General features: G+C 39.0%; 1 protein-coding gene and 1 long non-coding RNA gene across 2 annotated transcripts; one reads left to right on the forward strand and one right to left on the reverse strand.

Annotated features, from left to right (window-relative positions):
- The first annotated feature begins 16487 nt into the window (after positions 1-16487).
- Positions 16488-94936, forward strand: LOC120714413 (contactin-associated protein-like 4). The gene is made up of 24 exons (XM_040000611.1): positions 16488-17048; positions 34076-34186; positions 44721-44914; positions 49595-49742; positions 51275-51478; positions 60522-60697; positions 60817-60942; positions 62645-62909; positions 63587-63736; positions 63943-64114; positions 68330-68436; positions 70670-70789; positions 70956-71156; positions 71787-71949; positions 72219-72346; positions 72485-72655; positions 76883-77101; positions 78872-79111; positions 81276-81524; positions 86854-86987; positions 87227-87314; positions 88668-88886; positions 90728-90799; positions 92464-94936. Exons 1-24 carry the CDS (start codon positions 16646-16648, stop codon positions 92658-92660), a joined length of 4257 nt encoding a protein of 1418 aa, XP_039856545.1. The 5' UTR covers positions 16488-16645; the 3' UTR covers positions 92661-94936.
- Positions 33111-36105, reverse strand: LOC120714414. The gene is made up of 4 exons (XR_005691409.1): positions 35986-36105; positions 34041-34170; positions 33886-33964; positions 33111-33790 (listed from the first exon to the last, which is right to left on the reverse strand). It is a non-coding gene; the product is annotated as an uncharacterized LOC120714414 (long non-coding RNA).
- Positions 94937-144179: the final 49243 nt, after the last annotated feature.

Consider the following 144179-nt stretch of genomic DNA (forward strand, 5'->3'; position numbering starts at 1 on the left):
GCTGGAGGCCAGTAGAGGACAGCCAGTGCAACGAAGGCGTTTGCTGATCAGGAAGTCTGGGCTTTTTTGGAAAGCATATCCACTGATCTAGTGTTCTTGACTGTGAATGTCTTGCAGTTGTGCTGCTGCATCTGCCCTTGACCTTTACACTCCCTGAAGGAGGACAAATATAAAGATAAATTCCCCCCAGAAAGAAATCAAAGCACATTATTATGATTAAAACTACTTTATGCAGCTTTTTGCCTTGCACCATTGAAAGCGTGACTCCCATTACACTTGACCTCAGTGGCTCACATCCCCTCATGTCACTCAACATGATGAGCTGTCTGCCTTGAAACGGCATCAGACTGAAGCTAAAATGACAAGTGTCTAGAGGAGCTGAAGAAAGCAGGCAGTGAACATAGACTCTGTAATTTCTTACTGATGGTAAGACTACATCTGAACACCTGAATGCCTGCACTAAATGTGTGCTTGTATAACATGCATATACTTGTTGGTACCGTGTAATTTATGACATTTTATTACCTTTAACCCTCTCAGGCTCAAATTAAACTTTTTGTTGCTAATGCACAACCAAGTCCTGCAGTGCTACCTCTGAGTAAAAAAACCTCATAAAATATGTATGTGGGGTAATCAGGTTGTTAGTTTTTAACTGTTGCAAATCGGCAACGTCTGCCTCGAGAGGGTTAAAGTAAAACAGATTCTGGTGGGACTAGAGCTGGTTCATAAGATTTAGGATCACATTATTTAACCTTCTATACAGGAACAGGATTAAATTTCAGATGTGGCTCATCAGCATCCTCGTAGAAGTTAGGTAAAGTTAGTCTGACAAAAGTTGTGATTCTGCAGTCCAACCACAGTTGGCTTCTTTGGGCAATATTTCACTGAGCCGGTGTTTCAACTTCCATTTCATTCTGTTAACGGAGCAATGCAGAGGCTGTTCCAACTGCTGATTACTCTAAGATTATATATGTATGAGGCGGTGATGACAGGTAAACCTCTCAATCCCAGATTTATCTGGACAAACAAGAGAACCCAAATCACAGGCAGACCCCACTGCAGGTTTGACAGAAAACTGTAATGTTTGTTTTTAAGATGTAATCACAGCTTTCGGATTGGCTTTGATTGTGCAGAGCAGTGAAAATGACACAGTTTCTGATTCCACAGTCATAAACAGAATACTAAATGGCAGCGTTGGAGCAGCTGCACTCTAAAAGTGAAAAGGCTTTGAAGAACATTTAGAGGATTTTTTTTTCTGACTGCAACGCAGAGGAAATCGCAGAAGCTTTCTTCAGAGGTTTCACTCTGACTGTGATGACATGATTATATATGAGTTTGCGTCCATTTAAGCTCTGCTCCTTTTGAAAAAATGCATTGATCAGTCATGTTGTGGTATGTAAGCTTGCGTCACTGCTGATATATTTCAAAAGGAGTCTTCACTGCACACATTCTGCTTTATATGTTTTCTACCTTTTTACAAATATTTTCACAAGGTGAGCAAGTCTAGGGAGAAAAAAATGGGACAAAAAACTTAAAGAAATTCAGTCTATATTTAGCTTCCTGACAAAGTATCTTCTACTGATAAACCCTTTGGTGTTGGAGCTTCTTTGATTGCGCTAGAAAGTGAAAGTGTAGCCATCAGTTGCTTGTATATTATTCAAAATTTTTGTATGATTTACAAAGGCTCAGCAGTAATGCAAATAATTCATGACATGCACTGGACCTTCAAAGAATCTCAGATAAAGTACATTTTTTAGAGCATGCAAGACCTTCTCAAATGAAGAACAACAAAAGGGGAAAATAATTTTTAAAAACTGGGAGGAGATCCAAGCCTCCTTTTTCCATTTCCCTTATCACTGCGTGCACACAACAGAATGAAATGCAAGAAATGACAAATTTACAAAGGGACAGGAATGCATTAAACAGGCTGTTCACTGTGTGTCCCAAAGTGAATACAGTCCTTTCATCTGGCTGGGTTTTGTCACCACTTCTTGATAATCATTTAATGCACATGAAGGACCCAATTTCAGCTGTTTGTTGCAATTTAATACGTTAATCTCGCCCCTGTTTGGAAGCAATTTTCAGTGATTTGAGTTTGTCTCTTCCTACATCTTTCAAGTACATGTTGACTTTTTGCAGAGACTAAATTTACTAAAAATCCTGCTTCCTAAAACAAGTACAAGAATATCACAACACCAAAAACCCACAGTGGACTGTATTTGCACTGAATTACATAATTTCCTGTACATCTAACCATAATTCCAGAGGTGGGAATTAACGAAGCACAAATACTTTGTTACTGTACTTAAATACAATTTTCAGGTATCTATACTTTACTTTGGTAGTTTTTTTTCTGAATACTTTTTATTTTCACTGCTTACATTTTTAAACAAATATTTGTACTTTTACATTTCAAAAAAGGTTAGTTACTTTTGCTTTAACGCAATTGGGAGGAGTTATTATTTCGTCACTTCAAGCCCAAATAGAAACAAATGAATGGCACTCATGTTCGTTTATTAATCACCAGAAGATGTCGCTTAAAAAGAGATGATGTGTGTCAAAGTCAGGGGTTATAGTGGGACGGTGTTTTATGTTTTGTTTTTGCCTGTTTTATGCCACAGCACCTGAACAACTCAGCATCTGGCTAACTCTATAAAAGAAGAGCAAACATAAAGGGAGTGACTTTTTAAAAGTGTCAGGTAATTTAAAATGCAACATTTCTATCAGCTCAACAAAGAGTTTGTCTCACAGTGTGTTGCTAGCTAAAGATCCAATTGCTGTATTTCACAGGGAGAGAAAAGAAAGAGACCGAACTTCACTTAGAGATGGAGAAATTTAGAAAGACAGGACAGGAGACGAAGAAGAGATGTTATATTTAAAGGTAAGGACTGCTCAGTGGTGTTTAATAAACTGGAAATTTAAAGTCCTCATGTTTTTAAATCAGATATTGGGTTTGTACAAGTGACATTGTGTTTTTTCATAGTGTGAAACATGCAAAACAAACTGAAGTAGACTAACTGTTATTTAAAGGCAGCATGAAAATACTCTGTTCTTTACTTTAAGTCCATCACAGTAGACTAAACTAATCTAATCTGTTTATCCTGCACTAACCTGCAGTGTGTGGCTGCTGCACTGGTTTCATGGTCGGAGGTAGATTACATCAAGTGTAGCAGAGATTCATATGAATTTTAGCTGATGATGCTTATATCCATCAACTGAATTTCACCTTTATACCATCTAGAAAAAAGACAGCATAAACAGTGTACTGTCAGTGTAGAGGATGGAAATCAGCCAGGACAGCTCATGAAACATCTGCTGACATCTGGTTAAATTCAGTTGTGTACATCCACAAAGAGCAGCAGGTCAGCTGATCACAGCCTGTGCACTAAGAAAATCTACTCGAGCTCTCAATATAAATTACTGTGAGTTGTGATTCTTTTCCTCAAACTGAGCAATTACAACCAATTTTAGGGTTCCCCCATCTGCTGAATCCCACTCACTGCTGTTCAGAGGCAAAGTCACCCTCTACAGTGTAAGCAACAGAAAATATCTTCAGATTCGAGCTGATTATAAGCAGAATAAAAAAAGTTAGAATGAAGTTTGTATTCTTATCTACTGATATTTTCTTCTTATAATGTTTTAATGGCAAAATGTTGTGTTAGGTTTGCACAAAGATAGAAACATCTTCCAAAGAGCTACCCTTTAGTTTGTTACTTTGAGTATATTTCAGAGACTGTACATTTTTACTTTTACTTGAGTAAAGAAGTTAAATCAGTACTTTTACTGGAGTATTTATAAACAGTAGTGCTTGTACTTCTACTTAAAGTATAGAATGTCTATACTTTCACCAAGTGTGCATAATTCCCACCAATCCTAACCTTCCCATCATTATATCCTTTATCTATCGTACCACCCTCTGTTACACCATGAGTAATAACTGGACAATACACACACATGAACACCAGTATAACGGTGTATGTAGTCACATTTATGTTCTGTAGATTTATTCATAAACCATATGTGTAAAATGCACAGGCACACATTGACTCATTAGTGCTTTGTGGACCATTAGAATGCTCCAAAGGGCACCATCAGCAGGTTTAATGACTCAAAGTAGTGAATGAGGCCTAAAAGGCTCCAGCTGCCTGTGTTAGGAGACAGTATCAGTGTGGTAATACTCCTTATTCAATTATAGAGATTTTTTTTTAGATCAGTTGTTATAATGGGCGAAACTATCAATAGAGGCCAAAACTATAACAGGCTGTCAGTTTTTTTTTATAATAGTAATAATTTCTTATGCTATAAAGTTGGGCATTTTAGCTTGGGAGTCTGTGGTGATTGATTGGAACCAGCCTTTAGTGTTTGCCACTTTGTTGGCTTCATTTTTCAGATATGGAGGTGGCGTTGTGATACACAGACCGAACCGTGCAGGGAATGCAAGTTTAACAAGTCTCTCTTACGCGCAAGCCCAGTTTGTTCTTGTTGTTGTGACTCTCATGGACCGTGGCCAAAATTGCTGGTGCACACCAGGCTTTGGTATCATTTTGGCTTTCATGAACTGCAGATTGCGACAGCTTGATAGGCGATGTTCTGGAACAGACATTCAAGAACAAACTGGGGAAAAAAAAACCCAACTTGATATCTTTTCTTCCTGTTTCTACTTCTACTTCTATACCACTGCTGATAAACTGCCTTTTTTCTGGTGTTGTCGGAGCCAATATGACCATAAATTTATCTTCACTCTTGAAACCCTGTCTATGTATAAAACTGCTCTGTAGCAGACAGCTGGTCTCTATTTAACATTCTATGCTGTCATTGCTCAGATAACATATTTTCAATTAACAGTATCCTTCGCTCCTATTGCTGGCCTCAAACCTGAAGCTCACAGTTCAGATTAATTTAACCTATTACCGATCGACTTTACTCCACTATTAATTTGCTTCCCGTCACTTAAAGTTGCCGAATTTCATTGACGTTCAGTGATCTCTGTTTATCATGTAGCTTCTTGTCTCTTCCGTGTGCACACCTCTCATCTCTCATGTGCTCAGCAGGTCATTAGCGTTTCAGGTTAATCCTTTTCAAAGAAAATCAAAAAGCGCCCACCTCAAAATGCCTTTATTCCATTTTTATAATGGTAAAATAGTTTTAAAAACATTTAACATAGGAGGTCTCAGTCTTAACTAACCCTAACTATGTTTTTGAAAAAAAAAAAAAAAGCATTTATTTAGAATAAATAAAAAATGCTTTTTTTCTTGTTTGTGTGTTTCCAAGATTTGGTAGAACAATTCTAAAAATAATAAAATAAAATAAAATGATATGTTCTGATAGCAGACGTTGTCATAGTTGTGAAACATTGCCTATGCTAAGACTGTCAAGCAAAGTGCTAACTCCAGAGCTATTAACAAAACAATCCAAGCTGCAAAAACTAAACAACAATTCAGCGTAACTGATGACACTGCACTAAAATAAGTTACAGTCTTACTTCAGCAAAAATGAAGTTTTTTGTTTATTTATTTAATTTTTTCATTATCACCACTGCAAGTGTCTTTGGCCCCACAGACAAAAGGAAAAGTTTAGTTATCTGATTTATCATCCTCTTCCTCCAAACAGACAGAGAGAGACAGAGGTAGAGGCAGGCAGCTAAAATTAATTTTAGCTCGGGTGAAAAATTGCCCACATGACGACCTTCAGTGCAACAGTGAGCAGAAACACAACAAAAAGACAATGCAAAGTACAAAACTGCCACACAAGTAAAACAACTGAAGACTGTATAGTGTAATCAAATGGTAGCAGTACCTAAATTGTGGTTAAAACAAACAGGTTAAGGCTCTGCTTTTATGGTAAGGGACTCTTTACTCTAATATCCAGGCTGATATTAGGAGTGTGACACTGAATAACATGTATTTTAATATTGAAACTTGAAAAATATGAATATCTACAGAAAATGAAAATGTCTGAAATATTTTGTCTTTGACATTACGCAGAACATATTAATTTTGTGTGTAATTTGTCTCAGACCAGAACCAAGATGAACAAAATAGATTTCTGTAACTGAGCAATCATCCCTATCATTTGGTCCTCCAGTCTAACAGCTACTACAGTCTAATAGTGAGATATTTATAATTAGAGCTATTTTGTTACATTTAGTAACTTTTGAATGTGTTGTATTGTTTAATATAGTTTAGTTACTGTCCCTACTTTCTTGGAGCAACGGTGAGCACATAATTTCTTCAGGGATTGAATAGTATTCTGATTCTGAATACCTGTGAGCCTTTCTGAAATGACATATAGGGGTATTTTCACTAGTGAGAATCAATAAAATCTGTCTTATATATGAAGCAAGGGAGCAAGAAGCAGGACACACACACAGCTTTTGGCCACTAGAAAGGTCTTTGAGTCTTTTCCATAGCAGTTCATTCTTCTCAGTATAAATGATAGACAGGCTGCTGACATGTGAATACCTGACTTTTCTTTGCTCGTCTGGATACACACCACACGAACTCAACATTGTGCACTTTGTAAAGAGCATGGATACACTTGACCTATCAGGAAGGTTTAGCAAAGTCTCTTTTGGACGGTTCACAGCTTTCTAGGTCTGTTCTGTGTTCCATGCACAGGCTGCAAAGTCACCTGCTCTCCGAGTCATTCTGCCCCACCTTTCTTCCTGGAGCTGAACTAGAGACCAAACCTCTGTCTCTTACAACTGCTTTTTGCTTTTGTTTTCACTCAAAGTACAACATTAAAAAATGTCAGAAAGCTTTATCTTCTGCATTTTCAAGGTTTCAGGTTTCACCCCGTCTAAAGGGGCTAGATTCATTTCCTGAAGTAGAATAGTCACCCCCACCCACTCCCTGTGTAACTAAACATGTAGGTAAACAAATATAAAGACAGAAGGTCTGGCGGTCACCACCTTGCATCATCCTGCCAGACCACAGAGTATGTTCAGTTTGAAAGTAGTGTGGAGCATTTGGTTTTGTTTCCATGAAGGTCATCACACTATTTCCCTCATCTAGTTTAATATTCCACACAACCAGATCCTTAACCTTCTGCTTTGGGTTTATATTGCAGTTGATCAACGGCAATGAGTAGTTGACTGCAATTAAAACCAAACATCAGTGTCATCAAACGTTAACTATACTTATGAGAAGTGAGAACAGAAACAGTATCCAGATAATGCTTCAGTCTCGTTTCCTCTGTTTTCCCTTTCTTCACCCTCCTATTGTCTCCTACATGCTTCATCCTGTCCTTCTCACATCTCTCTATAGCGCATTACTTGTCATCGCTGTCTTAGATAAGTAATACCCCATTAGCCTGGTGAACCTGGAACCACTGATGCACAAAAAAGCTCCATTACCATCCTGTAATGCCGTTAGGCTCTCCATTAATTCGTCATCTCCATACACTGCTGGTTTACCACAATAAACTGCCAGCAGCAGGCAGTTCAATCAGCCAAATGATTAAATGTGCACAGATTCAGTGACTGATATGGATTTGAGATGAAAATGTATTCATAACACTTCACAAAGCTATGTAAATTTTAGAAGATGAAGCTGCAGAGTTACCTACTGAGATTATGTCATTTGTTGGCTGACAGGAAGAAGCTTAAGGTTCATATAATTAAAAGAAGAGCTACTTTAGGAAGCTGTGTATGCAATAAGACACAGTTACATTTGGCTTACTGCTTAAGAATTACTTATGAGCAGCTTTCATTTAATGACATTACTGTAGCAAAATACATGATTAATTACAAACTTTCACTGAGGAAAAGGAATATAAATCACAAATTAGTATCTCTCCTAGATTCATATAGTTATTTTCAATATTATTTGATCAATCATTCCTTTTTGGCACATGATGTTGAAAACAACAGCTGAATGTAATTTAGAATGTATGAAAATATAAAGTAGGATGGACTGATAGGATCTTTGCAGGTAATATAAAAAAGTAAAATAAGAGAAACTGCAATAGGAATTTATGGTGCACTGCACAAACAATTGCAAATCAAGACATATGGAAAGGCAATGAATTCAAAGTTTCATCCTTCAAATGACAAAAACGTCCTATCCTAAATATGAGATCACTGAAGGTCCTTCTAAATTTAAAAATGTATTTTTATTGTCAAGTTTGAATGAAAAATTAAGGATTTCACGTGTCTTTAATGACACTGAAATAATGTAAACAGCAAAAATAAAACCCAGAACTTAACCATCCAGTCATCCAAGTATAGAAATATTGGATCGTCATATCTTGACTTGAAAAGTAATGTAGCTAACCCAAGTAATGGAGCTATTTCCTCAAGTAAAAGTTAGGAGATTATCATTGTGAGCACGACTGAACCTGAACAGAGAAACCCCGTTGAAATGGTTGGTTTTAAAAGAAAGAAATTAATAAACATATATTACTTTACACTTCAGAGTTACTTGCAACTTGCAGAGTTACAAAAATAACAAAAAGGAAGCCATGCTGTACTTTACCTCCTGTAAGAGTGAAAATCAGTTTACTCAGATTAACACAGCTCTTATCAGCAGGAGATTGTCTGAGAGGAAATTGGTGTTGGCAGTGACAGACAAAAAGGATGTCAGAGACACAAATGAAGAGACGACAAAGAGCTGAGGTAGACAGAGAGAGAATTGTTAGCTTGGATGTGGATGGAGAGTGGGTAGGAAACCAGAGGTTATCGTTGTCCCTGGTCTTGATCACTGCATCATAAGCCAGGATTGAGAAATCTGCCGAGCCGTTTCAGAGAGATTTTTGTCGCCTACATAAATTTAATGGAGCACTCGCTGAGAAATGAAATGGCAGCCTCATATGTGGGATATTTACTTTATAGTGCTCCTGTGCCTAACGGTGGGGGAAGAAAGAATTCAACTTTATGAACAGATTATACACTAAACAAACCCACTATAAGGGTCAGAGGTCACCACAATGACAGATTCACTGACTGAATGCTCTTAACAGCAATGCAGGTCAGAGTGAGAAATCCTTAAACCAATTTTGCTGGTTATTGGTGAGATTTATCCACATCTCTTCCAGTATATTTTTGCCTTGCTGGAAACTTCCTTTTATAAACGGAGTTGAATGTGCAACTCCCCAGAGTTGCACATTGAACTAAGGTCTTTCCTATCATCAAACCCTCTGACTCAACTCCATATCATCTCAGCACCAGTTCTGGCTGCAAGATCCTCATCTCGCTGGATAATGACAGAGTAAATAAAGGGTGAATGTAGCCTCAGCAGGTACAGGCACATCTTATTTGCAAGAAATGTGCTTGTTTTGAAGTGGTTTGCATACAACAAAAGGAACCGTATGCTGAATTGATTTAAATTCATGTTATAATAAATGTTGCATGGTTTAGTACGTCCTCTCTGTCCCAAGCAAATTTACCCTCTGGCACTTATCCTGTTCTCTAGCTAGTAAAAGTCACACCCCCAAAGTGGTGTTTTCTTCCAGCTGAGTGGCTCCTGTCAGTCACTGCAGATGGGTAAGCATTGCTCCGAAATCGTTAAGGCTCTGAGGCATCTTGGCTCAAAGACTTGCAGCTAATATCACGCTTCACAAACCGGTCAATACCCAGCAGCTCCGTGAAAAAGCCCAGCCTGAGCCTAAATGCCCCCAGAACACTAGAGGACATGCTTTCATTCACCCCACTGCTCACTGAGGTCGGAGCCACCAAGAACAAATCAGCTGTCATATGTCTGGGAAGTGTAAGAGCAGTCACTCAATCAGCAAGACAGCCAGACAATAAATATGAAAGTCAGTTTTTCAGCTAAAGATCGCAGCTCGGGTGGTCGACTGCAGATTTTTGTTTGTTTGTTTGATGTCACAAGCTTTAAAATCATTAATCAGTAGTGACTGGCTGATTCTGCTTATAATCTTATCCAATTGAAAGTTAACATATTAATGTAATAGGGACTTTTTTGCAAAAAGCCCAGCTTAGACATTCGTGCCAAATGAACACGCAGGGACACACTAGTGAGATTTATAGAAAAAAGTTTTGTGTGGCCTGAAGCATGCGAAGATTATTTTAATGCTTTTGAACCTTCATTCACTAAGGACAGAAATCAGCAATTGTGGGAGACTATCAATCCATTTTCTTCTGCTTATCCAACTAAAGGACACAGGAGCCTATCCCAGCTGTTTTAGGACACACTCTGAACAGGTGCCCAGCCTGTCATGGGATTAACACAGACACACATGCAAAAGCACATACACACATGTGCACAGGGACAAACAAACACACACAAAGCCACTCTAAAATCATCAGTTGTCTTTGGATTGTGGGAAGATTTGGACTGTGGGTAACAGAAACGCACCCCATAAACCGAAACAAAGTGGTGGAAAAATATTGTTTCAAATCTTATAAAAACTTAAACGCGTCTAAAAATTTAATATAAAGTGAAGAAGACAAAAAATGCTAACAGGAGGTGAAATGGTCTGCTTCCAGGTGTTTGCAGCAGTTTTTCTTCTGAATGTATTAAATCTCTGCAGGATCAGTGTGAGCATCTCTGAAGTAAGAGAGCTGTGCTGATTTATGCATATGTCTCTGCAGAGAAGCAGCTTGGGTTTTATCCACAGCTGTCTAACATTGTGACAGGTAAGCTGTCAAACATGGAGGTTTCAAATAGCTTTTTGTTGTTACACAGTGACCGTCCTCAGGATGAGCCCTTGGTTTCATCACAGGCATTTTATCTTATATCTGAATATTTTTTTATCATGCCAAATTATTATTATTATTTTTATTATCCAGTCTCACAGTGGGCTGTGTGTTTGTAGCAGTAATTACATTATTATGCATACTTTGACATTAAAGCGTACACCAAAATATTGCCATATGTAGACTAGTAACAAGGAGTGCACAATGCTGATTGGATAAATTTCTATAACATAGAGAATATCCAGAATTTTCATCAGCTTCACAGACAGATATGCTGTTTATTTGGACTGATATGGAACTATCCTCTTTCTTTTGCATGCTCCATTGTGGTCTCATAATCAGTTTTTGACTTGTGTTTGGTGCCGTGACAGTCATTAAATTAATCTGCTGTCATGAGTGATTGCTGGGGCATTAATATATGGAAATTTAGAGTGGCTGATATTTTGGTAGGTTGAGCGGTGCAGTAGCTCTGTCATGCAAGTGAATGGGGGGAAGGGATTGCCTTGGAAAAAGTCAGAGCCCTGAGGCCCTGTTGTACTTTAATTTGCCCTTGTATTACAACCTCTGTTTTCTCCACATTCTTAGGGTTGACTGAAAGCTAAGCTACCAAATCTTACATTATGCATGTACACAGTTTTCATGGATGACATTGATTTTTCAAAACAAGAAACACAAGCGCTGTATGAATCAGTCTCTTTCATCAATGTTTATTAAAATTATTCATGCATTAGCTGTTTTGGAGGTCAGCTGAAATACAAAGAAACCAAGCATTTCTCATGGCCAGTAATGAAAGTGAAAAAAAGTGAAGTCAATATTGGAAACAGCCACTTCTGTGAAATTAGCCATAGCAGCATTCCATGTAGAGGAATTCTACCTAAAGTGCTCTTAGTCATATTATTTAAGAATTAGCTGCACATTCAATTGAAACAAATAATCAGCTAGGCAAACACTGCTGCTACCAAAGTGAAGATGCACTTTTCTGCAAGAAAGTGCTCCAGGCTGCCAAATAAACAATGCATGCCAGTGGTTTGCAGATACCCCTCATAAATAAGTCAGTTTCTGTGTTGCAGGATAAATTTTCATTAATATTCAAGGTGACCAAAGACTGAACATTAACAACCAACACTATTCCCCTTTTTAAGGTGTTAACAAAGAAATCTGTGAATTTCTTTTTTTTTTCCAATGCAGTGAATGAAGAGAAAAAGAGCAACATCACCGATTTAAATGCTTACCATTTCATGGCTATCACTAGACCTTGACTAAAAGATCATGCTTTTATTTATGTATAAATAACATTTTCTGCTCAGGAAAAAAATCTAACTCCAAGCAAATCCAAAAAACAGCTCTGCATTTGCTAAATACTTCAAAACTGACAGCATTTTTCTCAGTGGAAGTTACACTTAACATCTCTTCCTGATATTTATGATAAACACTTGTAATTGTAATTAGGAAAACAACCCATACATCTCTGTTACCCTGTAACCACTCATACCCACTTCATAATGAACCCCAAAAAAATTCATATTTAATTTAGACTGTGAGAAAAGTCTTGGATTTCCCTGTTTTGACATTTGGCAAGTTAATAATAAATATAAAAAAACAGGATGAATTTTAGCTTTCCCCAAAGACAAAATATTTACACAGACAGTGAAGTGAAGCAGAGTGCGAGTACATCAGTCATTGGTGGGCTTTATTTGGTATGCAACAATAAAAACGATTTAAATAAATGATCCCTGACACGTGGCTTCAGAGGGCCTCAAATACAGCTGCAAAGCAGGGGGACAAAGTCGAGGCAAAATAAGCACTAATGCACCAAAAACACAATGTCAAAGTAATCTCAGTTATTTTCACTTTGATACAATTCATAGGAATTCATTAGCTGTTTGAGTTGCCACCAGGCAGATTTGGAAATGACATCCAGTCAACTACTATAGGAACACGCATAATTTATACCATTTTTCTTTCTAAGAGAGCAAAAATGGCATGGTTTGGACGGAAAATATTTTTCACATTATAACCCAGATGGTAGATTTGTTGATTCAAAAATGAAAAAATAATTCTGCATCCAGGATGAAACAGCAGGAAACAGAAACTAGCAAAGATCTACTTAAAGGAACACTATTAATATGTGACTTAAGTAAATTAGGTTGGAAAAGGCTGTACTCAGTTGTACCACAAGAAATCGAATGGATGATACGTTTGTTGCATAATGTACAAAATACTGTATTTGTTAGCTTTGATCAAAAAAGATTCTCAGCTCTCAATCTGAATAAAAAATATAAATTAATTAAGTGAATTTATTAACCAGATGTTTTAGCTGCTTCATAGGTGCAGCATATTTAGACAAACTGCTCTCAGTAAAGGGAACCAAATATTGGAATAGCATACGAATGGCAATGAAAGGAACCTCTACACATCCTCTACACAAACAATGTATGATGGCAAACCAGATCTGTGGTCACCTTTAGCTCATCTTTGTAAGATACTGAATTTGCTTTTGTTTTTGTTGTGTATCTTGGTTATTGTAAAGTTTCATTTGCCCAGGGACCACATATGCCTTTGTGCATGGCATTTGCCTGTTCTACCTGTGCCTGCATGGGTCCTCTCTGGGTTATCCAGCTTCCTTCCACAGTACAAAGGCCCACAGATGTCTGCTGAGCCCAGGACCTTCTCCATCACTGGGTAGCCTAATAAAGAAGAAAATCATCATATTTTTCAAAGATCCACTGAAATGATGGATAATCACTAGATGGTTTTTACATCAGTATTTACACAGTGAATCTGCTGATGACACACAGAAATATTTGAAAATGCTGAGTAAATATTATCCATGGAAATATTTACAGTCAGCTTGGTCATTACCCTACAGGGCACTGAGAGTCATCCTGTCACTTTATAAAGTCTATGCAGAGTAGAAACTTTTTGGAAATGTCATGCTTTTTAGAAATGAAGCAATGATAAGCTTAATGCATGGTAATTATTGCTTGCACACCTCCGGGATACTGAGATAAGAAAGCGTGCTCTCCCACCCATCCCCCTGGATATTGCAGTTAGAGTTCATCAGGACAGATTCCTCATGACACATGAGCACTTTCCTTCCTCATGCAGTTGGACTTCTTAACATACCCTACACCCCACTCGCAAACCTACCATTGGTCAGGACATAGGTGATGTGTTACAATAACACACTTATTTGCTCAGGCTGTAACATTTTACCCACTGGTTTCATTAGAAACTCTGCAGATCATGCTTTCACTTACATTTTGCACATCTCCCTGCCTGCTGTCAAAAACATGCATCCAGGCTCAAAAACTTCCTTAAATCTTATCCTTATCTGTCCCTTTGCAAGTTGTACCTCAATCACATGTTTTTAGTGTTTTAGTGAAAAGTGTATAAATATTTGCCAGATGTTTTAGTCAGTAAGCTTCTGTCATAATAAAGGCTGGAGATTTAACCACTCTTCTTAGCAAAATTGGTAGAATTTATTTAAGATGGTTTGTTAGATTATAGATCATGATGCTACCATCACCATGCTTGACATGAAGGTTACCATTATTGACAGCAGGTTGTTAAGATTATGAAGCTTCACCCTTACTCCTGTGTCTTGTCTTCTTGTCAATCTTCCTCCCGTCTCACCATTAAACTTTTCTCCAGACTTGGGAAGCTTGGTTTCCACCCTCTTAGTCCATCTACAACTTGCTTCATTGTGGACAGTGATGCTCGTGTTACAACAATTTCCAGTGCATGGCAGGCTTGAGACTTTGGATTATTCCTGATCAGCCTAACCAATTTCCTAACTTTCCTCTTATCCTCTCAAGTTTATCCCAACTTAAATCTCTTCTCTGTCTTCTGTCTCTGTCTGTTCACCGAGTTTGCTGGACTTTCTCCGTTCTGATTGTATTGGTCAATCAGAACGAATGCTTTTGGCTTTTTTTTCTGGCAAAGAGAAACTATCAGTTTTACTTTATCATAATCACTAGTGTGACGTTAATAGGCCTTGGTCTTGTGAAGTTAAAAGATACTTTGGACTCTTCAGTACCATTTATTCAAATATTTTAATGAGTGTATGCATATATTTGAGGCTATACGTAGAGTTTTAAGCCAGTGTGGATTAGAGAAAATCCAAACTAAATTCAAACTTGTTAACCTAATTCTTTTCTTTAAAAGTCATTTTAAAGTCATTAAAAGGTGCATGCTGTACAATCATTCCACCCTGAAAGAACAGAAATCAACCCCCCAAATTACCATGACATTCATGTTCATGATGGTTTTATGTAAACATCTGACCACATCTGGATATTCCATTTCTGTACCACTCTTTGCACGGCACCAAGCCAACGTCTCTTTGTGTAAAAGCTTGCCAATAAATGTAATTCTGACGCTGAATGACCTTTTTGCTGACATATAAATACTCAGAATACCCAATGCATGTTCTTTGTGCGCGATAGGATGAGAGTGGGTTTCAGCTTCTCACTTTCAGAAACGTTTAAAACTAAAATTACACTTCAATAAGATGCAGGCAGCTTCAGCCCGTATCTCTAGTTTCTCTGTCACAGTGCTTACTCATTCATATGCAGCCTGCCTCCCTGCTCCTGAAAAGCCTCTCTCACATTCCTGAGTGGCTGCATGGTAAGCCATCATGGCAGATAAAACAAGCACAGCGACGTGATCCAGGAATAGTTATATTAACTGTGATAATGCCACAAAGACCACCGTATTATCTACTTCTTCATTCAGAAGAAGTGAGATATTTACACAGTATTCACATCAACGTGTGAAAACCCAATTTAGACAGAGAAATTACTTCTCTCACCTCCTCATTATGCGTTGGTTTCAAATGACAGATGACTGCGCAGCAATGTCGGACTTTTCAAGTGAACAATAAAGAGTATTTTTTAGACATGTGGTGTTTTATCAGGCCTGTTTTTCTTGTCTTTTTGTTTGAGTACAAAGACTGGAGGTGGCGAGAAGAAAAAAAAAAACAATACCTGAGGCTTTCTGTCACAATCCAAGATCATTGTTTCGATTTGGCAGTTTTTTTTATTAGTGTTTTAAAGCTGTTGCCATATTGCCATATACATTTTAGAAGCAACAAATATTTATATCTGTTTATAATTGGTTGGAGTTTAGATTTTCCCATGCTTGGACTCGAATGTATCAAATGAATATAGAGATGAAGAAAATTTGAAGCCTAGATTTTGATTTCTAGCTTCCATGAGCAGAGAATAAATTGTTCTGGACGTTGGAGGAGTTCGGACTAGTGTATATAAATTCTTGCAAATTACAACTTCAGACCTAATTAAAAGGACTTATGTTTTCATGCTATGAAGCACTCATTGCCAGCGGGAATTTATGCTGTCAAACCAAAGCCAGTGTAGTGCTAAAATCTTTAGATGTGATTACAAGAGGGCGTAAACTCATTATAATTATAATTCTTCATTGATTAAAGCTGATTGACTAAAATACTTGGAAAATAATACAGATGGTGATTAGCTTGTATGTTCAAAGTGGTTATATATTTGTGCATTGACCTTATTTTAACCAGTTTATGGTGCATATGTTGCATTTGTTGCCATAAAAATATTTTCATGTATTTTTGGGACAGTTTCTGGATCTAGATTTCGCCCAGAGTAAAGATTAAAGTAACAACGCTGAGAATCAGACCTTTAATTTGAAGTCATCCTTTAAATTCCTGTATCATCCTTCGCTGTGCTGCTTTGGCTGATTTGCAGTGACTGAGTAACTGTGCTGGGGATCCCGTCACTGACCACTGGACCTGAACTGTTAGATTACACGATGACAAACAGACCGTGAGCAGGAGCCCCGAGCCCAATGGGACCTAAGATGACTCTTTTTCTCAAATGTTGCTGGAACACAATAGCCCAGCCTGCAGTGGGTTTTCCATAGTTTTCCACCAAAGGATTTGAGCACACTAGAATTTCTTTAAGTCCTCTTAATGACTAAAGTACCTTGCTTTGGCGCTGTGACATAATGAAAGCTTTCTCACTCCTCTCTCTCTCTCTCTCTTTTTCTCTTTCGCTCTCTCTCTCTCTGACTGTGTGCCTCTCTCCCTCACTTACTTCTTTCCCCTCACTCTGCAGAGTGCAGCCAAACAGAGAGCAGCCTTGCTTCTGGTGCTATCTCTTTGGAGCCAGGCGGATGTTGGTAAGCACGTTGGACGCAGAAGCAAAAAAATTCATCAGGGATCTGGGGAGTGAGAGAGTCTGGAGGACTGAAGTAAAGAGGAGTGGAGAGGCAGACTGTCTCCCTCCTTCCCCGTGCTTTTCTTCAGCATCGTTTCACTTCGTCATGGATCTCTGGAGTAAAACAGTCCTGGGAATTAATGCACATGTCGCCCTTATATTATTCAGCTTGTATGGGGCAGTGAAAGCTGGTGAGTAGAATGAGATGTCATGTAAAGTTGTTTTTCAGTTTGCATTAATACAAGTAGCTCATTTGCCTTGGAGTTGGAGTTTTTGAGCTCTCAGATATTTTGCATTCTGTGTGTCATCCATAAAAACTAACTTTGCTGTTTCACATGCTTTTTACAAAAACAATATCTGGATTTGGGAAAATGCACTCAAATCTTTTCATTGATTTTGTTTCGGTTAAAAGAAGGCACTGGGAACCAGTGCATGAAGCATGGGGTTGGGAAAAGCGAACAAGAAACAATTTCTTCTCCCAAACCTTATTAAGCAGTTGCCCTTGAGCAAGGCACTTGCTCCAGTGAAGCTGCATACTTTAGAAGCATGAACATTGTGAACCAGGGAAAAAAGATAAAATAAGTTGTTGTTTTTTACTTTAATAATTCTTCATTTATTTCCTTAGTAGAATGTAGATATCAAAATGCTCAGAGTGTGAGAAAAAAGGCCTGTTTGTTTCTGAAAACTTAAACTTCAGACTAAATTCATTACGTTTTACTATTTTCATCTTTTTCTCCCTGTTTGTGTTTTGCAAATTCTTTTGCAGTAACACGTTTCTTTTGATTTATTTCTCCCTTTTTTGTTTTAAATCACTTACCACGTGTTTCTTCTGATTTGGAACTTTTGAAGCATAATTGCTGATGATTTAGCAAAGCATAAAAGATCAACTGTACGCATGAATCAAAGTATCCTGCCCTCACAAAGTGAAATATATCCCAAAATGCTTGTGTCACATAATCCCACTACACCACTGGGATCCAGATCACACACTGTTTTGATGGAAATGTTAACAGAGGGATCACTTTACATCTGAGTTGTTTGCATGTGCCACACACTGGTGTATCAGTGACAAAGCTGCTAACACAGTGGAATGAAGTGGGCAAATTTCTCCTCTCCTAGAGGTGATGGTGTATTAAACTGTATTTTGAGTCAACATGCCTGAACAAATACGATTTATTAAGCTTTTCAGAAACACCACAGGCTTCATTCGGTGGAGGCAGCATTGGACAGGCAGATAAATGGTAGATATTACTACGTCAGGCTTATATTCCCCTTGACAGGCAACAGCCGCTGGACACGGAGATGTGCTGATATTATGGGCTTTGAAAGAGTGAAAAAAAGAGATAAAGAGATTTCTCTGCCTTGGAGGAAATGGTTTGGGCTGAACAAAGTGCCTACCAGAAACTATAACTAAAACAAAAGAAAATGCAGCGGTCTCTCTCAAATCAATAAGGCGTACTTGTAACCCATTTCTGCACTCTCAGAAAGCAAACATACAGTACATCATCCACTTAATAATCTCCAGTGCCCAGACCTCTCTCCACATTTTATTTGACTTTGTGTTAGTGCTGAGCCAGTGCCATAGGCAAGGTCTGACTCAAGCTATTTGTCAGAGTGAACAAAGGAGGTAAAACCGTCATAAGAGGGGCAGATGCTTCTGTTTCTGCAGCTGGTCACAGTGACCCTGCCGTCCACCCGCTGCTTCTCCCAAAAGTACTGAAGCAGCAATGTTCTTTTGGGAGAAGCAGCAGGTGGATGGCTGGACAAACATTTCTGTGACATGACAATTCAGGCTTCAGACAGGTCTGTGATGGGCAGCCTGTTTGCCCTATGAAGACTTCTAACGAATGAAAAGGCTCAACATCAACAACAGCAGGTGTTCTGATTAGTGGGTGCCAGCAAAGATTTCAAGAGAATACATGAATTATCTCAGGTTATAATCATTAATGTTGTAGGAAGTACTTTGATATTAGCCATATCCCATCTTATGAATTCCAAATGATACCAGTAAAAAAAAAAAGTGGGTATTAAAGTGTACCCACATGGCAAGTGTTGTGTGAACTGGCGTGATGACCAAACACGGATGAAAATCAGTGACATTCTATGCCCAACTCTGAGGTAAGCAATTAAAGTAACTAAATTAAGAGCACAAGATACGAGTGATTGACACATGACAGAAGAGCATTAGAGGGTTACCTAGGCAACTGGAACCTGGAATGTGCGTTAGTAATCAATTGTCAGCTTCATAGTGATGTGAAAAAAATTGAATCGCTACCTGTGTGGAAGCGACTTTGTGATGGTCTGCACACATGGAAGCTTTGCTTCAATCGGTCATGTCCTACAGAATAATTTGAAAGATGCTAACAATGGACATACACGCACTGGTAATTTAATGTATTAAGAATTAGCATAAGTGTCCAGTTTTAACATTCTTAGGGTTTTAGGGCTGTGTACACTGATATACATTGATTGAGGAATAGTTTACAATTTTAAGTCATCCCTCTGGACCAAAGAACCACAAAGAAGAACTTTTTTTCCCCTCCAGTGTGTTTCAATCAATTTGTGTTCACAATCTGTTTGTAATTTGCTCCTGATGAACTAAAACAGCTGCTCAGTTGGTGCCCTTGACTGTTTGTACAGTTATTTTCTGCAGATCACAGAAAGCGCAGATGCAATTTAGTGGTGGGATTTGTCCAGGATCACCAAGCTCCCTAATGAAGTTGTGGCTGTAGGAACAGCAAAGTAAAGACAGCTGATAACGAAAGCTCTGAGGAAGGAGGAAAGATGAAGCTGATATAGCTAATATCTCACTAACACTGCACCTAACTGTTAACATCTTATCAGAATCATTCACATCCCAGCGTGACTAGATATCCTGTTCCAAGTCTCCCCAGTCTCACCTGAAGAAAGACAACAGTGGTTGATTTTTGACTACAGATTAAACGACATCTTGTTTGGATGATAAAAGGCCACTCACCTAAACACATTTTCCGTGTCTCCACAGGCCATTGTACAATAAAAATGACTCTCTTCTCATTAATTATGAGGCATTCATTAAATTCACATCCAACTTTCAATAACCGTTTGTTTCTCATTTCAAACCAACAGTGGTTCAAAGTGGTTCTTTTTACTCACAGGTTACAAGTCTGCCGTAACCAACGAGAGTGAATTTTTTAACAATGACAGCAAAAAACCTTAGAGTGCTTAAGAAAGCCAACCCATGATCCTTCCCTACAGTATATATAAGAAAATTTTAAGCAAAACTTTCCCATTATATTGCTGCATAATGATGTGGTTATTACTATAGCTATGATCTTACCACGAATATGCTTTATTTATTTATTTCTCTGTCATCTATAAAATTAAAAGCTTAGGTTCTTTTTCAACCACAGCCTTCCTCTGTAACACCGTGCTTCAAAGACACGTTTTTCCGCTCCAAAATGGTCCCGCATAGGTTGTGTGAACCTGGCACATCCAGCTGAATGCACAGAACTACTTATCTCCTCCAATTATCTCCACCACGTTCCTCCAAATTCACATGCTGACAAACACAGACCGCTAATGACGAGACAAAGCACGCGTCCAGACTGCTGTGTCTGTTCACACAAGACTTTAGACACCTAAAAGAGGTGCGAGGGATGTTTTTTTTCTCTCTCTCTTCTTCTACTTGTCTCTAAAGTGCAACGTGGGATCATTATCTCTTCACTCAGCTGATTTTGGACTCTGTGAAATGTGTGTTTCACCCGGGGCCTAATAACAGATAATACCACTTCTCTTCTAACCTGTGTGTCTGTGCGTAGGAGCATGCATGCGCTGATGTGTGAAACGTGTGCATCCTCTGACAAGAGGATGTGTGAACATGATGAAAGCAGAGCAAAGGAATGCTAATAAGAGATGTGCCTGTGAATGCACACATGATGGCTAAAAAATGTTTACATAATGCATGAATCACCAGTCTTTCACACATACTAATAACCAAGAAGAGAGGTTTCCAAACTGAAACATATATACGGTACTTAAGTGGCAGTAGGTGCTGCATCTCGTAAAAACAAAAAAGCACAAGGAAGTGTTTTCTTCTTTAAGTTCAGTTTCCTTTTATAGTTAATGTCGTGCAGGCACTTGTGGAGATTCTGGGGAAAACACAATAGAACAAGAAAAGTTTCCAGTGACCTTAAATAGATCACCTTATTTTCAGACAGGGTAAAAAAAACAAAAATCTGAGGATATTTCAGCCTAATAAACGTAAACATGATCAAAGGCACGGAGGCTAAAGCTTATAGAAGACTGACATTAATCTCAAGCACGGATATTTATGCCAGTAGAAGAAATTAGGAAAATATATGTACATAATTAAAAAAAAACAAATGCAAAATGAACTTAAATTGCAGGAACTGAAACAGTCATATTAACATGAAACTGCTATGTGAACCGTCCATGAAGAGTAGAAGTATTTCAGCCACCTTCTACTTTAACTACAATAATTGCTTGGCAATATTGTATCGATACAGGAAAACCAAATATTGCTTTTCTATTAAATAAATTAAAATAACCTGGGAATAATATGAACAAGAGGATTCATCTCAAGGATCACCATCCAATCTGCAATCATTCTCAGAGTGAGCTCAGCCAATCAGGAAGCTCTGTGAAGGTATGTCATTTCCTTGTTACCTGGAAACAGGAGGTGAAAGTTTACCATCAGTGCTTGAGCTAAGCTACCGGTGCTAAAGCAGCTGGTCATGAATGAATCAACTTTTGAGTACTCTCTGTGGGGTTTTAAAAATGATGAAATCTTTATATCACTAGCTGAATCGCTTTTTCTTATTATCAGCATAGCAGCAATGTATTCATGTTTAATATACATTATTAGCTCACTGATACAGTCACTACCCGATTTACATAATTTATGGAGTTTCCTGATTTTCTAATGGCTAACTCGAAATTTTAAGTTATTTTCTCAAAATGTTGCCTTGTTTCAAGTTGCACAAGTTGTTCAAGTTAGTGTGTGAGGTTTGACTCACTTTTGGAGCCAGCCTCAAGTGGCCACAAGAGGAAGTACAGTTTGGTCAAGCCGACATTCTTTTGGTCACAAATAGACTGAAGATGCATTTTCTGACACAGCACATTTATGTGCTCATAACATAGTCTAATGTTCAAATATGAAAAACTGATTTTAACCAAAAACCCTCGAGCACTATAGAGTGTGTGTCTGTTTTTTAAACACATTTTGGAAAATAAAATCTATTCAGTACTCTCAAGATGATTAAATTTGGTTGAAAATTGCATGAGCTGGGTAAATTAGCACCTGCCACAAGCCAAATTCCAGTAAAATATTTAAGTGGTTAGAATATTCCATTCATAAAATGAAAATCAGAAGTAATTATTTTGTCACTGGATGCTACATTTTCACATTTTATGATGTTAATTTCCCACCCTAGTCCTCAGAAAGATGTAAGCTGATGGGTTCCCAGAATGGGCATCAAATAACACCCTAGGCAGATGACCAGTACATCATAGGTCCAACACATCAAGACAGTGATTAGCAATGTGGCATCACAGCCAAAAGGTCCCGGGTTTGAATCTATCGCCCGGCTGTCCCCCATCACTGTGAATGTTGATGTTCTCCCCGTCCCTGTGTGGGTTCTATCTAGATACCATGACTTCTTCCCACAGTACAAAGACACGCACATTACATTAACTGGTGATGCCAAATTGGCTGTAGGTGTGAATATGAGTGTGAAAGTTTAGCTCAAATTCAAAACTAGGGATTTTTGTCGAATGAGCTTTAAAGAGATTTACACTCGACAAAGTGGATAATTAATGAAATGCTGGATATGTGATTTTCCTTCAAGATTCGATTTGATTTCAGACTGTCCATTTCACATAGAATATCCAGATTAAATTTTTACTTTTCACTGTTTTGATATAAACATAAACCTGCAAATTTCATTAGTGAGGAAAGTGTCGTGCATTTCTTTACGCCTTTGATGTGATGGTGATGAATGATTCATGAGACACTGGTTTGTGACAGCAGAGATGAGAAAAGTGAGAGGAAGCTAAGGAGAACCCCTTGTCATATTTCTTCTTTAGTGTCATTTATGAAAATGTGTGTTCAGAGAAGGCGAGTCATGAATGTGAGTTGATGAAGTCAAGGCCACGTTACGGCGGCGGCACCCATCAGAGTAAACTTGGAGCTGTCAGTCAAGAATCAGGATTTATTAACCCAGAGACAAGTAGTTAAGTGATAAAACTGACAGTCCTGTGCGGTCCATCCATCTGAGTTTGTGACACATTGATATTTGCTCAAGGCCAATGCCCCTGAATCTCTGGCTCCCTAAACACACGCTCATTTATCACAGGGTCCTGTCATCACTGTAGATCATGTGTAGCTGGTCCAAGAATCTGTCAAACTCTGCTAAGATCATTGTGTTCGGTCACCGCATTGTTGTGGGTCCTAGTTTGTATAAGAAGAGAACTTCAATTTACTGGTTGAAGATTTAAACCTTGCTGTAAAGAATCACTTGAGCAAAGTGTGAGAATCCCAACATACTAGAAGAATAAAGTGATGTTAAACCTAACTCAGGGCCAGATGTATTCTTTTCAGATTTCTAAAACTCTCAAGGATCTCAAAAGTTTGATTAGCCAGATTTAAAATCCCATCATTAGCTATGAGCGGAGTGGCTCCATAGTGTCATGGTTAATACATTCAGCTTACAAGCAAATATTCTTGTGAGCACTCCCAGCGGGGGAGGGATGTGTGTCAGGAAGGCCATCTTGCATCAAATTTGCGTGAAATCAAATATGCAGACTCATCATGTGACATGTAGAACAAGAAAAGGAATTTCAGTGCATTCTTATTTAATTTGGACGTAAAATCAATCTTTGCACAAAAGGATATTAGACATGGTAATGAAGACAGCAGAAAACAGAAAAGTTCTCGTAAGAAGATTGGAAGATTGTTCGTGAGTAAAAATCCTTTCTCCAAGGACACTGGCTTTGTTTGTTGGACCTTGATAGTTTTGCGATATAGTTTTTTCACTGAAAACATCGTTGAAGGGTAAATATGTAGGCCTCCACATTATATTTAAAAAACAAACAAACAAAAAGAAGTCTCTCTTTTTGTTTTAACTTGCTCTTTGTTAAGCTTGTGGTTAGGATTAGAAAAAAAGAAATTGGGTTAACCCCAAATAATAACCCCATGTTACAAAGGTCTATTTCTATTTTGCTACACTGCCAAGTCACACCCTGACAACTTGACCCCAAAAACAAGATTTTCACAGTTTTTGTAAAAATACTACCCTTGTACCAACGCAGCTGTGACATTCTGCTCCAAGTCTGAGCTCATGCACTGTATCTCTCTCATTAGCTGATAGACATGTTGTACCTACATGCGTTTCTTCACAAAAATTAGAATGTGGAACTCTTCAGTTACATAAAAGCCTTTCTACAGTACTTCTGGGTCATAGTTTATTATTTATAATGTACTGTTATAATACTTCTACTTGTTAGTTTTAATTAGTATCTGCACGTACCGTACATTGTTTACCGGTCATTTATTACACCTGCCCTGACTGTCATGCATTAACTTTAGGTTGATTTAATGGATGTCGCTGACAGCTGAATGTCATCTCTAACATGCATATTTTACGAAGAACAGGGACAACGTAATGTATTCATAATTCAGAAATAATTTAGCTTGCCACATGTATGCTTTGTCATCCTCACATTCCTTTGGACTGCAAATCATCTTCTGCAACCTACCACACTCAGAGCTGCCACTGTAATTAGATTAGATGCTGCATCGTGGCAAATGTGAGAGCGGTTGAAATGCCAAGACATAATCTGATATTGAACACCTCGGGATAAAGCTGAGTCAAAGCTAAAACTTTGAGATGTAAGAGAAATGTATATCTGACAAGCAATTTAACGATTCAGTAAACGAGGCTGAAGAAATAGCAGAGAAAGATGAGTGTGCACCGTCAGAGTACTGAAACTTTCAGTTCCATTCATTTTATGTTACTTCACTATATAATCAGTTTGAGAATAGCATCCCAGCAGCTGGCAAAGATTCAAAGACAAAAATCTACACCAAACAGCTGAGAAAACTCCCACTGTAACTACTGTGACCCCAAATTATGAATAGGCTAAAACTTATGCATTTTACATAATAATAATTAGCTGGTGACATAAATATTTCTCACTGATTAAAATCTAGCATCATCTCATTTGAATTGTTTTCATCCTTCCCTCTCATGCATACTAATCCCTCTTCCAGAAGCAAGCAGAGAATTGTTTGTAATAATCATAAAATCTGTCAGAGGCGCAGACAGCCACGGTTATAAATGCGTCTCTCTGAGATGAGATAATGAGTAGCAAACATTGTTTCATTTAGGAAAAATCATATAAGAATATGATCAGTAACCTAATTCAGTTCAAGTTTAATGTGTAGAAAATAAGATTTCGCAGCAACACTTAAATAATTACAAATACATGCAAAATTAATTTTTTCTTCATAAATAGAAGAAAATATAACAGTTATTGTTGCATCAATGTTGCATCCTGTCATGTTGTTGGCTTTTTGGTGTATTCGTTGGCTTCTGGTTTCCATGTTTACTTCTCCTAGTTCTAGGGTCACTGCTTGCTACAGCCCATTTAATTTTAATGATATAGGTACACTAACCGGTCCCTTTGTCTGGTACCCCTGTTCAGCTGCTGGTGAACATCCAAACCGAGCATCAAGATGGTTGAAGAAATATGATTTAAGTGACTTTGAATGTGAAATTGTTGCTGATGCCAGACAGACTTGGTTTGAATATTTCAGAAATTGCTAATTGCTAATTGCTAATAAAAAATATCCAATGAGCAGCACTTCTCTGAGCCAAAATGCCATGATGATGCCAAAGATCAGAGCAGAACAGCCAGACTGACAAGCTGATAGGAGGCCAAAAGCAACTCAAATAACCGCTGTTACAAAGGTGTGCAGAAGATTATCTGTAAACGCACAACATGTCGAACCCTGAAGAGCTACAGCAGCCGCAGAAGACCACAGCGAGTGCCAAGTGCTAAGAAAAGGAAAACTAAGGCTATAATGTGCACAGGCTCACTAAATTTGTCAATATGATCCAAACTCTCAGAGTAATGCTTCCAGTACCTTGTTGAATCAATACCATGAAAGTTAAAGTAGTTCTGAAGGCAAAGTGGGGTCCAAACTGATACTAGCAGTGATTGGTGAGTGTATATTCCAAAGATTTTCCTTGCGCTTGTTCCTTTTGTTGTTGTACTTCCTTTGTCTATCCACATGTTTACATTGTGTTCACATGCTCAAAAAATTAAGTGAACCTTCAGACACTGAATCTTATTGAATGGAATTTTAAAGTTTTAAATCTCTACTAACATATATTGTGCACTTTGTTAAAAAAAAAACCAGGAAAAGGTCAGTGGAAACCAAAATAAGCATTAACCCTTTGAGGATTGGTTTAAAAAGGGGGATATACTTAATTTATCCCAAATTTAGGAAATTACTAATATTATCAAGTTTTGAAGTATGTCCTCCCAACAGGAAGTCTTATATCCTCTCCTGTGTCAACAGACCTTACTAAAAATGTGTTTGTGTGTAACGATGAATCCCTGCCAACTATAAAAGTGCTGATCATTAGTATATGGACTAATCTACTTGTGCATTACTAGTTCAGGAACCAATACAATGAGACACAAGAGGGAAAGGCAGATGAACGCTGTAAAATAAAATCTTTTGTTGATAGTTCTATAAACTCCTCGGGGTAGAGGCAGTAGCATGAAGCCATAATGAAGTATGGAGTTAAATATGGAGGTTAAGGCAGTTGGTGTAACTGTCATATAAGTTATGCACTCAATCTGTCTTTAACGCACAAATGTACAAAGATCAAATGGCTTCAGGTGTATAGAAACAGCTTAAGAGAAGTCCACGCTGTGCTATCTTTGCACTGTTGTAAATTTATCTGCTGGTAAAATCCAGTTTTTGGAATTTGCCTCTTGGTTATTTTCTCAAATGGGAAATACTAAAAACTTGCAAAACGATAATAATAAAAATGTCATGCTGTGACAAAAAAAGGCTTCCTGTTCACGCATATATCATTAACTAGTAGCTCCCAGTTATTCCAACAAATGATAGACTTAATGTGATGAGCTGAATATTCAGTATTTCAAGAATGCAAAACAGGAACCATCAACAAGCTCTGCCAGCAATGCACTAATGAATTGTTTTTGTTTTTTTTAGTATGTTCCTTTTGATTTCTATGCTGCATTACGTGAGTAGTTGGGAGTCCAATATTTCATCAGTAATTGAAGTCTGTGACGTTTTGCATTGTTTTGCCATATTCTGTAACCTTTCCAGCACTGAGGAACCAGGGGTTTCAGTTTTCTGTCACTGCAGATGGGATGAAAGTTAAACGTGTATGCAGAGTATTGCTCCTCTGGTGCTCAAAGGGTTACAGTCACCTGCACATCTCAAGTAAAGGTCTGTTTCTCACTTGAAAACATTTTCGTAATGTAGACAGCTCTCTTGATATGCTGCCAAAATCTTATTGAATCTAAATTTGGTCAGAAAATATGCTTCACCGAGCTGCTACTTTTTTCTTTGCCCTTGGCCTAAATTATATGCGAATGTGCCAAGGATTATACCTAGGACATGCATGAGCGAACACAAGGTTTTGCAGCAGCATGAAAGACTTCTACCTGTCTTGTTCCCTAAATATTCCTGCAATGAGCACAAAGATGCTTTGATATTGTTAGAATTCTGCACCATACACAGGGGTCAGGCCCTCCCACCAGGGGAGGAAGCCACAGTTTCTGCTCAGTGCAGGAGCCCAGTGGAGATTTAACGCGTAGCGCATTTCTAGAGAGGACATGAACTACATATTTCTTTTCCTTTTTCTTCTTTGATTTCTCTCTGGTCTCTGTTTTATTTTATTTGTAACCAGAATTTCCAGAACTTCATATTTGCATACTAAAGAAAAACATTGTCTCTGTGAACTTATTTTTATCTGTTACTCTTAAAGAATGAACTGCGAAAATTCCTCAGTGATTGTGGTTCATTTTTTTTTTTTTAGAATTGAAGACGTGTGTAGGATGAGTGGTGAAACATCTTCCCTAACTCAAAGAACTCCGGTTGGCTTTATTGTACACTTCAACATGTACAAGTTATTATGTGACACATCCCACAGCTGCCACAGATTTGTCAGCGGCACAACTATAATGCAATTATTGCAATCCAGCACATTCTAAAATTGCTCTACTGGACTGAAATCTGGTGACAGTGAAAACCATTTCTGTACAGTGAACTCACTCTCATGTTCAAGAAGACAGTTTAAGAGTTAGATTAAATGTTTTCCTGCTGGAAGCAGCCATCAGAAGATGGGTATATGGTCATAAAGGGATGGACATGGTTACACAACAGTACTCATTAAAACGATACCCAAGTGGTACTAAAGTATACCAAGAAAATATTCCCCCCACCGTTTTACCACTACGGTGATACATGGATCCATGTTGTTTACACTAAATTCTGTGTGTAGCCTCAGTTTCCCATCAGGAATGCAACCCAGTGTGGTCTTCTGCTGCTGTAGCCCATCTGCTTCAGTGTTTGATGTGTTCATTCAAACATGCTTTTTTTCATACCTTGGATATAACAATCGATTTCATTTGATTCTCTGTTGGATTTCTGTCAGTTTGAAGCAGTCTGGGCTTTCTCCTCTCACACAACAAGTCATTTTCATCTAGAGTAAGGCCTCAAGAACTCAAGAGATGGTTGTGTAGGAAAATCACAGCAGTTTCTGAAATACTCAGAGCACATCTGTCACCAATAACCATGCCATATTCAAAGTCACAAAAATCACCTTTCTTTCCTATTCAGATGCTCGGTTTGAACTTCAGTAGGTGGTCTTGAACATGTCTACATGCCTACATGCTTTGAGCCATATGACTGGCTAAACTGAAATTTGTGTCAGCGAGCAGTGACTGTATTTCTGAAGGTGTTACACGATCAACAGCAACAGCAATGTAACACAGTCTAACACAATATCCAGCCTCAAATATAACTCTACTTAACATCAGCATTAAGACATTATGTGTCATTGTTAGGTATTTGAAAATAAATCTACTCATGTTGCCTCTTTAAAAAAAAAAAAAAAGATGTAATACGCTTCCATTAACGTTTTGCAAGATGTGACTTGCACTGGATACTGTGTTTGACAGTGAACTGAGCTACTGACCGGCAGTTTTTGAGTGGATAAGCATCCGTTTCAAACAATACCAGCATGCCAGAGGTGTTTATAACAAGGCAGGACTGGAAACATTTTTTTTTAGCATTCAGTCGCAGCTCAGGAGCTATTCAATAGGCAGGCTCCTGTCTCAAGCCAGAGATACATGCTGGAATGAAGGCAGGCAAGTCAGAGCAGAAGAGAGATCTCCCCGATGAAATGCCCCATTCTGCTACCTATATACACTAGCAAAAACGTGACATTACGAAGCTTATTTTAAATTAAAACACAACTGAAGACGCACATACTTAATTGGGTCTGTGTATGCGCGCCATCATGAAAAAATGCGGTCCTGAGATCCCAACTGTAGTGGGAAGTACCACAGGGATAAATTTAAGTACTTCAACAGGTGTTTAGAAGTCTGTCTTTCTCTCTTTGGACAGATTTGTCAATACAAGTAGTCCCTAGGTGCTCACAAATAGAAATATAAACATCGTAATGGGCATTGCTGCCGGTGTGATGTCACTGCAAAATGGTCTCTGGTGCACATAATTCACAGTGATCCAGAGACTCCACTATTATCTGTATAATAATTTATCACCTAGTAATTTTTTCAACATCTGCCCCTAAGCAATGCAAGACAGCCTGGCATTGCAAAATCCGAAATAAATAATATGCCAAATGATTAAATGTTATCCCTAGAAATATTTTGCTTTTTCTTTGTATACTTTTGGTATCCTGTGATTAAAGAAAATGTAAAGGTGAGTGGACAGCTCTTTCTCTGGATGTCCGTATGTTACACCAAAACTTTAATAACTCCAATGGCAGTAAAAAAGCACAGGTGTTATTGTTTGTGGTCATGCTACGGAACTCTTACCCTGCTAATGGAAACAACTTCCTGGTGTGTAGTACTGAAACAAACTGTTGTATTTGCAATAAGTGCTTACAATTTTTGTTGGAGGATTTATTTAAAAACCTATTTTTTGCCTTTTTACAGCTTTATTTGAAAGGGTACAGTGAAGAGTGACAGGAAAGCAGAGGGAATGACATGCGGCAAAGGGCCACAGGTCGGACTCGAATCCGCCTCCTCATCCCAGTGAGCTTAACTGGCACCTTCTTGTTGGAGGATTGAGGAAGATTTGAGTTTGAGGCTCTAATATTTTTTGCTCGGCATTACTGGCTAGAAAATAAAGTCAGTTAGACCTTAAGCACCACTGTATTGAGAGTCCAGTATCATTAAGGAGCTCCATACCAATAAATCTGACAGCTCTTGTTCATTTAGGTGAAGCCACTCATAAATGCTTCTGCTATTTCACTGACAGAGAAAAGTTGACTCTATTTGGTGACACAACACGATGGCAGGATGCATGAGAGAATGTGTGTAAAGTTCATTCTTTTGGATATATATTTATTTCATACATGCCATGGGCGTGCAGAGCACTGGGAGGGGTTCTCTTTTTATAGCACTCTCAAAGTCACAGGAGTTATGATTATAAGAGCTGTCAGGGCTAATGATTCTCAATATCACTATTTAGGCTGAGGGCTGTCAAGCTAGCACTCCATTACTAGCCCTAACACCCAGTCCTCTGAGAGCCTACACTGTCTGCTTCTACATGGTGGTAAAAATATGCTAAGGCTGGAAACATAAATCTGGAAAGAAATAACCAAAAAAGCAACATGGAGCAAACAGAATGAGTACCAGAGAATTTAATTGTACTGTGTGGTCTCTGTTTTATGTCTTAACTCTTCCATGAGAAACTGAGCTCCAGTTGAGTAAGCAGTAAGTGTTCAGAGCCAGCTTAATTCATTATGCACAATTCTGTGATTGTCTATGCAGCTTCACAGCTAACAACACCAGCTACTGGACCTATAAAATGTTATGATTGAGTGAGTGCAGACCTAATAGTTAAAGTTAGTTAAACTTAAGTTTTCTTAAGAGAAGCCCTTAAAAGGTATTACAACCATTAGAATCCAATTTGGAAAAATTACAACATTTATCAATCCACAGGTTTAGCTTCATATACATGAGTGTGAAACAGCAGAAGAAGAAGTTCTATTGGGCTTAGTTAGGTTGTGACACTCAGGAGGCAGCTGACAGGTACAAAAAGGACAGTTGGAGTGAGGTCCTTGCAGTACGTGAAGCAAAAACTTGGATGTAGGAGGAGTTTGGGTAGGCCATCGAGCAAGACTTTCAGCCAACATCACGGCACTTCTGAGAAACCGTCAGGTAACTGCAGAAGGGCAAGCAACCTCCTTTTCAAAGTGTATACAGTGGGGACAGAGTGGTGCTGACCTTAACTGAGGTTATAGTCAGTTGTTGCAAAGAATACTTTAAAGAATGTGAGAGGAATTGAGGAGATCCTCAAAGTGGAAGCAGAGCAGGGGAGGATGGGGATGACTCGCTTATCAGGGTGGCCGAGGTCACTGAAGCAGTCAAAAAGTGACAAAGCTTTGCTTTGGGTTTCTTAAAGTTGACTGACACACCTCTGCAGCGTCAGATAGACGTTAGGGATAGTGCCTCTGTATTGACACCGGACAGTGGTCACCCTTTTCAAGAAGTGGAACCAGGAAATGTGGTCCAGTTCCAGAAGCATTGCACTCCTCAGCCTATAGCTTTATCCTGTGCTTTCTGTTGCTAAATGTGCATAGGTGAACTCAGTGAAGGTCTTTAATTTCAACCCACAAAAAGCTGCATTTCAAATATGTAATAAATGAATAACTGGACACTGAACAAAATAAATAAGAACAAGGTCTCGAAGTTCTCTTTAAATTTATTTTTAAATGGACACGAGAAATTTCAAATATATTTTAAATCATTAAAATGTTGACATTCAAGAATGCCTGAAATATCTTGTATTATAATGTTTCATAGGAGTTGTAACAATATATTCAAAGATACTGATTATTATTATTGCAGTTTTGAATTATATCTTTATCACATATGTTTGCTGGAAATACAACCAACGCCTAGTCATCCTGCATCATCACATTCTGCCTATTTGTGAAATACCTGTCTCACTATGTAGAATGTCACCTTTGCTTTTAGTCCTTGATGCACTTAATGCAGCAATATTTTTCCTGAGAAATTAAAACAGTTGTGTTTTAAGGCACAAGGTCTAGATTGGGAAGTTAGCAGGGTGTTGTGGTTAATGTCCTGTTTGGACGTTTGTGTTGCAAGTTTCTTTTTTTACTTAAAACTAACTAAAACTACATGGTCTGGTTTAACCTTAAATAAATGTTTGAAAAAAATCAGGAAAGCGTGACGTATGAGCAGCCATATGTGACTAGTTGGAAGTGAACTCTCCATCTCACTACTGTCGCTACACACTGCCGCTAAAGGACACCTTGTATTCAAAATTAGCTTTGACAGCAACACAGAAATGGGAACCGACTACGTAATAACTTCTCCGCTTAAAGAATCAAATGATCTCTTACTCATGAAAACTTTATTTCTTATCTTTGCATAATTTTAGACACACAAAACCACAAACAGTACACATTATACCTCTCTTTCATATTAATTTCCAACCTTGGCATTCTTGGAAATCTATATAGGTATTTTGTTTTGTGTAGGCAATGGCACAAACACCATGGTATGCCTAAACATATATACGGTTTTAATCTTCGGTGTTTCACCGAAAGAAGATCTGTTTACACCTTAATTTTCAAGTCCAGACTCTAAGTGTCTTTTTCATACACATTGAAAGGGGATGAAAAATGCAGCTGTCAGCTTCACCTCTCTCAGTTGATAATTGAAAAGATAGACTAGATGGCACTTTCATTCAGGAAGGGGTGGGGTGAAAAACTAAAAATATATTGCAAATCATCAATTGTCATAGGAACAGGAACACCTGACTGTAGACAATTGTGGAAGTCCTTTCAAGTATCAAGGAGACATTAGTAGATTTTTATAATTATGCATTCTCTTTAAGTTGCTCCCCTTTATCAGCTGCCAGACACAGGTGCTCTTGTTTGGAGATGAAGTGCACAGATGTAGATCTTTCAGAGTAGAATCTTAAAAAAAACCCAAAACATTTTATGCAAATAATCTTTAAACTGTGTAAACACACAAATGCCTATTACGCTTTATCAAAAAGTTCAATTGTATTTAGCTTCCGATCATTTTTATCCTTAATGTCAGTACTTTTATTTATAATCCAGAGTAATTTTGTACTTGATTTTTAATGCTTTACTTTTTACATTGCGAATATCTCTGTACCGTGTTGTTTAAGCACAATTAAAATGATGAAAGTGAAAGCAAAGTCAAACTTTCTGTGTAACTTCCCAGAACAGGCAGAAATCCAATATCAAAGCAGAAAGGCCAAGTCTGATTAAATCTTGACTAAACAAAGCTTAAGATGCTTCATTTATATAATCTCACCAAGAGATATCTCTCTCCAAGCTCTCTAAGATATTTGGCTCCCGGCCACAAAGATCATCTAGCAGAAGGAGGATTTAGCTGAAGTCCAATCCTCAAGTCACTTCAGCGGATTACTGAACATTTTAGTTTGTTAAATAACTGTTTATCAGACATGAATGCACAAAAATCTGCATATTTCTTTTCTTTATTGCTTATAACTGACAAAATGTTGCCTTGAACTTATGCTTGAAGTGTTTTTTTTAAATGAACGTAAAAATGTAATTATGTATATTCATGTAATCCTCAGAGTTGCTGGTAAAGCTGAAAGATGCTGCTGAGTCTGTAAATTGAAAGAAAGGCTAAATGTTGTATCGTACCACACTCAGCATCAATTTAATATAGTCAATAAGAATTAGACAGTATGAGTAGCCTCACCTGACATGACTGATCCACTCCACTGTTGGCCATTATGTTAAATGAATGCGTTTTGTCAGATGGCGAGAACACTACACAGCTTAAAGCCCAATAATCATGAACATTAATCTCTATTGTTGTTTAACATTTGCAACAATGACAAGGTGTATGCTCACCTATTGTTTTAAATTATGTGTTCTCTGATTCTCAGAGGTGTGTCACAGTCCGCTAGTATCCAACCTGCCACCATCATCGTTCAGGAGCTCATCACAATTATCCGGCAGCCATGGACCTGGCTTTGCCAAGCTGAACCGGAGAGACGGTGAGTAACAGTAATTACTGCATTTGTCTTGGCTGAAATGTTTTTGATCAATAAATCAAACTCCATTAGCTTTCCACATGGATTTCCCTAAGTGTTGTACTTGGGGCACAAGGTAGGCATTACTTTTCATATTAATACTTAATCAAACGAAAGTGTGAAACTGTGTGGTATGAGCGATTCTGCAGATTTTAGCAACTCCATCCACTGCTGTGTTTCAGCAACCCATGTACAACTGTCAATATGAAATTGGAGGGCGTAACTCTAAAAGGAGCTGTTGTTAAGAAGCTAGATAAACTAAAGTTTAGTTTTTCTATATAGCACAGATTCACAAACACTTATATTATGGTAAAAAGCCCCTTAACACCTACAATATTAGAGAGTTAATGCCAATGATTTAACAGTCCTTTTTGCACAAGGACAGCATGATGCTTGGGAGCAAGATAGCTCTGAAATAACCAAGGCTCAAGGAGCAGCAGTCATCTCCCTCCCACACACTGGAGGCTTAGGGGTAAAGAAAGGAAAGAAAAGCAATACCTCTGTACAGGACAGAGTAGACAAAAGGTAATAACATGCAGTTGTGGCAGAGATTGCATGCAGAGTTTAAAAAAAATTGAGAGTCATTGAGAGTCCCTCTGAAGTTTCAGTCTATTGCAGCCTGACCCAGCCCTAACTATAAACTCAATCAAGAAGTTTTAAGCCTAATTTCCTGAACTCAAACTAGGAATAGTTTTCACAGCAGAGTAGACCAATAGCTAAAAGTTCACCCTCCCATTTTATTTTTGGAAACTCCTGCAAGTAAGCCTGCAGTTTGAGAATGAAGTGTTCTATTATGATGTACTATGACTAAATATTATGGGCTGATCATTCAAGAGTTTGAATCCCTTCTACTCACAAATTAAATCTGGCATTGACATTTAGGAGAAATATGATCTCTCTCCCTCATCCCTGTTAGTGCTCTCAGTGTGGTTTTTAAACTCAACTGAATAACTTCACTGGGAGCTTTGAGAATAAGCTAATAACAAGAAATTATTATTATGTATAGGCTAGAAGTTAGAAATGCATGGACTAGAATATAACCAGTGTTGTAAGTGGTGGAAAAGGGACAAAAATTAAGAGGTTTCAAGGCAAAACTTAATAAACAACCTGAACCTAAATTAGTTGGATTATAGAAGTCAGTCACAAATCCAAAAAACAAATATAAACAGCAGAATCAAAAGTCACCCAGCACACATGAGGGACAACAACCAAGCAAGGGACACCAAAAAAAAAAAAAAAAAAAAAAAAAATCTAACAGAGGTCAGAGGAAATATATGGCTATTTATACACTAAGTTAATTAGGACAGAGTGGAAACACCAGGGGAACAAGACACAGCTGAACCAAGTCTGAAAATGAGACATGGGGGGTGTCCAAATTCACAGGCTGCATCCTCCTGAGGCCGCATTTGTAGGCCAATTACGTCACAGCGATGCGACGAAGGCTGTCCAAATTCGTAGACTCAAATGCAGCCGACAAATGCATCCTCATTTTCCCCGAATTTGAAGGATGGGTCGGTGTGTCCTTCGTGGCCTACCATATCCCAGAATTCATAGCGCGGCTCAACCAATTCCAGTTTTCAACAATGTTGGCCGCTACTGTCACGGGTTGCCGGGGCGAGCCGTGTGTGAATTATTTAGGACCCAAGATGCGGCAGCTCTGGTGCAAGTGAGTTTATTTAGCAAAAGTAGACACAAACAGAGATGGTGAGGGTGAGCTTAAAACTAAGAAAGCCTAAACTGGGAACAACTAAGGAAAAACAAACCTGAAATTTTGAGACAAGAAACCAAGATGCAGGGAGACAAAGAGAACATAGGGAAAAACCACACAGGATGACGGCGGGAGAGAGGCAGACAAACCAGCAACTAACAGAGGCAGACACAAGATTTAAATACACAGAAGGATAACGAGGGAATGAGACACAAAAGGAGGGCACAGCTGGGAGTAATCCGGCCTGACGAGACAGGGGAAAAGTAAAGTGAACACACTGAGATCAGACACGGATCTTCAAAGTAAAACAGGAAACACATACACGTAATCGTAATGACATAACCCACAACCTTAACACAGACTGGGGGACACAGAACATAGGAACATGAACCATGAAACAGAAGAGTACAAACACCCAAGGTAACCAAAACCACAGAATAATAATAAACTAAAACATAAACACGGAGTCACAGACTCCGGATCATGACAGGTACTAAGTTTTAAAATTACTTTTATTACTCTTTCTGGGTCACAAAATAAACTTTTAACATATTTTCAGGCGAGAATGTAGCTGTGTAAACTTCAAATATGCTCAGTTTATCAAGATATCACATGTTTGCAAAACGTCTTCGGACACGTCTGTTATCCACCAGCTCGATAGCTAGCCGGAAGCTCGAGGGTCACTGAAGCCGCCGAAAACGGCACAACTCCCGGCACATCATTTTCAGATCACCACAGTCTTTCGCTACTCAGGTTAAACGTAATTTATAAGTCACTTAGACAACCTAAAAATGTTATTGTTGGGCTTTTTTCAGTGTTTAATTTGTTCGTGAGTAAATCGGTTTGGTTGAGATTAAAGTTATTAGATTAGATTAGATTAAAAAAACTTTTTTAATCCCCCGGGTGGTTTTCACACAGCTGAATAAACATCAAACAGAAAACCGATTAAACAGAAGTGAGAGATGGTGTCCTGTTATATTTTAGATAGGAAGGAGCAGACAGCTGAGTTTATTAAACTCCACCGAGACAGCGGTGACGCAGATCTGAAGGCTAGACCGTCACAGTCGTTTACTTCCAGCCTACCTGACCTTCTGAGGACCCGGCCCACATAGACCGCGAAGGCTGGGTCCTCAGGAGGATGCAGCCCACGAATTTGGACGCGACTATGGGCAAGTAAAAGTAAGGAACAAAACACAAATGACTATCAAAATAAGACAGGAAGTAACATAACATATAAACATGTAACATAGAGACAACCAATTGATAAGATACAAACATATACAAGCTTGGAATAAACTAAAGCACAAAGGCTTAAATATAACTGAACACTAACAGAAAATAAAATACAAAAGTAGTGAGAACTAAAAACTACAAATCCTAAAGACTAAACACAGAATGATGATGGATTGGATGCAAAATAAAAGGAATTCAAAAACCCAAGAATACTAAAGAAAACCTACAAAACAAAGAAAAACAATAACATAAACTGAATATAAAACTATATGAGACAGAGTTACAGAGGTATAGGAAACTTCATATATTAGGAATTTAGTATATTCCTCCCCTCTTTTTGAAGAAGTATTATAAGTGACATTTTCAATGCTCATATTTCAGTCTGTGCTTTCACCAGTGCCTTCTAGTATAAAAGGAATCCTGGGCTTGCAAGACTTTTAAAATAGAAGGTGCGATCCTCCAAAATAGATTCATAGAGCGTTCCCCTATTGTGTCAAAGATATTATATATTTCTTAAAGCTAATAAAAATCAAATAATGCATTTGAAAGCTTCTGAAACCTTTTCATATTTCTGTGACTCACCACTGAATCCTATGATGAAAAATAGAGTGGATGCAATAATTTATTTATTTATCTGCTTATTCAAATCAATAACTTTTCCATCTTATTAAATACTGTTATTTGACCAGAATTGGGACACTGATGCAAAATGTAACCAGCTATGGGAATCCTTTCCACTCTGATCAAGTCATAACTTTTTAAAATGTATCCTCTTCACGCAGATGTATAGATTTTATTGTAGATAAACATTCTCATTTTCACTCTTTAATTCCACTGGTGGGTTGAGCGAATTTCCTGAACACGCCTCAGAGGTAGCTGTCTTTAAACCAGATGTATGCACTTCAGAACCCCAGGATCCTGCCATCTCATTGGCATTTACCAACATTTTGTTGTTTTAGATTAAAATTTTTCATGACATCTACTCATCATCTCAGGAAACAGGCTCAAAGGTAACAGGCAAGGTTGGTGATGTAGTTAAGCCAAAGAGTGTTACAATAGTTTAACTATTCTATCCCTCCCTCTGCTATACTCACAAGTATTCACATATAAAATTTAGAAGTTTAACATTAATAAATTATTGCTGCATCATTGTCATTTTTTCACTCTCCAGTGTTTTCCTTGAGCAGATGTAGAGGGAAGCTCTCCTTTGTTTCTGCTCTGATGGTGCAGCAGCGCGTCTGATGGTGCAGCAGCACGTCTGATGGTGCAGCACGCAACATTAAAGACACATTTCAGCTGGATTCACATCAACTGACACCTTGTGATTTGACTAATCGGCAAAGAGAATATTTTGCAAACACATTAGAAGATAGAGGTCAACAACTGAATGTGTGGCTACGTGGTCACTGGGAAAAAATTTTGGTGCATCAGTCACCATCATTTGGCTGCTTTACACTCAAACCAGAGACATAAATCAAAAAGGAAATTTGATGTCTTTGTCTTTGACACAACTCAGGATGTGAATGATTTTCACCACCTAAAAGACAGCAGGAAGCGCAGCCTGCAGGTTGCTGTTTCCTCGGTGTGTTTGATGGCAAAAGCTGTGAGCAAACACACCCACTGTGTTTCTCCACTTCTGTCAACCTGTTCCGTTTGTTTACGGATCCGAGTTTGATCTGCATAACAGAAGATGTGTTGCTTCTGAAGGAAGATTAAGTACATCTGAACAACATCAGTTAGTTTTTCTTTTTTTTCCCCGCACGGCTAAAAAAAAAATCACCAAGGAGATGAAGATAGAATAAAACTTGGAATAAAAACGAAACTGAAGCTAATCATGTGCGTCAGATTTTGTGCAAACAAGAAACTACCATTTCTAAATCAGAGCACTCATTTTGCCTGTACATGTGTACTGTGTCACTCTATGGTACTTAATTTGGCTCCACGTTTTGTTTTGGCATATTGTTACACTGGATATCCTTCGTGATGCAACCCGCAAGTTAGTGAACTTTCACTTGTTAGGGAAATATGTTACCCACCATAGGGCCTTACTCATATTGATTGGTATATACACATGCACAGCAAGATACAGCTGATTTGCATGCAAGGTGTACAATATGTTTTAAACATGAGACAGTATGGAGCCTCTGAGCTGAGAGGTTTAACTGTTTGCTAATACAGAATCTTGCAGGCTCTACTGTTTAGTATCAGTGAGGATTTAAGTTATTGCTAATAATAAGAAATGCTTCATTTACTTATCTCTTGCACTAACAGCTGGGATCATTAAGGTTACAAAGCCTTATTAGTTTTCTAAATCTAAAGCTGAATTACTATGGATTCCTTAACAGATTGCATTTCGTTTTGAAAGTATTAACACAAAAACTAGAAAGAATCCAAAATTTGTCCATGTTAACAGATTAATTAACCAGAGCTGCTTTTATTTTAAAGTCCCAACTGTTCTCCAAAGAAATCAGTGAATAAATCAGCAGCTTCTGTTCATTTACGTCTCCTCCAGCTGCTGCTAACACTCCTCATACTCTATAGTTATTCTCTAAGGAGCCACCTTATTCAGAGTTAATTTACCAGCACATTTAGCAGACTCGTATGGAACAACACAGATGTTTAAGTGAAATGGATTGCTAATTTTGCTTCGAATCACTGCGCATCAGTCTTGTTGCACTGTTAACCCCAGCATTAGCCTGTGAGCAACCATGATTAGGTATGCAAATGTTGCCTAAACCTCTAACTGGCCTTCTTCATATCCTAAAACAGTTATTGTTTCCTTATTTTACTGTATTTTGTTTATTATTTTTTTGCAAATTTAATTTAAATATTTGGGAACAAATTATTGGAAAAATAAAATGGAGCTACCATGTGTTTGTTATTTCTATGATTTCTAAAAAAAATAAATAAATAAAAATGAGCTGAAGGAAACAAACTGTTTAAATCATTAACTGATTTCCCACCAAAATCAAATCAGAAAAACTGCTTTAACATTTAGAAACGTGCACAACCTATTCAGCCATGTAATTCTGTGTGAACTGCAGGCTAATCAGGAGTACTTAAATTAGATGAGAGTAAATGCAGGGGTGCACTGAAAACAGATCTCATCCAAGAAGAAGAAAAGTTTATCCTACTGTAGCTTGCCATGTCATCATATACTGTGAAATCTCAGAAGTAATGAAATAATGATTACTGTTGTTTTTACTGCAATAGTAACAATAGTCATAAGAATGCTAATCTTGTCATATCACCTACCTTCATGATATCATTTTTTTTCTCCAGTGTCCAGCATGGACACCAGCAAACGCTGCAACCAGTGAAACTGTCACAAATATTAAACCAAACCTTCACAGTCCTGGGTTCTTGTTTACTTTTTATTAAGTTTTGGTTCTTGTTTAGATTTTACTGTTTGCTTTTATATTTGTCTAAATTCTTATTGTTTCATTCTCCCCCTTATCAGTTCCCAAGTAGCATATCCTCTATTCCTGCCTTTGTTCCTCCCATTAGAGATGGGATCAGAGGAGGCGAGGAAAAGATGCAAAGGGAGAGGAGTCAAAGCAAACAAAATGTAACAAAATGAGACCTGTTTGACTTGGATCAAATATTTTAAAGTGTCAATTAATTATGATGTTTGATGCAATCGGATCATAAATAGTTTTGTTCATCGCCCAACTACATCTCTACTTTATGACATATAATAGTATTAATGATATTTTTTACATTTATGACTACTTTTAATTCATTTCACAACATGTGATAAGATATTATACCTTCTTTTGAATATACACGGAAACAGGGCTGTCAAAGTCCAGTCATATGATATGAATCATATGAATAAAACCAGTGAGTTGCTAAAAGAGCACTCGTGGTTTGTTTACAGTAGCGCTCCAGTCTTTGGGTTTGTCTGTCCTGACTTAATTTTTTCCACCTGCCCCATGTACGTCCCCATGTATGTCCTCCATGTGTGCATGCATTCTCTTTGTCAGATCATGTTGGACTTTTGTAGAGCCAAAAACTCAACAATTCACTTTTCTTTTTAAAACCTGCTTATGTGTCCTGTGTTTGGGTCCTCTCTCTCTCACCCAATACGTTAATTCTGATCTGTTCAACCTGAAAGCTTCAATTGCTACACACAGAAATTGCTGCAACATTCAAGTACAGACAAGATAACTTGCCATTTTTTGGATAGGTTTGGTGAGCTGCGGTATACAAGATTTGGACAGATGAGCACATCTTGGAAAAAAAAAAATCAATCAAGCAGCTGATCAGACAGCCCAATGTTTTTCTTTTTTTCCCATTTCTATTAACTTATGATCGATCAAATGTCCACAAAGAACAGTACTTTTTAATCTTTAATTAGATCTGTCCAGTTTTTCTCAGCCTGACATAATTTATGCAGTGAGACTGACATGCTTGATGTCTTTTGTCCATTCCTTGCTTTTCCCCATTTCAATCTTTTCCCTTTTTTCCTCACATAGCAGAAATAATGGGAAAACAGACTGTTGTTAGCTACATGCGGCTAATTGTGAAGCTGTCACTATTGAGGCGATCTGGCCATGACATTGAACACATCTGAACTACCAGATGAGGGTATTCAATCATCTGTCTCTTTGGACAAACATGCAGGGTCCAACTTTGAGGTCAGTTTCAAAATCCTAATGTGTAATCTCACTGTAATTAAGTAGAAAAGCTGGAAATCAAAATGATAATATCTCTTTTGGAGGGAAATTGATTCCTCGAAGAACTATCAGATTCTGGTTCCAAAAAGGTTGGCTGTGTGAAAGTAATATCACTGGCTATGCAAAAACATTTAACTTTTTCTACATTAAATTGGATTTGGGAGGCCTTTAATGTTCTCTGAGAAAATTCTGGAACTTCCTACTCCTTGAGAAAATACAAAGGATTAAGTGAGCAGAGCAGGAGTGATTTTTCTTTAATTTTTGCTTAAGTCTCAAACTCAAACTTTTAATTCTACTGATACCAAGTGACTCAGCGGGCTTTAATCACAGACTCAAAAGTTTTTCACAAAAAAGCAGGCATTGCATTCATATATTTCTATTATCATTGTCTTTCATTATAAAAAGAATTGTGCTGGGAAGATAATGATACTGATGATATTTGGTGATATCTGTATGCATTCTCCTAAATCCACATTTAAACCTTTCAATTCTGTGTATCACTGTACCTTACAACTCATCACAGGTGATTCTTCGTCAGCCATGAAAAATGTGATAACCATGTATGTACGGTGTTTATTTAGGAGGCTCTATACTGCAAAGACTGCCTGCTTACCTCCGCTTTCTGACTCAAATTAAACACGGCACTTACAATATCAGATCCCAGGACACTTTAACATTAGCTGTACCTCTTATTCAAACTGAGCTTGGAAAAACTGGATTTAAATACTTTGCTGCCTATAAATGGAATGAGCTACAAAAAACCCAAAACAAAACACAACAAAAAAACAAAGAACTATGGCGTAACATTCTCTAATCTCTCTAACAACAACAACAAAAACAACAACAACAATGACAATAATGAACAATAGATTTGTCAGCCAAAAACACACATATAATTGAGCACAAGCTGCTTTAACATCAGAATGAATTATAGCTGTTTTTGGTATAATCACACTTTCTCTATAAGGACCATTTCCTTTAACCTTCACAAAGTTGTTCAGTGTGTTGAATAATATTTTTTATGCTTTGATTATAATTTCAGCTTGGCCTGGGATATAAAAAGTGACTGATGCTGCACAATTGACTGAGAGTTACAGAACCCCTGAAGTCCAAAAAGACATTTAAAAAAATATTATGTGTCCAAATTGTTATCTTGATAAGATAGTTGTCTTAAGAGAACAAATCATCTTATTCAAACCGGGGTTGCTGATTCATCAAATAGGAAGTTGCTAAATATTGTTTTTTTCTTACTAACAAAATATGTTTGAACACTTGTGTACTGTTTATATCCATAGTTACATTAGATATTGTTTGTTTGTTTTTTACCTTGATGACAGATTTGACTTTTTTATATTATTTTATTTATATATTATTTAATTGCTTTACCCATTATCCTTAGTGTACAAGGACAGTTGTAGGCTACAGAAGACATTAGTGCAAAATATATAAATAGACATAAATAGACATAACAGATCCTCTCATAGGTTGTCCTCTGTGTCCACATATGGTCTAAAGATCAGTCATTACTGGGCAGAATAAAACAGCTGTCTATAAAGGACATGATCCTCCCATAGTTTTACTGCTGTTCTGACATTGTTTCTACTAAGCTTTCAGTGGAAACAACTTGTATTCACAGTGACAGTCGCATCTATTAGTGCGGCAGATATATATAGCAAGGTGTCTGCGAACATGGGAAACAACTCTAGTGTTGGTTGTCTCTTGTGTCTAATTGTGTTACGTTTTAAATATCTGTTTGTGTTCATCTAGCGTTCTGTTAAGGACTCTAAATTATCTTTATTCTGAATAGTGCAATACAAATAAGTTTGACTTGACTTGCCTATGATTATACTTACACTATATGGTCAAAAGTACTGGGCCAGGACTCTTAGTCCTTAAATTATCCTGTAGTCAAAACCTGCAGGATATTTTTGAGATAAAGTGTTAATGACTAATTTGCAAACAAATTAAAAGAGGGAGAAGCAGGATTAACAAAAGCATCTGTTTATAGTTTGTATACAAAAACCTTTTTTTTTTGGTAACATCTATTGTTATTATCTAATTTCAGTTGAACGTGACCCAGTACTGCAAACATAAAAATCACCTTTTGGTATTTTAATTATTCGCCTGTCAAGCTGTTTGTTTTTGTTTTTGCTTGTTTGTCAGTGAAATTATGCAAACATATCTTTTGTTTTTCCAAAGGAAACATAATGAGGTAGAGGCCAAATAGAAAAATGCTGGTGCAGTGCCTTATAGCTTTCTTTAACATTTCTGACAGGGAGAAATCATCCTGGGAGGAAGAATTCTTTGATTTTATCTTGTCTTCACCGTATTATGAGCCTCTGCCATGTACGGAGGTAATATGGAGCCCATGAGCTCAGTGCGTAATTATTGTGTACTTGAATTGAAATGTCTTAGTTGCAGCTTTCATTATGCACAGAAAATATTTTAAGCCAGAGATTAAACTCTTTACTCCAAATTAAACATTAAAGAAAGAAGCTGATAAAGCATTTGCATTTAAGGTGCTTGTACTACAAAAAAACGTTTGTTTGATGAAATCAGTTTATGAAGAACTTGCTCAAATTTGCCTGAATGCTTTTTTGTTCTTCCTAATTATGAAATTGTATTTAAAGCATTCAGCAGATGTTTTTGTATAGCTTAGTGCTTCTTGATACTATTTAATTGATTTTATTCCCCTTTGGTGTTCTTTTAGTCTTAACTTTCTTGAGAAAAGTTTAAAGGTATTGTACTGTCAAGGTTTAACCATTTTATTTTGAAGCTCCAAAAAATATATAATGAGATAGAAAAGTCAACTCTCAATTCCTCTGGTTATTAAGGGTGTTTTTCTTTCCCTCCCCTCTCTCTTTTTCCCTCTGCCCAGGAGCTGGAGGTTGGTCTCCTCTGAGTTCAGACAGATATCAGTGGTTGGAAGTCGACCTGGGTGGGCGGACACGAATCACTGCTGTTGCAACACAAGGCCGCTATGGCAGTTCTGACTGGCAGACAGCCTACCTGCTGATGTTCAGCGACGCAGGGCACAACTGGAAACAGTATCGACAGGAAGGCAGTATAGGGGTGAGTTTGTTGTAATAGCTCAGAGTCATCAGAGTTGGAGGAAAGTGAGCCTGAAGCGTGACTAAAGAAAACAACATTTTCTGAAAAAATCAAGGAAAGGTGGAAATGTATTAAGGTTTCCATCATCTACAATTATGTGAACATTTTGAGCTGTGGAAATAGAGAACAAATCTAAGTCTTCAGGTGTTTGCTATTAATTTACTGCAGAGGGAGAGCAACAAGAGAGATTTAAAATGTGGAAGTCAAACCTCTAGTGTTAAAAAAAGAAAGAAAAAAAAATCAGGATGGTGTTTCATTTATTTAGTGTATTGGTTAAGTCAGGTTTTTTCTAATGCTAATCAGGAGAAGTTGTTTCATCCATCCACTGGTTATATGAAGTGGGAACAGCAGGCTAAGCAGGTTATTCCAGACGTCCTGCTTTCTAGGAATGCTTTCCAGTTCCTCCTGAGGGATCCCAAGGTATTCCTCAGCCAGATATATAATCTCTAGAGCAGGTTCTGGGTCTACCTCAGGGTCTGATGGAGCCCTAGGTAAATATCCACAGAAAGACCCTCAAACTACTATAGTGTTCATGACCATTATGTTATTATTTACTGGTTATGAAGTGTTAATACTGTAACTATGAGCTTTATGATCTTTCGCCCTGCTAGCTATACTAACAAGTTGACTGCTAGTGTCACAACTCTAACTCCACATGTTCAACTCAGTAGTGAATCCGAATGCAGGACGCAGGGCGCAGGATCTATTGATTAATATTTGATTATTATTGGCTCCACTCCACTCACCACTGTCTTACTCTAACTCCTCTTTGTTGTCATTACATTTGCTTAAACAGAATCATGTACACAACTTCGACGGCAGTGAGTGTAGTCAGATGGAGCCCCTTGAGGGAGGTCAAGTCTCTTGTACACGGCCACTGTTGTAGTTTAAAGTTTGTCAGCCCTTGGGGGTCTCTCCACTGACCTGGGGCCCTAACAGTTTCTAGTTTTAACTAGCGCCAAATGGCGCCTCTGGGCACATATGAGACACCCTAATTAAATGCCTGAACCATCTCAGCTGGCTTCTTTTGACCTCTGACTTAACTGCACTGGAGATGTTGCCCTGAAGCGGGAAAAAAATAGCATCAACTTGCTGCCCTGTGGGTTAACCACACGCCAAGACAGGCACTAAGGTCAGGTGCAATGTGACCCAAGTGGGGTGCAGTGGCAGGGGCCTGGGGAGACTGACCCGCTGAATTGCAGACTGATTTTGGGGGATTTCGATGTGAAGGGAGTTACTGTTGAAAAGTATAAAACATAAATTATTCATTTTATTGTAAAATATATGCTTTTTAATTTTGTATTATATAAATATGTGTATTTAGTATGGTGCCAAGCTTGCATTGCCTCTTCTGACCTGACCAAATTTAGGGGAACCAATTCTGAAAAATCCCCTGCAGTGTTAATTTAGGTGACGCTGCTTCATTGGTGGCAAAGATCCAATGTTGTTTAATCTGCTAATATAACATCAGTCTTCAACAGGTAATTGGTAGAGTTAAAGGTTGGGTGGCATTTAAAAGTTTTGCATATATATATATCAATTTTGCCCTTGAGAATGTTCCATGTTATTTTGTAGAATTGATAAACCAATTTTTCCAGTTGTGGCAAGGACAGAAAAAATTACAAAGATTTTTATATTTTCAGTTTTTCTTTTAAAGGTTTAAAAAAAAATACTGAAATTAAAAAAGGAGTCTAGAACCACGTGGAAAGAAACAGTGCAATGTCATGGCAGTGAAACTGAAGGAGCTAAATGAAATTCTGCTATTGTTACTTTCTTTCTTAAACCTCTGTGTTTTTTCTCCTCTATGTTCTGATGTCTTCTTTGGTGGAAGCAAGACTGAAAAAATTATGTTATTATAACAGCATTAATAATTTAGAAACTGTTAAAAATATATGACCGAGAGTGTGTTCTTAGGTGATCTTGGGCTTACATCCAAATGCATTGTCTTGACTAAAATGCTGGATCTAAAACAGAAATCTGTAGAAAGTAAGCAGCAAAAATATAAAATATCAGAAATCAGTAAAGCAGATAGCTTTTCAGTCAACTAAATAAAAAGATCACCTTTCCAGGAGTCTGCATTTCATTACTAGTGATAATTTTGCTTGGCCAGAAACTGAATATTAACAACTACCTTCCAGTTTATTCAAATGTATAAAATCCAAAGTAATTAGCATCGCATTTTCTGATCACTTTCTAAGATCTAACAACTTTTTGCTTAAACCACACCTAGTGGGTAATGAATCCCAGTCATGCTGATGCTGTGGCGAATAGCTTTATTTTAAAGATTAGGAGAGTTAAGACTTTCACAGCAAGAGTAAAACTAATGTCAGCTTAATACTCCTTCTGAGGGAGAACAAAAAAGACTTCTCACAGCTTAAGAGCTTGTTGATTTCACACACAGCATAAGTCGGTATAAATCTGTGGCATGTCTCAGAAGTCCTTCCAAAGCTCTGCATATTAGTCAGCCTAGTTTATCACGGCTTTCAGGGTACAGAGTCGACTGCTGAGCAGCTTCATCAGTCACAATTCCTCCAGGACCTCTTTTTCCTTTAAGCTTAGAGGACAGAGTTTGTGAGGCTGAGTGAAGCGCTCATTCTCCAATTTTCGCTCTCATCGTCTCCTCTTTCATGCTTCACATCAGCTGTTATGGTATAAAAGAGCAGGTTGTGTTGGGGATATATATACTGTTCTAATTAAGAAATACAAATTCTTTAAGTGTCAGTAGAGGTAAATTTACTAGATTTGCATAACATATTTTCATTTCCTTCTGATGCTGATTGTCTCTTAAATATTTTTCTGTTAATGTTAGTGGAGCAGATTTGTCCTGGTCTATGTTATGGCTCCTGGATGTTCATTGACTTTGTAGGTTTAGTAGTGGTTAAAGTGTTCTGAAGCAGCATTCTGGCACCTTCAGTTCACAAGCAATTAAACCTTATACACAGAATAATACATATTATGAGTTAATTAGTTAGTTTTTTGTGTGCTGCAGATTGACAGCATGGAGATTTCTTGCCCAGTAATAAGAAAATAATTACATCCCACAGCCCACTTACACCTTCAACACATCCCTTCTGTTTTCTCTTCCCTTGAATTTGTTCATAGTCAAAATGTAAATAAAGTCTTGGCCACAATTTAAACGAAAAAACGTTTCTTTTTTAAGAGGCCGGTCATTTCAAATGCAATTATTCAAGCAGCTCACATATCATCATATGTAAACATGGATGCATTTAGCATTTCTGTGCAGTTTGTCACAAAATGTGTCCTCTATCAAATTCACATTTGTCCTACATATTTGACACTTTGAGTGTCATCAGTGACATTTAAAAAAATGGAAACTTAAACTATGCATATATTGTCTTGTTCATTTTAAACTACTGTTTGTAAAGCAAGTGATATCTAAACGTGTGTTGCTGAATTATGTTTGGTGCACAGAGGCTGTGGCATTCATGGTCAAATGTTAGGATGTAGATCAAGGGTATTAGATATGAGTCTATATTTAAGGTGATGATGCCTCAAAAAGCAGTGAATATGAGCTGATCACAACCAGCTGAAAAACCTACTGCAGCTCACAAAACAAGTTATTATGAAAGAAGTATTTGCTCCCTTTGGATCATCATACATATGTTAATGTAAGATAAAGATAACCTGAGTAATAATTTACTATTATTATTATCTAACCAAACCTACCTGGCACTTCAAACAAGGTCAAGAAGTCCAATGCAGTGATTTGAATTAGCGGCTAACCTCATGCTCCACACCCTCCTGTCAGAGCCTCGAGCTAGTGGGGACTGAATGGTTTGTTTAAGGGCTTTCCAGCTGGGCAGATGTCCTCCATGTGAAGGACGTTGCTCACTGAGCCATCCTTTATTTCCTCGCAGAGCTACAATTCTGCTGTTTAGGTTGAGTTTACAGTATTTGCATATTAATTAAAAATAATGATCAGAATAGGTACACAAAGTAACCTTTCAAGTGAAACATTTTAATTGAAAAGCACCAAGAGAGGGAATATTAAGAAAAAGCATAAGCACTTGTATTTTAGGAAAAACAGACTAGGTTCTGCAATTTATAATGGAAGTCATTTACTTATTAAAAGTCTTTTACTTATGTTGGGTTCTGGGAGGGAGAAGAAAAGAAAAACAGTCAGCTAAAGGTTTAAAACGTACATAGAGGAATTTTAATGCATCACGTTAAGTCCAAGTTGAAGCTGAAACGCTAAAACAAAATGCAGACAGGCTGTTTTAGGATTGCAGAAGTTAATAAATGTTATTCTCCACGGACCACATGTTTACCAAAGCATTTAACGCACATAAAACTACAACTACTGCTTCATAAATCTAATTTTCTACCTGATTGAGAAACCATTCACCAGAAACCTGGCCCTATCTCAACAATATTCCCTCCATTAGGAGAAAAATCAAACACATCACTTCTCACAGATACCTTGGGGATAGTAGTTCAGCTTCAATGAAGAGATGAAATGTTCATTTTCTGTAAGAATCCTACTACAATAAATGTCCACAGGAGGAAATTTTAGTTATCTTTGTAGTGTCTCACAAACAAAAGATGAGTCGACTGATGCATGAATGCAAAGCCACAAAACCAGCTAACTGTGATTTTATGTCTTTGTTTGTTTTCTTTAAGGCATTTGCAGGTAACAGTAATGCAGACAGTGTGGTTCAGCATAAGCTAGAGCACCAAGTGATCGCTCGCTACGTCCGCCTGATTCCTCTCAACTGGAATCCAAATGGTCGGATTGGACTCAGACTGGAAACCTATGGATGTCCTTACAGTCAGTTTTTGTTTTTCAGTACTTGTTTCTCTACACTTACAGACATTAACTGAAAGCATGAGCAGTAGATTAGACACTTAATTTTTTTTTTGCATCTTGAAAAAATTATATAACACTTTGTATCTACTGTATATTCCCATTTGTGTGACTTTGAAGCATATTTTGGGGGTAAAATACCAAAATGTTTTTTTTTTTCAGTGTCTCTTTTCTTTTTTTTTTTGTTATGCTTAGCATCTAATAGGGACAGGTTTGCATCATCTAGCCTTGTGAAAGGGTTGGACATCAATGCATTTGCTAACCAATTCTTAGAATTAAACAATAAATTTCATTTCTTTTACCTTTGGAACCTTACCAAAGATTTCTTTCCTCAAAAGGCGTAAATAAAACAATGTGTACATAAAACAGGGGATGTAAATGTACCTTGGGGGTTGGTGAAGAGGTGGCAGATCAATGCTGATTACAGTAGAAATGAGCCACAGGTGAAACAGACAGTAGGAGCTCACCAAACACCTGCTGAGAGGAAGTGTGGATGGAGAGGGTTAGGGCAGAGCTATGGCCATGCTGGTTCAGCACGGTGTGAAAATATAACCTTGCAGCTTTACTGTTAATGGTGTTGATGCTAATGGGTTTAATTAGACTTTGACATGTTGCTGGCAGTGCACAAACGTTTTGTGACTTTTCCGCACTATGTACCTCACAACTCTGTAACTCTGTAACTGTATGTGATCTCCCACTTTGTAAATAAAAAAACAAAAGTCTTTCAGATCCCCAAAGATTTACCCCACATAAGGGCATCTTATATGAGTTCATTTTATTTACTTATTAAAATTATTAATATCCGTTATTAAAATCCGTTATTAAGGAATTTAAATTAATTTTTCAGTTGTTTTTTTTTTTTTACCTGCACTAACTTCAGGGTACACACTTTGGTAACAGTGGTAGAAAAGAAGATTTATGTAAAGCATATAATATACCAGCCCTGACAGACAAACTTTTGAACAATTTCAAGGCATATTTTTTTTCTGGTGCTTTCAGCCTTTCTGTCACTTTGAGAAGTTCACATGCATTGGATCCAATAACTCATGTGTCTGAGTTGGCGTTTCTAATTTGACGCTTCAATAGAGACACTGTAGGCTAGAGATTTGTGTTCTTAAGCAACACTTTCACCATTAGTGTATAATTTTCTTCAGAGTGACATGAAAGCTGCACAGTGGTCATTAATCTGCTTTCTATAGTCAGACATCATTTGAATATTAGCTTCTCTTCTTCTTTTATTGATGCTTAAATATTAATTTGCCTTTGGGAAGCGTTTACTGTAATATTTTATATGTATATGAACACTGCAGGTAGAAGATGAAGAATCCAGAATGTATGTTTTGCAACAGAAAATTGCAAAATGTGCAGCATATCAGATCGGATTTCTGGAAAGCAGGGTTGCATAATTAAATATTTAATGAGTGTAATGAATTATAACAATTACAAGCATCTGAGTCCAGGGTAATGATTTTGTGTGTGTGTGTGTCTTTTTAAAGATTCTGACGTGTTGAGTTTCAATGGCCAAAGCAGCCTCATCTACAGGTTGACTCCCAGGCCGAGGCAGATGTCCAGTGAGAGCATCAGCCTGAAGTTTAAAACCCTGAAGAACTCTGGGATACTGCTTCACGCAGAGGGACAGAACGGGCACAGCCTCACCTTGGAGTTAGAAAAAGGAAAACTTCAATTGCTCATCAGAAAAGGTACAAATTTGAGGTTTTTATTCATGCAGTGTGGAAACTGCCTGTGCTGCTGTTTTTATTGAAGAAACTAAAAGAACTAACAAACATTTTGGTGGTGAATTACTAGTAGCTATAAAATGAAAGTTGTGTTGACATTGCAGCTTTTTCTGGTGGATGTATTTCTTGAACGTTGCTTGGTCATCATTGTTATTAGACAGAGGGGTTTGTGTATATGCATAATCTTACACCTGTTAACTCTTAGATGAAAAGAGCAAAGACTTCCCAATAATAATAATAATATAAAAACATGAAAACAAATTTCACTACAAGGGAAACCTCACTTTCAAGGTCAGGGCTTATCATTCAAGGTCTAGAATTCTGGCCCACTCAACTTTACAGCACTCCTTGAAGTTTGTGGATTTTCATTTATGCATAGCTCTCTTAAGTTCTCACCACAGCATTTCAGTTGGATCGATGTCTGACTTTGACTAGACCATTGCAACACCTTGATTCATTTTCTGGGAGATCCCTTCCTTCTGCAGAAGTGAGTGGGCCTTAACGCCCACTCACTTCCTGGGCCAATTGATCTTAGTAAATCACATGATAGGGTAGTTGATAGGGTAGGCTAGCTTTCACAGTGGGTTCACCCAAAACTAGGGATGGGTATCGTTTAGGTTTTATCCGATACCGGAGCCAAACCGGTACTTTTGAAACGGTGCCTGTGCTTAAACGGTGCTCGAACCGGTGCTTATAGAATGGAGAACACAAAATTGGTCCAAAAACCTCTTATGTTCAGCTGTTTTCCACTTTTTCTTTGGTCATTTTAGCCTTTTTGGCCAGGGTGACGGGAGTATCTGCCATCAAACAAGAAGACAGCTGCATGTAACTATGACAGTGTTTGCTAGTTCACCTTACATGCATTAATTTAATAACGTGGTTAGCCTACTCAACGTAAATTACACATGAACAACATTAAGCCACTCACCCAGAGAAGAACGGCTACTGCTACCATCATCATCTGTCATCCCTGCTACACTGGCAGGGCTAGGGGCCAGGACTCTCCTCCTCTTCCTCTTCCTCCTCTTGTGTGTTTAGTTAGTTTGTTTGTTTGCTTGTTTTAATCAATTTTAAATCATGCTTTTTATTTGTTTTTGTTTCTAATGTCTCTGTAAAGCACTTTGAATCACCTTGTTGTTGAATTGTGCTATACAATTAAATTTGCCTTGCCTTGCCTTGCCTTCGGGTTCTTGGGGAATGTTGCTAACTCCGGGACTGATAACAGGCACCACACCCGCAGTAGATGTGCTGCTAAGTGTGAGGTCTCGCAGCAAGCTATCAAATACGTGCATTTCTCGGCTTTTAAAAAAACACTATGCGTTGCCGGGTGTTTCATCAGATTCGAGGTGTTACCTCCTTTGCACAGTATCAGCTTAAAGCACTTGTTGCAGGCTGCTGATTTTGTATCTTTTACTGTGAAGTACAGCCAGACTTTTGACCGCTTTGCCTTGGGCATTTTTAATCTGTAGCTCTGCTCTAAAAGAACGTACGTACCTGGGTCCGCCTACTATCCTTGGAAAGGGAAAATGATTGGCTCGAATCAAAAGTGTATGACATCTCAGGGAAAAAAAAGCACCGAAATAAAGCACTGAAATGTGCGCTGCTTTTCGGTCTGGTTACTACCATTTATGTCAGAACACCGGATACCCATCCCTACCCGAGACCTTGGCTGATTGTGACCCACACCCGTTTTCACACCTTGGCTCATGTGATTAGGTAGAGGATCAACAAGGGGTCCATGACCCATTCTGTTATAGATTTGCTAATGTGCTTGGGCTATTGTCCTGTTTCATGACCCAGTATCATTCAAGCTTTGTCTGGCAAATAAGAGATGGAATCATGTTTGAGTCTAGAGTACTTTGATACTCAGAAAAGTTCATGGTCGACTCAATGACAGAAAGAAGCCCAGTTGGTATAAGGTGCTGATATGCTGTGTTTGGTTTTCACCAAACCATACTTGTTCAGTCTTTTCTGAATGCCAAAACCTCTGCTTTTATGGAGGTGATGATGTCACATCTGATGATGATCACTTAGGTGGGCTAGATTAGTAGCACCTGGCTGCTACCTACCCTCTTGATTCCTCTGGAAGCAATATGGTTGTTTTTTCCATTATTGCACAGAGTCATGAGAAAACTTTCTTTTTCATAATATTTTATTCCATCACACTGCTATTTCAAAGAAGTTTGCTATGTTAGATAATATTAAAAGAACTGTAATATATATATATATATATATATAGTTTTTAAAGAAAAACTCAAGTAAGAAGCAGCTGCCACAAGATAACCTTTCAATGGTTTATTTTATTGGTTTTTCATTTGGTTGGCAAACTTGCCAGCTTTATTAATGTTATCCCAGAGATTTTATGGTGGAGAAGAACACATTTATCTATGGTTTATGCTTCTTCAGTTCATCACTACAGGATATGCTGAATTTACATTTACCACGTGTAGTACAGTAATATTTCATAAAAGATCTTCCTCCAAGTAATTCTCTGGTTTTAATTAAACGTCTAACCTTTATACTTCTGCTGCGTTTCGTTTAATTTATTTCACTAAACAGGATATTCATTTTGCTTTTATGTGGATAAAATCAAAATATCCTAGATCCTATCTGGGTTCAGTATGTCATCATAGGGACTTATTATTATTATTGTCATTCTCCAATCTCGGTTATGCCTCAATTAAAAACAAAAATCCACTCTGTCCATATTTGATTGGCTAGCTGACTTTTTGGGCATGTTTTCTCTCTGGTATTTTACTTTTTGTCATTCCACTCCCTATTTTATTGGCTGCTGTGGTTGGGTTTATCTCAGCCCCTCTGCCCTCTGCACTCAGTCTCTTCTTCTGCCTTAACAGTTCTGCATTAGTAATTTATCACCATCCTTTGAATATGTCATTCCAGTTCTCTGCTTGCCTTTCTTTTTATGTTTTGTTTTGAAATTGAGTCATTTACCTTCCATTAACTGTGGGACTGTGCTTATTTGTCCTATTCTCTCTCATTATTTTCCCACCTACTTGCCCCCTTCTTCCTATATATGTGCAACCTGAAAGCAATACTTTCAGGTTGCATATACAACTAACAACTTAAAAATATACATTTCTGTGAAATTCGTAGTAAAGTTCCAAAACATAGGGGGTGAGAGGCAACACATTATTCCACTTGAATTACACTGGTCTCAAAGTTATGCTGACCCATGAGACCTGACTGAAATGTCTAATTTACAACTGTAGTTCCTGATTGTACTGCAGCGAAAACAAATTCCTCAGCTTGAACATGATCAACACAGATTGCTTAAATTTGTTGAAGGTTTTTAAAGAACTGTGTGATAATAGATTTATGTTTTTTCACTTTTTGGACATGCAAGCTTGAATGAGTTCATTCAAAAACATTTTTGGCCATGACAAAAATGTCACTGTTGGAATGGCGACAGTAAGGTTAATTTTGTAACACGATCTTTTCCCTTTTTTTCCTTTTAGCTGCTACACAGATATGAGACTTTGTCGTGAGTTTCTGGTGGAAGTTGCTGTCTGAAGCAGCTCTCTGTGATTTGTGTTTGAATTTTGGCCCAAAGCAAATTTTATTGCTGAATGTGTTTTTCTTTAGAGAGCATATGAATAAACATCAGTTCATCCAGAATCCATCCTCGATCTGTGGGTTTGTTCCAAGATGCTGAAAAGAATAAATGCAAAAGGCATGCAGCCCACTGAGATAATCACTATGAAAACATTCAAAAATCAGGTTGAAGTTGACTGAGATGACAGAGCTTTTTGAACGCTGACCTCTTGACCATGACAGCATTTGAAAAGCAGTTTTTTTTTTACACCAACCAAAGATCAACCTTGGATCAAACCTTGAGTTAATGTAAAAAAACTGACAGGAGATTCTTCAAAACACTTCACAGGTAAAGAGAAGAAAGGACAGTGTAGCTTAACTTTCACACATGGCTGAAACATGCATTTTTGGATGTCCCTCTTTTTCTGCACATATTCACAGAACTGCATGGACAGAGCTGGCCGTGCTATGTCTGATCAGATTTGTTGGCCCAGTGAATCACTCTGTGATAATTCAGCCATTTGTCATTCTGTGCACTTCTTTAAAAGTTTAACTTTCCAAATTACAGCAAAGGTAATAACTGACTGATTTGCACCTGTACCAGCATTAGATTGAGAGTTTTATTTGCCCACGTTCACAATGCAGCCTTCAGCAGTATTTAACAGACGATGCTTAGCTCTCGAGCCCAGTTTGAATAAATACGCTGGCTCATTAAAATTCATGTGTTCTTTCCAGAAGCAACCCATTTCATGGTTACTATACATTCATCAAATTCTTGGATTATAGTTCTCAGGGTCATACCTATTTAAGCTTGTAATTAAGCTGAGTTCTCTTTTATTTTGTCTTTTGATTATTTAGTGAAAGCAAATCTGCCAGCAGTCATTGTTCACTGATCTTGTGCCCTCTGGTCAAGTGTTTTTGTTAGGTGAAGAATGAAGACAGTGCTGCTTAAAAAATGTAGCACTTTTCTCTTGTAAAATAAAGAAGCTGCCTACCAGGTATAAGATATAAATATATACATATATATCATGGAAATATTGGAGGTTTTCTACATGTAAAAACAATCCCTTAGGAGACAGGTATAAAATATAAATGCCTTTTTTGCAGAAATATGTAATATCAAGAAAATGACAGATGAGCAGACAACATCCCCAGAGTTTTCGCTATAGCTCCTACAAACACACTGTAGATATTTGCAGTAATAACAAGGAAAGCTGTACTTAAGGCCCTTTTTTCAGGCACCACAGGAGAGGGGGAAAAAACTCCAAAAGGGACTCCTTCAGGCTTCCCCAAAATAGTGAGGTTCCACTAAACAGAGGGGTCATGTCCCAAGGCCAGTAACTGTACACAACAGTATGCATTTAGAGTTGTTGATAAAGTGTGTCTCTTTTACTCACGCTCATTTGCACAAACAGAGTACAGTTCATTTACTGTCCATGTAGGCACACGTGACAAATCAAAATGACAAACTGAGGAGTCTTAGGCGGCACATCAGAATGCCGAACATGTCAAAAGTGACTGGTCGTATTTTACTCCCAACAGGCAGCTGGGAATCGCCTGCATTATTATGAGCACTCAGAGCTTTTTATAGCACATGATGAATTATTACAGGTGTAAAATATTTAAATATTTCCTGTCATTTAGTGGCTGTTCTTCTCGACCCTGCTGTTGGATGCAGGTGATGACTCATTCTGCCAGCTCAGCTGTCACAGTGAATGGTGGGCTGCATGTCATGTTCAATACCGTCTTACAATATTGACTTACCTTGTTATTCTGCTCTGCCTGTATTGACTGATGCAAAGGCGTTGCAGGTTTACTCAGTCTTACGGGGTTGCAAATAAGCTGCTTAGCTTTCATCCAAGAAGCAACATGCTCATGTCAGAAGGAGCCGACTGTGTTTAATTTTACAGCCCACAGCTGAATCATTTCAGTGACACAGAGGCTATGTTTGACTCACAACTGTAAACTGATTAGCTGTAAGCCCTGTGAGACTTGGATGGTCTTGAGTTTGGAGCAGGCCCAAATGTTTTTGGATTTGCTTGCTATGTTTAGAAACTACTGAATATGTTCATTGATCTTCTGGATATTCCATATTGCTTATGCTCCAAAGGAGCCAATTCTTTAACAATGTAACAACTCGGGTACATGTCCACTTGCTTTACTTTTTGATGCATCTCAGAAACAATCCAGCAGTAGAGTAGTTGTACTGTAAATTCTTCATATCGACTTGATTTGCTATGTTTCTTGCTTCCGTTTTGTTTTAAAAAAAAGTAATTCCTTCTTTTTTGCTTACTTTTTTTTGCTTGCTTGAGAAACTTTTGCTCCTGGAGCAGCAGCTTGTGTTGTGAGCACATTTCGAGGTTGTTCATTATGCTTGTGTTGACTGATTGTGCACACCGTCTCAATCATTTACTCTAAATAGAATAAAATGAAAATACTGAAACAATTATATCAGTCTGTCATCTATCAGTGCCTTCTAACAAAATTAGATTTAGAGCTGCAGCGAAGTGCTGAAATGCAGAAGTAGACAGCAGATTATGAGGCGGTATTGCCCTGGGTAGCTGTCTGAAATGATTTAAAACAGGGACCTATGTGAAAATTAAAACAGCTTTGAGGAACTTTTCACAGTAAAAAAAATCTTTTTTATTCTGAGGGCATACTCTAAATTAAGATGATGTCATACTGGGAAATTTCCAAAAGTCCATCAGATACTTACACAACAAATATTCCAGAGAAGGATTTTCTGGACAGGAAAAAGCTTTTACGGTGGGATAAAAAATTCAGGAGTTTCACATTGTTTTGCTTATCTTCGTGGCCTGTTTCGAATAATTTAAAGATGTCATGTGAACTTTTCTGGTAAATAAAAATTATGTATACATTCAACAAATGTGCTGAATGCACTTCCTTCCTCATAAAACATTTTTAAAGTTGACTTCTTGCACAATTTGAACTTGTATTGAATTGTTTACCTCCATGTTCTTTTTTTCCCTTTTTTATTAATATTTCCAGTCATCTGTTGTCAGGTTTTGGTGAGCACGCGTGGATTGTAGCCTCAGTTTTGTGTTCTAAACTGACTAGAGTGGCATCCAGTGTGGTCTTTTTCTGCTTAAGCCAATCTGCTTCAAGGATTTATGTGTTGTGTGTTCAGAGATGCTCTTCTGCATTCCCTGCTTTTAGAATAATCCTTTAATTGTCCCACAAGGGGAAATTTGGATGTAACAGCAGCAAGAAAGACACATATACAAACAAGCAGTACACAAGACACAGAACAGAAACATACACAATTTTTACATATTTACATCAAGGACAATGGTTATCAAAAACAGATTAAATACAGATAAGAGGCAAACCCTGGTTATAGTGTGAATCGGTTGATAAAATAGTGCACGTTACAGCGCTGATGTAAACATCTATGTTTTTTGGGAGCAGTTCTGATTGTACAGTCTGACAGCTGCAGGGAGGAAGGACCTGCGGAAACGCTCCTTCATGCATCGAGGATGCAGCAGTCTCTCACTGAAGGAGCTCTGCAGTTCAGCAGCATTTACATGCATGGGGTGGGAGACTCTGTCCATCAAAGATGTTATTTTGGCCAGTGGGTCCAGGGTGCATCCCAGAACAGAGCTGGCCTTCCCAATCCAACCTCTTCCTCTCAGCTGCCGATAAACTGCTGCTCCAACATACAACGCTGTAAAAAATGACAGATGCCACCACAGAGTCATAGAAGGTCTTTAAAAGTGCTCCCTGGACTCCAAATGACCTCAGCCACCTCAGCAGGTAGAGTCTGCTCTGACCCTTCCGGTAAAGAGCATCAGTGCTGTGGCTCCAGTCTAGCTTATTATTCAGCTGAACACCCAGGTACCTATACGAGTCCACTATCTCAATGTCCACTCCCTGGATGTTCACCGGTGTCAGTATGGTGGGTCTGCGTCTCCGGAAATCCACCACCAGCTCCTTGGTTTTCCCGGCATTGATCAGCAGGTGGTTCTGCTGGCACCAGTCCACAAAGTCCAGAGTCCACTGTCTGTACTCTGAGTCATCCTCACCTGTGATGAAGCCGACTATGGCAGAGTCGTCAGAGAACTTCTGTAGGTGGCAGCGTGGGGAGTTGATGGAGAAGTCTGCAGTGTAGAGGGTGAAGAGGAATGTTGTCCCTCTGATGTTGTCCTGTTTTGGTTATTTGAGCTGCCTTCCTATGAGCTCGAAGCGGTTTATCCATTCTCCCGTGACCTCTGGCATCAACAAGGCATTTGTTGTTGATTCTTTGTAAACCCTAGAGATGGTTCTGCAGACAAATCCCAGTAGATCAGCAGTTTCTGAAATACTCAAACCAGCCTGCCTGGGATAGTGTGACAATACCACATTCAAACTCACCTAAATCATCTTCTCCACTGTGATGCTCATTGTGAGCTTGACCAGGTTGTTTTAACTATGTCTACATGATTACATGCATAGAGTTACTGCCATGTGATTTGGTGTAATGAGCAGCTGAACCAGTTGTAAAGTGGCTTGTGAGTGAATATTTTACCCAAAACATAGGTCAAGTTATTAGTATAGTAAAAAAAAAAAAAAACAGTTGTCAGTAGACTACACCTTTGCTCAGTTTCCCTGTTTCTCTTCATCCTTGTGCGGTGCAGACATCGGTCTGCTGATCAGTGATGACTACTCCCATCTCTTTCTCAGGTCTCTCCCTCTTTTGTGCCAACTATCTGTTTGACAGATCAATTATGATTGATGACAGAACACAGTGAACTTGGCCCCAGTCTGTCTCCCTTTCTCATTCACTCATTCTTTCTTTCCCCACACAGACAAAGTAGTCTCCTTTCAAACAATATCTAATTCATATTTAATGACAGAGTGCATTTAGCTCCCCCATCACTCAGTGAAAGTGCTTCACTCTGCTGACACTTTGGGGAGTAGAAAGAATCAGAAGCATTTCACTGGTCATTTTTTTTATACCCATCTACCTCTCTTTCTCTTTTTCTCTACCCCATTTAGTGTTAATTACTGAATATTTCGCCATCTGCGTTTTCTGGTTCTTTCTGAAATGTAGACCTAGCCTTGGTTTTGTTTCCAAGATATAAACCCCGGCAGAAAACTGTGACACCGTGGCACCACTTCAGAGACCTAGAAAACAGCGGGGAGTTCAAGTTGATGAGAAATTTGAAACTTCATTTCCAGAGAGGAGGAGGAGGAGAAGCGATAGCTCCTGCTGTGCAGTTAGAAATAAATATGTCAGAGTCAAATTCTTTCACTGCAGAAATCATTTGGAGGAAAACAGAATTAAAATAAACAGTTTCTACATGGAAAAGGTCCTGACAGCCTGCAGAAAGAAAAGTCAGTGATGTAATACTTATCGCCATCAGTAAAGAAAAAGGTTTTAAGATTCAATTGTTCTCTCTTTTAACCACTGTTACTACATGATCGTGTCATTCTTCGTCTTCCTCCCACGCGCCAGGAAAAAGTTTGTCTCCTGACAGCCGGTATCTTGTGACTCTGGGCAGCCTGCTAGACGACCAGCACTGGCATCACGTTGCAGTGGAGCATCACAGCAATCACCTCAAGCTCACAGTGGACAAAAGCACAGAGTGGGTGCACATCTCACCAACATTTGCACATTGGGACCATGATCAGGTATGTATTTGAGGATAGGATGATAACTCATGAAAAGACAGATGGCAGAAAGACACCCACCTCGCAGCTGCAGACATTTTATTGTATCTGCTTGTTTGTGTACTCTGTCTCCTGTACAGATGATACTGGGAGCACAGCAGGGCTTCAGCTATACGTCATTCTATGGCTGTCTAGAAAACCCAGTTTACAATGGCCTGAACCTGGTAGACCTCGCTAAACAAAAAGACCAGCGGGTTACAGTGAAGGTAAACTTGCTCATAGTGTGCTGCTGAAAAAGCTATTTTGTGTATCTTTCACAATGTGTAGACAGGAGTCAAAGTAGAACTACCTAGTTATAAGTAAAAGTACTTGATTTAAACAATAAACAGATAAATAATTCTTAAAGGGGCAGATGTAAAAATAATGTCACAATATTCATGTATTTAAATGCATGTAAAAATGTGATTAGGAATTAATTTAGTTTTAAAAAGTTCAGTATAGTTCAATGTATCTCTCTGCATATTACATATTTTCTGTCAGGCCTCTATTATGATAAAAATGGCACCTCAGACCAACATCTAGTCAATCTAAACTCCAGGTAAGTTCTGTCCTCTTGATGTCTGCCTGGAGGTCTCTGTCCAGGTGTTTCTTGACTGTCCTTTCTTTCTCTTTCCTTCATTGAATGTTAGAGCTTCTCTGGTGATGCTTGGTGATGGTTTTATGATGACCTCACCTGGCCAGCTGCTTTTGAATCTTCCAGATGTTGATACACTGATAGCTTTTGAGTCTCTCTCCTTCTGTGAGGGGCGTATCATCTTCCAACTTGCCAGTCCTGTTTGGCTGGATGGCATCCACCTCCTAGACTCATTACTAGCAGAGTGATCTTACATTTATGTCTATGCTTTACACATATTGACAGCATGGACACATATTGTATCTCATTTTTCTTGTCCTGTTTTTTAGAGGAAAGTTTGACTTTCTTCTTTTTTCTCATTAATTCTGGAGGCCCTTCTGCTATCTACACAAATCTCTAACTATTCATAATGTGGAATATTTGTTTATAATGAGCATGGATGCTGAAACTGACTACAAACACACTTTGTAGAGACAATTTTAATGGATGTTGAAATGATGAAGTCGGGTAAAAAACAAATATTTTAGTAAAAACGGTGGAAAACTACAAATGCAACACATAAGAGAACATACTGGCATTTATATAGTGCCGTTCAAGTCTTTAGTGACCACTCAAAGTACTTGTGCCTGCAGGTCACAAAGTGCCTCATCACATATATTTATGCAGCACTTTACTTGTTTTATTTACCTTGCGTCCACATCTGCAGTCAATTTAAATTCACCTATTAATCTTGTTTGCTTATGTGTGTGTGTTTGTGCACATGAAAATGTATGCGTGGCTTTTAGATCTCGTCAAGATACAGCAATATGTACAAGAAAACTGACCATCTTTAGCTTTCACCTCTTCAGTCTGCATTACTCTATATTGCTTTGACTACCCCACAAAGAGCTTTTAGATTTGATCAAGTGTCAGTGTGCTCTGTGCTGAACTGAAAATAGAAACCCAGTATTCCCACTAGAGGACACGGAATGGAACGTATCACTGTTGCTGCCCCAGCGGTGGATTTACTGCAATTACCACTTCTCGAAGCCTGCTTCTCACTCTCTCGCTATCTGTTCTTGCCTCTCCAAACTTCTGCTCCTGGTGTGACCTTAGAAATCTTTTGGCTGACATTGGTCTTCACTAAGATCTGTGCTTATATTAAGCCTGACTATAATCATCATGGTAATGCTCCTATGCTTTTTAAAGGAGAATTGCTGATGACATCTTTGTTTGTTTGGGTAGCACCAGACAGCCTTGGAACTAATTTATATTCAGACATGATTATTTTCTATACTCATTTCTCTCTATTCATATATTTTCCTGTCTCCTCTTCTCTTTTCCATCTGTCTCAGGGCAATGTGACCTTTTTATGTTCTGAACCCATTTTTGTTGCCATGACGTTCACCGGCCCCCAGAGTTTCCTTCGGTTACCAAGGATAGATCAAAATTCACTGGGTATCTCAGCGGGGCTTCAGTTTCGGACATGGAACAAGGCCGGGCTGCTCCTGACCTTTGAACTCCCAAATCGAGAAGGCAGAGTCTGGCTTTACCTGAGCAAAGCCAGAGCACATTTACAGATCCACAAGTCTGGCAGGGCACCCCTGGAGCTCAACGCAGGTCAGTCTGACGACTCAAAATCATGTTAAACTCTTTCTCAGGTGCCTCCATCCTGCCTGCACTTACTAACTGGACTAATTTAAAGCCGTGATGTAAAAAAGGAGCTTAATGTTAGAAATTCAGTATCAAAAATCGTGATAAAAAATTTCTGTTTTGAGCCCAAAACACTGGAAGGCAGCAAGCTGATATCATCTAAACATCCAAATTTACTGATCAAGATACAAAATCCTGACCAGCTCCAGAAAGACATTTTTGTGGTTAAAACTGACTCCCAAACATCAGATGTCCAAAGTGAACCATAATAAGTCTGTAGTATGAAGTCTGTTTGATGGCTGAGTGTTCAAATGTGAGAATTACACAGGTATTTTTTAGGTATTCTTCTTTTTGTATGCTTGCATGATTTTTCAAAGTGTCACCATTTCCTAATAGAAACTACTTCCAGGAGTGATAATAGAACTGAATGAAACTATGTCCTGTTATAGGCTGTGTGGCATTTGAGAAAGTGCAAATTATTCGTCAAGCATTGTTGGGAGTTCTTATGTTAAAGTAGTTGTAATATCACACACTTAGAGATTCCTGAGCAAGAACCATCTTCTATTTTTTCCATTTTCAATGAATTAGAATTGAAACATGATATCAACATAAAAACACTTAGACATATATGTGTGGCTCTTCAGGTTCAGCTCTGAATGATGGTCAGTGGCACTCTGTGGACTTGATATCAGGAGGAGGACGTCTGACCATCACAGTGGATGGTGATGAAGGAGCCAGTGCTCACGCGAGCCCCTCATTTTTAATTACCACAGGAGGTCATATATTCTTTGGTGGTAAGCGAGAAACGAACGATAAAACACATGCATCATTATTCATCTTTGTCTATATAATCTAATCTTGCATCGCAGCGCATTCAGTTTAGTTTTATTTATATAGCGCCAAATCACAACAACCCTACAATAATACAGTGGTATGGTAGAATGATGGCTTGATTTCTCTTGTGTTTCATTTACTGATTGATGTTTTCTCTTCTGTCCAGGTTGTCCTGCTGAAGAAAATAGCCAGGAGTGTTTGAACCCCTTCAAAGCTTTCCAGGGCTGCATGCGTCTACTGACTGTGGACAACCGGCCAGTGGACCTGATCAAGGTGCAGCAGAGGCTGATCGGAAACTACAGTCACCTGCAAATCGATATGTGCGGCATTATTGACAGGTAAGACCTAAAGGGGCCGTTTGCGACACTGATTTATGTAAATGCCATGTATTGGGTATTGCTTATGTCTGTCTCTCCATTTGTCCAGGAAAAGAAACGCATTATTCTATGTAATGCATTTGTTGTATTAACGAGGATTGTCAGAAAAGAGGATTCACTGGCATTAAAATGTTTGATTTTGTTGTCACGCTTGCTTTGTAAACCTCCTTAATCTCCCTCTGAAGCCTTTTTGTGAAATGGGGTCGCATGTGGATTATTAGGCAACAGTGAATATGATACAAACGCAATATGGTGTCAATGTTTCCCGAAATGTGTTCTGGTTAAGAAAACGTCATAATTTTTCATGTAGCTTGTCTCTGTTTCAACTGGTATGAGGAAAATAAACCTGGAGGCGTTCACACACACACACTCCGAAGCAATTAGTGTTCAGCAGCGTGCTGATTAAACTTTTTTTCAAGTTTCCTGATTGCTGCCTCTTCATTCCTGCTCTTCCAGTGGTTATCTGTGTGGCTGTGCTCTGCATCTGGTGCTGTGCTTTGTATTGACAGTATAACATTTTATAAGGACACCAGCACCATGTATGCATACATGCTGGGGACTAAAATACTGTAGCTGAAAAATCCTTTTTTACCGTCTGACATAATCGATATTTCTGGGATTTCCATATCATAAAATAGTCAAGCAACTGCAGCCACTAACATGTCTATTTTCTCTTTCCATACTGCAGAAAATGTCAAGTTAAGCTCCTCTGTGTGAGTTTAATGTTGTGCTGTGTGTGAGCAATAACACATTGCTCTCAGAACATGACATTAGACCTTTTTCCAAATCATTAGAGCCCACTGGTGAATGGCACACATATTACCCACAGAGCAGCTTTTGTTTCAATAAAATGTCAACTTGAAAAATTGATTTACACTTCTCCAACCCCTCACCTCCAACTCACAGCACACTTTGTTGAAATAAGTGGTGCTTGATTGATCATATGTATACCAAATGTATCAGTGGACTCTCAGGCTTGATTGAAAAATGTATAAAAAAAAAGAATGATAAATGCAAATATTTAAAGTGGTGGAGGAAATACGAAGTGCTGCACCTGGCTTCATGTCAACTTACTTTAAGTAGAAAAGAAGCAAAGAAATTGGGTGTTAAAAAAAACAAACTTTACCATCTGACAGAGCTGCTGAGTAAGTCTCTTTCTAACAGCAAATTTCCCCCTGACTAAAAGATTAAAAATACATGCTGCTCTCCCTCCCCTTCTTTTTCACTCTCCGCAGTCACAATTTGCTGACCTCATTTCCCCTTCCAAATATATTTACGTACTCATTCACTGCTCTGTTCATCCAACCTTCGTTCCCTTTGTTGCTCATTCCTCTCCCTCAACACACCCCAAACTTTATTTCCGCTTTCCTTTCTCTCCATGTTTTTTTCCTCTCGCTGTTTCTGATGTTCCGCTTCTTTTCCTCCAGTCATCCGCTTTGCTGCTTTCCATGTTTTACACAGGAAGACTGAGGAGGAAAAAGTTAACAGCAGCACAGTTTTCTCAGACTTGTTCTATGGTGTGTAATTTTGACACGAATTGCTGTGAAAATTCAGGTACTTTTGTCCAGTGATGTATTATTCTCACACATACAACTGTGTACTGTAAATCTGCAAGTTTCCTTTCAATCTTATAATTCTATATTTTCCACTTAGGTCAGGCTTGACTCTCATGCTTGAAGCTGCCTATGCCTCATCCAAGTAAAATCACAATGCATTAGGTGCAATTACTTTATTTAACACACACTCACATTAAAAGGCATGAAATATTTTAGCAACTTGAGGTGGCATTTCCTCAGCACACTGATGGTTCTGTTTGCATCCATAAATAGGTTTTGTGATGGCTGTGCTGAATTTAAACATCACTTCTTGTGGATGATTAATCTGGTTTTGCAGTATTTAATATGTGAGGTCCATACAGCACAAGCAGGGCCTGTAGTGATTTATCCTGTATGAGGGTGTCTTACTCGCCCTCTGGCCTTAAGTGCCACCCTCCTGTGCAGCTGATTTTACTCAGCAATTAGGCCACAGTATTAAAGACCGGGGGGGCGCTCCAGCCCTGAGAGCCTTTGTAGCGTTTGCTTGTGAGCTGTGTTTGGCACCGCTTCATCCCACTCAGTGGAGAGTAGGGTGCTTGAGTCATTTTGTCTTATTGACTTACTGTTTTGTTTGGCAACAAACTTACAGTTTTATTGTCTTCTTGTCATGGTCCTGAGTCCGACGACTCAGCGCTCTGTGTTTCTTTATAGTATTCTGTGTTCTTGTTTATCCTGTTATGTCTTTGGGTTCGGTTTGCCATTCGTTAGGGTTTTGTTTTGTGCCTGCCTGTTCCCACTTCTCTGTGTTTCCTCTGTCTGTCTATGGTGTCACTGTGTCTGCTTGTGAGTCTGTCTGGTTCTCTGTGTCTGTTAGTTTCCTGTTTTATTCTGAATGTCCTTGTCTTATGTGAGTGTGTTCAGTTTACGTTTCCCCCTGCCTCGTCAGTTGTGATTTCACCCAGGTGTGCTTCCCTCCTGTGTGTATTTAAGCCCTGTGTGTTCTCCTGCCTGTTGCTGGTTCGTCTGTGTTATTTGGTGTTTTCTTGTCTGTGAATCTCCCTGCAAGTCGCTTTCTCTCGTGTTCAGGTTTGTTGTTTAGGTTTTAGTTTTCCCAGTGTAGTTTATGTCTAAGTTCGATTTTTCGCCACACTCTCCTTTTGTTTGTTATCACTCGGATTCTGTGTCAATAAAGCCCTCTCACTTCACTGCATAGCCGCATCTTGGGTCCTTTGTTAAATTCACACGGCTTTCCCCAGCAACCCGTGATACTTCTCTATTTTGATGGAACTTTTTTTAGTTTAAATACCCCCCTGGACTTTTTAAGGAAACATAACAGTGGTTAAGAACAAGGTTTAGCCAGCAGTGGGCTTTCATAGACTCTTAGTGAATAATGATTTGCATCCAGTGTGGTTATTTTTAAAAAGGTAATATTTATGTAAAGAAAATTGTCACAGAAGCTGAGATATTGGCATAGGCGTGTTATGTGTGTCATACACACACCTGCACATACAAATAGCAAACCCAACCTTCTAATTTAGTGGTCTATTTCTGTACAACTGGCACCATTCTGCTTTGCTGTCTAATGTTTCAACCCCTCCACCTGTCACTGGGTTTTGTAATATATTTGTTGTTTTAGATTTTTATATAAGTTGGGTTTTTTGTGTTTCTATGTGTGTGTATAGTTTTGTTTTTTTTCCCACTGCCTTTATTGACCATCTTTTTATGCGAGGAGAGGAGATCATTCCATCCCAGATGTCAAAATGAGGCGCCATCCAACCATTTATTAAAAATATCAACTTAATAGGCAAAGTGGCACACATCATGTAAATATTAATAATAAATTTGCTTTCCATTTGCATGACCTGCTGGTATGTTTTGAATTTTTAACAACAGGCTGTCAAACTCACAGCTGGTGCAGCTGCTGTAATAAAATCTGCTTCTTGTCCAGATGTTCCCCTGCATGAAGAGCGTAGAACTATATGAGCTCTCTAAATCAAGTTTATGTGCTAATTGATCAAAGTGTGTTTAAAGTTCACTATAGTTCAGTTGTCTTTACTAATGCCTTGGAAATGATGATGAATTAATTTTCACTTTGACTCAGCTGTGGTAAGTGACCCAAGTGAATTTAACTTTGGTCACAAAACTCCAAACCAAGGAGGGGTAATTGAGTTGGACTACTTTCCAGCAGAAAGCCTATATGTTATCTTTAAAGTTGGGACAGACAACCATTCGCACTCACATTCACTACCGCATTCACACCTATGGGCAATTTAGATTTTTCAATTAACCTATCCCCACAAACTGCATGTCTTTGGACTGTGGGAGGAAGCCGGAGTACCCATCTTTTGTCTTCAGTTGCCTTTATTGTCTTTGAGACTAAGCAAACAAGTTTTAATAAGACCCCAGAACTGATGCATTCTCTCCCTTTCTCCACCAAACTGGCCATCGAGAGCTACTTGCACTGTTCTCTCATGACGATGGGGTATTTTAAAGCAATTGCCTCACTGAATAACTGATGCATTAAGCTGAAGACCAATAACACAGAATGATGTGTGTCATAAAGCAGTTCATTAAGTAGTTCCCCTGCAACAATGTTACATAGATATGGAGACGTGTGCTTTCTTTCCTGTCTCTCTCTCAGATGTTCCCCCAGCCACTGTGAACATGGAGGCAGCTGCAGTCAGTCATGGAGCACCTTCCACTGTAACTGCTCTGGGACCGGGTACAGCGGAGCCACTTGTCACAGCTGTAAGGCCATGATGGTTTTTTGAGTGGTGTCGTTCAAAGGTCACAGATCTGTATTTCAACTCATGTTTGGGAGTTTCTGTTAACCAGCGGTCCCCAACCCCCGGGCCTCGGACCGGTACCGGTCCGTGAGTCGTTTGGTACCAGGCCGCGAGAGTTGAGGCTCAGGTGTGAAATGTATGGTTTTCAGGGTTTTTATCAGTTTTCAGCGTTGTCATTGTTTTTATCGTTAACTCGGTTTTCCTGGGTCTTTTCACCTGTGTTATGAATAAATCTTCTTTTTTTCGGTGCCGGTACTAGTTTTATTTTGTTGTATTTATCCACAACACCTTAAAGGCCGGTCCGTGAAAATATTGTCGGGCATAAACCGGTCCGTGGCGCAAAAAAGGTTGGGGACCGCTGAATTAGACAGCCTGCTGCTTTAACTTTCCCTTCAGACATTTTTGTGGCAGAAGGTCAAGCAGAGATCTAACTTCTTTCCAGCAGTCATGATTGTAAGCACTCATGGGATAACTCTTAGCACAAAAACAGAGTGATTTAGAGGTCACACAAGAAATAATGAAAGAAATGATACACAACTCTATTGGAAAATACATCCTTTATAAGCACTTTAGTTTAAACCATGAGGCAGTTTCGAAGACTAACATGTGCTTCTTTTTAGCAAATTAATGAATTTCCTTTGCAAAAGCGTTGCTATTTTTTTCTTCTTTTCAGGGCTTTGTAAAGTGCTCCTTTTTGACCATCTAACAAAACTGAAAATCACTGGATATTTTACAGGACAAGCATGGCTATGCAGTCTTTGTTCAGCAGTGGCAACAGCAGCCTCTGTAAACCATAAGTGGTAATTACAAGATTCTAGTGCATTAAATTAAATGGTAAATGGACTGGTGCTTGTATAGAGCTTTATGTAGCACTCTTGCAACTGGGCACTCAAATTGCTCTTTACACCCATTCACTACATTCACCCATTCACAGTGTGCTTTATTCCATGCTTTCAAGTGGTTTCAAGCAAGCACAAGAGCACAAGATATGACATCCACATCTATTCATCTGCTGCTGAATAATTTTTGTTAATCAAGGTGCACCAACCTGTGGACATAGATTTGGGTTTAGAGAATATATCTTCAGCTTTTATTGAGGTTTCCATTTTTTTTTCATTAATTTGACCAGTATAAACAGTACAATTATAATTCATATTAATATAATAATTACAATTATTAGGCAATAATTCATTTTTTGTTGCTTTGCACTAATATAAGAGTTTAAAAAAAAAGACCAGCAAAATTAAATCAGATATATTAGCATAAACTTTATTCAATAAACCTTGAAGATATATAGACAGATACACTTGCAACCATTAGGTGCACCTTTTTTGTACCTGGTTGGACTTGAAAAAATGTTCTCTAGTCTGATGATTCTCAATCTTCTATTGTCCAGTCTTGGTGAGCTGTGAATTGTAGTCTCAGTTTCCTGTTCTTCCTCAGTGGCACCCAGTGTGGTCTTCTGCTGCTGTAGCCCATCTGCGTCAAGATGTGACATGCACCTCTGAATGCCTTAGCTCTACTGGTAACTTCCTATCAGCTCAAAGCAGCCTGGCCTTTCTTCTCTGACCTCTGGAATCACCAAGTCACTTTCACCCAACTACTACTCGCTGGATATTTTCTCATTTTCAGACCATTCTCTCTAAACCCTAGAGAAGGATGTGTGGGAAAATCGTCAGTTTCTGAAATACTCAGATCAGCCCTCTATCGCCAACAATCATGTCATGTTCAAAGTCAGTCACATTTATTCTCAGTTATAATGTTTTCCATAAATTAAAAAATACTAGTGCATTAAATTAAATAGAAAGTGGGCTGGTGATCTATATAGTATATAGTTAACTTTATGAGATTGTTTTGACCATGTCTACATGCTTACGTGCATTGAGTTGGAACCATATGATGAAGTGATTTAACATATTCATTAACCAGCAGTTGCACAGGTGCACCTATTAAAGTGATGAGTGTATTAAATGGTAACAATAATATCACTAAAATGTAGCTAAACAGATAATCCAGTGGAGAAGAGTTGGTCCCTCTGCATCTACATTGTAAAAAAAATCTTAAGTTACTTGCAATATGTTGAACAAGACCAGATGCTGAAAAACGAAATGAGCAACCACCGTGCAGTTGCATAGACAGAAAAACAAACTTAAATGTCTGTAGTGATGATGACGAGGATGTCTCTCTCTCCTCAGCAATATACGAGCAGTCCTGCGAGGCTTACAAACACAAAGGCAACATTTCAGGGTATTATTACATTGATGTGGACAGCAGCGGACCCATCAAGCCACAGCTGTTATACTGCAACATGACAGGTAGCTGATACACACATCAAAACACACACGCCTGGCGCACAATCTCTTCCCCTCTCTCTTTCATCCTGCCTTATTCTTCGTCTTTCAGTCCTGCATACATACAAATACAGATACAGGTGAAAATTAAAAATACACGCTTTCCCTTATTCTTCTTTCATTGCACCAGAGGACAACACATGGATGGTGATCCACCACAACAACACAGACCTAACGAGAGTCCAGCCATCACCAGAAGTGAATACACATGTAGTGCATTTTGAATATGCATCTGATGAGGAGCAACTAGCAGCAATCATAAGCCTATCAGAGCACTGCGAACAGGAAATTGCTTATCATTGCAGGAAGTCACGCCTACTCACCTCACCAGGTAAAGACCTTGGATGATCTTTAACGCCAAATTTATGTATTGTTGTGATGCAGTTTAAACAGGCAGTTGAAGTTATTTTGGACCAAGCATGGGTACTTCAAGACAATAGTTAAGACTCTTGCATAGTGTCTATTGTGTATCACATTGCATCATAACAGGTTTCTGTTTTTAATAATAATTAATTGTTTTTTATAATGTGAGATATGATCAACAGAATGTCTGTTTTACCTTTGGCAGCCAGCAGTAATAAAAAAGTAGGACCTTTTGACTCAAGGCAGCACAGGTCACTGTGGTTAGCACTGTTGCTGCACCGCAAGAAGGTCCTGAGTTCAATTCCACCATCAGGCCAGGGTGTACCCTGCCTCTCGCCCTATGAAGCTGGAATAGGCTCCAGCGTGACCCTAAAAAAGGATAAGTGGAAGCGAATGATTGGATGGACGTTTTGATTGAATTTACTACCATATAGTTGTGGTTGTGGTATAAAATCATTCAGTATAACCATGTCTTTGTCTTTTTGTGTTTCTTTTTTTATTGATTACAATAGTCTACAAAAATGTGTCCCATTATAGAAACATAGCTACCATCTGGGGATCGGTCACTTGATATAAGTGATATGTCTGTGTGTTTCAGAGGGCTCTCCACTCAGCTGGTGGGTAGGAGGCCCAGGTGTGGGACAAATGCATACTCACTGGGGCGGAGCTCCACCAGGGAGCCAGCAATGTGCCTGCAGTCTGCAAAATAACTGTGTGGACTCCAGATATCACTGCAACTGTGATGCTGACAGCAATGAATGGTACTGTATATCATAATACTCATATCAAAACAATTATAGTGTGACGTGTTCCGCTATAAAAATAGCTCATATCCTCACTGCATTTATAAGTCACCAAATTTGCTGCCAGTGCAGCAGATTTTTGTAGGTGTGGCAGCTGCAAGAGCATAAATCAACAACATGTATTATCCTTTACAGTGAATCACATTTTATGCTAAAGATAGATATGTCTTTCCCTCCTCTAGTTTGGAGTTTGTTTTTAATAAAAAATTCTGCTCCTTATTTTTTAGGACTAATGACTCAGGCCTGTTGACTCATAAGGAGACACTCCCGGTTAGATCTCTGGTGCTGGGTGATATCCAGAGACCTGGCTCCGAAAGCACCTACAAGGTGGGACCTCTCCGTTGTCATGGAGACAGTAAGTCGAAATCAGAGTGCCAATGTCGGTTTGTCACTTTGTACATGTTTTTAAAATGATGCAGCTGTGTCATGTCAGAGTTGTAAACTCATTCCTGTACCCTGCTTCATGTTTAAAATGCTTTCATGCATTTTGCAGAAAATGTTTGGAATGCTGCATTTTTTGACAAGGAGACATCATACCTCCACTTTCCTACATTACATGGAGAGCTGAGTGCCGACATCTCCTTCCTGTTTAAAACCACTTCATCATCTGGTGTCTTCCTGGAAAACCTGGGCATCAAAGACTTCATTCGAATTGAACTCAACTGTGAGTAAAACCTCTCTGGTGAGATGTCTAATCTAGACTTCACTTAGATGTGAGTACACACTGAGCAGGAAGGAGAGTCCTCCGAGTTAAAGTTTCATGTGGTTTTAACTCAGCCGAGGTGATGGTGTCCATCAACCCTTCAAAAGAAATACTTTACAGCAGCACTGCCATTTATTTCTCCTCCTCTGGGAAATCACAGAATTGTTGTTTTTGATGTTGTTGTTGCAGCCAGCTGCAGTGCTTTTATAACCACCAGAGCGTGTAGCTCTCTATCACTCTACTTAAAACACTGAACTACCATGTAAAAGAAACATTTGACCCACCTGCAGTCATTTATATCTGCTGGTGGAAGTCCCCACACACATCCCTGCAGAGCAGACATTATGACCAGGGGTGCATATAAATGGTCTGTAGGTGTGCATGTGCTGTCAAAATAAAAAACGCGCACCACATAAGAAGTTGCAACGCACGTTTGCGTACATAAGATTTTCTGGAGGGATTTTCACGGCATATTTTGCACCACATCTCTGTTCATCATTTGTTTGAAGGCAGCTCACCTCCAGCAACCACTTTTCCGAGAATACGCGCTTCTTTCGCGGTTCGGACTCCTTCTAAAATTTCTTTGGAGGTGGAGGAACACCAAAGTAACTGCTTAAAGGAGCGTGCTTCTTCGACTTTTTTAAAATTTCTAAACAAATGTCTGTCTTTCTCCAGAAAATCTTATGTACGTAAACGGGTGTTGCAACTTCTTATCTGGTGCGCGTTTTTTATTTTGACAGTGTATGCGCACCTGCGGACCACTTATGTGTACCCCTGAATATGACAACAGACTAGTCTAGCATAGTATTAAAAAAGAGATGCTGGCATGGTCTGTGTGTCAGTTTATGTGAACTTGCACTGAGAGCATATGATGTGCCGCTGTAGATCAGGAGGCAGTGCAGCCTGTCCAGTAATCAGAAAGAGTGTGGTTTGATCATGGGTCTCAAGCTCGAAGTATCCCCAGGCAAACTACTGAACGCCCAGCATATCGATTGTGTGTGTAGTGTTATTGATAAAGTATGCAGAATAAAGTGGTGTATGCAATGTATGCTTGAATTGCCTTGTACAGCAAAAAGTGCTTTGAGTGGTGAGTAAGACTACAAAGGAGCTGTATAAATGCAAGTCTATATACTTACAAGTCTATTTACTATTGTAGTTCAGCTTGACTGAATTGCTCCAGTTCAAACACTGATGTGTGTGCTGTTGTTGCTTTCCGCTTTGTTCCTCTCTTGATGAGGTGCTTCACTTCATGTGATTGCAAAAGAAATCGAATCTACCGCTGTAGCTGGTTTTACCTTAAAAAGAAGTCCATGTAACTATATATGCTTAAGGCTAGCTATCAGATCTGACACTCGATTCAGTACTTTCACAGTATTTTGCCGTAAGGCTACAACTGTTGCACTGTAAGCAAGACAGTATCTGCAGTGTGGAGGTACTATTACTTTCTTTCCTTTTTTATATTCTCTTATATTATTTGTTTCATCTTTTTTTTCCAGACTAAGCAGCTAGCTCAACATGCAACATATTTCAGTTAGAATAATTAGAGCTTGAGTAATAAAAATGATGAAGGCAACAAAGCAATAAAGGAGAGCCGGTCCTGCTGAAGATAGAAAACAGGAAGAGGGAGAGCTAGCCTTGAACTTAGATGTGGATTGCTGCTCTCTGAACATCCAGAAAAGGGATTAGAGACTAACGGGCTAATAGCAGGTGGATGAGGAGGTTATTTGGCCAGGGGAATGATGACAGAATTAAGAACAAACTGAGTTTGGTAGCATGGGAACTCAGAAGTGAGGAAAAGAAGAGAAAAGAATAAGGATCTTTTCAAATATTCTTTTTCCTACTTTCCTACCTGCCTGACGTTCCTTAAAAGCAAACCCTGAAAAGAATTTTAAAATGGCAAACATTTACAGCATATATATTTTTGACATAATTTCTACTCCTGTGAACACCATGAATTCCTTCTACAAGACTGTCCTGAGTTCCTAAAGGCTCTGGATGTTATAGGGCTGTCTTGGTTGACGCAGCTCTTCAATGTTGCATCGAGATCAGGGGCGGTACCTCTGGTTTGGCAGACCAGGATGGTGGAGACCGAAGGGTGTGTTCCAACTATATGTGAATCACAGGTTCAACCTCCCCAGGAAAGTCTGTGCCAGGGTGCTGGAAAAGAGAGTCCATCTGTTTATCGAACATCAGATTCAGGAGTTGTCGTCCAAGGTTGCAGAACACTGGACCAGCTCTTTACCCTCTCAGGGAAATTTGAGGGTGCATGGGATGTACTTCTGGAGTATGGGGTGTCTGCCCCATTCTTTGCAAGAGCTTGGTCCACATAGCTAGCAATAAGTCAGACTCATTCTGGTGGGTGTGGACTCCACCAGGGCTGCCCTGGGTGCTGGCCTCTCCCTTAGAGATAGGGTGAGGAGTTCAGTCATCCTGGAGGGGCTCAGAGTAGCCGCTCCACATTGAAAGGAGCCAGTTGAGGTGGTTCGGGCATCTGACAAGGATGCCTCCTGGGCGCCTCCCGGGTGAGGCATTTCCCACCTGGAGGAGGCCCCGAGGCAGACCCAGGACACGCTGGAGAGATTATACCTTGGCTGGCCTGGAAACACCTTGGTGTTTCCCCAGACAAGCTGGAGGAGGTGGTCAGGGAGAGTGAGGTCTGGGCTTCTCCGTTTAGGCTGCTGGCCTTGTGAAGCAGAAGAAGATGGATGGACATTGACTCTACATCAATAACTTTAGCTTGTTTCTGTGAAAACAAACTAGTGCTTTATCTTTGTAGCTGGTTGTCACAACTACAGTACTTCATTTTTATCTTCCAAAGTTGTCAGCAGTTTTATGTGACATGCTTACGAGCTGCTTGGTGTCAGGTTGTGTTTGCATCACTTAGGTGATACATTACTTCAGCCTGAAAGTGTTTTTTCTCATCAGAGTTCCAGTGGTGCTCGTGTGTCAGCTGCCTCTGTTCCTTATCTTTCTTCCACAGATGATGTACTGTAGTTCTTACAGAGAATGAGGACTTCAGAGTCAGCATGCTGACAAGTAAAAGGGGAAAGCAAGAAAGAGTTTAGCAAGATAAAAGATCCTTTGTGGTTCCACTATAAAACAACACAAAGTTTCTGGTGTTCAAAACAAAGGAACATGCTCTACTGGTAATAATTCCTGGCATGCAAACAACTTGATGTGATCAGATTTGGCTATGAAAATGTTGCTCTGTGTCCTTTCTTTCTATTTTCTGGGGGAAAATAAATAAATATGACAGACAGATGACAAATTAAAGGACATTGCAGTGAGTGGATGCAGTGGCTCTGTTTAGCTGTGGATAGTGTTTTACTTGCATGGTTTGTGTCTACCTGTCTCTTCAGTTTGAAAGGTTATTGTAAATCAATACAAAATGGCTTTTAGTTGATCACCTTTAACCTACCTGAGTCAGAGACTCACCAGGCAAGGCAGGAAACTGCAGTGGGCTGCCAAACTTTAAGCTTTAGCAGTGGCAATGCTCAAAATTTGCAGTGACAGTGGGAGAAACCTGACTTGACCTGGCCCCGCCTGACTCAACTCATTCTGCTTTCCGACCGAATGCAATCTTTGAGCCTGAGGGACATACTGTAATAAACAGCATTTTCACAAATCATGGCCCCCAACCAATATTCACAATGTTTTTAGATGGTGTCAAAATAGTTATAACATAACTATGATGAATGCTGGTTGTAGAGGCCTCCTGTGAATTGCTGCCTGGCGCCTCAACCGACTCTAGAATTACCACTGAACAGAGCGGTCTCCTCCAAGGTGGAAATGCTCCCATCCATATGATGTTAGAAAATGATTTGAATCATATGCTATGGTCTTTGCAGTCATCAGAACTCAAGCCACCTGAAAGTCTATTTGAGTTTCTGCAGAGAATCAATACCAAGATGCAGTGAAGGTCTTCTTTTGGCACGGTAATAGCTCAATACATTAGTAGGATGATATTTTTTCCTTTACACTTGTTACCCACCATTAATTAGTTAGAGGTTAGACAAACAAAAGCTCACTCAGTTAAATCATGCAAATAATGAGCACATCTTTGTGTGTGAGCTGCCCTGTGTGCAGGGCAACAAGTACCAAACAAGCTGCAGGAAGGTACAGGAGACACAAAAGGTGCTTCTTACATGTTCTAAAATAAGTCTTATTTTTCTTTCCTCTCTGATGCAGCCTCCAATGAGGTCCTCTTCTCCTTTGACGTGGGTAATGGTCCATTGGAGGTTTCGGTGAAAGCTGGATCACCGCTGAATGACAACAGGTGGCATCGTATTCAAGCCGAGCGAAACGTTAAAGAGGCATCGCTTCGCCTCGACGAGCTTCCTGCTGTCACGCAGGAGGCGCCGGCTGATGGGCACATCCACCTGCAGCTGAACAGCCAGTTATTTATAGGTGTGCAATCAATTCAAAGCTGCTTTTTTTGAGGTCCCAACAAAAACAATGCGACATTTGGTTTTTACTCATGTAATTATAGAGATTAGGATTTCTTTCATTTCAGCCCAGGCTTGTTGTTGAAGCGGTCAGATTTCTCCTTTTATTTCTTAAACTTTTTCAAATAGTCTGTTTTCATTGTGTCCCTTATTTTTACACACAAAACCGCTCTGTGCTCATAGGGTACATTTTCATTGACCCCCTGGGAGGTTGGTGGATTTGCATTCTCGTCACAGAATATATAATCTTCCACGACTCCACACTTCCCTCATAGTGCACAAAGAACATATTGCATTGTCTGCTTATTGATCCGCATCGATGCTGACAGGTTTAAACAAGTCCACAGTAAAGCAGTTCTTGTTTCTAAACCTTACTTCAATATAAGCTTAATAGACTTAAGAGAAAATCCCCACAAAGTGATAGAAATTCCCTGGGGATGTGTAGAAAAAAGTCACAGTTTTGTGGTCAGTGTCCTTGCAGTAACCTTGGTAGAGTGTTTGAACTCAGTCCATTAGTTAAGGTAGTCATTTCCTGACAGGTCCTGATGAAACTCTTGGCCCTGATACGAACCTCATCAACTCTGCAGCCATGGGAAACTGTTTATCTCATCATAACAGTCTTGAGATTGCCAGTTTGGCAGTCTGAGACAATTATAATGTTGCAGAGCGTGAACTCTGAGGACAGCTGGAGGTTGTGATGCGAAAACTCAGAAAACAATAACTTTTTGAGTTTAAATTCTGACCTGGAAGGAAAAAAAAATATTTTCCTGTCACTGTCAGCCAACCAGACAGGACAAGCAGACTGTCAGAGCGATTGGCAGGTCGCTAACTTTCTAGATAACAACAATCAGGTTGGTGCTGGGTGAGCAGAGCCACAGCCAGTGAAATGTCAATTTCTGGAATTTTTCACCTGCCAGTTTGGGTTTCACTGTGCTTCATTTTAAAAATTCAGTATGAAACCGATGACAGGCCTTTTTTTCTTGGAGGTGCAGAGTATGTTCTGCCATTAATAATAGAATCAGATCAGTCAGTTTTGCTTAAGAATTTGATAACACAGATTGTTTGTCATTCATGCGTGTCTGTACAGTATGAATGCATAAAAATCATATAGGTAGTGTTTTAGATTAAGATAAATTACATCTAAAAAGATAAAGCACTGCAAATATGTCTCCTAAGTTGCATTGTCCTGCAGCACTTTTATTTCACTGTGAATGATAAATATAGAAAAATAAACTGGTTAAAATAGAGTTACATTCAGTTACATTCATGACTTTGTTAGTTCCAATTATCAAAATGTTGCATCTCTTTTTCACCTATTCATCAGGTAAATCCTAGACAACCTAAGACCAGGTGGCTAAAAATGTTCCCACAGACTGCCACAGTTAGAAAAGGCGTTTTCTTTTTTAAATTAGCAATAGAGACATCAGCTTTCAAGAAGGGAACCTTTCTGCATGTGCAAGAACCATATTTGCTAGATTAGTTTTATGGCAACTGTTTCTCAAATGCGAGGATTTGTGATTTATGCCACTGTGTTTAAATATATTTTGGGTCTTGGACAAACCTGCAATTTTTAACTTGTTCTCCAGGCAACTGTTAAATGTTTAAACATCACTGGGATTATATTATTTCACGTTGGTGGTTTGCACAGAAACATAAGTAGAATAAAATAGACAACAGAGAAAATTCATTACAGTGTATGCTTTTTTTTTCTGTGTGTCTCCTGTGTGTTCAGGAGGCACAGCTTCAAGGCAGAAGGGCTTTCGAGGTTGCATCCGCTCTCTGCAGTTGAATGGCGTCACTCTGGACCTGGAGGAGAGAGCAAAGATCACCCCTGGGGTTCAGGCAGGATGCCCAGGCCATTGTAGCAGCTACGGCTCGCTGTGCCAAAATCAGGGTCACTGTGTGGAGAGACCCACCAGCTTCTCCTGCGACTGCAGCTCATCCGCTTACACTGGACCTTTTTGCAACAAAGGTACAGAGACTTGGTCTTCAAGCTCAAAGATGCACAATGTCAAATTGAAAATTACATTAAAAATCACTTAAAAGCTTAAATTTGGGGTTTTATAATATGTAGCCTTGGGTCACTTTAGCAGTAGTGCAGTTCTTGTTCTTCCTCTATCAAAAGTCACATAATCCAAATTAGCACAGGAACCTGAAGTATGAGTGTATCTTTTGAAATTTTTAAAAACCCAGTCAGCATCTCTTGAGCAACTGTAGTTGCTGACCTCCAACACAGCCACCTTCATATGCGCTACAGTGCAGCACCTGGTTGGCCTATAAATAAAACACATATACAGTAATGTCATATATAAGTGAGGTCACACCCAGCTGTGCTGGGGCACACTCCACATACTCTACTGTATATACACAAGGATTAGCTGAGAGGTTTGGTTTGTACATGTAGATGTACGGCGACCAGTGTTGGAGACCAAAGTACAACCAAAAGTATTGCTATGATGTGCAACAGACGTGTGCTGTTTTTGCCTTTGACATAGTAGTTTTAAAGATAAAGATTAAGAGATGCATCATAGACAAGTTGCACTTATCGACACTACTGTAATTGATTGTGACATGTTGGCCTTTCTGTTTATATTTATGAATTAGACAGGAATTATTTGCTAACCTTTAGCAATCCGTTTGAGAGTGATTGCAATCAGTCAAAGCTGGACAGCAATAGGAGACAAGTTGCTTCCCAATCAAAAGGCAATCAAAAGTGGTAACCCAGAGGCTGTGTCACATGCCCAACTTCGGATTAACTATTTGCAACTACTTGTAATCAGTTGGCGAATGTGTAAAAACTCAATTAAAACTTATTTATAAAACACAAACAAGGTCAAAAAGTGCCTAAAATCAAGAGAAAATATAAATAAATAAAACAAATGAATGAACAACACTGTTAGAACATAAAAGATGCAAGCTTACCAGCTACCTTTTCTATCACCTTAAAGCTACCAGTTTTTCCTAGTCTTTAGCAGGTTGCTGTCCTATTTTTGGTTTAATGTGACTGAGACATAGTGTACTATCACTTGTGTCTTCATTCTGAAAGGCAAAACTAAGTTTTAAAATCTACTCAAATCCTTTTTAAACTATGATGAAAAAGGATCAGTACCGCTGCTGACCAACACTGCTGCATGCAGGTGTATTTGATGTGGCATCTGCCGTCAAATCTAAGCCAAAATGCTTCGCATTCATTTTGGCTTGGTCCCGGCACTGAGAGTGCAAAAGCTTGCAACCTTAATGGCAGGAGTAAAGCCAGCCCAGGCAGGAGGAAAAGATAAGAGCCAAAGAGGAGACGTATTGATGTGGTGAGAGAGGAAGATCAGTTATGTTGACTTCTTAAAGAAGCCAAAAGAAGAGGAGGATTTTAAACTGGAAACCAGAAGCTTTGTGAAGATTTTCAACTGAACTTTTCTGACAAATGTTTCATTTTCCGAAAACTGTCAGTAAAGAAGCCCCTGCTGGGCATCCTGATGGAGGGATTCTGTCATAACACCAGTGCGTACCCATACTTCTTTTTATTTAAGTTATCAGAGAAATATTGAGTCATTACATCGGCACAGTAACACAGCTTATCTATATTCAGTTATTAACAATCCCAGCTGCGTTGCTTGTTGGAACTCTGCATTTTTATCTACAGTGGAAATCATAACTCTGACATCCGACTCTGTTATAATTAGAGAGCCAGATTTGTTTTGTTTTTTTCACCTGTCAGCTGGTTTCCTGTTGCTGCCTCACTAATTAGGTGTTGTCAATGAAACAAAGGCACAGCACATTTAAATATATGAATCATTGATATTGTCTCTTGTGAGATTAGTTGTCAGTATAAAGACATATTATTTATAGCCATGTAAATCATACTATACAGTATCTGCAGAATGATGTGGTTCAGTGAAATGACACGACTGGGATAAAATGTTTCCGGGGCTTATTTATCAGGTATAATGTGTATGAAATGGTAAAGAAATGCTTGATGTGAGGAAGAAGAACTCCTAGCTAAAATCTAAAAGCTCAAGTAAAATCTTTCACAGCTTGTAAATTAATCATCTACATATTAAAATATAATGCCCGCCACAACTGCTGCATAACTGCTGTAACTTCTATGTTTGTAATTCAGTTTATTGACTTACTCCCTACAGAGGTTTCAGCCAGCTTCAAGTCAGAAACATCAGTCACCTATGCCTTCAAGGAGCAGATGGTGAACGAGCTGAACAGGAGCAGCAGCGGCAGCAGCGGCAGCAGCTCCTTCCCCTCCTCCATCTACTCTGACATAACCCTAAAAGCAGAAAATGTGTCCCTGAGCTTCAGGACCAGCCAGAGTCCTGCTCTGCTCCTGTACGTCAGCTCCTACCACAGAGAGTACTTTGCTGTGCTGCTCAGCAAGCCAGGTGAGCACTGAGATCCTCTCTGTATTTTTAATAAGGAAAGTGTTCTTGCATCAAATACTTTGACTTGGCCTTTATAAAATAACCATGACCTTTTGTTGCTTATATTTATAAGTTGTAACAGTGGTGTTGTAGCATAAGGCAAAAATTGTAGCATCAGTTTCCTGTTTTTAGCTCGCAGGAGTGGCACCCAGTATGGTCGTCTGCTGCTGTAGCCCATATGATTCAGGGTTTGAGCTGTTATTTGCATTACTGTTGCCTTACTATCAGCTCGATCAGTCTGTCTATTCTCCTCTGACATCAACCAGATGTTTTCAGTATTTACTCTTTTTTTAGACCGTCTCTGTAAATCCTAGAGATGATTGTATGGGGAAAATCCCAGTAAATCACCTGCTTCTAAACCAGTAAGCTTCAGAACCAGCCCGGACAGTCTCATTCAAAGTCATTTAAATATTTTTCCTTCCCTGTTTTAATGCTCAGTTTCATCAAAATGTAGACATGGTCATGGTCAATGGGCCTCCAGCCAATCACATGGCCTCCATGCTACCATGTGATTGGCTGATTGCGTATTTGCCTTAGTGAGCAGTTGAACAGGTGTACCTAAAAAGAGTGTTACATAAAATGAAAAGTTTTTTCAGTCTTATCAAAATAACAGATTTAAATGGATTTCTAAAGCTATTTATTGGTGTTTCTGTAATAGGCATGTAATAGTGAATGACATCAAAATCAAGAATTCAGGCTATGAAGGCCTCATCTATAACTTCAGCTCTTCTCCGTTTGTCATCCTTCTGTTTTTTTAATACAACGAGTCTTCCTGCCCTCACTCACCTTCTTTTTCCTATCATCAAGTTCTCCTCTTCTCTATTCCTGTTCACTTCTGTGTTTAATCAACTCGCTGTGAGTTCAGCCAAAAAAAGAGACAAGAGGGGCCCATCTGAGTCGGAAAGGACAAAGAAGGCTGACAGACCTATTGAAAGTGGGATACTACCTAAATTAGCTGTAAATAGACTGCGAATCGGCTGCTTTAATAACCCAGGAGGAAGCTGATGACCAGGAGGTCACACAGTTGCCATGGTGATCAGGTAGTCAACATGACAATAAACTGAAGCACCCCATTAAAACTCTTGGACAAGCCTTTTCTGGTGAAAAGACTCTGTGCCAAGACTGCGAGCAGCTTGGTTGATGTGTCGCTGCTGCTGCTGCTGTGCTGTTACTGCACCTGTGTAACATTTTTATCTTTGCTGTAGTTTTAAACAGGAAGATTATATTTCATCGCATGTCTAAATAAAGGATACGTCTGCTGAAATTCAGCACTTTTGTGATCGTCAATAAAAAAGATGATCAAGCCAATGATTAACCAATCTACCACCATGTTTTGGTGGGGCACTCGGGCTCAGAAGGCAAAGTTGGTCCCTGTCTCCTCTTGACTGCATGTTGAAATGTTCTAGAAAAAAGTAAGATACAAAAGTCTGTAAAATGGCATTTTAGTGTGAAAGTTCAATGGTCAGTAAGGCTAAAAAGTACTGCATGAACATCAGTCTATGCACCATTACAATTTACACCAATCAATATTTTCGGGTCTTGTTCTCTGCTGTCGTAAAGAGAGGCGAGTGTGAAGTCGTACATCAGATTGATTAAACTATTCCTGGATCTGTTCTTTGACAGAAAATGTCATCAGCTTCATCCTTTTGGCAGTTTTAGCCCACACCACACACATTGAGATGATTCTGGGACCGTAAACATGGTTTGCACTGTATTTGAATTTTAGTGGAAAAGTCAGCTCGTGAAATTTATCTTACTAATATTCAGTGTTCTGTTATGAAGCTAATGTTGTCTTGTAGGCTAACAGCTGTGAGTGAACACAGGTTTTGAAAATCCTGCAGGCTTTTCTGTCGCTGATGCTGAAGAATTTAGAGCTTAAAGCATTGCATTCAGGAGCTACAATAGTGAAAATTATACTGAATACAGCTTGAATGTGGTAGTATCATTACATAATTTACCATAATTATACTTTTTTCTTGTATTAAAAAGGTTAGAAGGAAGGGGCTTGTCTTCGGTAGCTGACTGAAATTCCTTTTATAAGCCGTGTTTCCACTTTTACGCTTATAATTCGTGAAACCAGTTGTTAAATCAGTGAGGCTCCACCTTCACTTTCAACCATCTATATATATCAGACTGCTGAAATGACAGAATTAATACCTATTATTTCATCTTGTTTATTTAATAACTCCACCGCTGAGCACATGTGGTTAATAAGTACATAAGAGGTAACAGGTGCACTGAAATTTGTGATTCATTCGTGGGATATTTTAGCTACCTGAAAGCGGTAAAAGTGAAAGAGTGATTTGACTGTCTGTAAACAGACTTATTCTAGTTTAGACCCATCTAGTAAAAGCATCGAAATGCCTTTTCCCACACTTGAACTGTTATTTCTACAGGAAAATGTATTTTAGACAGCATTTTATAGGCTTTTTTTAGGGAGTCTCTACATCCATTCGTGGATGATGATAAGAGCGGAAATTAGCCTCGGGCACATACAGATAATATATTTCTAATAGACTGAACAAAAACAATGTGCATGCAAATTTCTCTTTTTTTTTCCACACAGTTTTAGTTGTGAATCTCTAGAGTTTTATACTTCTGGCACCTGGTGTTGTTAGTGATGGCTGAACCTTTCAACTTCAGTATTTGCTAACTTTTTACCACCTACTAGCTTAAAGCTTGCTGACAAACTCTCTCTGTGGAGTAATTTCAGTCTGTCAGCTCAGCAATCACCTCCCCTGACTTATTAATCGTGGTCATTACGGTGTGAACACACTTTATAACTGCCTTTGGCTCACTGCTGTTTCTTCACCTTTAATAAGCACGGTTCAGAAGCCAAACGGGTGTTAAAAGTATTAAATTGTTTAAAAAAAATTATTAGCAGAGCTGAAAATATGAATAATGCATGATTTGAAACTTGGAACAGGTTTCTTTCTCACCCTCATTTTTTTCTGCTGCTCTCACTCTGTCTCTCCTGTCATTGTTCTCATAACCAAATTATTATTAAAGATATGCCGATATGAATAGTAAGAGTAAACTAAGAATAATGTGTTTAAATTCGCAGTGGATGACGGAACATTTGCTTTTGAGAAAGGCCTGATCAGCAACACATCTTCCTACAACCAATGGAGATCAGTCATTATTCATTTAAAAAAGGTGTGAGGAAAATCAAAGTACTTCATGCTGTAGAGAGCCTGGCTTTTCCAAATACTGAATTATTTCGGGATATTTTTTGGATCATTGTTCAGTTGCTAATACCCTTGCAGAGCTAGATCTTTTGAATTAATATATTCTTTAATATATTCATGATTATATAATGAGGCATGTTTATGGAGAAAATTTGATTGGGTCTATTTTTAATATAAATAGGAAGATGGCTTTTAAAATGCTACAAACGTAAAAGGTTTATGTTTGGAATTAAGTCATGAAGGTTTGAAATTAGGAATTGTGCACTCACCGGCTGCTTAGTTACAGTTTTTATAGTACTGGTTGGGAATATGTTTTGTCTATAGAACTCTCTCAATTCTTCGTGACACCTTTATACTCCATTCTCATGCTAGGTTTGAACTTCAGCAGCAGAACTTCTAAAGCCCCCCTTATTTTAAGCACAGGCTGGAGGATCCAGAACAAGGACCTGTGGAGCATTTAAAAAGGTTTAATGGAGTGAATAACGCCAATATAGAGAGCTGTCAAAATGTCAAAAGAGGAAGCACATCAAGTAAATGTGATGAAAATGGCAACAGAGAGTGGACAAGGAGGGAAGTGGAAAAACCTTTGCAGAAGAGCAAAAAATCACTCAAATGTTATCAGAATCAGAATTCTTTATTAATCCCTAGAGAAATTTTGTGGGTTACAGTTGCTAAAGAACAGTAGCATTAACAATAACAAATTAGACTATTTATCAATACAATATGTTAATATATGAGGAATAGCACAATATATACAACAAATACAAGTCACCAAGTAATAAATATTCAGGGTTGACAGATGTGATTATAAATAAATATCAATAAATTGATAGCAACATTACAGAGTAAGAAAGAGTATGTGCAAAAAGGATGTAACCATTGCTTAATACTACACGGATAGCAAAATCAAGGGGAGAGTAAGTGACACGACCGCATTATATATGCAACAGGTTGATGAGTGGATGAGATCAGGCAGAAACAACATAAACAGTTCTGAGACATGACAAAAACTATTTACTGGATGTAGACACTCCTCCACTTCATAATTTGCATCTAAATTTGCCATTTACACCTCAAGTTATTAGACACTGCAATTGAGACTTTTCTAGGGAAGAAGTGCAATTTTCATTAACACATAAGTGGAGGAAAGGAAATGTGAGTTTCCAGAAAGATGGCTCGAATAACTTTCAAAGCAAAAAAGCAACAGAGGATCATATAAACAATCCTACAATGAAAGCACACTATTATATAAATGAAGTTACTGATAACATTCACAGTAAAGTTGAAAAGGTAAACTGTGCATATTGACAGAGGTGTGTGAGTTTGAAAACAGAAAATGTAAATCTTGGCTGTTTTTGTTTCATATTAACCTCCTAAGACTGGAACTCTTTCATGGCGTGCATTTTTAATTTCTCTTTGCTATTTGGGCTGATTGGGACCTGATGAATGTGAAAACAAAGAATTGCCTGATTTTTATTTTTTACCTGATTTTTGTTTCTGACAAAAATGATCCACATATGAGGACATTCATTTTAAATTTCAAAAGAACAGTGGCAATATAATGTCCTCGTAAGTGGATATCAGGCCCTTGTGGGGCAAAATTTGTTTTTTTGGGTCTAGACAACCCAAAATGTGATGTCTACATATGTTGATGCCAGGTCCTAGGAGGTTAAGCATTATTTTTTTTATTTCCTCTTCACCTTATAAAGTTCAGCATGCTCTTGAAAATGAGCATCACATAGTCTAGAATATGCATGAGATCCACACCAGCCACACAAAAATCAGTTGGTATGAAGGAATTCCAATACTTAATTTGGTATTTTAATATGTAACACCAGCTTATTAAAAGAAAGGCAGGGACAATGAATCCACACAATGGACAGAGATGGCAAAGGGGAAGGATGCATGGCGGCAATGAAAGCTTTGTTTTTTGAATATAATCGAAGAAGAATATCTTTTATGTAAGGTGATTTTAGACAATATTTTCTTCAACTACAGGAGCTTTTGAAACTTCCCATTTAAACATGTATTCAATGTTATTCAGTCCTGTCTTTTGTGCCACACAGAAATATAGCAGTTTACTGTGCTGTTGTTAACCACAGATAAGCTAGAGGTGAGGTACAGACTGGACAGCAGCAAAGATGCAGAGATACTGAGGAGCAAAGTGAAGAACCTCGCCGACCGACAGCTGCATGTTATTACCATCAGTCGACTGGCAGACGTTGTCTCTATGCAGGTAACACACACGTGCAAACAAAAAGCACTCAACCCGTCTTCTTAGTCAATAATAAACAATAAGTCAGCCTCTGTCAGCGGAAAAAGCAACAGACAGGAGGTTTATCAAATAAAACCTCTCTGAAAATCAGTATTTACATTATATCATTTGTTGTATATACCAAAGTACTTACTAACTATTCAAGTGTTGGCGTTTATTTGAAAGCCCGTTTTGAAGGGAAACCTTTTATTTTCTGTCAGATTGACCAGAATCCCAAAGAGGACTTCAACCTGACATCTGGTGTAGAATTCAATGGCATAAGGTCGCTGGTTCTTGGCAGTGTGCACGGTAAGTGAGACAGCAAGGCCTTTCAGGCTGAAGAGCACTCAGACAGAATATTATTTTTTCTGCTATATCAGACAATAAGGCTTTCAAAACTTTCCTCACTGGTTCCCTCACTGGAGGCGGTGTTGTCTAGACTATAGGGCGTATACGACACAAGGTTTGCTTTCAGTTTTACTGCACAAAATGACAAGAACAAAACTCCTTGCAGGCCAGAAACAACTATTCCCTGCTGTTAACATAACACCAGCTTTACTACAACTTTACAACTTCATTAAGTGCTAACCATAGACAGTATACAAAATGAAAGCTGCTGTGACATCACCCACCGGTTCCTGAAAGACTGAGACGAATGTTTCTGCCATTGCAATCTTGGTTGCATTCAGTTTTCTGTTTTTGAGACTTCTAGATCATCTATGTATATTTTCCCCTTCTGAAAAAACGAAATCAATTGCTTAATATTTTTTTAAAGGAATTTAAAAAAAAAAAGCCAGATGCAGCAAAATACATTGCAAGTTAAATTATTTTTTATAGAAATTCATCAGATGGCTTAATAAAACTTCTGTTTTATAAACATTTGAATTTTCTGGCAACTATTTAATCATTCAGGCTTTAAAGGGTTAAAGCTGTGTGTCCCGACTCCAGCCAAGCAGCTAAAGCTTGACTTTCAACAAGTAACAAAATCAGTGACCTCAAATGCACTAAGATTCGTTTCAGGGTCACGTCACAGGCAAAAAGTACAGAGGAGACAATGAGCCAAAGAACAGAAAAGCTTCATATGTGTCTTCATGCTTTCTTGAGTATTTTGGGACTTTTTTTGTTTTGTTTTGTTGTCGCTGTTTTGTTGGATCCTCCAGTAACCTTGTTTTTGTTCCCAGCCATTTGTCAGCATTATTTGTACTTTTTTTTTGTTTTTGTATAAAACATTTGATCATTTGTAACAACTAAATGTACAACATTAGCATCTTTAATAGAAGGTTCACTGATGCCAGTTTTCACCTCATAGCGAAACTGCATCAGTAACCTCATCATTGTCATCTTCTCCTAGTAATTATGAGTGCATTGCAGTGGAGTTAATAGACCTCAGACTATTTGGAAGAGAGAAAACCAGACACTGATTATTTGGTCAATACTCTAAATCAGCCGCTGCACCTACCACTTTGAAGCAATATTCTTTCAGCTTGTTTTCTTATTATCTGCTTTTGTTATGCCCAAAGTATTATTTTTCCTTTTTGTTCTTTAGCAGAGTTACAGTAGCACTGCTAAAGCAAAATCAATTTTAAAAAAGTGAAGTAATCACCATCCTTACTGTACATTTTATAAAACATCACAGTCTGTGTGCTTGTCTTTTCTCTATAGATTCTGAAGGGTTGGATCCGGACTTGGCTCAGATTGCTTCTCTGGGTTTCACTGGCTGTCTATCTGCTGTCCTCTTTAACTCCATCAGCCCTCTGAAAGCTGCTCTGCTCCACCCAAAAACTAGTCCAGTTACCGTAACTGGTCCGCTGATCCAGTCCATTTGTGGCTTTACTTCAGCCAACCTCTCTCATGCAACAGAAACCACACACCATCTATCAGGTAAGAGGGTTATTTCCTTGCTTTCTTTATTGGTATTGGAGATTGAAGGAGATTGGAGTGGTGGCAATGATGGTCAAACCCCAGTGTCTCCAACACAGTTTTGTTCTGTCCCTCGCATGGCTTCAGATCACGCAGAGAGCATTTCAGAAGCAGAGCATGTTGTCTGCATGGGGTCATCTGTTTTGAGAGTTGACTGGATTTTCTCTGCTGTTCCTGTATCTGACTTCCTGCTCCCCTTATCTGATTTGTTCAGCTTGAAATGGCTTACATAAAAAAAATAGAGCTGGTGCTATTTGCGTGACACAGAGTGATTTGCTTTGAAATCACTGGCTGATTTCTTTTCTTTTCAGATGCTTTTTATTTTTGTTTCTTCGGACACCTCAGTTTAGGCATCTAATTCAGGCCTCTTTACACTAACTCTGCATGTTGCAAAGTGTCAGTTAGCTTGTGCATGTGCATGTGGCATCAGGAGATCCTTTAAAAGCATCCATATGGGACGAGTTAAGAATGACACCACTGCTACTGCCACAGCACAAATGCCAAAGGACACCCGAGACAGCAGGTGTTTTGCCAAATGAGAATGAAAATTAGAAAGGACTGGTGTCTCATAGGCAGAAAAAGTATGACTTACTTTAACTTTAGACCATATATGTGTTTAAAACTATTAATACGTTTTGAAAATATAATATTGTGTCTCTACCAATGATATCTGAATTTCTAAAGCTGCACATCCTATGTAATGAGCCGTTGCTTCCTCAGTTGTGTTATATGCAGATCTGGAATCACGCATAACGACTAGGTGAAGACAATCTCGACGTTTCATGGGGCAATTTCTGCTGGATGATGGTTTTTCTGCATTATTCCTGCGACTAGGACAGTGTCAAACATCAGTTTTTTTTATGTCAGCCTCTACAGATGTTCTTTTTACAATTGCAAATGCATGTGTCAGGGAAAGGAATTAATTGTAATGACATTATCCTGGTGGTTTGCATAATTAGAACATCATCCAAATAGCTTTGAATATCATCATAAATGCAATGTCTGGTCTCCCCCTGCAGATTTTCAAATAAACACTGCTACAAAAAAAGAAAAGAAAGATGGTAAACTGCTTACCACTCAGACTTATCGTGTCTCAGGTTTCTGCACAGCGGAGAAACAACAGTCATAAAGGTCATGTGCTATTCTTGTAAAAGTCAGTCTAAACGTATTACAGGAAATAAAGGCATATATTAAAACACAGATTTGTAGTTAGGGGACAACGCTTGGACATGTCTCATCTGTGAAAGCTGCAGCATCCTCCACACAGGTCAGATAGTGAGTAGCAAACACATCCTTCAATATTTGTAATGTTCCTTTACCACACAGCCATGGGATTATGTTTCCCATCAGACTCAAATAATTAATATTACTGAAATTCATATAATAGGCACTTCTGTGTGGGTGATACCTCTCCAACTTCATGATGTGGATGACTCTAATGCTGTTGTGCGCTGCAGTAACGGCTAGAAAATGAGGCAATTAATTTGAACCAGTGGTGAGAGTTTGCGTTGTCATATCCTTCCCCTGTGGTCACTCATCTAATCCACTCTGAAGTCCCACCGTAGATGATTCCTGTTTCCCCCTCTCTGCATTCTCTTTTGAGCATGTCGCAATATCTATTTTTCGCCTCACTAATGGCCATCCTTTGCTTCCTTATTTTTCTTTTTCTCTTATCTATTCTCTGTACTTTATTTCATCATCTTCTTTCAGTTCCCCTGTGATGCTTGTGCTGCAAATTCCCTCTTTTCTCTTTCATATTTTCATTCTCCCTGCACCTTTTCTTTTATGTCTCTGTTCTGCAGGCCAGTCTGGATCAGTGGGAACAGGTCAGCCTTTAGTGAATGCCATCAGGAGTGACTCAGCTCTCATCGGAGGTACTGTGGCAGCAACCTGTTTCAATGTGGCTCTGCCATTATCATCAATCATGAGACAGAAACTGTGTACAAAGCCAACGGGGATAACGTGATGTCAAGTCAGTTAATAGACAGTTTCAAACTTGTTCTCCTATCACATCTTTTTTCCTTTATTGGAATTCATTTATACCTTTCTTTTGACACACCTCAGTGCAGAGGAACTGGCAGTGAAATGATGATTAAAACTGAACTGCATGTTGTGCAAATGAAAGCCCACAGCTGCCTCTCAAACAGCTTGACTGTGTCTGAATACACAAAGGAAAACATGGCTAATTAGAATACAAATTACGTTCGACTCCAAGTACAATTCCTGTCAGTTTTTGTTATTGCTAACATCAGTGTAGATACCTTCTAATAGCTCAAATTGCCCAGGGAGCCTGGAGAAAATGTGGACCCTGCAGTACTAATGATGAAGCAAAGCAATTTTGTTTCCTGTGTCTGTTGGGCCACTGACCACTCGCCTTCAGATAGGAGTTTTATTTCATAATGTTTTGTTTCCAGTTTGGCTCTCCGGTGATAATTTATTCCAATTGAAAATAAGACAAAAGCACTCAAGTGTAACCAGTTTAGTTTCCTGAATCTGCTTTCATTGTAGAACAGCAATGAATAGTTTCAGCCTTTTTCAGGAGTTTCCAGAGGTTGTGTGTGTCCTGCATTATGATTTGCATAAAGTAGTCCAGATGGTGGGCACATGCCATAAGTCTATTACTGGTTTTATTTCAATATGTAAAGGATTAAGAGAGTTGCAGTTATTTTTACTAGAAGAAATGTAAAGATGTATGCAAACTTGAAGAAACTTTTAATTTCAGCTTTGACAATTAACAGGTGTTAACAATTCATGATGCATAAAACGTTTTTTCTTTTGATCACATATAGTTCTGACATATTTTAAACCGTTGCAGGTATATTTTCAGCAACGTATTATAAAAGAATATCTCACCTCCATGTTACACATATGGCTGGGTGTTTCATTAGAGACTGCTGCTCCTTTTTCTCCCGACTCTCTTTCCTTTACTGACAGCTTGTGTACACCGTACTTGTGGTTCTGATGAATCACGTAAAGCAAACAAAAGAAAATTATGACATCCTTAGAACAGGGTGATATGTGCTGTGGCTTTCTGTGGAAGTCTTGTGAAAGACAAAAAAAATGTACCAATAAGGCCAATTGAAATTCCCTGAAATGTTCAAAACTCAGTCCAATCCACAAATTGCTGGCTTGAGAATTTCACAAGTTTTTCATTAGACATGAAGAAAAAGCAGAAACATAGACTCAAACAGATTGTCTCTACGAACACTGACTTTTAGGAAAAATGCTAGTGTGATACCAAGAAATTATGAACAAGAGTTTTCATTTTTATCAAAGGCAAAAAAATATGCTTTGAATTTCAAAATTACATTTTTACAGTTTGCATGGAAGAAGTCTCCAACAATTCTCTATGTCTACCGAACTGGAGCCTAAGCTAAGGGATGTTCCTATTGGCTGCTTTAAGGCACTTTAGTATCAGCTTTTCAGACTGAGAAGTTACATCCACTGTTTATGTGACGTCTATGGTTGATGTCCTTAACATATACTTATATTGCCTCTGCCATACTGTTATAACTTTGTCCATTTATTTGCTTTGCAGGTGTGATAGCTGTGGTGATCTTCGTAACCGTGTCTTCATTAGCCATAATGGCCCGATTCCTCTACAGGAGGAAATGCACATGTCAGCGCCAGGAAGTAAAAACAGTGAAACCCGAAGACAATCCAGAGTTGCCATTCAGAAGTCGGATCACTTCACAGAACGGTCCCACTGAGAACCAGAAGGAATATTTTATTTAAGTGACGGTTCAACTTGCTTCTGACCTGGCAGTGTTGGAGCTGAGGGGACAGACAGAGATAGAGATGCCTTGTCAAGCCTCAGTGCTTTACACAACAAACTGAGCCTGACTACTGGCTCAACAAGACAGGAAGACGCAGACAGAAACTCGTGTTCTTTCATTTTGTTTGCTTTGTTTTTGCTTCTATGGTAGTGTTTTTAAACAGACTCTAAAAATGGTCATATGTCAATATCATCGGTGGAAAAACTGTACATAGAAAATGATGTAAATGTTACAATTCTGACTTTATATCAACCACTCTTGTGATTATAGAAAGAACAGGACAAGAACAGGAATGATGTTGATAATGAATGTCTGCTGTTTTGTCAGTGAGCTCAGTTCATTTATTTTAATGTTATATTTCATGGTGGGAAAGAAAAGTGTATCTGTTCACAGTGAACATGTTTGTGTTCTCTTTTCTTTAACATCTGTTATTCATGCTTCTTTCATTGTTACACAAAGCAAAGTGTGGCTTGTATTCATTTTCTGAAATCTGTTATCTGAACAAAGGTGGAAAAACCACAGATTGGTAGAAGTTGAGGTACTGATTTAACTTCTTTGCTCAAGTAAGTAAAAACCAAAAGGCTTTGGTTATGTAAGGACATTGCTGACTATTTTGGTTCAACGATAGCGGACTAATGTCTTCATTTTCTCTCACGATGTCACTTTTCTCTAGCGCAGGCATGTCTTTGCTTTCCACTCATATTCCCTGCATATATGTTTTTCGTCTTTCATCTCTATCACATCTTTTTATATCACGCATGATAAACACCAGTAATGGATACACCACACTTCATTACTTCCCGCCTCCGGTTCCTATGAAGGCATTCCACTTTTTGTCCTGATATCATTTTTTTCCTTTTATCTGAAAGTCAGTTAAGTATGAACAACATTTTTATGTATCAACTGGTGCAGACCAAAGGACTATATGAAAAATGTATAACATAAATATTATATTTTGAGCCAAGTACCTCCAACCCACTCTCTGGCCAAATAAAAAACCCAAATTGCTCCTATAAGTTTCACCTTCATTGAAAACAACTTGTTTAGGTTTATCAAGGTTTGGTTTAACAACACAAGAAATACATTGCTGTACTATGTAAAATATTTTGTCAACCCATCACTCCACCCCAATCTCCTCTCTGTGGAAGGTTAGTGAGATTAGAAAAACCTCATCTAAATTCTTCAGTTTCTCTCATTGTGTTCATTGCTCTTAGCCGGGAATGGTGTGAAAATTAAATGTAGTGAACCGCTTGCATACACAGTATATGGTCATGTTTTTGCTGAGAACATTGTAAGTTGTCTTTTTCTATGGTGTATTTTAAGCAAGGAATGGATTTCAGTTTTATTGTATTTTCTCTTTTCATCCCAGATGTCATTAGATTTTATTAGCTGATTCAGCAGCATCTTTGTGTGCAAGTTAAAAATTTTCATTAAAAAAGTGAGTAAATGACCCCTACGATAAACCCGACCTTTGAACTGAGGAGAAGTCGTGGAAGTGTGTTTCAATGATGGCACCAAATGCTTGAAGACGATGCAGGGCATGCTGGGAGAAACGACATAGCTTTATCACTCCACTACATGTAGAAGCATGCAGACGGGCCTGGAGGATGTGGATGTAATGAGGAACAGAAGACCAAATAATAATGTTGATTAAATGCAAAACCACAGACTAAAGAGGACACTGAATCAGTTTATATAGTGTGAACTCTTTAGTGAATGTCGTGTTGAGTTGTTTTGAAGAGTACTTTTCAAGGTGGTGTTGATAGGTTTGGTTCTCTTCTAGTAGTGCTTCACTTCTGAACTATAGCAGCACAATCCTTTTTAATCGTACTGAAGGTTTACTGTGGTGTTAGTGAGTTAGAGTGGCCTGCTGTTAGAGTTTAATTTGTACAGCTATTTTAGTAACAAACACGGTTTTTTGTTCGTTGAATTGAAAATAAATGATCTTTTTCTGAAGTGGCTTTATCTTTTCTTTCACCTGAATTATAACCCTGCAATTTTATTGCATTATTAACCTTTTTGTTCTGTTACTGAAGCTGTAATTTTTCCATCACTGACTCCATTAACATGCGCACAGTCTCTGCGAAATGGTACAGAGTAGAGTTGAATCGATGAACATGAGCTTTAGAGCTTGATCAATGAGCGGCTTTTAGTACTTGCAAGACGCTCCATCAATTGAGATTTAGACAGCTAATGTCTGAATCAATTATTTCTCTGTTAAATTAAGTCGAAACAGCAAATTTAATTACCATACATTTACATCTCTGAATGTTAGGCTCTATAAAAGTTAGGTGGGACTTTTTCTTCGCCATGTGACATTTCTAATGGATATGAATATGCATCTGTCTGCAGAGAGGAGATAGCTTCACCGTTTGCTGCTTTGCGATGCATTCAGGTGCAGAAGATGTCGATGTGCACCTAGCCTCTCTCCGAGCTATAACAATAACACGTGAACACAAAGCTTTGACATGACTGTGCTTCCCACGATTGCTGTCCACCTACTTTGTATGCACTCACACACATACACACACATGCCATGACGATTCAGGTGACAGCAGCTGGGTGGTTGTCAGCAGGTATTATTTACAGGAAGAGACACATCGGTGCCTCTAATAGCACCTCATTAGGGAGAACAAGAAAAGGACTTGTTGTAATGACACATGCTGCGGCACTCGGAGGGAAACAAATCAGATCACGAGTCAAGATTATTGTCAGTTATTTGAGGTAAAGCAAGTTTTCAGCAATGTGTGAATGCGTGACAAGGCTGATGTTATTCTGATTGCTAAAATTAGATTCGATGATTACCTAAGGAGATACTGACACCAAAACTGTGAGTTTGGTTTGGTTTGAGAAATTGCTATCGTTTTTGTAAGCCAACGAAGCAGATGGAATCTGATTTTCTAAGAAGGCGAGGGAAGAAAAACAGAATCGACTATTATTGCATGGTGATGGAAAGACTGTCTAAAAGCTTTTTTTAAGCTTTAATTTAATAGGGACAATGTAGTTTAACACTGGTCCAAAACAGAGCATGGAACTGATGTACTGCACAGAGTTTACAAGTATTGCTTTTTTCCAACTGTGGTCCCCTATTGGGCTTTTGTATACATAGTACACAGATAGAGAAGATTTACAGTGTTTAATTACATAAAGCCAAAATACACCATATTCACAAGACCATTGTGATACCAATCATCTCTGATTGGGGTTTTAGGTTTTGTCAAGTCAGCAGTAATCTCCTCAGACACGCTTGGGAAGTACTTAAACTGTAAAAAGCAGTACATTATATATACAGTCTGGATTACAGACAGCCATGTGTAATTTGTAAATCTCATGGGAGTTTACCAATATAAACTCACTTACTTGTGTAAAAATTCCCATCATCATAAATACCATCATCACTGACTTTGTGTTTCTGCATGCACTGTAAACATGAGGGAGAAAAGGGTGTCCACAATGTGCATGCAGGTTTTTGATACTGTAAGAATCTGCTGTTGACAGACTCGAGATCCTGCTGTGACTCGTGTCAGCTGGTCAGCGCTGTTAAAGAAACCTCGCTGACAGCATGCAGACCTCCTGTGCTTGCACACCAACAGCGATGTCATTGGGGTCAGCAGCACGCAGGCCACAGGCGGGACTGCTCATGCGAGACAATTTTTGTGTGTGATGATTTTGTAGCTGAAGAAGTCAACGGGGACACAATGAGACAGGGACCACGAGAATCATAGGAACAGCTGCTTCTTCTTTTTCTTTCTTTAAACCTCCACCACATTAGTGACCACAGCGGGGTTATTATTCTGTCCTCCCTTCTTTTAACTTCTACTTTTCTGAATTGTGTGATTGCAGCACCCGTGGGACAAATCACACACCGGTTCCCATTGATGTCCATTCTTCATATAAGATACTGACAGCAATATCACCGCCATGTGGCCTCTTAAAAGTGGATGTAAAATTAGTGCATGCAAAATTATTTCGTGGTAACAACCTGCAGATCAAAACAGCATCATAACTACCTGCCATTTACTATTTTTGCATTTGGATCGCGTGCTACTAGCTTATCATTAATCTTTTTCTCAGTCTTTTTGCACAACCACCATCATTGTTGCACTTTCTATTGCACTGGTATGTCTGCACTGTCTTGTGTGTGTATCGATCTGTTCTGACTGGTGTTGCGCTGTTTTTGTTTTTTGCATTTTTTGCACACTTGCACTATATGTAGTCCTGTGCTGATTCTCTGTTATATATTATATGTAGCACCATGGTCTTGGAGGAATGTTATCTCGCTTCATTGTGTACTGTAACAGTGCACATGTTTGAAATGACAATACAGCCACTTGACTTGACTTGATCTCTTATCTTTGGGGCAGAGCATGACGGGTTGTCAGCTAACTGGATGGTAAATGGCTCTTCCAGGCCATATATCATATCATTTGTGTTTAGTGTTGAATAAAATTGAATTAAATTTGTTTGGATTGGAAAATGTGGCGTATAGATGTGTGTATAATCCATATTACAACTGTTTCTTTGTTTTTTAAACACAATTACACTGAGCCTGAAGTATTCAAGGAGCTGCAGTTTGTGGGACCTCAACACTGGCGGTTCAGTTGAATTTGTGGGGACTGACTCACTTTTGGAGCTTGCCTCAAGTGGCCACTATGTAACTACTGGAATAAGTGTAACCACTTTAGTAGCAGTCCCACACGTGATTCACCATGTTCAGTATTAAATTGAAGAGCTTGTATTTTGGATGTTTTGCTGATGTAGATGGTGTTTGTTGTCTGTCTCGTTTGGCTCTGTAACATTTTTTTCCTCAGTCAATGACTTGTTTTTATTGAGAGTTAATTTAAATGGCCCTTCTGAAAGTCTAACAGTCTTTTATGGTTTATAGAAATGGCCCCAAACTGCAATGAGCCTTTGGGGAATATCTATGAGATTATTTTATTTGAACATCAGATGCATAGCTGAACTGAGATAAAACTGAGCTTGGCTGCAATGAAGAATGAATATACCCAGGGGATGTCACTAATCTGTAACTCCCAAATAACAGCTCTAGAGGACAACTTTTAATCAGAGTGTTTGAAGATGTGACTGAGTCTCTTTGTGAGTGAAAAGCACAAGAAATGGGTTTTTTTTTTAAACAAAGTGGATTTAGCCACAAAAAATATTACTTAGAAACAGCTGGTTTCACAGGATTTCTTGTTAAGTGTGACTTGTAAAATTTATATATATATATAGTAGGGTGGGGTGCACTTACTTACTCACTCAAGTTTGTGAGGAAGTGGAGTCCAATGTTTTGTGCAGCACGCCCTTTTGTGTGGACCTGAAAAAGAAACTCTGGGTTAAAGAAAGTTGATGACCACCAATGTGATACCACTTAACCATACTATAACCAGAGATTTAGCCAGTTAACACAAAGCCTGGCTTTCTTCATCATGGATGAGATCATTTGTCATTTCATGGACATATTAACAACATCATTGTGAACAAAAACAAAACTATTGGTCCTCATCACTGGCTCTGTCCAAATGTTGTAAAAAATTTTGGAGGGTAATTCAAACTACAGCAATCACACATCTTTGTTGGCTTGGGTTCCTGAAAACTCAAATGAATGCATAAAACTTATCAGTGCTTAAACAGATCCATTTGCAAATGCATTATTCATATTCCCAAGGTAACCACAAACATTTTTGAAATAGCTCAGTCTTTGATTGCTTACTTCAAAAAAGCCCCCTTGCTTCTGAGTGGATGAATACATTGGCCTTTTGCAGAGCTGTTGCGCAAGACAGGTCAGGACTAATTAACATTTCTAAAGATCCTGCTCACCTTTGTTTAAAGATGTTTTAAAATACATTTGCAGAGTTAAATTTTCCCAAGCTTCTCCTTGTTTTCTGTTTTTACACAGTACAAACTTAAAGTAAACTCTGATTTGAAGATGTAGCTTCACAACAGCATGTTCAAAGCTCATCCACTTCCACATTGCCTGTGGTAGTAACATAGTGAAACTTGGCAAGCAGCTGTAATCAGGGTCCAAGTATTTGATCAGCAGCTCTTCAATAAAGAAGACTTTATTGAACAGACTGAATTCTAAAAGCAGTAAAAGTTCAGTTTGAGTTTATACTTTAAAAATGCGGTGCAGTCAGTTCGGAGGTGGTAGACTCAACTTTTGACAAGGAGAATGGAGTTCAGATCTCATCTGACATCAGTATTAAGTTTTGGTTTCAGTTCCTGTTTAAGATTTCCAAAAGTACTTTGTGTGGTTAGCAAAAGATCTGGTCTGAGTTCAAATACACTCTTTTTACAGAATATAAAACATTCAGTGGCTTTTGTCCCACAGTGAAATGAAAAGCTGATGCACACAAAGATCTATATTCTAGGCGCTGCCATGTGTCTGTGCCTTTTAAAAGTCAGCGCACTGTTGGTCTGTTTGCCCACCCTAAGTGACTTTCTAACTCTGTCGAGTTTAGGACTTTTTTACATCATGTTATGCTTAATTTATGTCACTGCAGTTGTGTCTAATTTCATAGATATTACTCTACACAATGCCTACTACTTTTCATTTCTTTTAATAATCAGTTTCAATTTAATTATTCACTTCACTTTAAATAACACAACCCACTACGTCAAAGCACTTGAAAGTGGGAAGGAAAAACCTCCTTTTAACAGACAGAAACCTCGAGCAGAACCAGGCTCAGAGCGGGGTGAAGGGAAAGATGGAAAGAGTACTACAGACCAAGAGAGACAGGACAAAAGACACAATATACAAGAGATCCCAAGTTTAATAATTACTAATGATTAAATATAGTAGTGAAGCACAAACACACGGGAAGTCAAAAAGAACTATATGATATTTAGGAGCATTTTTTTGGATGAACTTGTAATGTTACTAATTATCATTTTATCACTGCCTTCCACAAAAGTAGTCAGGGCACCTCTGCACAAGCTTGATTCACTCATTACAAAACCGTCTCACATGACTTTTTGTAACACCGACTAATTGTGTTACGTGCATCAAGTGTTTGTCTACATATCACATTTTCAGTCATGCAAATATTCATTAAACACCGATAGGAGGTTCAGAGTGACGGTATGCTCGCAAGGGGACGTTCCAGCTCCACCACGGTCACCCACACGAAGTGATTTTCACTCTGGATATAATCGTCTTTGCAGCAGCATCTGTGTTCAAGTTACACCTCTCCATACATATTTATAACCACTCGAGAGACAGCCAGGTTATGTGCTAAGTTTCCTCTCCTCTGCTGTGTAATTATTCAGTCTCAGTGGCTATAATACATCAGTAATGCTGTTTATGGCTCAAGGTCAGGGCCAAATGTCCACAGAGATGAGGCGATGATGGATTACTGCTTTTCAGAGTCTTGAACTCTGTGGAACAGTGACAGATTTCAGCAAATCAAAAAAGACATTTTTCTCTGAGTCATTTTATTGACGCCTCAGACCTCTCAAAGTAAAACAACCTAAAAGTTTTCCTGTGCGTGCCCTCATTTGTCTTTTACCCAATCTGCTCCATCTAGATAATCAACAATCTCTTCAATTGTACAGAGCGCTTTAGTCTCTGAGCTCACTGTTTTAGTTTACATGTCCACCTGAAAGCAAAAAACGCTAAGCTTTGGAAAACACAGTCTGTGCAACCTGTTCTGTGGATAAATGTGTAAAAGGTATATTGTTCGTGGTGCAGGGTGTATTGTGGTGGTGATTGGCGTTTGTGTTGGTTTTAGCATGTGTCTCTTTGCAGATTTGAGCATGATAAACACAGTCAGATTCAGCATGGCGCACTGTTCATGCATTAAAAAAGTTCTCTTTGGTTTCACTGAGCTTCTAGTGCTCGTTCTTTTCCTCTTTTTAATTAGGCTAAGTTCTTTATTCTTGAGTCTTTGGTTTTTCATTTGACTTGATGATCAGTCTAGTGATAAAATTGAGTTTTTTAATCGTGTTTTGGTTTATGGTTTAATTTTTGTTCTCTAAAAAGAAGAAGAAAGAAGACAATGGATGGATGGATGGATGGATGTTTTACTTCCCTCAGTGTTCCTGTCTGTCTTGTCGCTTTGTTTTCATGTTCTAATGCGAGTCTTCTTGTTTCCATACTCCAAGCAGGTGTCTTTTCCGTTGCTTCTTGTTTTACTTTGAAGATCAGCCTTCTATGTCTGTCATATGTCTATTATGTGTGCACCTACATGTGTTTATCTTTTTCATCTATTAATATTATTACTATTAATAATAATGTTTTCTTGTTTTTTAATGAGTGCCATGGGGATTGACGATTTTTATTCTGTTGTGCTGGTTACAATGACAATAAAGTTATTCTATTCTATTCTAGTCTATTCTATTTTATATCCTAATTTACCTCCTGGCGTTGTAATCCATGATTCCTAATTGTTCCCCGTCTGTTAACTGTGTGCACCTGTGCCTAATCGGCTGTCTCCACTTTCCTAATCAGCCCTCTGTGTATATATAGTCCTGTGTTACCCTCACTCTCTGTCAGTGTCTCTTGTGCACAGCTGGTTTCTCACTGCCCGCTGACATTCTATGACTTTTATACTTTTGTTACTTTCGTTACTTTCACATTTTGGTTTTTCCTGCATGATAGATAGCTTGATTTCACTGCAATCTGCAGTGTCCGGCGTTTGGTTCCCTACTCCTGCACTTTGTCTGACTAAAGACTGAATTATTTGAAATTATATTTGCCTGTGATTTTAAATCACTCTCTCAGAATAGTTTACTCTAATCTGACTAATGTAATCACTGTTTAAATAAAAGTAATTGGCCTAATGTGTCATTTATACTATAATTGTGACTGCAGTGTTTGCCTGAATTCAGTTTTGTTTCTTTGACCTCTTTTATGAGCTCAACATTTATTACTTTTGTAAATATAATTTTGGGGGGGTTAAATAAATGAAAACCATATTTTTCTAATAATTCCTGGGACTCCTCCTGTTTTTCAACTCGGTCCATCACATGTGGTCACATTATAAATAGCTGGGAGTCTCATTTATGCTGCTGTTCCCTCACTTTGAGCAGTTTTGCATTGTCGCTGTTTGATGCTGCTTTTGTAGAAATAACCCAATTCTTACTTTCTTGGAAGGCTTCCGAGAAACAGGTGAATTTGTCCTGGAAACAGAGAACACTGTTTCAGTTGGGATGAGTTGGATTTGATCTGTAACTTCAGCTTGTCACAAGCTTGGATTTATTTTGGTGGTTATCATTTTTTAATGTCAACATTGCTTTTAACATCACAGGACATTTGAGCTGTTGGGCAGATAGCCTTAAAGCAGATCTGCTACTGCTGTGCTTTTTGCTTTGCCTCCTTTTTAATTTTGTTTTGGATGTTGATGGACCTGGGTACGTGTCTTGAAACCGGTCAGGTTTTTTAAAACAACAAATATTTTTCCACATACATCTTTGTGTGTTATATGAAAGGCTTTTATTGTTTTTAATATATTAATTTTGGTTTATTTTAGAGCAGTTGGTGTGTGGTTAACAACTTCATAGTACTAATAGTTACTTTATTTGCTTTAAACAGCACATTAGTTTATTTTTGGTTATTTTGAATTGTTTTTTTATTGTTAATTTGTTAGACCAGTTAAAATTTTCATGTACTCCACAGATTACATCAATATCCCAGTTAATGGAAAAAATTCAGGCTCCATCATTATTGTTAAACCAAATATTACATTTTCTACCCTGAAAAGAAAATGCAACATCTTCATTTTTGGTCAGAAATGAGTTTTGGACCGTGTTCACTAATGTCTGTGTTAGACACAAGAGGATGAACGATAAACAATAATCTTGCTTGCTCAGTCAACATATTACATTTTCACATTCTCTACTTTTGGCTCAAAGTACAAAAACAAGTTGTTTTCAGCTCCACACTGAACCGTTGTTACGTCTTCTGTGGAGGTTATATTTTGTTAGCACGACGTCTCAAATGTGAACATTTTAATTAAATTTTGTTGTAAAGTTTATCTGTGGATCAGGAAAGAAGTGATGTTGGTGTGTTTGTGCGTGAGTGCACACAGGTTCAATAAATATTCATGATTTCTGCTGAACTTGTTACTGAAATAAAATTGGAGTGTGTGTGTGTGTGTGTGTGTGTGTGTGTGTGTGTGTGTGTGTGTGTGTATTCTGATTCAGAATTATCCAACACATTTCTACCAGTTTCTTTGCTTTTTTTTTTAAGCACTGGAATACAAAACACTTTTTCTTGTTGTTTGTTTGAATTAAGAAGCTTTACTGTATATGTATATATCCTGTGTTGGGTGCCTTAAGGAGCTTTGCTGGTACAAACTATTTTATTTTTAAAGCCATGCCATCTGCATCTTTCTGTGTTTTGTGTAAATGCTATGTTAAGCTATTTTAAGCAAACATTTTATTCCCAGCATGGCAGACACTGCCATTCATCAAAGTCACTGAAATGTCATACAACTACAAGTTTCACCCTTAGTATCTATGCCATGGCTATATGCAGCCCATTCTTTTGTGAAAGCCACTGGCTTTAAACTAGGAAATTTTTTGCGTCAAAACCTGGTCAAACAGAAGTAAAAGTCATGTGGAAAATAACAGAAATGCACATAAAAGCCAGATGCCTAACATAACGGTTTCAGCAAGAATAAGGAAGAAATAAGAGGCAAACACATCTTCACCATATGCAACACTTCCAACCTTCTGATGCAGACTTTATTTCTTTCAAATGGCGCTATTATACCTCAGGAAATCTAGACTCTGGTCCCCACTGTATCACGAGGGCACCAAAGGAGCCTTTTATAACAAGGAAACACAGCATTACTTTGGTCCATGGACAGCTGCAGACACAAAGACAAGTGGGTGTTCTTTGTGTAGTACACTTTTTGTGTTCCCAGAAAGAGGCACACCAGGGTCACTGCCATAAATGTTTTTAGGGGTTAAAACACGTGACTTGCCATGTCTAAAGATTTCGCATTAATAAAAGCTCCATGTGTAAGAAGTCTTTTAACTAAATATCAACAAAAGCATTTCTGAAACAACACAGCCTGTCTTCACTTAAAAGGGTGAAGACTGGAGGTGGTGCAAAGAAACACGACTTACAGCTGACCGACTGAATGGAGTTCAAGTCTTTTTCACCCTTGATCTTGCGCAGCTTTTCAGCTGCCTCTTTCAGCTCAGCACAACACATGCAGCACCTCCCGTCAGGTCTCGGCATCCCATTGAAATAGGGAAAGCATGATATGGTGATGGAGAACAGCTGTGTGAGTCAGCCTCCCCTGACACCCCCCACTACCTCACCCCTCCCCTGCAGCTGAGCCACAAACCACACCCCACCACAACAACATGCTGTTGGGTAGATAATTCTATTTAAAAAGCGCTTCACAACCACAAACATGATTTTGAGGTCCAGTTCAGTTAGTTGAGTTAGTGGAGGTGAGGTGATCGGCTCCAGCTGCACACACACAATAATCAAAGCAGTAAAAAAAATCATCCACTCTACAGAGGTTATGAGAAGAATCCACATACACTAACGCAAAGTTAGCCTAGCTACAGTTTTTGGCACATGCTTCGTTCTTCATCCCTCAGAAGTTGCCACTTGTCGGAGACAGAGTCTCTCTATGTAGACACTGGAAATAAGGCCAGGCTCTTATAGCTCAAACATGATATCCGACTTATCAGCGAATTCTTCCAAAGAAAGTAAAATATTGAATAATGTGTGTAGTTGATCTCTTGCAACTACACACATGGTTTCTGTTAAGGCTTAGCACAAGAGCTCAGGGTAAGGTTACCAGTCTTTATTACAAAAGCCCTCCAACAGATATTCTAAGAATATGCACGGACAGGAGGTGGAGTCCAAAGAGGGGTTTTCAGTGAAAGTGAATGTTGGCCATTATCCCATCAATACTTCTCTGATTTTCATATATACTTAATAACTGCAAAAACCTCTGCCCCTAGAGAGGCAAATTGTATTAAACAAGCAGGAGAAACATAATAATCCTTGCATACTACCTGCATTCAGTTTTATTCTAGTTTTAAAAACTTCATATTCTGCAGCACAGAATGTTCAGTATGAATAATCTGTGGTATTGTTTTTTACTGTGTGTAGGTGGGCAGAGTACTGAATCACTGCAGTGATGTTAAAGAATGAGCAGCTGTTCAGTCATCGGTATTTGAAGTGTTGAGGTGTCTCTAAAACTTACTCAGTATTCAGTCTGTTGCTGCTCCCTGTGGACTGATGACTGAGAGCTTCCTACTTTGTCAAATCCTCAGACACTGTCAGCATACCACAGTGCAGTCCCAGAGGCTCATGGGTAATCTTCAATCCATTGACTTTGTGTAAATACAAGTGTCATGATCTGACTTTTGATTTGTGGGCCTCACCAGCAAACACTTCAAACTTTGTTCCCGTCTTGTTTCTGCGACAGCTTGACTTCTTCCTAATCTGCTTCGGTATTCTTTTTATTAAATATTTGAATCAAACACAGCCTGGCTGTTCGTAAGGTAATTATGGGGCATACTGATAAAGAAAATGATAACATAGTTAAAGCTTCTGCTTTAGCTTTAACTATCAAATACTCCTTAGTGTATGTTGAAAGGTGAAAGGTGAGTTGTATGAATCATTTCATTTATGATGGCATCATTTATTTTCAGTAGGTGTAAATATAGAGATGTACTTCCAAGGCAGAGGGTTTACAAAAATAAAGTGTATCCCTAAGATTAAAAAAAGAGAGAGATGAACTAATAAATGGTAGAATTTAGTGACCAAAGATGAAGGACGAGACTTCTTGGATTGTCTCTTGGTCCAAATAATCACACACTTGCCCATATTAAAGAGAAAATTCAGGCAAACACTATCCACTCCTCAGTTTATTAACTTAGACTGGCTGAGATGAAGCCTAGCAAGCAGCTAGTGGTTATAGCCACCTGTCAGTAAAATAGTTTTGCCCTGGTGGTACGAACCATAACCTTTAAAATTCAATCAGAAGAGTTGGCTTAATCTCTTATGGTTTCAACCGTAAAAAAAAAGAGAAATCAAAAATTAAGTCATCAACAACAACAACTCCAAACGTGAAGCCAGCTTGGATCACAGACATTTTGAGAAAAATGTTGTTTTTAAACGATCCTATCACCAGGCCAGAGCAAATTCTAAAACATGATTTCGTCTGATGAAACTCTCTAAACGTTGTAAATAACAGTCTTCTACAAATGAAACCCTGATTTTACTGAACCTGTTCTGAAAGTTCAGCTCTGACAATGGAAATGAAGCACAACCATGCTGCATCTGTTTTAATTACAGTAGCACCAGGTGGCCTCCACTCTAAATGTGCCAGCCCCCTAACCATGGCAGCAGAATGAGGTTTAATAATAGATGCACACTTTCACTGCTGTAGGAAACTCCAGTGAGGAAAAGGTTAACAAATACAAAGAATTAGTCATATTACAATGAGGTCACATTTATAACATCCAAACCAGGCTGAATCAGAGGTTTCAGAAAAGTTTGGTTAGGACTGACCCACAAACCCATGCCACAGGCCAATTCAGGAATTCTCTACTACACAACAAACCATGCACATACAAAGAAGCTTGCACATATCCATCGGAAATATTTTACTAGGATGTTTGTCTTTTTTTTGTGGGGGGGGGTTCACTTCTTTCTAAAAGGAAGGAAACAGTTTACTAAGAAACTCGGTTAGATTCTAAATAATGTCCTGTAAATTCCTCAGTCTAGCTGGGGAAAGCACTGTACACTTAATGGTATTCCAGTGAAAACACCGATCCTAAAGATCTTCCACAATTAGAAGATCTTTAATTGATTGGTATGCTATGCAAAGTTGTTTTCACTAGGTGAAAGTGATTTTATTTTTTTAATAGGCCATTGTATAGGCCATGTTTTAATGTGCAGAAATTTAATATGCAGGTGAGAGGACAGGAGGCGTAAGAACAAGAAAGGCCGCAAAACAGAGAGAGCAGAAATCACAGAGGAATGTAAAGAAAGCTGTGACCGGAAAGCCTTAGCCTTAGGCTGTGGAGTTATGCTTGCTATGGACATCCAGCATAGAGGAGAGGCCAGATTCAGCAGTAACACTCAACATGCAGCACGAGACAGAGAGTCAACTCAGCTGCGAAAAGCAAAACTGAGTCTTTCTGTTACTGTTGTGGAAATGTTTTTTTTACACATTTTTTTACAGCTTTTATATGCTTAAGAGCTTTTAAGTATTTCTATATATTGTCTATTTTCTTGTAATTTATTTCCTTAACTATTACACTTGTCTGTTTTTCTTTGTCACTATGCTTTTTGGCTGGTCTCCACCAGTTTCGCCTGTTAAATAGTCTCTGAGCGCTCCTGCTCTTGATCTAAAAGAGAGGTTGGAGCACAGAAATGAGAACAAACAGGAGCATTTATAGACATATGAGAAGGAGGGGAATGCATGAGGCATGGTTCTGCAGCTGAACTTCAGCTAAATTATTTCCAGCAAAAAAGCACAAAGCTATTGTGTTGTTTCTGGGATGACGTGACAACTTAAAAGCAGAAAAGGTGCAAAAATCCTTTGCACATATTATATTTTTAAATTCCAACACCTTCACCAAATGTTGAAGAAAACAGTGAACATCCTCCTAGCTGTGCTCATGAGCTTGGACTTGGACAGTTCAGGAGCTTGTGACAATCCACTCAGACTGTGGATGTGAATCTCTTCAATAGCAATGTGTGGTTAACTAAATCGCGTGCATGATATCAAGCTTTGGTGAAAAGAAGCATATTGAAAGCAATTAATGACCACATGCAACTTCAAAACATGATGGCCACACATTTGTTCTTTTAGCTGTATTTCCCAGATAATAAAACCTTCAGAAAATCAGGAGGCTTTCCATTGTCTTGAGCACGTCTACACCAGCTGCAGGAATACGGATTGTGTCGCTTTGCTGTCTGGACTGCAAATGAGTCTGAGCAGCCCAACATGAACCCGTCAAATAATTTAGGACCAAGAACCATCCATACAGAACACAGCAATTAGAATCAAATTAAAGCAAATGTGAGTAGAAATGAGCATGGTTATTTCTTTGAGTCAATGGCAATTAAATTGACAACACTAAATTGGAACTTAAAACAAACCCTGAGGAATAAATGCTAGATGCATCATGGCTGCTGTATTTGATAATTTTTACAAAAGTTCTAGTGAAAGCCAATTAGTTGTTTTAGCATGCAGGGAGTACAGACTCCCAATAAGATGTGCTCAGAAGCATCTAAAGGCTGCTGTTAGCAGTGCTGCAAAGTCTGTGTGACTCACGTCCAACTCGCAGAATTGATCAAGAAACTAATTTGATTAGCAAATTTGGCAGCTGAGGTCATCCATCAGACGCGGGCACTGTTTCAGCTGGCTGCAGTGTCTTCACATCTTTTCTCCTTTTGGCATTCCTCCTCTTCCTCTGAGAGAACAGCGATCAAACACATAATGAATCCCTGATGATCCACACATGCTCGCCGTGCGCACACACACAGACACACAGGCACATGTGCACACAGACTCTGGATGAGCTCCTAAGTCTCTGTAGCTGTTGTCACTTTGTTTTCACCTTACCACTCACTATAGTGTGTGGTTGTGTGTAGGTGTGTGTATGTGTGTGTGTGGTGAAACATATAACAGATATTTGTTTTTAATTATTAAAAAATGAACAATCTCAGTTTGAATTTCATTTATATAGGTCTAAATCACAACAATAGTTACCTCAAGGCACTTAATACTGTAAGGTAAAGACCTTTCACTAGTACAGAGAAAATAGATAACACCACAACAATCATATGACCCCCTATGAGCAAGCACTTAGCAACAGTGAGCAGGAAGTACTCCCTTTTAACCCCCAGCAGAACCAGGCTCAGGGTGGGGCAGCCATTGCCGAGACAGGGTGGGTGTAAGGTGAGTTGGACAGGACAAAAGAAAAAAACTATAGAAACTAACTGATTATGCCAGTTAGCCTACATGTCTTTAGAGCAGGGGTGTCGGACTCCAGGCCTCGAGGGCTGGTGTCCTGCAGGTTTTAGATCTCACCCGTAGGTCAACACACCTGAATAAAATGATTAGCTCATTACGAGGCCTCTGCAGAACTTCAAGACATGTTGAGGAGGTCATATAGCCATTTAAATCCGCTGTGTTGGATCAAGGATACGTCTAAAACCTGCAGGACACCTGCCCTCGAGGCCTGGAGTTTGACACATGTGCTTTAGAGCATGGGAGGAAATCAGTGAGTTCAAACCCAGGATCTTCCTGCAGTTTACATGATCGTTTTTGTCCAGATTTATAATAAACATTAGTGTCACCAAATCATGCCACAGGCTCCATTCTGATCCTGAGATGTGACATTGAATAATGGCCAGAAAAGTGTTTCACAGAATATGATTTTTCCTGAATGAAGTGAAGTGCACTGGCATTTATGTAGCACTTTTCTAGTTTTGCTGATCACTCATGATACTTAACACTGCAACGCGCATTTGGCTTTTTCATACATATTCATTCAGCATCTTCTTACATTTAAGTGCTTTATTCAACTTAAATTAGGAGCTCTGGCACATTTTGAATAGCCTTTTAATGTATCATGCTTTTCTTTGACTTGGGAGGAATCTGGTGGAACATGCAAACCTTAAAGACCCCAAGCAAACCAGGAGCCTTAAACCAAGAATCGCTGTGATTCAGCTGTAGAACGAGTGCACCATGCATAGAATTGATCCTTCACATCTAGCATAAAAATGCTCTTGCTTAAGCATTTTGACATTTTTATTGTTTTTGTTTGTATTTAAATTCAGAAGAAAGTGACCTGAGGTCACAGAGACCTTAACCATCGACTCTAAATTCCAAAATCTAGTCAGTTCTTCTTTGAGGCCAAACACGTCTTTGCCGAATTTGAAAGAAATACCCAGTGTCCCATGGCTGTTGCTGGTGGATATTATTGTCATCAATTGTTTTATTTTATTTGTTTGATGCTGTGTTTTTCCCCCCAACTTTTCCCATTGTGTAATGCACATGAACAACATTACTAAGAGACACTCTGTGTAATAGTGTCATGCCCTTTGGAAGTCATCAGAAATAGATCAACAGTGTTTGGAAGACAAAGAAATTGCCTAAAGCTGATTTTTCTCAGGAAACATTCTGTGTGCAACACTTAATAATCGACAACAGATGCCAAAATGGGACTACTGGGCTACAACTGTACATTTATTTACAAAATATGCACTAGACGCATAATATCACAGAGGTCTGATACATAATCCCATAAAGTCAGGGAGTAACAAGAGTTTGTTTGTTGTTTAAAATTGCTGCCTTTCTCCACTGTAGCCTTGCTGCTGTTCTCTGCACTATAATCACTTCTTAACCTTGTCTGTGGTGTTGATTCTTGGAACCTTTTTGCTGGATCCTGACAGCATGTTGGAATGTTGATACACCTCTCCCGTTTGGAGAGGAGGAGAGTGGGTTTCTTTCTAGCTTGTTTCTTGTTTTTTTTTTTTGTTTGTTTGTTTGTTTGTTTGTTTGTTTTTGTTTTAGTGCCAAAACACGAAGAACAAACCCCAGTTGTATCACAATGTGCAAATAAAGCAGCACCCTTCGTCTTCCTCCTGCTGTTGTTCATTAGGTTGGTCCTGACGTAGTGTTTTAAGTGTTATTTGTTTTTTGTTTGTTCTTTTCATCATTTTGGAAACTTTTCCTTTAAATGTTTTTATATCCTGCTGCCGTTTGGTTTTACTACGTCTCTTCCTAAATAGGAGTTTCATCAGTGATAGCAGAGATATCTAAACAACCTCTGCATGTTCCATGGAAATTTCTAAGCCTGGACTTATTCCAGTGTTGAATTGACTCTCAAGTGTCAATTTAAAATCTTTAATCTCAGGTTTATTTGGGCCAAGTCAACAAACATGCTAACATTTCAGCCTTGTGCTCCTCATAGGACATCAGAGAAAATGAAGGTCAAGAAGATGGCTTACGTGACAGTCTCTGTGACAGTAACATTTATAGATTTCACTGTTTACTGGAGAAGTTAGACTAGCTGGGAATCTGTTTGACTTCATGATTGTGTTTGTCTGTTGCATTTTCCGTTTGAGTCCTGCTCTGTAACAGTGTCACAGTTTCTCGTAGACCAGGACAAAACATTGAGTCAGAGGCAAGACAAGGTGGTAACTTAGAAAACAAAGCATGTGTTTACAAGCAGGTCACTTGTATAATGTATGCATGGACTAGTTAATGAATGAATGAAATCATGCTTTAACTGAAATGGTCAAAGTCAGCGAGCCAGTGTCAGTCAGTGCTTGTGTGGCCCAGATCACTGGGCACAGGTGTAGCTCACTGCAGAATAAAGCACAAAAAACAAAACAGCAACAACTAGTCCCCCAGGCGGATGCAGACTGATGGTTGTGGGTCTCTGGCCCTTTCTGTGAGATTATCGTGATTATCGTGCTTTTATTAAGCATATTCTTTACGAAACTGAGACTGGTCTACTTTGTCATGATGTTTTGCTTAAGTGCTATCTTTTTACCTTTTGGTATTCAACACGAAACTGCAAGATTTTGGTTTAGATTCACAAAGAAGTATGCTCTTTTGACTTTGTTATTTAAACAAGAATGTATTTGTTTACATAACTGCGCTACTTTGGTATGTTTGCTATGCTGTATATCAATTTCATATGGCATGTATTTTATTTTTCAGCATTTTGCTCCAACTGTTTATTTCAATCAAAATAAACTAAACATAGACAGACGTGAGAGAGACATTTGTTAAAGAAATGTGTTAAACTCATTGCTTGAGTTGTTTCTCTTTGACCGATTCTGATTCTGCAGTTGTTGTCTTTGCTTTGTGCAGTAGAAGCTGTAATAATGGATTGGATTTATATAGCGCTTTTCAAGGCACCCAAAGCACTTTACAATGCCACTATTCATTCACTCTCACATTCACACACTGGTGGAGGCAAGCTACGGTTGTAGCCACAGCTGCCCTGGGGCAGACTGACAGAAGCGAGGCTGCCATATCGCGCCATCGGCCCCTCTGGCCAACACCAGTGCGGTAGGGTAAAGTGTCTTGCCCAAGGACACAACGACCAGGACAGAGAGCCCGGGGATCGAACCAGCGACCTTCCGGTTACAGATACGCTTCCCAACCCCCTGAGCCATGCTCGCCCCATAAGCTGTGGCATCTTGTTCATCCTGTTATTTAGCTGGGAGTTGTTCCTCCTGTGGGGATATTAGTAAGTGAAAGACTGATTGCTGATTGCAGTAATGCGGTCATAGAAAGTCTCTAAAAAAACAGAGGGTTTCCTTTCTCTGAAGTTTATCTAGAAGGCAAACGCAGCACTTTTTACAGCTTCTGTAGCTGTTTACTCAGGTTAATGTGAGGTTGTGCTTCACAACTAACATACACATAAATATTCAAAGAACCATGTTGTGTGAACACAAACAAATTCCTACACATACTGATAACATTTTTTTTCATTAGTCTTTTTTTGAAACTGAATATTCAAAATACTTGGATTTACCTTCACAGTTTTTCCGTCCTGTTTCTTTTTCTTTCCTCATTATCTCGTCACCATCTGCATATCTACACAGGCTTCTTTAACTATTAATCTAACCCATTCGATCAGTGTTCCATGTGTTTTTCTTTGTGCTACTCATTATTCTCTTTGTGGCTTAGATCTGGCTCGTGTGCCAGCCTGCCACTCATCGGCTGCCTGGCAGCTATCTCATCACCTCACCAGCCCACTCACCTCTACCAATCCAGTCTCTCTCCATGCTCTGTCACCAGCCAGCCTCGAGCTTCAGTACTTCCAATACTCGCTTTTTTACAATAAAACATTTAAAACTGACTCCTGGTCTGTTAGAGTCCATTTGATGCCTGTTAACATTTTGCCTGTTATTTTATCTATAACCTTTGGTTTGTACTGGGCCTTGTTCAAAAGTCAGAGTGAGAGATCAAAGCCAGATTAAGAAAAACCTAAACCTAAATCCTCTTTTCTAAGGGATTCAGATGGTTTCCTTTTGAGCAGGAGGCTCACTGCAGAAAAACACAAAGTCAATGAATCCTATGCTGAAAAATTATCATGCTGATGTGCGTGGCTCCTCCAGAATCATGATGACCTTCGAGAGGTCGCTGAATGTTTTGACGAGTATAAATGATGTGAAAATGGTTGTCATCGTCCTTGGTCTTGAACCCAGAGTTGAGTTTTGGACTTTTACATTTCAGTTTATTTAGTATTCTCTGTTTGGTTCTTAATCTCTTTACAGGTTAAAATTTCATGTACATCCATTAATATTTTAAATCTTACTTGTTAATTTTAGTTTTTGGCTATATTAGAGTTTATTTGATCCTGCAGCTATTGCCCCATTTTAACCCCATGTGTCAAGTTCTCCTGTTACTCATTTTCACTCTTACATTTGCATTTAGGTTTATTTCCTGCCATTGTCTTTATTTATTTTACCTGTGTCTGGTTTCCCCAGCTGTGTCTTTTGACCCTGTTATCTTGGCATTTGTGTGAACCATTTTCCTACCATTAAAAAGTGCATTTTGACTTTATTTTTCCGTGTTTTGGACTCATTTGGACTTTCATTTTGTTCCTTATTTTCTAAATACCTTGACAATGGTCACCAGATCTCTCGGGCAGATCTCATTAAACACCTGCTGGTTATTTTGGCCACTAAGGTGATAACGTATCTTCTCAAAAATATTACACTTTCAGCTGCATAAGCTGAGAATTTGGACAACCAAGACATTTCTTTCATCGTAAAGGTTATGTCATAATTATGCTTGTGCTGAGTGTGTTGTTCAGAGACAAAATAAAGATATTTAAAACATAAATGGCAAGGCAAATGTATTTCAGTTACAATGATGACAAATAACGCTGACATTTGGCGAATAACCAAACTTTATAAGCAAGTCTTACCAAAGTCTAAAAGAATGACATTATACCCACAGGCTAATGAGCACTGACTCTTCTGTGTGCATCTGACGCATACATGAATCATAAACTTTACCGAATATGTTTCTGACAGCTGTGAAAGTCATGTTGGCATTCCCTTTTTTCAGGATTTCTTAAGAAAGGAAGCTGTGATGAGACGGACGGGACAGACAGTAAAGGTCCGTCTTTGTCTACCTCGACAGCTCTCATCTCCCTCTTTCTCTGTCACCCTTTGTCTGCCACTTTTTCTCTGTACTCTTGAATCTCTTTCTTGTTGTTTCACTGCAGAGATTGATGATTCAGCCTCTTGGTTCACTTTAATTTATCTTTCCTTTGTTCTACAGCTGAGATCAAGCTGCAATCCTCCGTTTGTTCTGTCCTGTCTGTGTGTGCATTCTTTAGAATACTTTTTCCTTCAGATTTCCTTCTTTCAATAAAATTCAAGTTGTAATTGCACATATGATTCAGCACATTTTCTTCTGCTTTTCACCTTAAGACATTGGTGCAGTGGTTATTACAGTTGCTTCATTTTATTGGACTTGCCAGGTCAGCTTGGGAAATTATGTGTAGAATTCTCCCCGTGCTTGCATGGATTCTCTCCAGGTACTCCCCTTCCTCCCATAGTTAATGTTGATTCTAAATTGTCCATAGATGGGATATTTGCAATGTATCACACTGCCAACCTGTAGAAACACGCAGACTCCTACTTGCCCCAGGACAGCTAAAATATACTCATGTACCAACATATATCCAGTCTACTCAAATTAATGTTCCTGAGACCTTGTAGGCGTTGTTGTTGTTGTTTTTTTTTTCTGTATTTCAGTAATATACTCAAATATCCTAATTTTTATGCCTAGTGGCCTTCATTTGGAGTAATTTCAAAGGGATATGGACAATGACTTTCTAATTCTATAAATGGAACGTCGCTTCTGTTTATGAAAGCTTAAGCAGTGCCAAAGTGCTCTAAACCTGCTGGGTGAGTTGTGAAAGACCTGGGAATTAACCTATTCTATATTCATACAGTAGTGACTTGTCAGACAAATCCACCCCTCCCTGGTGACAAACAAAATGACAAACCTAAAAATTTTAAACTGGATTCCATCCATCAGTCAGTGAAATGAAGCTGGCTGGAGGCATGAAAGTACCATCAAAGATATTTAATAATTTATCAATTATGTCCATACAAAAGGCACAAGGTAACAGTCGAAAAACACACCTCATCAACAGGGAGAACAGGGAATTTTCAGGAGAGCTAAACAGAAACAAGATAAACCACAGAAATAAGCCAAAATACAAGGAAAACCCAAGAACCTAAGCTCAACAAAACCATGAACCAACCGCACATTGGATTGTTGGATTCAGGCTTCTCGCCTAAACTAGCTCAGGTAAACTAGACTACTCGAAAAACAAAGGCAAAAATACTGCCGGTAACTCCCAACTCATCCAATACTCAATAAACAAAGATTTAAAAGCAACAGAGAGATAAAGTCAGTGGTGATGGAGGCAAGGGAGGAGAAGAGCGGGACCAAGAAGCCAGCTTGCGATCTTAATGCTCTGCAGTCTACGGGTTTGTATTCATACGGTGAGCCTTCATCAATCAATCAGCACTGAGAATATATCAGAGACGTGAGAGAGAGGTTAGGGTGGTCATACAAACACAACAAGATGATGATTGGATCAGTGCATTGAGGTTGCATTTAATAGCATAAATAGAATTAAACTCCTGTCACTGTGATAAGGTGAACAGCTGAAGTTAGTTGTATTATAGTGTTGATCAATGGAAGTGTCTTTCTGACCTGTAAAATCACTGTATCGGATATATCCTTGTGGCTCCATGGTGCAGTGGTTAACACATTCACCAAGCTATTGTACTCCTAGTGCTGGTCCCAGACCTCAATAAGTGGGAAGGCTGTGTCAGAAGGAGTGTGGGCCAAATAAAACATGCAGATTCAAGGGAGCAACCAAAACAGCTTTCGTCACGTCTGATGGCTATTACAGGCAATATATGTTAGTTATCCCTGGCCCACATATTTATTCTGCAGGATCCATTTGCTATATACAAATTTGACCTTTGGCCTCTCTCAAGCTATCATCATTATTACAAACTATAACTATGAACCTTTCCCTACCGTAGAGCTGCCGAAATGACAAATGTGTGGATGTCCAAGCTGACATGTAGTATATACAGATACTCCGAATAACCTCCTGGGCTCCTTATCTGTAAGCACTGGCCATCTGCCTCATCCTGAAGCCTCTCGGTCTGTCAGTCAAATACAAAAGTGATGCAAAATGGGAAAAATCCAGATATTAATGCAGATGATCAAAAAATCCTTTCTCTCTTCTTAGGCTTTTGTGACTGAAATCACTCCACAAAGTGCTGTGATAGATTGGCCTTAATTACCAGCTTAGTGTTTAAGTAAGAGTTGTGGGGAACTCATGATTAGATGCTCTAGCCACAGACATTAAAAGGCAATGTTTCCTTTTGTTACCATTTGCAGTAGCCAATCTTGTCCTGTCAGCCCAATGCAAAAAACACACCATGATTATTCACAAGGAAAACAAAAAGCACTTTTTAGATGCAAATGCATGTTGATAAAGACATCAGATTCACAAGGGCTATTGTTTGGTTTCGTCTTGATAAAGAAGACTGGGGGGGAAAAGGTTTTGCAATGCAAACACGCCCAGATTCTAAAGACATGCAGAGTAACTTTAAAATGCACACAGGGATACGAGCAGAGTCTCTTAGAACCACCATCCACAGCTTATTTTTCCACAAAAAGTGAAGCAAAGAAAAGATTATTATATCTTAGCAAATCTCTTCATTCGACCTCTGATGCTTCGGGTCAATGGTGGAAATTGTTTTTGTGGCCACAGAGAGACAGAAAATAAACTGAGCTCAGAAGTTTGTAGAGAAGGTCTCTGCTTTACTATCAGGCACTAATTGGTTTTGCTGCCTGAGGGGAGGTGATGGTAAGCTGACGCGGCAAAGGGCCAGAGATCTGGAGCCACAACCAAAGCTGGAAGTGATTGACAGCTCTGCGGCTCGGAGAGTCATCTGCAGGATGGGTGTTGTGTCCAGATGAAAAATGAGTCAGAAATGTGTCCTGAATGATGGTACAATGTGTAGCTATTTAACAGTGTGTACAAAACTAATAATTGTGTGTGTACTTGGGAAAATTCCAGGGTGATCCCATTCAATGTCTTTTTTGTAAAGTGGGAAACAGATGGAACTTAATGAAAAACACACATCCCATTAATCTACTTTGTAACCCATTTTCTCAGATGTCATGACTTTTATGACACTTTTGAGAAGATGACAGCTAAACGGATAAGTTCACTATATGTTTGATATAGCGTGAAAGAGCAGACAGTGAGCTGGAGTTTGTCATAGGAAACCACTAGAAACAAAACATGTCCACCTGTTTTTGTGAGAAACACTTTTAGACCATCAGAGCGATGACAGTTCCTTCACACCCCTTCAAAAGCCAGTTTTAGGTTTAAGACTCCACAGCAAGGTAAGGGTTTGGCATGCAAACAGAGATGTGTAATTGTTAGTAGCATTCGGTGTACACTTCAGCACTGGATACAAAAACATGGCCAGTTTAACCTCATCTGCAGTCACTGTTTAGTAAAACTGAGCAGAGCATGAAATGCAAGTTTTACAACCATGAAATGAGACCAAGGCACTAACCACAAAACCAAACACAAATTAGTGTGTTCAAAATCCCCGTTTCTGTACTCTTACTTCAAACTGAAAGTATAAGTGATGAGTTGTTGTTTACCATAAATTTAACAGCAGCAAAAGAAAAAAGGACACGTTGGCATACACACCCAGGAAATATCATCGCTTTCTGTTAGAAACTGTTGAGGTTTCACAAACAATTGTAAATACATATTGATGTGCTTTCACTCTCTGTACCGTCATAGTCTAGCACTTCCACATATTTATGTTTCATTTGTATTGACATTATGATGATGAATTCTGTAGAATCAATTATTTATATTTATGAGCCAGTGAATTAAAAGAGCAAAGAAGCAGAACTATTCAACTTCTTGTGAAAAGCACACGTTCTAGGTGAAGCCAATAAGAATATCTGAGGCTTTACTGACATCTTGTGGGATGCATGCGTTTGACCCAACATTGCCTACAATGATAACAGGAGGTTATATTGTAGATATTATATATATACAAATTTGATGAAGTTCTAAAGCCAAAATTGATCTAAAATGTATTAAATTTACACATCAAAGCTGATGATAAATGAAATGTTTAGAGATGTCATGTCATAGATGGAATTTGCAGATAAGATCGGCGCTCTAAATTTCTGAAATGCTGTTGTAACAGGCCCCTACTGAGCGGGCTGCCAACAGAACCTGAAAAGACAATAGGTAATGTGTTTCCTATCTCACTGCTGTCAAGTCTCCTTTTTTTTTACACATTCAATTGTTCCAAATGCATTTTAAAGTTACCAATATCATTACGGTTGCTCGGAGGTAATAGTTACACTCTTTTTTCACATAGGTTGACAGGACAACTCTGCACAAACTGGCAGAACTAAGAGATTAATATAACAACTGTGGACAATTATTTTGAAGGCACGCAAACAGCCTGTGTGAACTCGTTAGCTTACTTCTATGCAAAGGATGCATGCTATGCAAAAGTTTAGAGAAAAGACAACACAATTGGCAACACCCAACATTTGACTTCACTTGGTATGTCAGTTATATGACTGCATGTGAAAAATTAAGGCCCTTATTTAGCAAAGTTACACATGAAAAACTTACACAAGACAAAAAAAAAGTATCACATAATATGACCACACATTACAATGTGTTACTGCTGTTCATAGGAATCAGTTTTACAGTATATTTTAAGCAACACTACCATAAAACAAGGCTTTTGTCTTTCAAATAAGAGAAAATCCCTTGCTAAGTGACAGTATCTAATTTGGGAAACTTTGCAAAGAGAGAAACAATACAATCTTAGAGCGGTACAAGACGGATTAAGGAAACCTCCACTTGCATACAATCATCGCAGTGAAAAACAGTACCAAAGCTCAAATACTGTTACTATTTATGGGACAGGGCCCGTGTCCTTCTCGTAATTATTCAGATGACCTCAGGATAATTTCCTTGAGTAGATTCCTCAGTGCTGTATCACAGTGCTGTATGCTCTCATCACAAACAAATCACAAACAATGAACCATGGTTTACCTGCTTGTTGTTGCGCTGTGGCTTCAGTCAAAGCAGACGTGACTGACTGTTACCGAAGTGGCATAAATCACACATGGGGAGTTGTGTAATTTTTATCTTTTAGTCAGCCTTCCAGTTAGGCTGGTCTACCAAAATCTGTGAGCACACTAGCCAAATGTCATAATAAATACACCCCAGAGGCTAAAAATACCCAACAGAAACAAAGAAAATTTAAAAAAAAAGAAAGTACAAACTAACTCCTAGTGAGCCTTACACTGAGGCTATGGATCCAACTCGTTGACCTTCCTTTTCAATGTGACCAGCTGGTCACCTTGGAAACCTGCTGAGTTTTATGGATAAACTCTTCCCCCAAATTTTAGGAGCATTAATTAGTTCACCAACTTTTCCTTTCACAATAGATGATGCATAAATGACTCAACATTATCATCTGTGGTAAAGTCACGGTTGCTTTTCTTGCCTCTGAAATGAAAAAACCTCATTTGAATTGCAGGGAACCGATGCATAAAACCAACGTTATGCTCTTTCACCCCTCGCACACACAAACTGGTTTGCAACCACCAGTTTCACTCACAGATGGTGAGACAATAAGTATAGTCCAACATCTGATAATCAGTACAGAACCTGGAGCTTTTTAGAAAAACGTAACTTTTAGAACTTTCAAAAGTACAGTGCTCCCTTTAGGGGAATTTCCACCCCTTAAAACATTAAGACAAGGTTTATTCTTTTAGTTCAGCCATTCTACATTCATTCTATAAATAATACCTAAATAAAAAAACAATATTGAAATCCATTCATTTTAGCAGATTCGAATCCAATGCCTGAAAAAGTCTTGAACTTCAGAGGAGTTAGAAGATTTACTTTGTGGAAAGTCATTGAAGACTCACGATAAAGCACCCTCAGAACAACATCAAACTTTTTTTCTTTTTTTTTTGTATTTCCTCTTCCAAGGAAGCTAACAGACTTACTGTGACTGCAAAGACTACATCTACTTTTGGAGGGGATTAAATTACATGTCATGTGGTTTCCCGTTTACTGCAGATTTAACCCTAGCTGTGCTCTCTAGAGCCACCTTTTACCACAAGTGACCTGACCAAGAAGTGTGGCAGGTTATTGTAAATGAAACATTTCAGTGAAGTGGTTTGCATGATAACGACCTAGAAGTGACATAGTGGGTCTGTGAAAAGAGCATAAGGCACTTGACTCAGTGATATGTTTGTTGTGTGAGGAAACAGCTGAGAGAAAAAATGATCATAGAGATATGGGTTCTGTGGTTCACAGAAACCACTGAAACTGTTTTACACAAAGTTCTGCTTGCTCAATAAGTCAGAATATCTGTTTGCAGCTGTCGTGTCTTATCAGATTTCCCGTAAATTAGAAGGGATTGGGGAAAGGCATTCAATTTCAAAGAAGCTGGTATTTCAGTCGATATTACAAAAACCACGAAGTGAAGTGGTGGTAACTTCAGGCAGACTTTGCAAACAGGTTTGCATAAAAACATCTATTGTCAATGAGATTTTTGTTTCCAGATGATTACATATGTTGTTACAACGTTTAAGGGGTCCATGGGAGACATATAGTGCATATTCTTCATTCTATTACTCATGTGCCTACACATCTTTTAATTGTCTCATTAACCCTGCTGCAGGTATGACACTTTAAACATAATCAATTAGCTCACACCTGAGTAAGTAGTTATTGTTGGCACGTGTTGGCGCGCCCACACACACTCACTCACACATACAAACACACACACACACCTATAAGATTTTTATCATACATAGTAATATACATTTAATCACTACCCTTGTAGTGATAAGGACTTACGTGTTTAAAGGTGACTCAGACAATTGCTCATTCTTGCAATCGTGCAGTAATAATTAACATGTAGCTTAGCATGCACACACAAAAAAGCTAACAAACACTGATTCAGCAACTGTAGCAATTTGGTTCTTTTTTCCTAGAAGTCTGAAGTTTTCCAGTAACTGCGTCACATCAGTGTTCTTCAGCATCAAGTTGACTTCATGTTCCAGCAAAGCAAAGCCAGTTGCAATATTTAAGCTTGTTTAAAAAAAACACAAATCCTTATAAAAAAAAGGTTTGTTTAGCCTTTTTTACACTATTGTACAGTTGAATTTAGAACAACGTAAAATGCAAAACCCTGGTCTTTAAAAACAATAGAGACAAAGTACTTTGAAGTGTGTTGCTACATTGCACACAGGAAAGTACTGTTTTTAAACCACTGAACAGTCACTTTAGTGTTAAACCAATGATAAGGGCCCGCATAAGATGCACTTCTACACTTTCTAAAGTTACTTAGTGCTAAAAGCCAAGAGCAACTATTTCTAATCCTTTCGTTAAGATTTGGACAATTTGAACTGAGCACCTGAGACAAAGAGATAGAAAGAGCGCGCTAATTTAAGATTATGTTGTGGTTTTGGGTGTGGTTACAGGAAGACAAGAGGCATGCCTGAGTTATGGGGGACAAATCTAAAAACTTGCTGGACTGGTTTAGTCTGACATCAAGGTGGCTGTAGGTCAGGTGGTTGAGCAGTTCACCAACTTCTGTCTGCTCCGGTCTGTATTTATGCCAAGTATGCTTGGACAAGATACTAACCCCATGGTTACTAATCCAATGCATCCACTGGAGTATGAATGCATGTGAATGTTAGATAGGAAGCAATGTGAATGTGTGTGAATGGTTGTCTGAAGTACTTTGAGTGCTCAGATAAAGTAGAAAAGCGCTTTATAAGAACAGTCTGTTTACATCAGACTTGCTTCGACGTGATAACAGCTTAAATCATTCTTCATTCATGTAGGTTTAGAAAGAAGATATTTGTTCAATACAGCATAACACAAAGATGACTCCAAACACACTTTGAAGCTTCAAAGTACACACAAACTATAAGGTGAAGGATGAGTCACCAGGCATTACATGTCCCTGTTTTGTTTAGCTGATAGCCATGACAACAGTTTATGACAGTTTAGCAACATGAGATTATTTCTGTTCTTTTTATCTAAATCAATTTATTGTTCACAGCTGTTGTTCTCATTTATGTCACTGTTGATGTGTAGCTGACACCCTACAGAAACCATTTTGAACATTCCAATTTGACTGAGAGGCCACTGATGTTTACTGATATGTCAGTATTTCATTGAGTCTCCAAACTAAGCTTTACAATTCCCATTGAAAACAAAACCACCACATAATAGTCATCACCCCCTCAGTTCAATTCATTCAATTTTTATAGCACCAAATCACAACAACAGTCACCTCAAGGCGGTTTATATTATAAGATAGACCCTATAATAATACATACAGAGAAAAACCCAACAATCAAATGACCCCCTATGAGCAAGCACTTTGGCGACAGTGGGAAGGAAAAACTCCCTTTTAACAGGAAGAAACCTCCAGCAGAACCAGCATCAGGGAGGGGCGGGACCATCTGCTGCGACCAGTTGGGGTGAGAGAAGGAAAACAGGATGGAAGACATGCTGTGGAAGAGAGACAGAGATTAATAACAAGTACGATTCAATGCAGAGAGGTCTATTAACATACAGTGAGTGAGAAAGGTGACTGAAAAGGAAAACTCAATGCATCATGGGGAATCCCCGGCAGAGCCTACGCCTATTGCAGCATAACTAAGGGAGGATTCAGGGTAACCTGGTCCAGCCCTAACCTATATGCTTTTAGCAAAAAGGAATGTTTTAAGCTAATCTTAAAAGTAGAGATAGTGTCTGTCTCCCGAATCCAAACTGGAAGCTGGAACCGCAGAAGAGGGGCCTGAAAACTGAAGGCTCTGCCTCCCATTCTACTTTTAAATACTCTAGGAACAACAAGTAGGCCTGCAGGGCGAGAGCGAAGTGCTCTAATGGGGTGATATGATACTACAGGTCATTAAGATAAGATGGGGCCTGATTATTTAAGACCTTTGAATTTTGAATTCAATTCTGGATTTGACAGGGAGACAATGGAAGGAAGCCAATACTGGAGAAATCTGCTCTCCCTTTCTAATCCCTGTCAGTACTCTTGGTGCAGCATTTTGGATTAGCTGAAGGCTTTTCAAGGAGTTTTAGGACTTCCTGATAATAATGAATTACAGTAGTCCAACCTGGAAGTAATAAATGTACGAACTAGTTTGTCAGCGTCACTCTGAGACAGGATATTTCTAATTTTAGAGATGTTGCGCAAATGGAAGAAAGCAGTCCTACATATTTCTCAAAAACATAACATTCAGCCCATTTTCAATTAATGTTCCATTTCAGAAAATGTTTCAGATATTTCAGAAAATATTGTGTTTCTTACACAGTAGGTCATCTAATAAACACATATTTAAACACATATTATATTCTTTATTTTTCTTTTTTAAAAAAGAAAAAAATACACTATGGTTGTGGCTGTTTTGTGAAAGGCTGTACTACAGTACATGTCAATGCAGTATGTGAGAGGGAGCAGAGTTATCTCTCTAAAGTAAATCATTGCTGGCTGTGATTTGCTACATCAAATTCAGTTTAGGTTTATCTTGCTAATAAACCTAATAGATCCCCTTTTTCTGTCTTAATTCTTCATGGCATAGATTCAACAAGGTCCTGGAAGCTTCTCTTATATTTTATATAACAGTATCAATTACCAAGGCAAAAGGATTCAAAAGAAGCAAACTTCCAGTTTGCAAACACATAATCAAAAAAAAAAGGTGTTTACTTCACACCCTTATACAACCTCCTATTTTTAAGACAATCAAAATGGAATTTACCTAAAGGTCATATGAACCATTCATGCAGTTTGTTTACGCAACTTCGCTTCTTGTCTGATGCCATGGCAACACTTTTAAAAAAAATGCTAGTGACATAAAGTCAGTAACTGTAAGTGAGCATTTAGAAGAAGTGATTGGAATATATTTTCCTCTCCCGTTCAGGGTGTGGAGTCCTGCAGGGACCCGAGGGGAGACACACCCTTGAAGACAACACAAACAAAGGAGGCAATAAGGAAGAAAGGAAGAAAAAGGACTCAAGGAACTAAACTGCACTAGAGATGTACCTAACATAAGTGAATCTGAAAAACCTTCCTACAGTTTAGTGTCAATTTAAACAGCCGCTCAAGTTGTTTTCCTTATAAAATTATGGTTGTCTTTTGGAGAAATGTACAGTATGTGAAAGGAAGTTGCAGCCATTATTATTTAAGAATGTCTTTGACTGTTTTTGTGAGTAACATCTTTTTACCCTCATGAGTCATGGCTTCTTTCTTTCTGCTCATAGCGTAACATTTTTTGACACATGTACAGTGGGGCAAAAAAGTATTTAGTCAGCCACCGATGTGCAAGTTCCCACACCTAAAATGATGACAGAGGTCAGTAATTTGCACCAGAGGTACACCTTCAACTGTGAGAGACAGAATGTGAAAGAAAAATCCATGAATTCCCATGGTAAGGATTTGTAAAGAATTTATTCGTAAATCAGGGTGGAAAATAAGTATTTGGTCAATAACAAAAAATACAACTCAATACTTTGTAACATAACCTTTGTTGGCAATAACAGAGGTCAAACGTTTACATAGGTCTTTACCAGGTTGCACACACAGTAGCTGGTATTTTGGCCCATTCCTCCATGCAGATCTTCTCGAGAGCAGTGATGTTTTGGGGCTGTCGCCGAGCAACACGGACTTTCAACTCCCGCCACAGATTTTCTATGGGGTTGAGGTCTGGAGACTGGCTAGGCCACTCCAGGACTTTCAAATGCTTCTTACGGAGCCACTCCTTTGTTGCCCGGGCGGTGTGTTTTGGATCATTGTCATGTTGGAAGACCCAGCCTCGTTTCAATCTTCAAAGTTCTCACTGATGGAAGGAGGTTTTGGCTCAAAATCTCACGATACTGGCCCCATTCATTCTGTCCTTAACACGGATCAGTCGTCCTGTCCCCTTGGCAGAAAAACAGCCCCATAGCATGATGTTTTCCACCACCCATGCTTCACAGTAGGTATGGTGTTCTTGGGATGCAACTCAGTATTCTTCTTCCTCCAACCACGACGAGTTGAGTTTATACCAAAAAGTTCTACTTTGGTTTCATCTGACCACATGACATTCTCCAATCCTCTGCTGTATCATCCATGTGCTCTCTGGCAAACTTCAGACGGGCCTGGACATGCACTGGCTTCAGCAGCGGAACACGTCTGGCACTGCGGGATTTGATTCCCTGCCGTGTTGTGTGTTACTGATGGTGACCTTTGTTACTTTGGTCCAAGCTCTCTGCAGGTCATTCACCAGGTCCCCCCGTGTGGTTCTGGGATCTTTGCTCACCGTCTCATGATCATTTTGACCCCACGGGATGAGATCTTGCGTGGAGCCCCAGATCGAGGGAGATTATCAGTGGTCTTGTATGTCTTCCATTTTCTGATGAGTTGCTCCCACAGTTGATTTTTTCACACCAAGCTGCTTGCCTATTGTAGATTCACTCTTCCCAGTCTGGTGCAGGTCTACAATACTTTTCCTGGTGTCCTTCGAAAAGCTCTTTGGTCTTGGCCATGGCGGCGTTTGGAGTCTGACGGTTTGAGGCTGTGGGACAGGTGTCTTTTATACAGATGATGAGTTCAAACAGGTGCCATTCATACAGGTAACGAGTGGGGGACAGAAAAGCTTCTTACAGAAGACGTTACAGGTCTGTGAGAAGCCAGAGATTTTTCCATGTTTGAGGTGACCAAATACTTATTTCCACCCTAATTTACGAATAAATTCTTTACAAATCCGACCATGTGAATTCATGGATTTTTTTTCACATTCTTGTCTCTCACAGTTGAAGTGTACCTCTGGTGCAAATTACTGACCTCTGTCATCATTTTAAGTGGGGGAACTTGCACAATCGGTGGCTGACTAAATACTTTTTTGCCCCACTGTAGTAGCTTTAACTAATGACTGGGCTTTTCAATAAAGAGTTGTGAAACCAGTAAAGGACCAAAGAGTTTATAGTAACTTAAATCAGGCTCAATATCATGTTATAACTCTAGTTTGTTTATATATCTTGTTGAAATCTAAGATCAGTATGGCTTAGTCCTGTTTTAATTCAGTTTTATCTGCATAATCCCAATTCAAAACCCAGCAATGTCATAGAGAATCCCCTACAGGAAAGCATTTGACAACAGTGGGAAATCTGCAGTGACTGGCCCTCAGGGCCTAAATGGAAAGAAAAAACAAATGAGCAAACAGAAACAAGAAACAATGTGAAGTGTGAGAAAGCATAAGGTATGATAAGCAGAAGTGAAAGAAGAAAAAAAATGGCAGAAAAGTGATGACAGCGCAGGTTCTTAAGCACAGCCTCGCTGATTGCTGTCAATGGATATCAAGTGAGCAGCACAGGTGAAGAATCAAGGCCGGCCCACAAGGCAGACACAGGAGGGCACAGGGAGGCAGTGGAAAAACACCAGGTGCTCACCTGGATCAGAACACCATTACAATACAATTTAACTAAAACCTCTAAGATACCCTCATAAAAATGGGAAGTGAAAAAGACACAATGTCTTTGTGTCGTTCTCCCTGACGATCCTGTTCCCTGGAACTCAGAGAGCTTTTCCCAGGAAAAGCACTTTTGTGATTTGTTCACTTAGAAAGGATTAATTGTTTCCCTTGTCAAAAAAAATGGTAATATCATGCAGCGGCGCAGCTCTCCACTGGTAAGGGTAATCTGGCTCCCTTGTTGAGTTCCAGCCAAAACTTTCATGTCATAAATTCACTACAGTTGTAAGCTGCTGCTGCTGCATGTCATCTTACTGAACATCTTAGCAACTTTAAAGTTAACTGCAATGTTTTCATTCTGAATAGGTTGAAAAAAAAAGAATGACCATTTTGATGAAAGTTGGGTGTAGTTATTTTTCCTCTGTCATGCCTGTTTCATTCATTTTGGAAGCACTGTCCCTGCATAGCTACCTTTTTAGTGTCCCCACCAGTGCAGACCAGGTCTCACAGCAGCCCGAGCTCAAGCAACATACAAAAGGGATGATTTTGGGTCAGCTCATGCAGCAAGACTTGAAGTTTGAAGTCTAATTTAAAAATGAATCTGGAGCCATGCTCCCTTTAGGTATAATAAAATGTCCAAAAATGGAGTACACCAAAAAGTGACCCGTGTCTGAAACCTGTCACTTTAACAGACTGATTATTCTAATCCTTTTGCAAACCCACTGACTTCAAAGGGCTTGTCTAAGACTCTCAGAGGTATTGATTGTTATGCTGCCAGTCCTTACTTTTACTTCCGAACTACACATAAACTCAACCTGAGCTAAATGCTGAGTCACCAGGCTTTTTCCAGGGAAGTCAACTGTCATGTATTTTTGTGAAGTCAGGAGCATAAGTCATTTTAGTGACACATTTAATGCAGTTGTTTTGAGCAATTTTGCAAAACTTCCTTTTCAGCTTATTTGTTTCGAGGACGTGGCAGCTGTCCGTAATATGCTGCTGACAAGGTAATTTAGTGTTATTGGAGCATTTTGGAGAACTGATGTGAACATAAAGAGGAAGAGTACCGGCATGACCCTATGACACCATACCCTCCCTGAAAATTAGACTGAGGTCATTTATAACATAGAAATGGATCTGAAATTGCGGCGCTTCCATTTGAAAAGTTGCCAAAAAATGAACTGATCTCAATAATCACTCTGAGTTCATGTATTTTATTCAGCAGTGTTTACCATTTCCTGAAGCTGCCATGTGATAATGTGTGATGTGTCTTTGAGAATGCTTCTTAAACTAGAGTCTCATGGGGCTGTCTGCCTTCACATGCATATGAACTTGAACGTCCCCTAATGTTTTGTTTTTTTGTTTCTGCTACAGCTAAAATAACGCATGTAACTCAACACATATCCAGTACTGACTCAGAATTATGTTCCTCTTGAACCGTGTAGGCGTATGTTGTTGTTGTTGTTTTTTTCCTGTATTTTCAGTAATATACTCAAAGATCCAATTTTTATGCTAGTGGCCTTCATTTGGAGTATTTCAAAGGATAAGTGGACAATGACTTTCTAATTCTATAATGGAACGTCGCCGTCTGTTTATGAAAGCTTAAGCAGTGCCAAGTGCGCTAAAACCTGCTGGGTGAGTGTGAAGACCTGGGAAGTATAACCTTTCTATAGCAGACAGTAGTGGACTTGTCAGACAAATCCACCCCTCCCTGGTGACAACAAAATGACAAAACCTAAAAAATTTTAAAGCTGGATTCCATCATAAGTAAGTTGAAATGAGGCTGGATGGAGGGGGAGGAAATGAAAAAAAAAAAAAAGGGGTAAAATAAAAGATAGTTAATAATTTATCAATGATGTCCATACAAAGGGGCGCAAGGTACAAGTCGAAAAACAACATACGCATAAACGAGAACAGGAAATTTTCAGGAGAGCTAAACAGAAACAAGTAAACCACAGAATAAGCAAAATATCCAAGAAGAACCCAAGAACATCTAAGCCAACAAACCATGAACCAACCAGCAATTTGGATTGTTGGAATTCAGGCCTTCTCCCGCCTAAACTAAGCTAAGGTAAACTAGACTACTCGAAAAACAAAGGGGCAAAGACTGCCGGTAATCCAACTAATCCAGTCGCAATAAACAAATTAAAAGGCAACATAGGTAAAGTCAGTGTTGATGGAGGCAAGGGAGGAGAAGAGCGGGACCAAGAAGCAAGCGGGCGATCTTGGATGCTCTGCAGTCTACGGGTTTGTAATCATACGGTGAGCACCTTCATCAGATCAATCAGCACTGAGAATATATCAGAGACGGAGAGGAGAGGTTAGGGTGGGCATCACAAACACACAAGATGAGGAGTGGATCAGTGCATTGAGGTTGCATTTAATAGCATAAATAGAATTAAACTCCGGTCACTGTGTGTAGTGAACAGCTGAAGTTAGGGTAATTAGAGTGTTGATCAAGGGAAGTGTCTTTCGTACCTGTAAAATCACTGTAGCCGGAGAGTAGCCTTTGTGGCTCATGGTGCAAGTTGGTATAAAAAACATTACACCAAGCTATTCTCCTATGCTGGTCCCAGAACTAAATAAAGTGGAAGGCTGTGTCAGAAAGGAGGTGTGGGCCAAATAAAACATCAGAGTCAAGGGAGCAAACCCAAAACAGCTTTCGTGGCACGTCGGATGGCTATTACAGGCAGGATATGTTGTTATCCCTGGCCCCACATTTTTATTTCTGGCAGGATCCATTTGCTATATAAAAATTTGACTCTTTGGCTCTCTCAAGCTAATCACTCAGTATTACAAACTATAACTATGAACTATTTCCGAGCCGGAGAGCTGCCGAAAGGAACAAATGTGTGGATGTGCCAAGCGGACATGTAAGTATATACAGATACTCGAAGAACCTCCTGGGCTCCGTATCTGTAAAGCACTGCCATCTGCCCCTCATAACCTGAAGCCTCTCGGTCTGTCAGTCAAATACAAAAGGTGATCAAAATGGGAAAATCCAGATATTAATGAATGGCAGAAGATCAAAAAATCCTGTTCTCTCTTCTTAGCTTTTGTGACTGAAATCACTCCAAAAGTGCTGTGATAGATTGGCCTTATTACCAGCTTAGTGTGAAGTAAGAGTTGTGGGGAACTCATGATTAGATGCGCTGCCACAGACTTAAAAGGGCAATTTTTTCCTTTGTTACCATTTGCAGGAGCCAATCTTGTCCTGTCAGCCCATGCAAAAAACACCATGAGTATTCACAAGGAAAACAAAAAAAAGCATTGTTAGATGCAAATGCATGTTGATAAAGACAATCAGTTCACAGGGCTATTGTTTGGTTTCCGTCTGGATAAAGAAGGACTGGGGGGAAAAGGTTTGGCAATGCAAACAAGCCCAATTCTAAAGACATGCAGAGTAACCTTTCAAAGGCACACGGGATACGAGCAGAGTTCTCTTAAAACCACCAGCCACAGCTTATTTTTCACAAAAGTGAAGCAAAGAGAAAGATTATGATTCTTAGCAAATCTCTTTCATTCGACCTCAGATGCTTCCTGGTCATGGTGGAATTGTTTTTGTGGCCACAAAGAGAAGACAGAAAATAAAACCTGAGCTCAGAAGTTTGTAGAGAGGTCTCATGCTTTTACTATCAGCAGGCACTAATGGGGTTTTGCTGGCCGTGAGGGGAGGTGAGTGGGAAGCTGAAGAGGCCAAGGGCAGAGATCTGGAGCCACAACCAAAGCATGGAAGTGATTGACAGCTCGCGCGAGGAGAGTCATCTGCAGGATGGGTGTTGTGTCCAGAATGAAATGAGTCAGAATGTGTCTGATGATGGTAAAATGTGTAGCTATTTAACAGGTGTGTACAAACTAATAATTGTGTGTGTACTGGGAAAAGTCCAGGTGATCCCATTCACGGTCTTTTTTGTAAAGTGGGAAACCAAATGGGGACTTAATGAAAAACACACATCCAGTAATCTACTTTGGTAACCCATTTTCTCATATTCATACTTTTATGACCACTTTTGAGAAGAGGACAGCGAAACGGATAAGTCACTATATGTTATTGATATAGCGGTGAAAGAGCAGAACAGTGAGGCGGGAGTTTGTCCATAGGAACCCACTAGAACAAGAACATGTCCACCTGTGTGTTGTGAGAAACACTTTAGACATCAGAGCGATGACAGTTTCCTGCACAAACCCCTTCAAAGGAAGCCATTTTAGGTTTAAGACCCACAGAAGGTAAGGGTTTTGGCATGCAACAGAGATTGTAGTGTTAGTAGCATTTGGTGGTACAATTCAGCACGGATACAAAAACATGGCCAGTTTGAACCTCAACTGCAGTCACCGTGTTTAGTAAACTGAGCAGAGCATGAAATGGCAGTTTTACAACCCTTGAAAGGAGACCAAGGCACTAACCACAAAACGCAAACAAATTAGTGTGTTCAAAATCACCGTTTCTGTACTCCTTACTTCAAACTGAAAGTATAATGATGAGGGGTTTGTAACCATAAAATTTTACAGCAGCAAAAGAAAAAAGGGACCCGTTGGCAATACACACCCAGGAAATGAGCATCGCTTTCTGTTAGAAAAGGTTGAGGGGGTTTTCACAAACAATGTAAAATACATATGAGGTGCGTCACCGTCTCTGTACCGGTCGGCGATCGACTAAGCACTTCCACAGATTTATGTTCATTTGTATTGACAGTAATGATGATGATGCGGTAGAAGCAGTATTTATATTTATGAGCCATGAAATTAAAAGAGCAGAAGAAGCAGAACGATTCACTTCTTGTGAAAAGCACACTGTCTGGTGAATCCAATAAGAGTATCTGGGCGTTACTGACATCGGTTGGGAGGGCATGCTTTGACCCACATTGCCTCAATGATAACAGGGAGGTTATATTGTAATTATTATATATATAAAATTTGATGGAAGTTCTAAAGCCAAATGTGATCTAAAATGTATTTAAATTGAACACATCCAAAGCTTGATGATAAAAATGAAATTTTAGAGATGGCATTCTAGATGGAATTTGCGATAAGATCGGCGCTCGAAATTTCTGAATGCTGTGGTAAACAGGCCCCTACTGAGGGCCTGGCTCCAACAATAGAACCCTGAAAGACAAAGGTAATGTGTTTTCCCTATCTCACTTCTGTCAAGTCTCCGATTTTTTTACACAGTGCAATTGTGCCAAATGCCATTTTAAAGTTACCATATCATTACGGTTGGCTCGAGGTAATAGTTACACTCTTTTTTCACAGAGGTTGCAGGACAAAGCTGGCCAAACATAGGCAGACTAGAGAATTAATAAACAACTGTGGAACAATTATTTTGAAGGCACTCAAACACCTTGTTGAACTCGGTATCTGACTTCTTGCAAAGGAGGCATGCTATGGGCAAAAGTTTAGAGAAAAGACAAACCAAATTGGCACACCCAAACATTTGAAGTTCACTTGGTATGTCAGTTATATGGACTGCATTGAAAAGGAAGGCCCTGTATTTAGCAAAGTTACACATGAAAAACGGACAGCAGACAAAAAAAAAGTATCACATAATAATGACCAACACATTAAAATGTGTTTACTGCTGTGTCATGGGAATCAAGTGTTTAAACAGTATATTTTAAGCACACTAACCGAAAACAAGGCGTTTGTCTTTCAAATAAGAGAAAATCCGCTTGTCTAAGTGACAGTAGCCTAATTTGGGAAACCTTTGCAAAGAGAGAAACAATACAATCTTAGAGGGCGGTACAAGACGATTAAGGAAACCCACTTGCATACAATCACGCAGTGAAAAACAGGTACCAAAGCTCAAAATACTGTTACGAATTTATGGGTGCAGGGCCCGTGTCCTTCTCGTATTATTCAGATGACCTCAGATAAATTTCCTTGAGTAGAGGCGCAGTGCTGTATCAAACAAGGGTGGGGGGGGGGGGGGGGGGGGCCTGTATGCTCTCAAATCACAAACAATCAACCAAAACATGAACCATGTTACCTTGCTTGTTGTTTGCGGCTGTGGATTCAGTCAAAGCAGACGTGACTGACTGTTAACCGGCGAAGTGGCATAAATCACACATGGGGATTGTTGGAATGTTTTATCTTTTAGTCAGCCCTTCGCAGTTAGGCTGGTCTACCAAAAATCTGTGAGCACACGAGCCAAATGTCATAATAAAAACACCCCAGAGGCTAAAAAGACCCAACAGAAACAAAGAAAATTTAAAAAAAAAAGAAAGTTACAACTAACGCGTAGTGGAGCCTTACACTAGGCTATGGATCCACTCGTTACCTTCCTTTTTACATGGACCAGCGGGTCAACGTGGGAAACCTGTGCTGAGTTTAATGGAGAAACTCTTCCCCAAACTTTTAGGGATCATTAAATTAGTTCAACCAACTTTTTCTTGATCAGCAGGAAATAGCTGATGCATAAATGACTCAACATTATCAATCTGTGGTAAGTCACGGGTGCTTTGTCTGCCTCTGAAATGAAAACCTCAGGTGAATTGCAGGAACCGATGCATAAAACCAAACGGTATGCTCTTTCACACCCGCGCACCACACAAAACTGGTTTGGAACCACCAGTTCACGTCACAGATGGTGAGACATGAAGTATAGTCCAACATCTGATAATCAGTAAGAACCTGGAGCTTTTTAGAGAAAAACGTACTGTTTAGGAACTTTCAAAAGCACAAGTGCTCCCTGTAGGGGAATTTCCACCCCGTAAAAACATTAAGAACAGGAATAATTCTTTAGTTAGCCATTCTAACATTCCATTCTAGAATAATACCGATAAAAACAATATTTAAATCCAGGCATTTGAGGCAGATTCAATCCATTCCTGAAAAGAGTCTTGGAAACTTCAGAAGATGTAGAAGATTTACGGTGTGTGGAATTCGCGTATGGGAACTAACCACGAAATCGATAAAAGCACCCTGCAGGGAGGGGGAACAAAAACGATGCAGAGAGCAGGGTTGGTGATTGCGTCTAATGTTGGTTGTGTTGATGATGGGGTGGGCCGCGCCAAGAAGAAGGCGAAACGACCGACACTAATACTGTAGACGACAGAAGAGCGATAATAAAAGCTACTTTTGGATGGTCGGATGGACAGTAAAAGTCAACTGTATTCCGGTCATGTGGTTTCCCGTTTACTGGCAGATTTAACACTAGCTGTGGCGCTCCTAGAGCCACCTTTTACCACAAGTGACACTGAACAAGAAGTGTGGCAGTTTATGTGTAATGAAACATTTCAGTGAAGTGGTTTAGGCATGAGACGACCTAGAATGGACATAGTGGTCTGGGAAAGAGCATAAAGCAACTGGACTCAGTGATAATTTTGTTTGTTGAGGGAGCACACTGAGAAAAAAATGATCATAGGAGGATATGGGTTCTGTGGTCCGAAACCACTGAACGTGTACACAATGTTCTGCTTGCTCAATAGTCAGAATATCTGTTTGCAGCGGTCGTGTCTTATCAGATGTCCCGTAAATTAGGAAGGGATGGGGGGAAGGGCAAATTCAATTTCAAGAAGCTGGTATTTCAGGCCGATATTACAAAAAACCACGAGTGAAGTGGTGGTACTTCAGGCAGACTTTGCAAACAGGTTTGCATAAAACATCTATTGTTTCCCCAAATTGGGAAAAGGAAAAATGATTTTGTGTCAGATGATTACATATGTTTGGTTACAACGTTTAAGGGATCCATGGGAGACATAGAGTGCAGTTCTTCATTCTATTTACTCATGGGCCTACACATCTTTAATTGTCTCATTAAACCCGGCATGCAGGGTGACACTTTAAACATTATCAATTACGCACACCTGAGTAAGTAGGTATTGTGGGCACGTGTTGGCGCGCCCACACACACGAACTCACACATACAAACACACACACAAAACACACCTAGAAGATTTTTATCATACATGTATAGACAGTGAATCACGACCCTTGTAGTGAATAAGGATTACTGTTTAAGGTGACTCAGGAACAAGTAGCTCATCTTGCAATCGTGCAGGAATAATGAAAAGTAAACTTAGCATGCAAACACACAAAAAAGCTGACGAACACTGAGTCAGAAACTGTAATTTGGTTCGGTTTTTCCTAGAAAGTCGGAAGGTTTGTCCAGTAAACTGCGTCACATCATGGTCTTACAGCATCAGTTGACTTCATGTGCCAGCAAAGCAAAGCCAGGTGCAATATTTAGCTTGTTTTAAAAAAAAAACACAAATCCTTATACACAAAAAAAGGTTTGTTTAGCCTTGTACACGATGTACAGGTTGAAATTGAGAACAACGTAAAATGCAGAAGACCCTGGTCGTTAAAAACAAGAGATCAAGTACTTTGAAGTGTGGTATGCTACAGTGAACAGCAGAAAGTACTGTTTTTAACCCACTGAAACGTCACTTTAGTGTTAAACCAATGATAAGGGCCCGCATAAGATGCACTTCTACACTTTTCTAGTTTACTAGTGCTAAAAGCCAAGAGCAACTATTTCTAATCCTTCGTTAGGAGTTGACAATTGAACGGAGCACCTGAGACAAAGAATAGAAAAGAAGCGGCCGCTAATTTAAGATTAGAGGTGTGGTTTTGGGTGTGGTATACAGGAAGACCAAGAGGCTGCCTAAGTGATGGGGACAAGCTAAAAAACTGGCTGGACTGGTTTAGTCGGACATCAAGGTGGGCGGTAGTCAGGTGGTTGGAGCGTTTCACCAACGTCTGTCTGCTCCGGGCCTGTATTTTTATGCCAAGTATGCTTGGACAGATACTAACCCCATGGTTACGAATCCAAGCATCCACGGGAGTAATGAATGTCAATGGGAAAATGTGAGATAGGAAGCAATGTGAATGTGTGTGAATGGTTGGCTGAAGCTATCGTTGAGTGCTCAGATAAAGTAGAAAGCCTTTTATAAGAACAGTCTGTTTACAGGCAGACGTGCTTAGACCGTGATAAGAGCTTAAATCATTCTAGTTCAATATCATGTAGGGATTTAGAAAGAAGATAGTTGTTCAATACGCATACAACAAAGATGACTCCAACAAACTTTGAAGCTTCAAATACCACAAGCGATAAGGTGAATGATGAGTCACCCAGGCATGACATGTATGTTTGTGTAGCTGATGCCATACAACAGTTTTTATGACAGTTTAGCAACATGAGATATGTTCTGTTTTCTTTTTTATCTAAATCAATTTATTGTTTACAGCTGTTGTTCTCATTTATGTAACGTTTGATGTGTAGCTTGACACCCTACAGAAACCATTTTGGACATGAAATTTGACTGAGAGGCCAATGATTTACTGATATGTCAGTATGTCATTTGAGTCTCCAAACTAAGCCTTGACATTCCCATTGAAACAAAACCGACCACAGCAGGAGTCATCACCCCCTCATGTCAAGTCAAGTCAATGTTATAGCACCAAATCACAAGCAACAGTCACCTCAAGGCGGTTTTATATTATAAGATAACCCTATAATAATACATGCAGAGAAAACCCAACAATCAAAGGACCTCCCTATGAGCAACAATTGGCGACAGGGGAAGGAAAACTCACTTTTTAACAGAAGAAACTCCAGGCAGACCAGCATCAGGAGGGGCGGGCCATCTGCTGCGACCAGTTGGGGTGAGAGAAAGGAAAAACAGGATGGAAGACATGGCTGTATAGAAGAGAGACAAGAGATAATAACAATTGCGATTCATGGCAGAGAGGTCTATTAACATAACATGAGTGAGAAAGGTGACTGAAAAGGAAAAACGTCAATGGCATCATGGGAATCCCACGGCAATCACCCACCCCCCCACCCCCCCACAACCCACCTACGCCTATGGGACAGCATACTGGGAGGATTTCAGGGGAAACTGGTCAGCCACTAACTATAGGCTTTAGGCACGAAAAGTCAGGATTTTAAGCCTAATCTTAAAAGTAGAGATAGTGTCTGTCTCCCGAATGCCAGCGGGAACTGCAGAAGAGGGGCCCTGAAAACTGAAGGCTACTCCCTCCCCATTCTACTTGAAATAATCTAGGGAACAACAAGGAGGCCTGCAGGCGAGGAGCGAGTGCTCTAATAGGGTTATGTGGTACTACAAGGTCAGTAAGTAAATGGGGCATGATAATTTAAGACCTTTGAATTTTTGAATCAATTCTGGATTTGACAGGGGGAAATGAAGGAAGCCAAGACTGGAGAAATCATGCGCTCTCTTTATAGTGTCCTGTCAGTACTCTGCTGCAGTAAAAAGAAACATTTTGGATTAGCTGAAGGCTTTTCAGCGAGTTTTAGGACTTCCTGATAATAATGAATTACGTAGGTCCACCGTGGAAGTAATAAATGTACGAACTAGTGTGTCAGCTCACTCTGAGACAGATAGTTCTAAGTTTAGAGAGGGTGCGCAAATGGAAGAAAGCAGGCCATACATATTTCTCAAGAAACAGAACTCAGCCTAATTTTTCAATTAATTGGTCCATTTCAGAAAAGGTTTTTCAGAAATATTTCAGAAAATAGTGTTGTTTTCTTACACAGGAGTGTCTCTAATAAACACAGATTTAAACACAATTTATTACTTTAATTGCTTTTTTAAAAAGAAAAAATACACTATGGTTGGGTTTTTGTTGGGTTTGTTGTGTGTTGTGTGTTTTTGTGAAAGGCTGTAACTACATACATGTCAATGCAGATGTGAGAGGGAAGCAGGAGTTAGCTCCTAAAGTAATCATTGCTGGCTGTGAGGTGCGAACAGCAAATTCAATTTAGGTTTTCTTGCTAATAAAGCTAATAGATCCCCGTTTTCTGTCGTAAGTTCTTCATGGCATAGATTTCAACAAGGTCCTGGAAGCTTCTCTTAGATGTTTATATAACATATCAATTACGCAGGGCAAAGATTCAAAAGGAAGCAACCTTCCAGTTTGCAAAAACAACATAATCAAAAAAGAAAAGGGTGTTTACTTCACACCCGTATACAACCTCCGAGTGTTAAGACAATCAAAGGGAATTATACCTAAAGGTCATATGAACCATTCATGCAGTTTGTTTACGCAACTTCGCTTCTTGTCTGATGCATGGCAACACGTTTAAAAAAATGCTAGTGACATGAAGGCGAGTAACTGTAAGTGAGTCATTTAGAAGGAAGTGATTGGAAGTATAGTGTCTCTCCCGTTCAGGGGTGTGGAGTCCTGCATGGACCCGAGGGTAGACAGCACCGCTTGAAGAAAACACAACAAAGGAGGCGAGGAAGAAAGGAAGAAAAAGACTGCAAGGAAACTAACTGACTAGAGATGTACCGAACAGAAGTGAATCTGAAAACATCGACAAGTTTATGTCAATTTAAACATGCCGCTCAAGTTTGTTTTCCTTATTAAAAGTATGGTTTGTCTTTTGGAGAGATGTTACAGTAGGTGAATGAAGTTGCAGCCATTATTATTTTAGGAAGGTTCTTTGACTGTTTTTGTGATAACAGCTTTTTACTCCTCAGGAGTCATGGACTTCTTTCTTTCCTGCTCATGCGTAAACAGTTTTTGGACACATGTACAGTGGGGCAAAAAAGTATTATAGTCAGCCACGCGATGGTGAAGATTCCCACACTAAAATGATGAGCGAGAGGTCAGGTATTTTGCACCAGAGGTACACTGCACTGTGAGAGACAGAATGTGAAAAGAAAAATCCAGGAACACACAGGGTAGGATTTTAAAGAATTTATTCGTAAATCAGTGTTGAAAATAAGTATTTGGTCAATAACAAAAATACAACTCAAATACCTTTGTAACATAACCTATTAGTTGGCAGTAACAGAGGGCAAACGTTTACCATAGGGATCTGTTACCAGGGTGTGCACACACAAGTAGCTGGTAGTTTGGCCCATTACTCCATGCAGATCTTCTCGAGAGGCAGTGATGTTTTGGGGCTGTCGCCGAGCAACACGGACTTTCAACTCCCGGCCACAATATTCTATGGGGTGGAGGGTCTTAGACTGGCTAGGCCACTCCAGGACTTTCAAATGCTTCTGACGAAAGAGCCAACTACCTTTTGTTGCCGCGGCGGGGTGTTGTGGAGCAGTGTCATGTGGAAGACCAGGGGGGCCCTCGTTTCATCTTCAAAGTTTCTCACTGATGGAAGGATGTTTTGGCTTCAAAATCTCACGATACATGGCCCCGAGTCATTCTGTCCTTAACAAGGGATCAGTCGTCCTGTCTCCCTTGGGCAGAAAAACAGCCTAAGAGAAGATGTTTTCCAACCCCATGCTTCACAGTAGGTATGGTGTTCTGGGATGGCAACTCAGTATTCTTCTTCCGCCAACACACGAGTTGAGTTTATACCAAAAGTTCTACTTTGGTTGCATCTTGACCACATGACATTCGCCCAATCCGCTGCTGTATCATCCATGTGCTCTCTGCAAACTGCAGACGGGCCTGGACATGCACATGGCTTCACAGCGGAACACGTCGGGCACTGCGGGATGTGATTCACGCTGTTGTGGTGTTTACTGATGTGACCTTTGTTACGTTGGTCCCAGCGCTCTCAGGGTCTTCACCAGGTCCCCCGTGGGGGTTCTGGGATCTTTGCTCAACGGTCGCAGGAGCTTCCCAACCCCCTGAGCCTGGTCACCCCATAAGCCATTGGCATCTTGTTCCTGTTATTTAGTGGGTTTTCCTCCTGTGGGGATATTAGTAGTGAAAGACTGATTGCTGATTGCAGTAATGCAGTCATAGAAAGTCTCTAAAAAAACAGAGGGTTTCCTTTCTCTGAAGTTTATCTAGAAGGCAAACGCAGCACTTTTTACATCTTCTGTAGCTGTTTACTCAGGTTAATGTGAGGTTGTGCTTCACAACTAACATACACATAAATATTCAAAGAACCATGTTGTGTGAACAAAATTCCTACACATACTGATAACATTTTTTTCATTAGTCTTTTTTTGAAACTGAATATTCAAAATACTTGGATTTACCTTCACAGTTTTTCCGTCCTGTTTCTTTTTCTTTCCTCATTTATCTCGTCACCATCTGCATATCTACACAGGCTTCTTTAACTATTAATCTAACCCATTCGATCAGTGTTTCCATGTGTTTTTCTTTGTGCTACTCATTATTCTCTTTGTGGCTTAGATCTGGCTCGTGTGCCAGCCTGCCACTCATCGGCTGCCTGGCAGCTATCTCATCACCTCACCAGCCACTCACCTCTACCAATCCAGTCTCTCTCCATGCTCTGTCACCAGCCAGCCTCGAGCTTCAGTACTTCCAATACTCGCTTTTTACAATAAAACATTTAAACTGACTCATGGTCTGTTAGAGTCCATTTGATGCCTGTTAACATTTGCCTGTTATTTTATCTATAACCTTTGGTTTGTACTGGGCCTTGTTCAAAAGTCAGAGTGAGAGATCAAGACAGATTAAGAAAAACCTAAACCTAAATCCTCTTTTCTAAGGGATTCAGATGGTTCCTTTGAGCAGGAGGCTCACTGCAGAAAAACACAAAGTCAATGATCCTATGCTGAAAAATTATTATGCTGATGTGCGTGGCCTCCTCCAGAATCACGATGACCTTCGAGAGGTCAGCTGAATGTTTTGACGAGTATAAATGATGTGAAAATGGTTGTCATCGTCCTTGGTCTTGAACCCAGAGTTGAGTTTTGGACTTTTACATTTCAGTTTATTTAGTATTCTCTGTTTGGTTCTTAATCTCTTACAGGTTAAAATTCATGTACATCATTATATTTTAAATCTTACTTGTTAATTTTAGTTTTTGGCTATATTAGAGTTTATTTGATCCTGCAGCTGTTGCCCCATTTTAACCCCATGTGTCAAGTTCTCCTGTACTCATTTTCACTCTTACATTTGCATTTAGGTTTATTTCCTGCCATTGTCTTTATTTATTTTACCTGTGTCTGGTTTCCCCAGCTGTGTCTTTTGACCATGTTATCTTGGCATTTGTGTGAACCATTTTCCTACCATTAAAAAGTGCATTTGACTTTATTTTTCCGTGTTTTGGACTCATTTGGACTTTCATTTGTTCCTTATTTTCTAAAATACCTTGACAATGGTCACCAGATCTCTCGGGCAGATTCTCATTAAACACCTGCTGGTTATTTTGGCCACTAAGGTGATAACGTATCTTCTCAAAAATATTACACTTTCAGCTGCATAAGCTGAGAATTTGGACAACCAAGACATTTCTTTCATCGTAAAGGGTATGTCATAATTATGCTTGTGCTGAGGGTGTTGTTCAGAGACAAAATAAAGATATTTAAAACATAAATGGCAAGGCAAATGTATTTCAGTTACAATGATGACAAATAACGCGGACATTTGGCGAATAACCAAACTTTATAAGCAAGTCTTACCAAAGTCTAAAAGAATGACATTATACCCACAGGCTAATGAGCACTGACTCTTCTGTGTGCATCTGACGCATACATGAATCATAAACTTTACCGAATATGTTTCTGACAGCTGTGAAAGTCATGTTGGCATTCCCTTTTTTCAGGATTTCTTAAGAAAGGAAGCTGTGATGAGACGGACGGGACAGACAGTAAAAGGTCCGTCTTTGTCTACCTCGACAGCTCTCATCTCCCTCTTTCTCTGTCACCCTTTGTCTGCCACTTTTTCTCTGTACTCTTGAATCTCTTTCTTGTTGTTTCACTGCAGAGATTGATGATTCAGCCTCTTGGTTCACTTTAATTTATCTTTCCTTTGTTCTACAGCTGAGATCAAGCTGCAATCCTCCGTTTGTTCTGTCCTGTCTGTGTGTGCATTCTTTAGAATACTTTTTCCTTCAGATTTCCTTCTTTCAATAAAATTCAAGTTGTAATTGCACATATGATTCAGCACATTTCTTTCTGCTTTTCACCTTAAGACATTGGTGCAGTGGTTATTACAGTTGCTTCATTTTATTGGACTTGCCAGGTCAGCTTGGGAAATTATGTGTAGAAGTCTCCCCGTGCTTGCATGGATTCTCTCCAGGTACTCCCCTTCCTCCCATAGTTAATGTTGATTCTAAATTGTCCATAGATGGGATATTTGCAATGTATCACACTGCCAACCTGTAGAAACACGCAGACTCCTACTTGCCCCAGGACAGCTAAAATATACTCATGTACCAACATATATCCAGTCTACTCAAATTAATGTTCCTGAGACCTTGTAGGCGTTGTTGTTGTTGTTGTTTTTTTCTGTATTTCAGTAATATACTCAATAATCCTAGATTTTTATGCCGAGTGGCCTTCATTTGGAGTAATTTCAAAGGGATATGACAATGACTTTTCTAATTCTATAAATGGAACGTCGCTTCTGTTTATGAAAGCTTAAGCAGTGCCAAAGTGCTCTAAACCTGCTGGGTGAGTTGTGAAAGACCTGGGAATTAACCTATTCTATATTCATACAGTAGTGACTTGTCAGACAATCCACCCCTCCCTGGTGACAAACAAAATGACAAACCTAAAAATTTAAACTGGATTCCATCCATCAGTCAGTGAAATGAAGCTGGCTGGAGGCATGAAAGTACCATCAAAGATATTTAATAATTTATCAATTATGTCCATACAAAAGGCACAAGGTAACAGTCGAAAAACACACCTCATCAACAGGAGAACAGGGAATTTTCAGGAGAGCTAAACAGAAACAAGATAAACCACAGAAATAAGCCAAAATACAAGGAAAACCCAAGAACCTAAGCTCAACAAAACCATGAACCAACCGCACATTGGATTGTTGGATTCAGGCTTCTCGCCTAAACTAGCTCAGGTAAACTAGACTACTCGAAAAACAAAGGCAAAAATACTGCCGGTAACTCCCAACTCATCCAATACTCAATAAACAAAGATTTAAAAGCAACAGAGAGATAAAGTCAGTGGTGATGGAGGCAAGGGAGGAGAAGAGCGGGACCAAGAAGCCAGCTTGCGATCTTAATGCTCTGCAGTCTACGGGTTTGTATTCATACGGTGAGCCTTCATCAATCAATCAGCACTGAGAATATATCAGAGACGTGAGAGAGAGGTTAGGGTGGTCATACAAACACAACAAGATGATGATTGGATCAGTGCATTGAGGTTGCATTTAATAGCATAATAGAATTAAACTCCTGTCACTGTGATAAGGGTGAACAGCTGAAGTTAGTTGTATTATAGTGTTGATCAATGGAAGTGTCTTTCTGACCTGTAAAATCACTGTATCGGATATATCCTTGTGGCTCCATGGTGCAGTGGTTAAAACATTCACCAAGCTATTGTACTCCTAGTGCTGGTCCCAGACCTCAATAAGTGGGAAGGGCTGTGTCAGAAGGAGTGTGGGCCAAATAAAACATGCAGATTCAAGGGAGCAACCAAAACAGCTTTCGTCACGTCTGATGGCTATTACAGGCAGTATATGTTAGTTATCCCTGGCCCACATATTTATTCTGCAGGATCCATTTGCTATATACAAATTTGACCTTTGGCCTCTCTCAAGCTATCATCATTATTACAAACTATAACTATGAACCTTTCCCTACCGTAGAGCTGCCGAAAATGACAAATGTGTGGATGTCCAAGCTGACATGTAGTCTATACAGATACTCCGAATAACCTCCTGGGCTCCTTATCTGTAAGCACTGGCCATCTGCCTCATCCTGAAGCCTCTCGGTCTGTCAGTCAAATACAAAAGTGATGCAAAATGGGAAAAATCCAGATATTAATGCAGATGATCAAAAAATCCTTTCTCTCTTCTTAGGCTTTTGTGACTGAAATCACTCCACAAAGTGCTGTGATAGATTGGCCTTAATTACCAGCTTAGTGTTTAAGTAAGAGTTGTGGGGAACTCATGATTAGATGCTCTAGCCACAGACATTAAAAGGCAATGTTTCCTTTTGTTACCATTTGCAGTAGCCAATCTTGTCCTGTCAGCCCAATGCAAAAAACACACCATGATTATTCACAAGGAAAACAAAAAGCACTTTTTAGATGCAAATGCATGTTGATAAAGACATCAGATTCACAAGGGCTATTGTTTGGTTTCGTCTTGATAAAGAAGACTGGGGGGAAAAAGGTTTTGCAATGCAAACACGCCCAGATTCTAAAGACATGCAGAGTAACTTTAAAATGCACACAGGGATACGAGCAGAGTCTCTTAGAACCACCATCCACAGCTTATTTTTCCACAAAAAGTGAAGCAAAGAAAAGATTATTATATCTTAGCAAATCTCTTCATTCGACCTCTGATGCTTCGGGTCAATGGTGGAAATTGTTTTTGTGGCCACAGAGAGACAGAAAATAAAACTGAGCTCAGAAGTTTGTAGAGAAGGTCTCTGCTTTACTATCAGGCACTAATTGGTTTTGCTGCCTGAGGGGAGGTGATGGTAAGCTGACGCGGCAAAGGGCCAGAGATCTGGAGCCACAACCAAAGCTGGAAGTGATTGACAGCTCTGCGGCTCGGAGAGTCATCTGCAGGATGGGTGTTGTGTCCAGATGAAAAATGAGTCAGAAATGTGTCCTGAATGATGGTACAATGTGTAGCTATTTAACAGTGTGTACAAAACTAATAATTGTGTGTGTACTTGGGAAAATTCCAGGGTGATCCCATTCAATGTCTTTTTTGTAAAGTGGGAAACAGATGGAACTTAATGAAAAACACACATCCCATTAATCTACTTTGTAACCCATTTTCTCAGATGTCATGACTTTTATGACACTTTTGAGAAGATGACAGCTAAACGGATAAGTTCACTATATGTTTGATATAGCGTGAAAGAGCAGACAGTGAGCTGGAGTTTGTCATAGGAAACCACTAGAAACAAAACATGTCCACCTGTTTTTGTGAGAAACACTTTTAGACCATCAGAGCGATGACAGTTCCTTCACACCCCTTCAAAAGCCAGTTTTAGGTTTAAGACTCCACAGCAAGGTAAGGGTTTGGCATGCAAACAGAGATATTTATTGTTAGTAGCATTTGGTGTACACTTCAGCACTGGATACAAAAACATGGCCAGT

This window comes from Simochromis diagramma, unplaced genomic scaffold (genome assembly GCF_900408965.1).
Source record: "Simochromis diagramma unplaced genomic scaffold, fSimDia1.1 OVJJ01000596.1, whole genome shotgun sequence".
NCBI classification, from domain to species: Eukaryota; Metazoa; Chordata; class Actinopteri; order Cichliformes; family Cichlidae; genus Simochromis; species Simochromis diagramma.

What these genes read in the sequence shown, in the direction of transcription:
- LOC120714413 (XM_040000611.1), top strand. Translation starts at nt 16,646, where the DNA reads ATGAAAGCTTTCTCACTCCTCTCTCTCTCTCTCTCTTTTTCTCTTTCG. An exon ending in AACCTATGGATGTCCTTACA is followed by an intron (nt 49,743 to 51,274) that starts GTCAGTTTTTGT and finishes GTCTTTTTAAAG; the next exon opens with ATTCTGACGTGTTGAGTTTC. An exon ending in TGTGCTGCTCAGCAAGCCAG is followed by an intron (nt 81,525 to 86,853) that starts GTGAGCACTGAG and finishes TGTTAACCACAG; the next exon opens with ATAAGCTAGAGGTGAGGTAC.